Source organism: Mytilus galloprovincialis, chromosome 14, assembly GCF_965363235.1.
Source record: "Mytilus galloprovincialis chromosome 14, xbMytGall1.hap1.1, whole genome shotgun sequence".
NCBI lineage: Eukaryota > Metazoa > Mollusca > Bivalvia > Mytilida > Mytilidae > Mytilus > Mytilus galloprovincialis.
Window position 1 is genome coordinate 65,256,572 of NC_134851.1, and position 139,118 is coordinate 65,395,689.

Consider the following 139,118-nt stretch of genomic DNA (forward strand, 5'->3'; position numbering starts at 1 on the left):
AAAGTTGAAGAGCATTGAGGACCCAAAATTCCAAGAAGTTGTGCCAAATACGGCTAAGGTAATCTACTCCTGGGGTAAGAAAATCCTTAGTTTTTGGAAAAATTCAAAGTTTCGTAAACAGAAAATTTATAAAAATGACCATATAATTGATATTCATGACAACACCAAAGTGCTGACTACTGGGCTGGTGATACCCTCGGGGACAAAACGTCCACCAGCAGTGGCATCGACCCAGTGGTGTAAACAGTTATAAAAAGTACCAGGATTATAATTTTATACGCCAGACGCGCGTTTCGTCTAAATAATACTCATCATTGACGCTCAGATCAAAATAGTTTAAAAGCCAAAAAAATACAAATTTGAAGAGCTTGGAGGACCCACAATTCAAAAAAAGTTGGGCCAAATACGGCTAACTAACGGTAATCTACTCCTGGGGTAAGAAAATCCTTAGTTTTTCAAAAAATGCAAAGTTTTATAAACAGAAAATTTATAAAAATGACCATTTAATTGATATTCATGTCAACACCAAAGTGCTGACTACTGGGCTGGTGATACCCTCGGGGACGAAACGTCCACCAACAGTGACATCGAACCAGTGTTTTAAACAGTTATCAAAAGTACCAGGATTATAATTTTGTACGCCAGACGCGCGTTTCGTATCAATAAGACTCGTAAGTGACGCTCAGATCAAAATAGTTAAAAAGCCAAACAAATTCAAAGTTGAAAAGCATTTAGGACCCAAAATTCCAAGAAGTTGTGCCAAATACGGCTAAGGTAATCTACTCCTGGGGTAAGAAAATCCTTAGTTTTTGGAAAAATTCAAAGTTTTGTAAACAGAAAATTTATAAAAATGACCATATAATTGATATTCATGTCAACACCAAAGTGCTGACTACTGGGCTGGTGATACCCTCGGGGACGAAACCTCCACCAGCAGTTGCATCGACCCAGTGGTGTAAATAGTTATCAAAAGTACCAGGATTATAATTTTATACGCCAGACGCGCGTTTCGTCTAAATAAGACTCATCAGTGACGCTCAGATCAAAATAGTTAAAAAGCCAAACAAATACAAAGTTGAAGAGCATTGAGGACCCAAAATTCCCAAAAATTGTGCCAAATACGGCTAAGGTAATCTACTCCTGGGGTAAGAAAGTCCTTAGTTTTTCGAAAAATTCAAAGTTTTATAAATAGACAATTTATAAAAAATGACCATATAATTGATATTCATGTCAACACCGAAGTGCTGACTACTGGGCTGGTGATACCCTCAGGGACGAAACGTCCACCAGCAGTGGCATCGAACCAGTGGTGTAAATAGTTATCAAAAGTATCAGGATTATAATTGTATACGCCAGACGCGCGTTTCTTCTAAATAAGACTCATCAGTGCCGCCCAGATACAATAGTTAAATGACCAAACAAATACAAAGTTGAAGAGCATTCAAGACCCAAAATTCCAAAAAGTTGTGCCAAATACGGCTAAGGTAATCTACCCTGGGGTCAGAAAATTCTTAGTTTTTTTATAAATTCAAAGTTAAATAAACAGAAAATTTATAAAAATGACCATATAATGGATATTCATGTCAACACCGAAGTGCTGACTACTGGGCTGGTAATACCCTCCGGGACGAAACGTCCACCAGCAGTGGCATCGACCCAGGGGTGTAAATAGTTATCAAAAGTACCAGGATTATAATTTGATACGCCAGACTGGCGTTTCTTCTAAATAATACTTATCATTGCCGCTCAGATCAAAATAGTTTAAAAGCCAAACAAATACAAAGTTGAAGAGCATGGAGGACCCAAAATTCAAAAAAAGTTGTGCCAAATACGGCTAAGGTAATCTAATCCTGGGGTAAGACAATCCTTAGTTTATCGAAAAATGCAAAGTTTTATAAACAGAAAATTTATAAAAATGACCATATAATTGATATTCATGTCAACACCGAAGTGCTGACTACTGGGCTGGTGATACCCTCGGGGACGAAACCTCCACCAGCAGTTGCATCGACCCAGTGGTGTAAATAGTTATCAAAAGTACCAGGATTATAATTGTATACGCCAGACGCGCGTTTCGTCTAAATAAGATTCATCAGTGACGCTCAGATCAAATAGTTAAAAAGCCAAATAAATACATAGGTGGAGAGCATTGAGGACCCAAAATTCCAAAATATTGTGCCAAATACGGCTAAGGTAATCTACTCCTGGGGGTAAGAAAATCCTTAGTTTTTCGAAAAATTCAAAGTTTTATAAACAGAAAATTTATAAAAAATGACCATATAATTGATATTCATGTCAACACCGAAGTGCTGACTACTGGTCTGGTGATACTCTTGGTGACGACACGTCCACCAGCAGTGGCATCGACCCAGTGGTGTAAACGGTTATCAAAAGTACCAGGATTATAATTTTATACGCCAGACGCGCGTTTCGTCTAAATAAGACCAATCATTGACGTTCAGATCAACATTCTTAAAAAGCCAAGCAAATACAACATGTACAAATTTGAAGAGCATTTAGAACCCAAAATTCCAAAAAGTTGTACCAAATACGGCTAAGGTAATCTACTCCTGGAGTAAGAAAATCCTTAGTTTTTCGAAAAATTCAAAGTTTTATAAACAGAAAATTTATAAAAATGACCATATAATTGATATTCATGTCAACACCGGAGTGCTGACTACTGGGCTGGTGATACCCTCCGGGACGAAACGTCCACTAGCAGTGGCATCGACCCAGTGGTGTAAATAGCAAAAGTACCAGGATTATAATTTTATACGCCAGGCGCGCGTTTCGTCTAAATAATACTCATCATTGACGCTCAGATCAAAATAGTTAAAAAGCCAAACAAATACAAAGTTGAAGAGCATGGAGGACCCAAAATTCAAAAAAGGTTGTGCCAAATACGGCTAAGGTAATCTACTCCTGGGGTAAGAAAATCCTTAGTTTTTCAAAAAATGCAAAGTTTTATAAACAGAAAATTTATAAAAATGACCATTTAATTGATATTCATGTCAACACCGAAGTGCTGACTACTGGGCTGGTGATACCCTCGGGGACGAAACGTCCACCAGCAGTGGCATCGACCCAGTGGTGTAAACAGTTATCAAAAGTACCAGGATTATAATTGTATACGCCAGACGCGCGTTTCGTAGAAATAAGACTCGTCAGTGACACTCAGATCAAAATAGTTAAAAAGCCAAACAAATACAAAGTTGAAAAGCATTTAGAACCCAAAATTCCAAAAAATTGTGCTAAATACGGCTAAGGTAATCTACTCTTGGGGTAAGAAAATCCTTAGTTTTTCGAAAAATGCAAAGTTTTATAAACAGAAAATTTATAAAAATGACCATATAATTGATATTCATGTCAACACCGAAGTGCTGACTACTGGGCTGGTGATACCCTCGGGGAAAAAACGTCCACCAGCAGTGGCATCGACCCAGTGGTGTAAATAGTTAACAAAAATACCAGGATTATAATTTTATACGCCAGACGCGCGTTTCGTCTAAATAATACTCATCATTGACGCTCAGATCAAAATAGTTTAAAAGCCAAACAAATACAAATTTGAAGAGCTTGGAGGACCCACAATTCAAAAAAAGTTGGGCCAAATACGGCTAACTAACGGTAATCTACTCCTGGGGTAAGAAAATCCTTAGTTTTTCAAAAAATGCAAAGTTTTATAAACAGAAAATTTATAAAAATGACCATTTAATTGATATTCATGTCAACACCAAAGTGCTGACTACTGGGCTGGTGATACCCTCGTGGACGAAACGTCCACCAACAGTGGCATCGAACCAGTGCTTTAAACAGTTATCAAAAGTACCAGGATTATAATTGTATACGCCAGACGCGCGTTTCGTCTAAATAAGACTCACCAGTGACGCTCAGATCAAAATTGCTAAAAAGCCAAACAAATACAAAGTTGAAGAGCATTGAGGACCCAAAATTCCAAAAAGTTGTGCCAAATACGGCTAAGGTAATCTACTCCTGGGGTAAGAAAGTCCTTAGTTTTCCGAAAAATTCAAAGTTTTTTAAACAGAAAATTTATAAAAATGACCATTTAATTGATATTCATGTCAACACCAAAGTGCTGACTACTGGGCTGGTGATACCCTCGGGGACGAAACGTCCACCAACAGTGGCATCGAACCAGTGCTTTAAACAGTTATCAAAAGTACCAGGATTATAATTTGTACGCCAGACGCGCGTTTCGTCTAAATAAGACTCACCAGTGACGCTCAGATCAAAATTGTTAAAAAGCCAAACAAATACAAAGTTGAAGAGCATTATATTGAGGACCCAAAATTCCAAAAAGTTGTGCCAAATACGGCTAAGGTAATCTACTCCTGGGGTAAGAAAGTCCTTAGTTTTTCTGAAAAATTCAAAGTTTTATAAACAGAAAATTTATAAAAATGACCATTTAATTGATATTCATGTCAACACCAAAGTGCTGACTACTGGGCTGGTGATACCCTCGGGGACGAAACGTCCACCAACAGTGGCATCGAACCAGTGCTTTAAACAGTTATCAAAAGTACCAGGATTATAATTTGTACGCCAGACGCGCGTTTCGTATAAATAAGACTCGTAAGTGACGCTCAGATCAAAATAGTTAAAAAGCCAAACAAATTCAAAGTTGAAAAGCATTTAGGACCCAAAATTCCCAAAAATTGTGCCAAATACGGCTAAGGTAATCTACTCCTGGGGTAAGAAAGTCCTTAGTTTTTCGAAAAATGCAAAGTTTTATAAACAGAAAATTTATAAAAATGACCATATAATTGATATTCATGTCAACACCGAAGTGCTGACTACTGGGCTGGTGATACCCTCGTGGACGAAACGTCCACCAGCAGTGGCATCAACCCAGTGTTGTAAATAGTTATCAAAAGTACCAGGATTATAATTGTATACGCCAGACGCGCGTTTCGTCTAAATAAGACTCACCAGTGACGCTCAGATCAAAATTGTTACAAAGCCAAACAAATACAAAGTTGAAGATCATTGAGGACCCAAAATTCCAAAAAGTTGTGCCAAATACGGCTAAGGTAATCTACTCCTGGGGTAAGAAAGTCCTTAGTTTTCCGAAAAATTCAAAGTTTTATAAACAGAAAATTTATTAAAATGACCATTTAATTGATATTCATGTCAACACCTAAGTGCTGACTACTGGGCTGGTGATACCCTCGGGGACGAAACGTCCAACAACAGTGGCATCGAACCAGGGGTGTAAATAGTTGTTAAAAGTACCAGGATTATAATTTTATACGCCAGAAGCGCGTTTCGTCTAAATAAGACTCATCAGTGACGCTCAGATCAAAATTGTTAAAAAGCCAAACAAATACAAAGTTGAAGAGCATTGAGGACCCAAAATTTCAAAAAGTTGTGCCAAATACGGCTTAGGTAATCTACTCCTGGGGTAAGACAATCCTTAGTTTTTCGAAAAATTCAAAGTTTTATAAACAGAAAATTTATAAAAAAATGACCATATAATTGATATTCATGTCAACACCAAAGTGCTGACTACTTGATTGGTGATACCCTCGGGGACGAAACGTCCACCAGCAGTGACATCAACCCAGTGGTGTTAATAGTTATCAAAAGTACCAGGATTGTAATTTTATACGCCAGACGGGCGTTTCTTCTAAATAAGACTTATCAGTGACGCTCAGATCAAAATTGTTAAAAAGTCAAACAAATACAAAGTTGAAGAGCATTGAGGACCCAAAATTCCAAAAAAGTTGTGCCAAATACGGATAAAGTAATCTACTCCTGGGGTAAGAAAATCTTTAGTTTTTCGAAAAATTCAAAGTTTTATAAACAGAAAATTTATAAAAATGACCATATAATTGATATTCATGTCAACACCGATGTGCTGACTACTGGGCTGGTGATACCCTCGGGGACAAAACGTCCACCAGCAGTGGCATCGAACCAGTGGTGTAAATAGTTATCAAAAGTACCAGGATTATAAGTGTATACGCCAGACGCGCGTTTCGTCTAAATAAGACCCATCAGTGACGCTCAGATCAAAATAGTTAAAAAGCCAAGCAAATACAACATGTACAAAGTGGAAGAGCATTGAAAACCCAAAATTCCAAAAAAGTTGTGCCAAATACGGCTAAGGTAATCTACTTCTGGGGTAAGAAAGTCCTTAGTTTTCCGAAAAATTCAAAGTTTTATAAACAGAAAATTTATTAAATGACCATTTAATTGATATTCATGTCAACACCTAAGTGCTGACTACTGGGCTGTTGATACCCTCGGGGACGAAACGTCCACCAACAGTGTCATCGAACCAGTGGTGTAAATAGTTGTTAAAAGTACCAGGATTATAATTTCATACGCCAGAAGCGCGTTTCGTCTAAATAAGACTCATCAGTGACGCTCAGATCAAAATTGTTAAAAAGCCAAACAAATACAAAGTTGAAGAGCATTGAGGACCCAAAATTTCAAAAAGTTGTGCCAAATACGGCTAAGGTAATCTACTCCTGGGGTAAGACAATCCTTAGTTTTTCGAAAAATTCAAAGTTTTATAAACAGAAAATTTATAAAAAATGACCATATAATTGATATTCATGTCAACACCAAAGTGCTGACTACTTGGTTGGTGATACCCTCGGGGACGAAACGTCCACCAGCAGTGGCATCGAACCAGTGGTGTTAATAGTTATCAAAAGTACCAGGATTATAATTTTATACGCCAGACTGGCGTTTCTTCTAAATAAGACTTATCAGTGACGCTCAGATCAAAATTGTTAAAAAGTCAAACAAATACAAAGTTGAAGAGCATTGAGGACCCAAAATTCCAAAAAAGTTGTGCCAAATACGGATAAAGTAATCTACTCCTGGGGTAAGAAAATCTTTAGTTTTTCGAAAAATTCAAAGTTTTATAAACAGAAAATTTATAAAAATGACCATATAATTGATATTCATGTCAACACCGAAGTGCTGACTACTGGGCTGGTGATACCCTCGGGGACGAAACGTCCACCAGCAGTGGCATCGAACCAGTGGAGTAAATAGTTATCAAAAGTACCAGGATTAAAATTGTATACGCCAGACGCGCGTTTCGTCTAAATAAGACCCATCAGTGACGCTCAGATCAAAATAGTTAAAAAGCCAAGCAAATACAACATGTACAAAGTGGAAGAGCATTGAGAACCCAAAATTCCAAAAAAAGTTGTGCCAAATACGGCTAAGGTAATCTACTTCTGGGGTAAGAAAATCCTTAGTTTTTCGAAAAATTAAAAGTTTTATAAACAGAAATTTTATAAAAATTACCATATAATTGATATTCATGTCAACACCGAAGTGCTGACTACTGGGCTGGTGATACCCTCGGGGACGAAACGTCCACCAGCAGTGGCATCGACCCAGGGGTGTATATAGTTATCAAAAGTACCAGGATTATAATTTTATACGCCAGACGCGCGTTTCGTCTAAATAAAACCCATCAGTGACGCTCTGATCAAAATAGTTAAAAAGCCAAGCAAATACAACATGTACAAAGTTGAAGAGCATTGAGAACCCAAAATTCCAAAACGTTGTGCCAAATACGGCTAAGGTAATCTACTCCTGGGGTAAGAAAATCCTTAGTTTTTCGAAAAATGCAAAGTTTTATAAACATAAAATTTATAAAAATGACTATTTAATTGATATTCATGTCAACACCTAAGTGCTGACTACTGGGCTGGTGATACCCTCGGGGACGAAACGTCCACCAGCAGTGGCATCGACCCAGTGGTGTAAATAGTTATCAAAAGTACCAGGATTATAATTTTATACGCCAGACGCACGTTTCTTCGAAATAAGACTCATCAGTGACGCTCAGATCAAATAGTTAAAAAGCCAAACAAATACAAAGTTGAGGAGCATTGAGGACCCAAAATTCCAAAAAGTTGTACCAAATACGGCTAAGGTAATCTACTCCTTGGGTAAGAAAATCCTTAGTTTTTCGAAAAATTCAAAGTTTTATAAACAGAAAATTTATAAAAAAATGACCATATAATTGATATTCATGTCAACACCGAAGTGCTGACTACTGAGCTGGTGATACTCTCGGTGACGAAACGTCCACCAGCAGTGGCATCGAACCAGTGGTGTAAATGGTTATCAAAAGAACCAGGATTATAAATTTATACGCCAGACGCGCGTTTCGTCTAAATAAGACCCATCATTGACGTTCAGATCAAAATTGTTAAAAAGCCAAGCTAATACAACATGTACAAAGTTGAAGAGCATTGAGAACCCAAAATTCCAAAAAGTTGTGCCAAATATGGCTAAGGTAATCAACTCCTGGGTTAAGAAAATTCTTAGTTTTTCGAAAAATTCAAAGTTTAATAAACAGAAAATTATAAAAATGACCATATAATTGATATTCATGTCAACACCGAAGTGCTGACTACTGGGCTGGTGGTACCCTCGAGTCCACCAGCAGACAACTCTGTCGTATTTTTCGCAATAATTTCTAAATTTACGATAGTTAAAAAAGATTTAAAAAAAGTGATCTTTTCAAGTTATCAATCAATCTATAAAGCTTTCCACTCATAGTATACTTCAAAACTGACACATACTTAAGTCGAATATGTTTTTTTTTCCTTTTTTCACGTGAAAACAGTTTTGCAAGATCAAGTTTAATATTTGAGTGTCAGAAGTTAGAAAAGGTGGGAAATTTAACGGCAACTTGAAAACTTGATTAATTGTGATGTATGTATTAAAGTTTTTGGGAATGGCTTTTTATCATTGTCATGTATGTTTATCTATAGACTTAGATTCAGAATTCTACGGACGATTCCTGTACCGAATCAAGAAAAGGACATTTTAAATCCATTTGTACCGTTGGTTGATATAGTAAGTTGTATCATTTTGCTATTGTTTGTGGACTTGCCCACTTTTGAATTTCCACTAAAGTTCTGTATTTTTGTTAGTATTTTTTTTTAAACTCCGACCTGACAAAATATAAATCAATTCAAGCAAGAAAAAAAAAACGGTCAGATTTATTGAAGGAATGACTGCAATATTGTTTCTGTCTAGGAAGAAGTAACATAAACAAATAGGTATACACCGAATAACCTTCGTAGCGGGTTATTTGTTAAATATGCACCACATTTTATATTTCATTTCAAATAGACAGTAAAAATATTGCAGTCATTTCTTTTAATTCTATTCTTCTTCCATTTTAAACTGGAGTAAATCATGAAGAAACGTTGACGATTTCATGATCACATAAAACATATTTAATTGTTTATGCTCATTAAATAAGGCATCTTGTTTGTGACATTTAAGCTCTATAACGTCGTTTTAGACGTGAAACCCAAACGTAAAATTATAACGTCTTATTTCTCATTTTCACGGTACGCGTAAAAATATGTCTTAAAAGAAAAGTGGGATTACGCGTCGCGCAAATATCTAGTATAATACAACACATAAAGACACAAAATATACCACACTATCTGAACGAGGGATGACAGATACCAGAGGGACAGTAAAACTCATAGATTGAAACTGACAACGTCATGTCTAAAAAAGGAAATGACAAGCAGAGAAATAATAGTACACAAAAACCCAAAATAGAAAACTAAAGAATAAACAACATGAACCAACCTTAAACAGGTTGGGGTGCTCTCAGGTGCTCCGGAAGGCTAAAAAATCCTGCTCCACATGTTGCACCCATCGTGTCGCTCATGTTAATATAAACCCGGTAAATAGTCTAATTCGGTAGGTCACATTCGTGATGAATTCGTATCTGCAAGTCCCTTCTCTTGTCATGGATGTAACTTACGGAATTAGACTATTTATCAGGTTTGTAATAACTGTACCACATGTAGAGTTGGATCTGTTTACCCTCCCTATACACCTGAGGTCAACCTCATTTTGTGGTGTGTTTAGTTTTCTATGTTGTGTCTTGTGTACTGTTATTGGTATTTTTGTTAAGACGTTGAGAATGACCAGACGAAAGCCGAAAACGGTCATACGAGAGCCAAGAAGGATAATTAAAAATTCAAATTTTAAAATTCTCAACTCGCAAAACAAAAAAGACAATCCTGACTTATTGCAATTACAATACAAACACAACACGTATTATCTACATATTACCGCATGTAAATGATCCTTTAAAATATATCGTAGAGATATTATATGATTATGCACAGACAGCCAACATTATTTCACACAAATGAAACATTTCGTGTTATCATATTTACTACAGGAGAAAGACATATATCAAGAGTCACTTCAATCCTTATTGAATTGTCTTTGCACATTCTTTTCATAACTTGAGAATCATTCTTCATTCTCCTCACCTGCCTCCACCTGCCTTGACAAAAACTATACGACAGATATAGTTGACAACGATCAGACACCCCAGTGTTGAACAGTGGAAGTACGAAATTATTAAAGGAAATTCGTTTTCTTGATGTTGTCAGGGGTGTAAAATTTTAACAATGCATTTTTGACATATTTACCCCTGTTTTTTTCCAGATAAAACAAACTATCGTCTATTAAGTATTTATTTATGCGTTGTGATTCACGCTATTAAAGACTTAACACGATTCTGTCTCTGATAAATGTTTAACTTCAAAGCCCAATTTTTTTCACAGTTCTTTAAAAGGATTGGTCCATTACCGACTTCTACACAGAGCCGTTATATAGCAAATCAATCAATATTAAAGTTGTTTACAGTATTCAAATTGTCAATTATGAAACATTCACTGTAATGCGACGTATTCACAGAGCTCTTGTTTCTTGAAGCAGCCTTCAAACTACCGGTATTGTCTATGTATGCATCCAAGACTACATTAACTGTTGTTTCAGTTTCAATTTGTTTCCTAACGAATATGCTGATTGGTTATTATGTCATTACCTTTAACAAACCGCCTTGAAACTATAACAAGTGTGGATTTAATCTTGGATACGTATGCATGGTAGTTGTAGCAACAAATGCGCAGTATATTCTATCTTATCCACCACATGATGTATCTCAAGTTATGCCCTCATGTTTATATTTAGCGACTGACACTAGAATAGTGGTGCATGTGTCTCATGCAATGAAACACGAATTAAAACGAGTCCTGATTCGAACAGTCGTTAATGATGATGATGTCATTACTGTTTCGCTCTTCATAACATATGGGAAGTTGAACTATGGCTTGTGTTTTGGAGGGCAAATCGCTTTAGATGAATATCTAATCATGCACTAGGGAATGAGTGATCACATACACTTATTGATCCATGCTTTTACTGGTCGTGATACGGTTCTGTGTTCTCTTAAACAAAAATGCACGGGAGACATTGAGGGCATTTGAAGTTGTGACTTTACCATCAAGCATGATCATTGATCAGCCCAAATAACCGTGGTATTACTTTAAGATCGCACAAACTTGTCAGATGGATTTAACGAAGCAAGAAAATAATGATTTGCGCAAAAGGGAAGGCTAATTAAGGTTAATCCCTCAACGTGTAATTGGCTCTTTTACTACTCAGTGAAGGCGCTAATGGATGGCGAAGGGACAAAGAGGATCCTTGGGAACCCTTTTAGATAACTCTTTCTGCCTCATAATTTTGTCAGAAGCTTGTACATTGTGAACGTAAGAAAGGATGACGCAGTCGTTTTTATTTGGAAAATCGAGTCTCCCATGCACTGCATTGTGTGCTTGTTGTGGTGACTGTGAAAAAACATGTACTTTGGGCCAAATAGTAGTAATTTTAAAAATCTTTTAATATTTAGCGATTTTATTTTGGTTTGAATCAATCTATTGAAGACTCTACATCAAACATCTGGATTAAGGACTCATCTTTGAAATTTACGCCATATTGGTTTATTTTACCGGAAGTGTTAACTTTGTATTTAAACATTTACAACATAATAGATTTAGTGGTTTTGAGGGTAACTTAAAGCCCAAAGTTTAATAACCACCACAAAAAACATGAATTATTAACATTTTTATAAAAGTTGAATATTAGAATAAACATTGATATTTCTATATCCACCATATTAGATATTACTGGAAGAAGGGGTTTTAAAGACATATGTACTATTAATCGTATCGACGAAAAGCACCACAGAAAAGTTCCTGCACAATATAATGATAGTAAAATTGAGGATGGAAATGGGGAACGTGTCAAAGAGACAACAACCCGACCGTAGAAAAAAAAACAACAGCAGAAGGTCACCAACAGGTCTTCAATGTATCGAGAAATTCCCGCACCAAGAGGCGTCCTTCAGCTGGCCCCTTAACAAATATATACTAGTTCAGTGATAATGAACGACATAACAATTTCCAAATTGTACACAAGAAAGTAAAATTAAAATAATACAAGACTAACAAAGGCCAGAGGCCGGACTTGGGACAGGCGCAAAAATGCGGCGGGGTTAAACATTTTTGTGAGATCTCAACCCTCCCCATATAACTCTTGCCAATGTAGAAAAGCAAACGCATAACAATACGAATATTAAAATTCAGTTCAAGAGAAGTCCGAGCAGCATTACGTTAAAGCACATTTCAATTACCCTCCCTAAAAATAAGCCTATTTTAGTATAATGACCGCCATATTGAATTTTCCCGGAAGTAAGGTTTTTGAAGACGTTAACGTTTAATCGATATAATATATTCAAAAGAAGTACATAACAAAGGTTTGTACCAAATATTATGATAGTAGCATGATAATAACACATTTTCACATATACTAGTCAACAAAAGAAACGATACAAGACTTTTTTCAAATTAAAGATACAGTTTTCCGTTCATTGGACCAATAATGAATGTAGTAATACTTAATTTTTATGGAAATATAAATCCCTATAAAAAAAATTTTTTTTGCTTTCGTAACGTTTTTTTGGCGTTTTTTTTTTTTTACAAAATTTACATAAAACGACAATTTTAAAAACAGAAGTTCCAACTTATAATGCCAACCTCTCATTTGAAGGTAAAGACAGTGTTTGCCATCAATTTGTTAAAAAAAAATCATACAGTTTCTTCGTTAATTTTTTTAAGCAAAGTTTGGCCCACGAGAAATCGTTAAAATGTATTCATTATGAACTGATTTACCATAGACAGTATGTGTAAAGTGATATTCAAAAAGCGGTCACAATCTTGAAACTTATTTCAAAGGTTCCAAATTTACTGTTTGTTGTTTTCACATCTAAACCATTGATTTGAGACGAAAATAAAAAAAATGTTTTTTTGCATTTTTTGAGATTTCAAAAAACACTTTTTGACCAAAAAATTTATAAAACAATCATTTAACCCATTAATTACAACATGAACAATGATGAACATAACTTGATAAGCATATTGAATATTTTTTTAACAAATTTGACTTTTTTTTAGTACTTAGAAAATTATGTGTCGATTTTTTATTCAACTTTCCGCAAAACTAATTTGCAACCTATGATCGATTACCCGGAATTCTGATACTTTCCGACAAGTTTTGATTTTCATTATCATTTGTGCATTAATTGCAAATGAAATCTTTTTAAAAAGTGTATCTCATTTTGTTTTATATTTAAGACTTTTTGATAAATTTTATTTCAAAGTCGTGTATCGTTTCTTTTGTTGACTAGTATATTAGCCTTCTAAATTGGGCTGATTTAAGTATGATGTCAGCCATTTTGGATTTTACTTGAAGTGAAACATTTTTTTTAAATGCCTTCCTATCTTGATTAAAAGAATAATAGTCGAGGAAGGTCTATGCCAAAGTTCATGCTTGTAGCAGAATGTGCACAATTCTTCTGAAATATGCTTGTAGCCGCTGCACTATTATCGTGATTATGTTTGTAAAACATCAATTTTTTTTTGACCGATTAAGAATTTAAAGAACACTTCGAGGAGGTAACTCTTGAAAATCCAGGTGAAAGTTGCAATCATAAACTTCATGAAGACCTATCAAGCTGTCAAATTATATAGTAAATTGTTGGTTATTTATTCCTATTGATCAATTGTTTGATTCAAATTTATTGATTTTAATAACAAGTTTTTCAAAGGTCTAAGCGAACATTTTTTAGCTGATTATACATTGTTTAAAAGATATATTTTATACATAACATTAACCGAAAAAAGATACATATATGAGCTATGAAATCATTATCATTTATTTAGAATAGATGTACGCATCAATCATTATTCATTCAATTAAATGAAATATCCAAAAACATAATTGAGGGTTGTGTCTCTGCATTGAATATGTCTATAGATCACAAAAAGTAAAGGGTGATCGAAATGTCGAAATGCATTGCACTCTTTGCATTAAACGAAAAGGATATTTTCAAACATAATGAATACTGAGGGAAAACACATTAGATTATCGTCTATAGATTAAAAAAACATAATATTTTAATTAACGTACATCTTCAAATCGTAAAGTATACACACATACAGGAATGTTTTGACATTCATTGGATTAATTTGATCACATCTATTTTTAACAAAATTACACAAAATTATAAAATGTGTGTGCTTCAAGTTAAAATGACATGTAAGAAAGAAACTTATAAATGATTCGGTAAAAATACACGATATTCATCATGTTATGATATTTGTATATGAGGTAACTTGCAACTATGTACATATTTTTTTTGGCAAATGTGTCTCCAATCTCTCAAATTGAATATGTTTGTTCTTTAAATAGTTCAATATCAATTATCAAGTAAAAAACATAGCGATAAAACAGTGGAAGAATAAAATGAGTCAAAACAAATCTAGTAATGCATTTTCCACAATTTGAACATGCTTGCCTATGTTACTAAATGACTGAGCAATGGTCCTCAAGGTTGGTTTTAGATTGTGCATCCGGCAAAACTTGTTTCTCCATTCTTCTAAGATATCTTTGTTCAGTCTAGTAACTAAATCTCGTTCAGTTTGCTTGTGGCTTATCCGCTCCCAGGTATTGAAATCCATGCCAAGTTCGATCAAAAATGGGAGGGATTGGTTTCCAACCAATGGAACCAATCGGTCAATGTGTTCCTCTGTAGGAACTACATCCCATTTCTCCGGCTCCCTGTCTGTAATTATGAGCAACTATTATTTTAGTCGAAACTTTAAACTCATTGGTACAGTTGATGTATTTAGGTATGCGTTTTAGAAATATTGTACTTATATATGCATATCTAACATCTATATAGATAATAAAGTGTTCTTTTACTTTTTATTATTCCTACCATGCCTTCGTCTGCGTAACGTTAACAGGTGGATTTAAAATGATTTTTGGTATATCCCGTGAATTCAAAAGGTATATTTATGATATATATGAGCCCCCTACAAAGAACATGACGGGATTGTGTCATGAACAAAATATGTGTGATCAACTAAAATTTTATTTCTTACTTATACAAATAAAAATCTGATATAACTATTTTGATACACTGAACTTACCGAAATCAATAAATTGATATTTCACAAGCTGTAAAACATAAATAAAAACAAAAAATAAATGTAATTATAACAAAACAAAATACCATTTATGAAACATAAACATTTCAACAGTTTTCATATATGCAACAGATTTATAAACAACAAAAAACCGGTCGTATTCATCTTTGATATATGATTAGCCAATAATATTATCATAGATGAAAGCGCAATCATTAACTATGGTACAACTGTAACATAGTATGCATATGCTACTTTTTATAACTGTATAGTTTTAGTATTTCTGAGTCTAGCATACACATGCATGTCTACATGTCACCTGCGCAATAGTATATAGATTGTGCCTGTTTAGGTCATCGCTTTGAACTTGAAGTGTAATGTGATGTTGTTGTCAGAAGAACTATATGTTGATAACCGTGTTTGTTACTTTCAGATTAAAAAAAGACTGAGCAGCGGTGTTAGTTTGCTTTTATGTCACATGTATACATGTCATACGTACATACACAATATTCCTTCTGGTAGATTTTGCCTTTGCCAAATAATAATGAATTAGTTTAAATACATTGCACGTGTTTGTCTTTTACCATCCTCTTAAATCAAAATATATGTGTTATGCAATTGACCTTAAGATATGAGAATTCATTATTGTCCTTGAAATCTCATTTGTCAATCTTTGATGGATACATCATTAGAAGGTAATTGTATTGTTTGATTGCACTAGTGGCACGATTTCAGTCTGAAACGGTCATTTTGGTCTGATCATATCTTAATTGACTGGATTTACCGCTAGAGGAAAACGTCAAGACTTGTCAGATCGTTAAGTTACCCGTTCCGATCGATAGTCTCATTAGGTAAATCAGTCCGTTAAGGCATGTCAAGATAAATCAGACTGAATCTTCTAGCGAGCTGTTTAGATCCGTTACGACTGTGTCAGACCAAAACAGACCATGGATACAAAGTTACGTCAAGATGTTGTCAGACCGTGTCCAGTCGTGTTCAGATTTTAATAATTTGGACACAAAACGAGTTAAACTTTCCCGTTGGTTATCAGGGGTTGCTCCCCTTTTAAGAATAAAATTTAAAAAAATATAGAAAGAAGACGGGTTATGTTTACGGAGAGTCTATCACGTCCCTTTAATCATGTTAATTAAATAGAAAAAATATTCAATTTGAATTTTTACTTCTTCCTATTTAATAATTTAACATTTTTTTTATATATTTTAAAAAGTAACTCAAAGACATACTGCCGCACAAACCGCCGCGAATTGACTAAAAAAAATCAACAGATTGCCGAAATAACATTTATTTATTGAATATAAGCATCTGAGCCTTTATATTTTATGGTTAACAAGTGATTGCAATACATGTTTATGCAATTACAGACTGAAGTGGTGAAAAATGTGTCATCTTGACGCAAAGGATCATTTTTACACCCTTATTAAATAATTACGGATGTCGGCCGTGAACACTTGAAAACGTAATCTTAATATGTTTAATTAAATTTAAGATGTAACATTTTTTAATATTGTAAATGAATGCATTCTCATTTAACTTTTAATGTTAGCTATATAAATTGCATTTGAGTATAAAATTTGAGGCAGGGAAAAACTATATCTTTTATCGTTTTCCGTTTATTGTGTGTTCATTTTTGCCAGACTCATTCGTTTGACTTTCCATCTTTATTTTTAATGTGTCTATAATTCGAGAGCCTTTATAAAAAAAATATTACATTCCAGAAGACTGCGTTAAAAAATAAAGTTTGAATATTTATATAGCAGAAAAAAGGCTTATGAAATCATTCAACATATTTGAAATAGGTTTGATAAATTATCAAAAAAATGTTTATACGTCAGTGTACCTGAAGTACATTTAAAGACCAGGTTATATATATTACATGAATACATCATAATAAATCTGGTTTAATTTGAATTACTATCTATTAGGGAAATTTTCCGACGATAATCAATCAAATCTGACAAGTTTTATTAAAAACGGAAAATAATTCTACGCCCGTAAACGATTTAAGAGATAACTGTATTGTATTTGAAGCTTTAAGGACGTCCATCGGTAGTTTAACTGTCGCAAATTTAGTTAACCTGGCGACGCAGTTATCTCTATTCTAATGCAAAACAAGTTTATAATTAAATTTCAATCATTATTATAGTGTAAAATCTTCATAAATGAAAATTCCGCGAAAAAATGTTATCTTTTTTGGTCCCTACACTAGGTGACGTCATATGTATGCTTCCGGCACCAAACATAAACACCGGGCGTTTTCTGGCTTCTGTGCCGCTTCAGAATTATCGAATGTAATAAAATTTGTTTAAAAGAAGATTTTTAGGCACAACAAGCGAGTTTTTTATTTATTATTGTAGAAATTCGAAGTGTCACATTTGTATTCTTTAACCCTGTCAGCGCCGAGACGTTGTTTTTTCACATGTTTACGTTGCCATACATGTGTCAATGACGTTACTAAAATGATACGTAACGTAACGTCAACACATTACCTACAAGCACATGCACACTATCCTCCTTAATTGATTAATTGGACATCTCATATATGCGGAGAAATGTCCCATATCTCCGGCCACCTTTGAATTAGCTTGAGTTCACGTAGCGAATGCGTATTTCCAGTGATTTTTGTTTAATTTTCAGGCTAGAATTCGAAGTTTATTATTTTTTTTAAATTTATTCTTTTCTAGAATACTATTTAAAACATCCGATAATTATATAATATGGAAATAAATGAAGATTTTTATAGCTAGATGGATATCATTAACAATGAAGATATATTGATGAAAATATAGCCCAATTTCTGTATTTTGATATAAAAAGGGTGATAAACGGCTATTTTCGTGCAACATGTTTTGACATTTTTATTCCACGTGAAGCCGTGAAAAAGGTTGTCGTTATTCATCGTAATTTGTGAAATCGGTAAGATCAACATGCAAGATAGTTTTAATTGTTCGTTCATCGTTAAATGGCTATTTTATTTCGCCTTCTTTCGTGTAGTTACCCCCTCTCTTTACTCTCCTCTATAAAGCATCACCAAATGTAAAATTTGATATCATCAAATGATTAAAAAAAAACGAGCAGTGTTCTCATTTTCTTCATACTTGGCGCAAGTCTGTTTTTTTTAAGCACCATCGATGAAGAGTTCGACTGAACACTTTGCAGATCTTTGCATATCACCACAAAATTAGGGATACCAGTATATAGCATTGTAATAATTCAACCATCATATTAGTCTGAACTTATTGAGTAATAAATTGTTCTGCGGCATATATTTCATGAATAAACATCAAAAACTTATCTTTTTTTTGATAATGTATAATCTGAAATAAGTTTGCTTTAACATTACAATTGTGTGACTTATATTTCATTTTGATTTGCCGGTTTGGTTTTGAAGAATGTCACTTTTCTGACTAGACCAGTACATGTACAGTAGTTGTGAATATTTAGCATTCGTTTTGCTTCTTTTTTATATAGCCTGAAATTATTTAATTTTTTGGTATTCTATAATTCAAGTCAATTAATGTTTCCATGTCAACAGCATGCGAATTTTCATAATTTCACTAAATATTTATTTATGCAGTACTTGGTGTCTAAATTTAATGTATTAATATCTGCAGTTCAAACTGTCTCGACCTTTTTATATAGAGAGAGCCGATTTTTTCCAGATTCTGTTTTAAAAAAGTGTACAATTAAAGGTACAGGTTTAAGAAATACTTTGCTGTGCTAAATACATGTCTGACTTAACCTCAGTTATGTCATTAAATGGGGTCTGTCGCTAAAATAATTTTATGTTTCTTGTTGCGATCGTTGACATCGAAAATCTGATATGAACCCCTTTTTCTCTGGTTTGATATCGGCAGAAAATGAGGAGAAACTATCTCATCGTATAGAGTGACCCGGTAGTGCATTCAATAAGACCCGGTACCCGGTACCTTTACCCGCCTACGGAAGCGTCTGGTACATTCTTTTAACAAGAGTTTATTTAGGGATTTCGTTAAAATAGATATAGCCCTAAATACTTGAACTATTTTCCTTCATTGATACCTACATTATGATGTATAGTGTCTATTTACTAGTACATGTACACAGTTAGTTTGAAGTTTAATGAAATAAAAGAGGTAAATGTTGATACCAATAGTTTACTCCAATCATAATTACGGACGACGTACTTTCCTTTTTACTGTGATTAATTCTTCAAGTAATGAAGTTGATTTTAATAAATGCACAAATATAATCACAAACTGGTCGACTCACACTAAAAGGCTGCCCTTTTCTCAATTTTAAAAAGAGATCCATGCACGCCAGACTCAGTGAAAATGAGACTTTAACTCCAGTACACAAACAAATTTACAAAGATATATAGAGGACAACTTACAGTCTGAGAAGAAGATAGTCGGACATATGCATTATACGATATTTCAAACACTAAAAGCAAAAGTATAAATTGGCTGCGAATAAATTATTTGAGGCTACACATACTTGTTATACCATTCACTACCTAAATTAAAATTTAGCAGTCTGATATTAACGACCACAACTGTTAGTCAATAAAAAAAACACTCAATTACTATCGAAAACAATGACTGGACTGGGACAATAAAACAACTCTCAGACATGAGTGGAAAACAAAAATGTTGACCGACACAGATAAATGGTCCCAGGTTAAAATGTTGTCATTCATATCCCATCCATAGTAAGATTGAAGATTGCACTTGTGTGAATAATATGAAAATTTAGACGACCCTTTATTTTCAAGTTGAAAATTTGGTTTTTAAACTAAACGGAAACATTTAAAAACACTGGAATTAAAAAAGATGCCTCATTATATCATTATATGTTTTTATATTTTTATCTCTTTTCCATAGCTCTATTTGATTATTTCTTAATCCTTTTCATATTTAGTCATACGAAGTAGCTAGATTGCAGTCTTGTTTAGTCTTTCTTAGTAACGAAAAAAAACCGATTCAAAATGACGACAATAGTGTAATAATTTTAATGGATCAGATGGACTGGTCTACATTCTAACTTCTGTATATAAACAAATTAAGTTCGTATATCAATTGCATGATTTGGGTTTGAATTGTCAGTACTAGTATAAGCTTGCATGTAATTTATATATATAGAATCATGCACTGACAACCGTGTTTATATATTGTTTTATTCTTTAGCTGTTTTTTTAACACTATTGGTTGTTGAAATAAACAATTCAGAATTTTCTTTTGTCACCAGTATTATTTTTGAAAGAGTTCGTTATAATATGTCATGATAGCTGTACGTATGGTTACAAATGAGTCACTTATAGCCACCAAAGTCATCGGGACAAGGCTACGGGTCGTCGTACTGCCTTATACAATAGTTAGGTATATATGATCTGTCCCAGTTTTTGGTTGGGTTGATGTTGCTCAGTCTTTAGTATTCTTTTCTGCCTGTGTAAATTTAACTTGTCTTGTGGTCAGTATTATTCTTTTGCCATGGCATTGACTTGTGAGTTTGACTATCTCTTTAGTATCTTTTACCTCTCTTTTTGTATGCACGATTGGTCACTATATAATTCAATGTCAAACATTTCAAATGAGTTGAGCATGACATGTTTAAGCTTTAAGCATTGCAGGATCGAAAAAAAAAACCACGAAAACAAAAGGTATGTGATACGACAGCCACTTTGCCACAGGCTTCTTCTTGGCTTTTGAACAACTCAGCATTTTTTGTAGGCATTAATTCCCTCCTCTAATCTAGAACTGTCGGGTACCAGTTTAATATTAGAACAGATAGAAAAAAAACTTTTAAAAAGAGCTTTGCTTGTCATATTGGACCAAGCACAAAAAAACACACAGTAACAAAGGACAAAAATAAATCCAAAAATACTCAGTAAGTGATGGGTAAATCAAAACACGATCTTAGCTCATAATTGAATATGTATTCTAGTATTGAATTTTAAAACAACAAAGTGAGACAAATGGACTCATAAGGCGGAATATGCAGATTGTATACCATAATTAAGTATTAGAATGATAAATACAAAAATCCGGGTCCAGTTTATTTGGTTTTAGCAGAACATTATTTCACAATGAGAAGACCGGCATTGTCACAATTATTCATTATAAGTTATAACTTTAATATTTGTTGTTTTTAAAACTAGTGAAGTCAAACCACGTTTAAGCCAACCCCAAATGGGTAAATTTGATGGGTAAAATAGTGCATTTAAAAAAAGATATTCCCAAATTCTACCGACTATATTTGCAGAGCTAACCTTCTAAATTTGAATTACTAGTAACAGTTTTATTGAATAAATTTACAAACAACAAACTATTAAACAAATTGTCGAATGATTTCCGATCTGTAACACTTCACATTGTAAAAATCGGTAAAAACTCAATGGTTTTACTGCAAAACGTTTCCAGTAATATCAAGTACCTGCCACTTTTATTCGCATAAACGTCACACACAGTATCAGTTTTGAAGACGTCATTCAGATAAACGTTACAATTTAAAAATAAAATAACAACTTTTTTTTTCACAGTCAACCATGTGAGCGAATTTCATTCAGTTAATTTAATAAATAAAGGCATACAAAGTTTATAATTGGAGTATAGATTGTGTAAAAATGTGCACATTATCTCAGAAAAAAATAGTTTTCAACCCCAAAATTCAATTGATAATTTGCATGATTTGAGACTTTTATGTTTATTATTGAATAACAGAACAAAGTCAATTATTTTTCTTTAAACCTAATATGGTTTCGGCAGTCTGACAAATGAAGTTTTTTTATATACATTTTTAATGCTTTGTATGTTCTACTGAAAAACGACAAAAATGTCGTTTTGGCGTGCTAGCGGTAAACGACAAAAATGCCGTTTTGGCGCCGAATGGGTTAACAGTACAAATGCAAATCTCGTGCATTAAGAATATCATCATGGAGAAATTCAACTATGTTTACTACTGCTTTAAAATAATACGCGTGAAAATGAAAAAAAGACGAAATGCGAATGTGTCCTAAAGTTAGGACCATCTTAAGACCATCTTAAGACACATAAATTGGTATCCTAAAGTTAGGACAATTCCTAGGATTTTCCTAAGTTGCGACATGTTCGATAAACCCATTTAGGACTAAGATGTGTCCTAAGTTGGTCTTTAGACACGTCCTAATCCTAAGAGAGCTTCGATAAACAGTCCTCAGGTGTATAATCATTTGATAAATATACATCTCTGTCTTGCGTGTCTGATAGTGATATACTAGTCATTACTGATTATAAAAAACATTTCTGGTGCAAAGATTATTATTTATAAAAATCTAAATAATTCCAAAAAGAGATTTGATAAAATAAAAATCTGCTTACACATGCATTTTTTCCAATGGTAAATTTGGGGACATGTAAGTACGCGTTGTCAAAAGTGAAGGACAGTTTGAAATATACAAGAAATATTGATTTAACAAAAATATACGCACTTATCGACCATTCTTTTATACGCTTTGATAGAAGGTTACGGAACTATAGATAGTTGCAATTTATAATTATATACATTTTTACATTGAACATAAGAAAGAAACATGCATTTTGTTTAATTTGGGTTAACAGTTTTGTAAATAGACTAGTCCTCGTATGGCAACAGTATGTTATCATGGGATGTCGATGGACTATTGTATACCAAAAGAAGAAGAAGAGAACAAATTTGAATTTAATACAGGTCGATATTTAACTTGCTCTGGTTCGTCGAAGTTATGGACAAAGTAAAATCACAGATTTCTATTTAAATAAAATTGTTCTCGAACAAAGGAAGGAATTCGTCATCACAATTTTTGGGTATAATGTTTTATAATGTAAACATCGTTCTGAAAATACTGTATGCCAAATGTTCTGTTTCGACATGCATGTTATGTATATGTCACTGGACGTCCCAAGGGATGTGAATATTTTGCTGGAAAAGTATTGAGTATCAAAGTTTCAAATTAATTTCGGGAGTTATTTTCTTTCTTCATATATTCAGTAACAGCAAAAAGAATAACTTCACTGCTTGTCCGCTAAATACATGAAATAGGGGTGTTGGATACTAATAGATAAATTGTTGAAATTTTATTAATATTTTTTTTCAGAATGAAGAAGTATTTTCTCACGTAGTTACAAATTATCTATAATGTGTATTGTACCCGTATCTCTATACTGTTTATTATTTCTTGCAAGCGTGCTTGAATGTGATGACAGGCGACGACGGACATGCGTTTGAAGAATAGACTAGTATGGAGCTGGAACACTTTAACCAGTTTGTTTCTTGTGGTGCACTTTTCATAATTTATTTTCATATATGAAGACATTAAAAATCGGGAAATAATTTGTATGCCCCACCTACGATAGTAGAGGGGAAGTATGTTTTCTGGCCTGTGGTCCGTTTGTTCGTCCGTCTGTTCGTTCGTTCGTCTGTCCATTCGTTCCGCTTCAGGTTAAAGTTTTTGGTCAAGGTAGTTTTTGATGAAGTCATTGCATAGCAATCTGACCACACTCTAAACTTATTAGTCATTTAGTTTGCGCAAATCAAAGTCGTGCACATGTGGCAAATAAATTTATCTGGTTTATTATATTGGAAAACTTCAAAAATGATTCAAAATACTATAAGCCTGTATTGTTGTTACTAGTATTAATTTCAGGTTCAATGCCCCCCTTAAAAACGTTAATTAATTGTATATTTAATTTGAATAATTGTTTTAAACAAAATATCAATTTCAAACCCAAATTCAACAAAAATGAGTGTCATTCGCCGGTTTTATTTTCTTTAAGCGGATTTGATCTGAATTTTAATTGATTCAATAAACAATACTAAAATTTACTTTCAATATGCATATTTGAATTCTAAATAACACTTGGAAAATAATTTTGAACAACGAATTTGTCCCAATTATGCATTATAAAGAAATAAACTCGATCGTTTAAATCTAACCAGGATTAAACTACATGTAATTATTGAATTTGCATACTTATATGTCAGACGTTAAGCTACATATTTCGAAATAGTCCTGAAATTGCTAGAAGACAGAAGAAAGTTCAGAAAGCTCAATGTGGTATATTCTTTACATAAAGAGACTGCCCTTTATTATTTCTGCGACTTAATGCTCCCTATTATTGGTGAAATTTAAATTATGATTTACGAATTATTAACAACTATGTAGCAGTTCCCCGCGTCATGATAGACATGATATAAATATAACCAAACACCTTTTCCCCCCATCTTCTTCTATTGAATGGGATTTAAACCCCGACATATGGAAATATAAAAGCAGCCACTCTTCTTCTGTGGTTGTAGTGTTAAAAAAACTTTATATCATTCATTGTTATTTCCGGGCCTTTTATAGCTTACTATGAGAAATTGCTCATTGTTGACGGCCGTACGGTGACCTATATATTGGTAATTTCTGTGTCATTGTGGTCTCTTGTGGAGAGTTGTCTCTTTGGCAATTCTTCTTTTTTTATATCTATTGTACACATTTTGTTTTTGTCTCTGGTATAGTCACCTTAAAAGGGTTCCTTAATAGAATCTTAATTGTCAAAATGACTGGTTTTGTGCTTATTTTCATTTCAAATACCATAGATGAATGTAATAGGACAGACAAGGAACAACCAATGCAATGCATATGCAATGTTTTTAATAAATTTGACCAAGCAATTCTACAGGAAAGCTCAAAGTGATTGTACAAGAAGGCCCCGAGTAATTGTACAGTTAACTTGCAAGCGATTGTACAGTCAATATTATATTTTATATATTATTGTATATTGTAAAATAGTCATTTACTTTTTGCGTTATGGATCATTGATTTTGTTTCCTGTTGCCTCGGTTGATTACTAGCACGTGCCATTGAACTCAAGTATTTATATTTTAGCTAAAACAGAAATTTTTAATTTACGCCAATATAGGTGCGGATCCAGATTTTACTTTAGATTAGTATATGCAAGTACGAGTGATTTTTTTTCGGGGAGGGGAGCTCAGATCATTTCTATATATCTTTTATTTTTATACCATTTATCTTTATACTGAATATTTGCCTGCCTTAAATGCATCAAATATTTGCCACTGGATGTAAAACAACCAAACAATCAATCAATTTGTTCTTTATATTTCATCATCTATATATTCTTTCTATCTTTAAAAATGGTGACCTATTCTTATCCTCATACATGTACATGGTAATTTTGACAAGAAAATACACAACTTTTAGAACTGTATGCTTTTAGAGAAATGTATAAGTCCGAGATTCTGCTCCAAAGTAGATCTTGTGAAAAAGAAAGCATTTGATTATGATCAATAAATTTTCCTGGACCGGAGGAAATAAGAGGGGAAGGCAATACAACATTCCGTTTAAAAAAAAATATTGTACATGTATGGTATTCAATACAAATTTAGCCAGTTTTTAAATATGGCCTTCAACAATGAGCAAAGCCCATCCCGCTTAGTCAGCTATAAAAGGCCCCGATAAGACAATGTAAAACAATTCAAACGAGAAAACTAACGGCCAAAAAAAATGAAATACATTAAACATATATATTTGTACCTATTCTTTAAAAACACAGATCAGAAGTTTCACTCGTAAATCAATCTTAATCTGTATTGTATTATAAACTAATATAACGTACTATTCAAATCAACATGCATGTACATGTATTTTACATTAAAACTTAATTTTGCAGAGACATTACACACAGGTGTCAATATTTACACCCCACCGATAAGTTGTCATTAATCGCGTATGCGGACGTTTGTATGAATTAACGGCCAGTTTTAGAAGTCAAATCAAGCTGTGATCAATTTCCGCTCTAGACAAGAAGTGTGTGGGGGGGGGAGGGGGCTGTGCCCCCGGTCGGGTAATCTGCCACTTGTACATATGTGTTGGACAATAAGCATAAGGATATATATATACCCTAATTATCACATGTTTATGTGTACCTATATAATTACCATGCGTCCTTGCAATTTATAGTTAATATAAATAAATAAACTAATACTTATTAAAAAATAAGCAACATATATAGACGAATAATGTATTAGTTCCTCCACAATCTACAACAGTAATAAAGAATCAACAGACAATTTAATATTTAATTACTTTTTTTTATTATTATTATTCATACTTCAAATAAATATATAATTAATATAAAATGCACTAATCAAGCAGAAGGGGCGTAACTTGTGGTATCATACCGGCATACTGAACGGATCTAAACATGGTCTGACACTTTTGAACGTTAATTTTGAGATTTGATCTGTTTTAGTCTGACACGGTCTTAACGGATCTGAACAGCTCGCTAGAAGATTCAGACTGATTTATCTTGACATGCCTTAACGGACTGATTTACCTAATGAGACTATCGATCGGAACGGGTAACTTAACGATCTGACAAGTCTTGACGTTTTCCTCTAGCGGTAAATCCAGTCAATTAAGATATGATCAGACTAAAATGACCGTTTCAGACTGAAATCGTGCTACTAGTGTTGTTAACCAGCTGGTGCAAGCGCATAGTTTTATGACATGAAGTATTTTCTCACGTAGTTACAAATTATCTATAATGTGTATTGTACCCGTATCTCTATACTGTTTATTATTTCTTGCAAGCGTGCTTGAATGTGATGACAGGCGACGACGGACATGCGTTTGAAGAATAGACTAGTATGGAGCTGGAACACTTTAACCAGTTTGTTTCTTGTGGTGCACTTTTCATAATTTATTTTCATATATGAAGACATTAAAAATCGGGAAATAATTTGTATGCCCCACCTACGATAGTAGAGGGGAAGTATGTTTTCTGGCCTGTGGTCCGTTTGTTCGTCCGTCTGTTCGTTCGTTCGTCTGTCCATTCGTTCCGCTTCAGGTTAAAGTTTTTGGTCAAGGTAGTTTTTGATGAAGTCATTGCATAGCAATCTGACCACACTCTAAACTTATTAGTCATTTAGTTTGCGCAAATCAAAGTCGTGCACATGTGGCAAATAAATTTATCTGGTTTATTATATTGGAAAACTTCAAAAATGATTCAAAATACTATAAGCCTGTATTGTTGTTACTAGTATTAATTTCAGGTTCAATGCCCCCCTTAAAAACGTTAATTAATTGTATATTTAATTTGAATAATTGTTTTAAACAAAATATCAATTTCAAACCCAAATTCAACAAAAATGAGTGTCATTCGCCGGTTTTATTTTCTTTAAGCGGATTTGATCTGAATTTTAATTGATTCAATAAACAATACTAAAATTTACTTTCAATATGCATATTTGAATTCTAAATAACACTTGGAAAATAATTTTGAACAACGAATTTGTCCCAATTATGCATTATAAAGAAATAAACTCGATCGTTTAAATCTAACCAGGATTAAACTACATGTAATTATTGAATTTGCATACTTATATGTCAGACGTTAAGCTACATATTTCGAAATAGTCCTGAAATTGCTAGAAGACAGAAGAAAGTTCAGAAAGCTCAATGTGGTATATTCTTTACATAAAGAGACTGCCCTTTATTATTTCTGCGACTTAATGCTCCCTATTATTGGTGAAATTTAAATTATGATTTACGAATTATTAACAACTATGTAGCAGTTCCCCGCGTCATGATAGACATGATATAAATATAACCAAACACCTTTTCCCCCCATCTTTTTCTATTGAATGGGATTTAAACCCCGACATATGGAAATATAAAAGCAGCCACTCTTCTTCTGTGGTTGTAGTGTTAAAAAAACTTTATATCATTCATTGTTATTTCCGGGCCTTTTATAGCTTACTATGAGAAATTGCTCATTGTTGACGGCCGTACGGTGACCTATATATTGGTAATTTCTGTGTCATTGTGGTCTCTTGTGGAGAGTTGTCTCTTTGGCAATTCTTCTTTTTTTATATCTATTGTACACATTTTGTTTTTGTCTCTGGTATAGTCACCTTAAAAGGGTTCCTTAATAGAATCTTAATTGTCAAAATGACTGGTTTTGTGCTTATTTTCATTTCAAATACCATAGATGAATGTAATAGGACAGACAAGGAACAACCAATGCAATGCATATGCAATGTTTTTAATAAATTTGACCAAGCAATTCTACAGGAAAGCTCAAAGTGATTGTACAAGAAGGCCCCGAGTAATTGTACAGTTAACTTGCAAGCGATTGTACAGTCAATATTATATTTTATATATTATTGTATATTGTAAAATAGTCATTTACTTTTTGCGTTATGGATCATTGATTTTGTTTCCTGTTGCCTCGGTTGATTACTAGCACGTGCCATTGAACTCAAGTATTTATATTTTAGCTAAAACAGAAATTTTTAATTTACGCCAATATAGGTGCGGATCCAGATTTTACTTTAGATTAGTATATGCAAGTACGAGTGATTTTTTTTCGGGGAGGGGAGCTCAGATCATTTCTATATATCTTTTATTTTTATACCATTTATCTTTATACTGAATATTTGCCTGCCTTAAATGCATCAAATATTTGCCACTGGATGTAAAACAACCAAACAATCAATCAATTTGTTCTTTATATTTCATCATCTATATATTCTTTCTATCTTTAAAAATGGTGACCTATTCTTATCCTCATACATGTACATGGTAATTTTGACAAGAAAATACACAACTTTTAGAACTGTATGCTTTTAGAGAAATGTATAAGTCCGAGATTCTGCTCCAAAGTAGATCTTGTGAAAAAGAAAGCATTTGATTATGATCAATAAATTTTCCTGGACCGGAGGAAATAAGAGGGGAAGGCAATACAACATTCCGTTTAAAAAAAAATATTGTACATGTATGGTATTCAATACAAATTTAGCCAGTTTTTAAATATGGCCTTCAACAATGAGCAAAGCCCATCCCGCTTAGTCAGCTATAAAAGGCCCCGATAAGACAATGTAAAACAATTCAAACGAGAAAACTAACGGCCAAAAAAAATGAAATACATTAAACATATATATTTGTACCTATTCTTTAAAAACACAGATCAGAAGTTTCACTCGTAAATCAATCTTAATCTGTATTGTATTATAAACTAATATAACGTACTATTCAAATCAACATGCATGTACATGTATTTTACATTAAAACTTAATTTTGCAGAGACATTACACACAGGTGTCAATATTTACACCCCACCGATAAGTTGTCATTAATCGCGTATGCGGACGTTTGTATGAATTAACGGCCAGTTTTAGAAGTCAAATCAAGCTGTGATCAATTTCCGCTCTAGACAAGAAGTGTGTGGGGGGGGGGGGGAGGGGGCTGTGCCCCCGGTCGGGTAATCTGCCACTTGTACATATGTGTTGGACAATAAGCATAAGGATATATATATACCCTAATTATCACATGTTTATGTGTACCTATATAATTACCATGCGTCCTTGCAATTTATAGTTAATATAAATAAATAAACTAATACTTATTAAAAAATAAGCAACATATATAGACGAATAATGTATTAGTTCCTCCACAATCTACAACAGTAATAAAGAATCAACAGACAATTTAATATTTAATTACTTTTTTTTATTATTATTATTCATACTTCAAATAAATATATAATTAATATAAAATGCACTAATCAAGCAGAAGGGGCGTAACTTGTGGTATCATACCGGCATACTGAACGGATCTAAACATGGTCTGACACTTTTGAACGTTAATTTTGAGATTTGATCTGTTTTAGTCTGACACGGTCTTAACGGATCTGAACAGCTCGCTAGAAGATTCAGACTGATTTATCTTGACATGCCTTAACGGACTGATTTACCTAATGAGACTATCGATCGGAACGGGTAACTTAACGATCTGACAAGTCTTGACGTTTTCCTCTAGCGGTAAATCCAGTCAATTAAGATATGATCAGACTAAAATGACCGTTTCAGACTGAAATCGTGCTACTAGTGTTGTTAACCAGCTGGTGCAAGCGCATAGTTTTATGACATGAAATGTTTCTGCACTTTTAATCGCCACAGAAATTTCAGATGTTATTACATTGAAACAAACTTTTGTCAATGTTTTGTGATAGTCGTTTACCTTGCAAAGTGTATGCATGCTTCCATTTACAGCAGCGTTGTATATTGCGTTTGCTATTTCTTTAAATGTAACCCAATTGCGATTCCTGCATCGTCGAAAAACTTCAAAGTTCCATGATGTTCGATCCCCTGTGTAATCTATGTTATCAACGGCTGTCACCGACAGTCCTAAATGTATTGCCAGTTCTCTGACTTCATTGCTGCTGTACATGAACGACAACCGACATAGATGTAGGTCTGATGGTACCTCTTTCAAAAACTCTTCATTTGTTACTGTTATAAAGAGATTGCAGGTATCAAATGCAAATATAAAAAAACCGTCAAACTTCCATGGTAGAGTCTAACTATATAGGAATTGAAGCAAACTTAAATTTTAGGGAAGATAGAGATAATCATAAACCAAACGTGCTTCATACATTTTTACATACTGAGATATAGTTCAGATTTTTTAAAAGATAATAGGTTAATAGGTTAAAATATGATAGTGACCCATTGGTGGCCTTCGGCTTTTGTCTGCTCTATGGTTGGGATGGTGTTGCTTTGACATATTCCCTATTTCCATTCTCAAAGTTATTCATTCATAAAAGTAATCATGTTGTATATAAGCCAATCTCAGCATAATGATATATTAACTAATTGGATAAGATCTTTTTGCATAGAAGGTATTTCCTTATAATCAACTGTTATCACAGAGATATGTCTCACCTTTTGGTAATTTTGATGATGCAATTGTTTAAATTAACATTGCAATACTTTAGCATCAAACATGTAGATATTCCAAGTCAATGAACCATGAACGAGGGACATGGCAAACAAATCTTCATGCGAATGAGATATGCCAATGCTAATACAACTGAATACTAAATATCATTGACTTATTATAAGTCTTTCCTTTTGAACAAACCTAATTTCAAGCATTAACTTGTCAACTATGTAAAAGTTTCAAAATCCATGAACCATGAAGATGGGGTGGGCTATTATATAATATCCATGGAAATAAAAATTGTAAATGTCACAAAATGTGCATACGTAGTATCATTGACTTAAAATTAGCAGTTCATCTTAAATTGTTCTAATCACAAACTTATACATGTAAACTAAGCAAAAGTTTCAAAGTTGATAAACCATGACTGAAAAGTGTAAATTTAGTAATGTGACTTCAAATAACTGTAACATTGTTTCTGAAACAGTACATGAAAAATCAAGAGCCACTTGGGTATACTACAAAGACAAATATAACATGTTAATTTTATGACCAAGTGACGACTAACAAAAGCTCAAGGCACAATTGCAATGTCACTGTGTTGCATAAAAATACCTCTCTATGCGCGACATGTTGAACACCGGTACAGGCCATATCAAAAAGAAGGTGTTTAACTTCTCATCAATTGTATGCATTTATCAATATGCTTAGCGTTGCTGTACCAAGTCTGGAAAATGGCCATTGTTGTATTATAGTTCGTTTCAGCGTATGTTATATTTTAATGTTGTTCTCCACTTATATTTGATGCGTTTCCCTCAGTTTTAGTTTGTAACACGAATTCGTTTTTTTCTATCGATTTATGAGTTTCGAACAGATGTATACTTCTTTTGCCTTTATTGCTTACAGAGTGCTTCCTTTTAACCTGAGATAGATAACCTCTCATTAAAAAAAACACACTTTCACACAAAATACGTATACACAAAATTGTAAATGAACAAAAATCGTTCACCAGAGAAAATGACTGAATAGTTAAAAGTAAAATAAATAATTCAGAGACTTCTGTAGTGACAATAAAGAATGGATGAAACTCATTACTACATTACTTGATTTTACACCTACGACTGGTTTAAATCTGAAGTCGGTAGAATAATTAATTAATAACTAATATGTAGACGCGCTTCTCTGTACAAGCTGTCAACTATTTCACGTCTGTCGCAGTTGGGAAGACGTTACCTAAAGATTTACACACACGTAAGCCTGTTAAAGCAAATATGTAATGAATGTACAACTGTAATTTATAAGACAAATATCGATTCCTGTATCAAATGACATCAGCAATGCTATAGTCACATGACTAACTAATATTAAACATTTATACACTACTCTGATACTCTGATAGGGTTTCTATTTTTCAACAATCCATTGTCCAACTACAATTGAAACGTAGATCATAATTTTCTAACACAGATTTGTTATTGTGTTACCTCAAAATAAGGTGGTTGCTTCATTCATTTCAAATGCAAGTGCAAACCGATTTGTTTTCCAATTATATCAATTGAATTCATATTGTTTAAGAAAGAAATAAGGAACTGGCACTTTGTATTACATTCAATTAATTAACATTTAAAAAACCATTCCGTTTGACTATCAAAACTCTTAAACCACGAATTTATATGAGATTTTAAAAGAACATAACAGTATGTATTCATAATAATACAATACCTGGACACCCCGGTTCACACCTGTCCTCCCCCTGTTAGAAATTAAAATAGATACGTCTGCAATACATACTTGAAATAAATAAATATTTAAAATATTATTTGTATATCACAAAAAAATAAACATATCAGGATTAACATTTTTACAGACATAACGAAAAGTATGCACACATAAAGGAATGTATATTTAACTGAATGAAAATAAACATTCAAGCACATTATGTAATTATATACGCTCAAATCGTTAACGAATGCTATCATCATATTATACTTGATTGTGTTCTATTCATCTCTGTATATTTGCTTTATTTAAGTAGTTCACTATTGTCAAATGATTGTATCTTATATATATATATTTTTTTCTGTATCTAATTGTATTTTAGTATGATTCTTACCTTTCCTGGTATCCACGATTTGATAATGTGTATTGGGTGTTCAATACCATGAGCAGGACATGTCCAGATTTTGTCGACATATGCTAGATTTTCAAATGGTAAGATGCATGGTTTATCTGGTGAGTTACAACAAACACTGGTCACAAAGAATGCATCACTGGTATGATTCTGATCGCTACTTGTTCTGATATACAGTTGACTTATTTTCTCCAAGGCAGATGTTAAACATTCATTGATACTGGAAGCAAGATCCCTCATTATGAGTGTGTTTGTTCTGGTATGAACAAGACGGACAGAAATCTTGTCATCTTCACAGAGAATATACATATCTAAGGAAGGATCAATTGTAAACACTCCTGACCTATGGAACAGCATGTCCCTGTTGGTCTCTCCGTATGTCTGCACCGCCCAAACAGATAAGCAGTAACTGATAAATCTGAAGGATAATGCAGGTGGTATCATCAATGATGACGATTGAAATGCTAAAGCGATATTTCTTTTTGTGATGCCAGCTGATTGAAGGTATCCAGAATCATCTATAGCTCGTACCATACTTGCAACATAGTAGAAGTCGGCAGGTATACGTGTTCGGCTCGAATCGTATCTTTTTGGTTCTACCAATATATCCAGATGGGTCATGACAGCTAACAGATACTCTTTTTCTTTGTTGAATTTTGCATATTTCTTTCTCTTCCAAACTTCGTATATTTCTTGTTTGAATACCACCCCTTGCATTCCCATTGCATCCCATATTTCCTCTCTGTGTCTGTCTCCGTTACAAAAGCGCCTGTCTGTTACAATTGATTGAAAGGCATCGATAAGAAGGGTTGGTGACAAAACAATACGGTCGTCCAATTTAAGTTCATCAAAGTACAGTAACTTGCCAATTGAATGTTGAAATTTCAGAAATACCTTCAACTCATCTTCTGACAACCGTCTAATTGGCTGCAATGAGTTTATTTTCTTTAGATGTTCTAAGGTGATCAACAGAATGTTGCGTTTGGTCAGCGATGCAAATTCTAACTCTAAAGGGATAAAGCATTTTGGAAGGAGTTCACCCCATGTTGGTTGCCTCTCTGATTCTCTTATGATAACCTCTTTTATCTTCTCCATTTCTGTGTCATGTTTGTCTTTAGCGTTGACAAATATTTTATCCTCGATCACCAAATGCTGCCCTAATGGCGTTTGTTGAAACATCTTGTTGATTTCTCCAAATATTTCATGTCGTCTTTTTTCAATTTTATTCTAAGAAAAATAAAGGAATATTTTTTACGCAAAAATTGTTTTTATATAAAAAAATGCATAGTTACAATTGCCTGTAAAAAGGCATTTAGAAAAATGGTAATGATGAATTTACGTGTATAGCATAAAAACCAAAAATCGAAAGATTAATAATAACTGGTTTAAAGAAAAATGTTATTTTTCTGCATAACAACTAATAGTATATAAAAAAAAGATGAAGAAATCTACATAATATGCTTATGGCCGACCAAAGCAAACCAAAAAAATTCCTGTATCATATAGATGTAGCGCTAGTCTGGTGTTATTTGTATTCTAGACTGGTCATGTTGTATACACTAGTAACCCGAATTTAGCTTAAACAGACAAAAAGGTATTAACGGCATTTATAAAGATAAATGAAAATTGAATAAAGATTGACAAAAATTAAAAATCATTTTTAATGCTTTTCAATCCATATCAAATAATTTAAGAAAACCAACATTAATAATTACACCGACATTTGAAATAGCTTGTAATTTAAAACACCTTTTTGTTAAAAAACAAAATTGATATAGACATGATAGATGAGGTTGACATTTCTTGAATTCATTAAGTAAACAGTTAAGTCTTGCTAAAATTTGTAATTAAAGTAACAGCTCAATGAACTTTTAAACTTGTGTAAAATTTGTAATACCGGTCACTGGTTAAAAATGTGTGTTATTTGTTTTAAACCATTAAAAAAAATGAAACTTGAAGTGGGGTTACGAAGGGATTATCCGCATGTAAAATAATTCTTGCAATACATGAACATTGGACGACTTGGACTTGCTTTTGAGCCCTGGCATTATTTTTCTCTAATAACTTATTTAAATTAGACCCTTGGCTGATGTATTACCACCCCCTTTTTTGTTGTTGCAATGAGTCCAAAACCTGACATTTCTTTAAACATTATTTATAAGTAGTGTAAGGGGATAAATCCGAACATACCCACAATTGTATGTTAAATATTTTTGAGTTACCTCCTTTGCACAGCTTTTAAATTGTCTTAATTGTCCATTGACCAAAAACCTAATTTTTCCCCTTTTTTGCCCCTAATTCCAAAACATTTTGAGCCATAACCCCCAAAGTCAATACTACTTTATAACCATCCCTTCATCATGTTCATGGTATGGAAACTTATGGTATAATTTCAGAGAGATTCAAACACTTAAACACAAGTTATTGATTGAAAACTACAAAAAAACTTATTTTGGGCCCACTTTTTGGCCCCTGATTCCCAAACCTTTGGGACCTATTCCCCAAAATCAATCCAAACCTGTGGTATTTCATATTGTGGTACAATTTCAGATTAATTGAAATACTACTACACAAGTTGATATCCTGAAAGTAGTAAATGCGTTTCTGGCCCCTTTTGGGCCCCTAATTCCAAAACGGTTTGGACTAACATCCCAAAATCAATCCTTTAGAAGTATTGGACTTTTTTTTATCAAATTTCATAGAGATCCATTCACTTAAACTAAAGTTATTGTCCGACACCAATATTTCAATATTAAAAAGGAACACAAATGCGGCCACTTTCAATTAAGACGAAAACCGTCTAAAATTTAACTAAAATGCTAAAATTGTGAAGATTTCAGTAATTTAGCATGACTTAATGATGCTCCGAGTACACAGCTATCGTCCCTTGATTTTCGTTGTCCACGAATATTGGCCCTAGTGTGGACAGTGTGTTACTTGTAAATTGCTTCATGAATTATACTGTAAAGTAGTGATTTGTTCCAGTTGAAAAAGGTCAAAAGTTAGCATTTTGGAAGCTGTCAAAAGATTTCAAGACACCCTTCACATAAAATTGTCCAATTTTTTAGTTAGAGCTGATGACGTTTTCTATAATTTTGATATAATTTGTCCCAAAAGTAGTACAACACACTGTAAAAATATTATGGAGAAAGGGCAGTTTTTTTTTTATTTCCATTTATTGTCTAAAAGAAGTGCACTTCGAAAAAACTGTGTACTCGGACCTACAAGGTGAAATCATGAAATATAGAATCTGTACTGAGGCAACTTCCCTGAATGATTTGATGGTGTCAATTTTTCACCCAGATGCTCCGCAGGGCACAGCTTTATACGACCGCAGAGGTCGAACCCTGAACGGTTGGGGCTAGTATGGACACAACATTCAAACTGGATACAGCTCTGATTTTGGATTGTGATTAAATAGTTCACACAGCATAGGACCAAAACACCCAAAAGCAATTCCAACCTTCCTTTTATGGTCATAAACCTTGTGTTTAAATTTCATAGATTTCTATTTACTTTTAGTAAAGTTATAGTGCAAAAGCCAAATGTCTTCGGACGACGACGAGGACGACGACGCCAACGTGATACCAATATACGACCAAACAATTTTCAATTTTTGCGGTCGTATAAAAAGCATAAATCTAAAGGATTTAAACTTTTCTTTGATAGAAATCTGCCAAAATTTCCCATTTTGGCATTACTAAGTCAAAATGAGCATTTCAAAGCTTTTTCAATTTTGATGCATAAATGGCATTCTAACTTGCTATCTGACAGGTTTTCATATGTCAATATTTGTGTTTCTATGCTTTAATCCAGTTGTATAACTCATTTGTGAACTCTGAGTCTACAGAAAAGAAGATTATCCCAGACAATCTGTGCAAAATGTGCTGTATAAATGACCCTCTAACGCCCTGTTTGGATCAAGTAAAATGTGAGGAGCTTGGTACATAAAAGTTGAAGTCCATATTGAAGATTTCACTAAATTTGTATAAAATGCACTTTATAATGTATTTTGTACCTGTCTGATTTCACATAATATCTCTCTTTTCTTCTTTAGGATAGCAAGTGGTTCAATTAAAAGCCTGTTTGCATGGTTTGGGCTAAAATTGTATGCAACTTTTTCACTAAAAAATTTTAAAATCTTTGCATTTGACCATACTGTCTGCACAAGAAATTCAATTAAAGAGTCCTTTTGTGCTCAGATTTATTGTATCATGTAACTTCATCATAAAAATGATGAAAAATACACAAATTTTATATCCTATAGCTTCAGTTTGCATTTTTAAATGTAATACAGCCTAAATTGACCCTAAACTATTTTCAGTCTTACTTGGCCTAAGACCCTTTTAAACTAATATGATATGCTATTTGTAATTTTTCTTTCCATTTAAAGTACAATAAATACATATGTAAGGATTTTGTATAACCAAAAAACTTCACAAATTTAAAATTGCTGGAAAATATTACATCTTTATGTAAGCCCCCCCCCCCCCCCCCCCCCCCCCCCCCACCATGTTTAGGCACAGGCTCATATACATGACTTTTGAATAACTATGATAAATTAAATGAGTATTCTATTGCTTTTCATACATGATATTTTATGTATTAAAGGGATAATTCGCGATTTTTCACTTTTCATCTTATTATGTTCATAATACTATAAAAAAACATATTCACAAAGTTTTATTTTGATATGAAATCTAATAAAGAAGAAAATTGGGAATAATTAATTTTATTTTTTTAAACTTCCTGACTTATGTGACATAGTTTAAGTCTGTGATGCATGCCGGGAGTGAAAATATCTCATTTAAGTCTTGTTCGTTGACCATCTAATAACGCGATTTAAAGCGCATCGACGACTTTTGGTGTACCTATTAACCAACGAAAAATAAGTGAGAGCCATGCAACTTTTAAAATTAGATCGTGTGGATTTTTTAAAACGAATCTAATAATAAAAGTAAATCATACCATAGAACATTTTTATGATTATTTTTTCTAAAATGCTTTAAAAAACATATGAAACTGACATGATCGATAGTGTATTGAAAATACATGTTTGTATTCTGATCTTTTTGCTTCACTCCATCAATCATTTTCACTTGCTTGTACGGTGGAAACAATAAAATGTGTATTGTTTTGTGACACCTAAAGAATGTGGAATGCATAGTTTAACTCAAGGTAATTAAAAGATTAGCATTATGTAATTCTAATCTTTTGATCCTCGTTCAGTGATATCTAGGCGTCACGGTTCACTGGCATTTCAGGTGTGAACAACATTTTTCGTATCAATTGTAAACGGGAGTCAGACAAAGTTTCAGACACATGAATGTAAAAAAAAAATAATTAAAATTAATTAACGGGAATAATAAGATCGCACAATAACTGGATGGCTGTTGCATATTTTTATATTTTGCATAAGATCACTTTTAATGAATTATGACTTTTGATTACTTTAGTAACGATAAAATACTGAATTATTTTAATTGAAGTATTTATAAATAAAAATAGCCTTCTAAACACGAGTTTATGAACTAAATATTGTACTATTTCAAATTAGGATCGGCAGCCTTAAATATTTCTGCCATGTTTTAATTAAATAAAGAAAATAATCAATTCTAATTCATACCTCTTCCTATTTAATTATTTAACATTTTCTATATTAAAAAAAAACATAAGTGGTTCAAAGTCATACTGCTGCGCAAACCGTGGTGAATTGAGTTTAAAATCAACAAATTGCCGAAATTATATTTAATAATTATTCATTGAATATACACATCAAAAACTTTATATTTAATGGTTTACAAGTGATTGTAAATAAATATTTATGCAATTACAGACTGGTGTCGTGGGGGAAAATGTGTCAACTTGACGTTACAGATAATTTGTATACCCTTAAAAATTACGGATGTCGGGATTAACACTTGAAAACGTAATCTAAATATGTTTATCTAAATATGTTTAATTTATTAAATTGTTGATGTTACTTTTCTTTAATATTGTAAATAATATGCATTATCATTTAACTTTTCATGTTTTCTATATAAATTTCATTTAAGTTATTGTAAACTTAATACAGGGAAAAACTATAACAGTACTATGTATGTCTTTTGTCGTTTTCTGTTTATTGTCATAGCATTGTCCGTTAATTTTTGTCAGACTTGTGCGTTTGATTTCCATATTTTTTTTATTGTGTCTATAATCCAAAAACCATTTATAACTTTCTTACATACCAGATTTAGAGGCGTTCGTTAAAAAATAAAGGTTAAATATTATTGCAAAAGTCTGTGAATTATTGAAAATATGACGTTCCGAAAACAAGTCGCTATATAAATGCTTGTAAATCTCCATTACATGTGGTGCGCTTTTATTCAAATACCTTTCTGTTACATAAAAAAAGTGTAAAAACAGTTATTGAAATCCAGCTGAAAAAAAGGGAAAACGAATAGTGTCTATCTAACTTATTTTTCAAATATATCGAATACACAAATAAATCTCTAACCATCAACGCTTGCAATTTGTTTTTACTGACAGGTGTCTGCTGGCATTCGATTGGATATCAGTTTTATGTAGGCGTAACAATTCATCACACTTATCCAATCAGCTGTCTTGTGTGCGATCTCAGAAGGTCCACATAGTTAAGTTTTTTATACATGTAATGGTAGCGATAAAAAATATTCGTGCAGAATATACATATACTATGAAACAAGCAATATCCTGTCCAAAAATGACTTACTTGACACCATATTATACCAAATAACTATTTAAAAACTGAGACAGCATACATACATGTATAAACTATTATCATTCATAACAATTACTATTTTAAAAGTGAAATATTTTACTATTAGTATCATGGTCCTAGCAATTTAAAAAAAAATATCATAAAAGGACGTTGTTGCAATGGTGTGACAGGGACTTTACGGTGCGTCTAAAAACAACCTTGGCCGCCGTGGTGCACTAAGGTCTCGAAACTGCACTAAGACCATGATGGAACACTATAGCGAACTTTCTATACTTATGAAATGTCCATGTGTGGAAAAGAGATCTTACTATACACTGTACGGATATTTAGACTTATTCACAAGCTGTGATATACAGCAAAAGATTTAGCAAGGATAGCAAGGATACAAAAATTACGATTTTAATAATGCTAGATATTAAAAGGAAAGTGTACGGAATTCGCAAAAAAAAACGTATTTTAGAATCACGAAATAATTGAAATCGAATTTAGATTAGATTTGTGATCGTTGGAATTTATTAAGACTGTTTAAAATATCGATCTCTTTATAATTATCTTGTTTAGATCGAAATTAATGAGGTTCATAATATCATATATATATATAAGTATATATTAGTATTGAATTGGTCTATACTCATGCAAATAACCCTTTCAATAAAAATACTTATAAACTGATTTTAAAGTAATCAAACGGAACACATACTACAGGAGATGTGGGATATATTTCAATTTGACAGCAACCAAACGACAAAAAACATAGATGAATCAAGAGCGCATGTTTAGTCTTCAACAAGAAACAGGTGTCTATGCAAAAAGTCACGGTCTGAATGATCAATCGTCATAAGTTTGTATAAAATTTGTAAATACAATAAATAAAAACAATTATATGAAATAGTCTTAACAACTTAATATCCATTATTTACACAAGTTCGAATGATCTAAATAATCTACATTGTTTTTATCGTTAGAGACACGTTTGTAAAGCTCATTTTTTATTTTTTTTATTTTTTTTACGGTCTTCTCTTTTTTCATTTATAACCCACAAAAGTTGCTCAACCTTTCATTCTGACAGCGTGAAAGACCAGAACCAAGGTAACACACTAATATAAGTTTTCACAAACCGGTAATTTCTTCGCCCAGGGATATGAATTTGACATTTAAAGTCCCTCAACAGCTTTACAATACCCGGCCGTGTCACTTCCGCGTATATTGTAGATGGAACGGATAATATACACAATGAATTTCATACACCAGAAATACTAATACAGGGGAATTTTACCTTTTTGGAGGACTCCGAAGAGGTGGTGCATTGCATGTGCGCTAATTTTGAACAAAAATCCAAATTTTTATTTGGGGTACGTCTAAACACCGGTAATGACCTCCTTAGTGCACTCAGGACATACAATGTGCACTCAGGATCCTTCATATTCATCCTTTTTGCACACGGGACGGGATGGGTGAATTTATTCATTACACGCTGCTTATTTAAGAGTATAATAGATTTTTTTTTATATAAGATGACCGATAGTGCTGTCTCAATTCAGAGATTGAACATTAAAAAACATGATTAAGTATGTATATAGTACAGAATAGTATAGAACGTGAAAGCGATTCGTTTGATATAAAATTTGCAGCAATTATCCAGTATAAAATGTCTGTCTATCTATAGCTACATCCAACGCTTTACATGTCATGATATAATGATATTCGTCAACTCTCAATCATTTTTACAGCCTTTTTTTATCATAATATAACTTCTATAATAACTTTATGGAATTATACTGAATATAAAAGGGAATTTAACGTATGAATTTTTCAAATTGTTGAAGGCCGTACGTGACTATAGATGTTAATTTTTGTTTCAGTAAAGTTAATCTCTTTTCGTGCTTTTAGAGAGTTGTCTCTTTGGCAATCGTACCACATCTCGATCTTTTTTTTTTTTTTTATATATTTAAAGTTAGACTTCAACCCCCCCCCCCCCCCCCCCCCATTTTTCATGAAACTCCTCATAGATTTATAATAGATAGCTTACATATAACATATGTTTCGATAGCTAATATAGATCTTATTTTAGTTTAAAAACTTTACGAATGCTCAGATTAAACGTGTTGCCGCATGATTCGAAGTGATCAGAGTTGACTATCGCTAGGCCATTTCAACTCAAAATATATAAAAATATCGTTGCATCGGTAAAACTTTGAATCTTTTTTGACAAAAAATATTAGAATTTAAGGCTGCCCTGCTTTTATAATAACTGTTATCTTGTTATCATTTCAATGAATATCAAGTAATATTTGTCGATGAACGGTTGTTGAGTTAATGCACGGTATTGTGATTTTTTTTCACAATTGAAATTATAGAACCTTTTGTTAAGATTCATTGTCCTATGTATCAAATTAAAATAGCTTTCTATTATCAGTTCTTTGGCGTTGCAACACCACTGCATGGTCATCCAATGAAAAAAGGAAAGTCATAATATTTATTTTATTAATAATATAATCTTTTATTCGTAAGCAATACAACTTACAGAAAATAATTATTACAAATATTCAATTACATCAGTGAAATATATTTATATTAGTCAAATAATCATATAAATAAGTATACCCATTTATATAACAGTACAGCACAGTATAATCAAATATAACACATTTTCAAATGAATTTAATTTTGTGCCTTCACAGTCAAAAATAAAAATTTCCCTTTAATTGTTAAGTTGCTTTACATAATGAACAGATACTGGTGAGCACCCAGCCACTTTAAAAGGGGGTCACAACCGAGCATCAAAAAAGGGACGAACTATATGTCCCTATTCAAATGCATTGATCGTCTAAAAAGTCTAGGATTCGACGGTTTTCTTCAACAATATGGTTTGATAAATTTCTTTCGAAAACTCATTATACTTTTCACATACTAAAATAAAATGATATTCATCTCCAAATACTTGTTTATCACACATATTACAAAATTTTTGATATCTCTCAATATTATAAAATCGACAAGTTTCTATATTCAAACGGTGAGCAGATGTATGCGGTATTTTCAAATAAATGATTCTATAAATATAATTTTAATACAGCATGATCTAAATAAAATTGTTGGGGTCAAATACATCTATGCAACAAACATTTTGGCGAGTCTTCAAAAAAATAGTTCATTTCACTATTAAAGCTACCGTTTAATCTATCTTTGAATTCAATTAATAACAAATTCACATTTTTTACACCCTGATGTAACCGTACTTTTAAAGCGTAGTCATCCGTATCAATAAATTGTTTAATATCAAAATTGAAGTGCATGAGTATTATTAACGTCTGGGATGAGTGTGAGAAATCTCTGTTGATGGGAATAAACAAAATTTAGCTGAATTTGTATTATTCAAATTAATGAAAAGGCAAGCTAGTGTGTATTTAAAATGATATTGTTGGAATGGATTTATAACATGAAAAATGTGTGTAACCGATTTAACGTTGACTTGGACTGCGAATTTGAAAATAATATATTTGTGAAATCACATGCTACAAGATGACATATTTTGTAAGTACTTTAACCTTTGATTCTAATAATTCTAATACTAGTATATTTGACATGCATTTTATAGCTGACTATGCGGTATGGGCTTTGCTCAATGTTGACGGCCGTACGGTGACATATAGTTGTAAATGTCTGTGTCATTTTGGTCTCTTGTGGACAGTTGTCTCATTCGCAATCATACCACATCTTCTCTTTTATATTTATATAGCTATTACGTAAAACTGTCATATGTACATGTTCCAGGCTCGTGCCGCTGAAAGAGGTCTCCTTTCAAGTTTGAAAATATGTTAATCGGTCGGAAAAACTATCAGAAATATATATGATAAAAAAAATCAGTAAAGTTCCCAATACTCTTTTTGTGAACTTTCTTGCTATTCCCGAGTGTGTTTTAATCGAAGAATTTTCTCTCTAATGACACTATGGTTATGTTAACCAGGATTGCAATTTAATATTTACGGAAGACTTGCGTTTCGTCTTAAAAAAAAGGCTCATTAGACTAGTGCGCTCGAATCAAAAAATAAAAAAAAGGCAAAATAAAGTACGAAGTTGAAGAGAATTGAGGACCAACATACCTAAAAGTTTTCCCAATTTCATCCTCCGTAAGGTTATCTATTCCTGAGATAAAAAGCCTTAGTGTTTCAAAAATACAAAATTTTGTTAACTATAAATTTATAATTATGAACATATCAATGATAACTCTTCCATCCTTCAATTGCAAACCACATAAAACCTAAACAATTCAAGTGCACTTATAAATTAAATGATGAAATGATGTAAAGCAAGACTTTAGTTAGCGTGCTTGCTTTGGTTTTTTTTTTTATTGTACAATCATTATGATAACACCAAATTTAATTCAAATATAATAATTATATAAATACAGGTTAAACTATGCCGATACATATTGTTTAAAGATGTCAATCTTATTAACAAAATTTGTATAAACAATTATACAAACAAAGCAAGCAAGTAAACCAAAGTTTTGCTTTACATGCATTAGGAAACTAGCTGTAAAGCCTTAATTTAGCCGACTTGCTCAAACAATAGATAAAGTAAGAGACGGATTTGATAAAATTTAACATATGGAGGAAAGTTTGGGTTTAAAACACTCTAAATAAATTCAATAGAAATTTCATTTATTTCAAATGTATTCCATTTAATTTCTTATAAATCGTATAGGGATCTTTATCCTTGTTTTTTTATCCATTTCCATATCCTTGTATTTTTTTTTATCCATTTCCATGACACTTCACCACTTATTACGTACATCTTGATATAGATTGAATCCTTGGTTTTCCCGTTTAAAAGGTTTTACACTGGGGCACTTTATAACTTGCTGTTCGGTGTCAGCCAAGACTCCATGTTGAAGACCGTATTTTGACTTATTTTTATTATATACTATTATAAATTGTGACTCGGATGGAGAGTTGTCTCATTGTCACATACGACATCTTATCTATCTATGGCTCAAACCGAAACGAAACGGAACAAAAAGGGATAAAAACACACTTTTTTTATATATTTATAATGGGCTTAATATGAGTCAGAAAAGAGTAGAATAGTGAGTCGCGTTGGGGTATAAGCTTCACGCTGAATTGCCGATTGTTTTTGTAAGCGTCACACGTGAAAGTTAAATGATTGTGTCGTGAAAACGAGAAATAAAGTATAGCAGGACACGGAAAACTTCAAAAAATCAGAACTGCATAGTATAAGCGGGATACGGGAATCTGACAAAGCAGTAAGCGGGATCAGGTATCAGACCCCCCCCCCCCCCCCCCCAATGATACCCCAGAATAAGATATTTATTTATCTTCATCATATTGTTACAGTCATGCCTTCAATAACAAATGTATCCCATGCATGCATTTTCATATTTTTGATCCCTTTTTCAAGTTTGTGGTCTTCAAATTTATAGACAAAAGTCCTTATGGATATTTGGGGTTCTCTGACATGCTGAATCTAACCGTGTATCCAGTTTAGGGATCTTTTGCCAAGTTACCGAAATAGCCCACATAGAGGTCCAAAGGGTCTAAGATCATCAAACATGAATTGTAGCATGCATGTCGTGTACAATTACCCAAATGTGCATTGTTTGACCTCTGTGGTACTGAGTATCCACTCGCGGATTTAGAAATTTTCATAAGTAGGGCCCAATAACTGCATAAAAGGGGGCAACCCCCTGCCCCCCTAAATCCCCCCGTCGAAATTTACGAACATATATGCTTTTCAAGTGTGAAAACCATCAACAAAATTTATACATAATCGGGAATGTCTTTAACAGAATAGTCTCACACCGTAACTATATCGGGCCCAACTATATATAATACTTTAGCTATTTGACCAACAATGTATAAAAAAAAACAGAACGAATTTAATGTCATCTTTCCCTATTGTTTAATGTTATAAGTCTGTTTCAACTGGCAAGAATACCCATAAAGCGGACAATCAGTTTGTTCTTTAAATTGCTGTCATTGAATATCAAGAAAGAAAATAAATCCCGAAATTGATTTGAAAGTTTGATACTCTATAGTTTTCCTGGAAAATATTCACATCCCTTAGGGATTATTAGTGTACGTCCAGTTGCGTACATATAACATGTATGTCGGAACAATTGTGATGATGACGAATTTCTTCCTTTATTCGAGAACAATCTAATGATATATAAATGTCCATAAATGAGCCAAAGAAAGTTTTATATCGACCTGTATTTAAATCTCTTCTTCTTCTTTTGGTATACAATAGTCTTTCGACATTTGATGATTACATACTGTTGGCATACATGGACTAGTCTACTACATGTAACAAAACTTTTACCCCAATTCACACAAAATGTATGTTTCTTTCTTATGTACAATGTATACATGTATATATTTGAATTTGCGCTATAGTTCCGTAACTTTTTATCCTGGCGTATATACGAATGGTCGACAAGTGCGTACATTTTTTTTAATCAAAATTTCTGGTATAGTCTGATCTGTCCTTCACCATTGACAAAAAATATGTATATAGATTTTTATTTCATCAAATCTGTTGTTTATTTTTAGGTATTATCTATATTTTTATTAATAATTTTCTTTACATCAGAAATGTTATTCATAAACAAGCGTATGAGTTTAGTAATGACTAGTATATATAATATCACTTTCGGACACACAAGATAGAGATGCATATTATACGAATGTAGGAAAAAAAGTCACGGAAAAAAAGTCACAGGAAAAAAGGTCACAGGAAAAAAAGTCACAGGAAAAAAAGTCACAATATATATTTTTTGCATGAAATAGTCATAGGGTCTGCACATACATGTATTAACAGGAGAAACATTCCCAATTTGTATTTTTTTTCTTATGGAAATGGTCATAAGGCCGCACATATATATGGATATATTAGCGAAACATTCCCAATAGATATTTGTTTGGAAATAGACATTTGTTAATTCATTTTATATGACTAGCTTTGGAAATTTAGATATAAATTGCAAATCATTTAAATGGAACATTTTCATGCTAGTGTACTAGATTGATACATGTTTTCAAGGATTTGTTGTAATTATTTTTGTTTTATATCTCTTAGAGATGTGAGTTTAACAGCAACAATTTCCCCTAATTTTAATAAAAGTTAGAAGTTCAGTATATAACTTGACCACATGTTTTTGGGATTTTTATAAAGATAAGTATTCTGTAATTTAGTGTTAAACAAACAACTCATTGCCATTAATAATAGCTTAGCATTTTATACGCATTTTATACATATATATCTAGGGACTGTTGATATTGATGTGTGGCTTCTTGTGGCACCTCCCCCCTTTGTAGACCTTTTATTTCTTGTCTTCGTAGGAAGCCATATCAATGAAATACAACTTATGCTCAATATTAAATAAAAGAACCCAATCAGTTTTCCCTGTTAGTTAAAAAAGTCAATTTTGAAAAAAAGAAAATGATTTATTCAGATACACTTTTATTAGTTTATATATCACGTATATAATTCCTTTATAGTTTTAAAAAATTAATCCGATACAAATATATTATGACTTTTTCAATGCATTCGAAAACTAAAGTTTAATTATTTATTGCATACATGTACATAGTGACTTTTTCACATGCATTCCAACATATTTCTGACAAATAAGTTTACTTAAACAAATTGTGACTTTTTTTCCTGCGACTTTTTTTCTTGTGACTTTTTTTCCTGTGACTTTATTTCCTAGGGATATTGTGACTTTTTTTCCTGTGACTTTTTTTCCGTTATACACCTAATAGTTCAAAATGGAAAGTTATAAGTTACGGGCCGTTTACACTGACCAATACCCTAAGACGTGATCCAACGATGCATGAATTTGCAAGCTCGACAGGAAATCGCCTGAATACCTGGACGTGTCACACACCCTGCAATACCTTTGGGAGTAATACCTTTAGCCATGCAGGTGATCAGTGGAACGAAGATCCTAATTTATTTGAATAAAGTTTATTACATAAAAGAATTATGAACGAATTAGATTTCCGAAAACAATTCAAGTTTCACGGAACAATTATTTATGATTTGAAATTTTTACTATTTAACTTATTCCAATATTATCATTATTGTTAAAAATAACAGATCATGGTTATTAAAAAAAAAAGATAAGAAAATTTTCCGTATCAACATAGTTTGTATAGTTAACTAGTCGGATAAAACAACCGTACGATTGACAAGATATCGACACGCAATTACGACTACATCGGGTTACTGTAGTTTTGTTCCTTTTTTAGATTTCTTTATTTCTTATAAAACCAAGCAAATGGTACAAAGAAAGATATTTTTACATACAATAACATACAGATTTTTAGACATATCTTGGGTGCAAAGCGGAGAAGGTAACAAAATGGCCGACCGGAGAGAATTGATACTCTAAATTCAAAATCGATGGTGATCTCTTATCTAGCAGAATTAAACTTTAATATTCATGCATTTGAGCATTTTTATACAGAATGAACATAATATCAATTTTTGATTTTTTTGCGAAGTTTCCCTTTAATGAAAATTCCCAATCATCACAATAAAAAGGGTGAAACAGCTTGTATACTTTGAGCTTTCGAACTAAATGGTAACCCCAACCCCCAACATAGAATGGTTCAAATTTTGAGTTGGAGCCGTCAGACTGCTCTATAATTTGATATAATTTGTCTCGGTGGATCCAGGGGGGTTCCGGGGGTTGGACCCCCTTTTTTTGGCCGATCAATGCATTTGAATAGAGCATATACTTGGACCCCCCTTCTACTCTGGGTTGGGACCCCCTTTTTTAAAATGGCTGGATCCGCGCCTGATTGCAGTACACTGCACTGTGAGTATTTGTTAGATAATCACGCGCGATTTTATCATTTAAAGGAAATGCTTCACGAAATAACTAAGATCAGTTTATGTGTACACGTAACACAAAGAAGAAAAGATTGGGCTGCCTCTCTTCAATTGTGTCTAGTTACCAAAGTAAAATCAAAATTTATAATTCTCTGACAATGCACCTGGTGATATATTGTATATGTCATTCCAACAATTACACTTGTTCTTTTATTTGTGTGGTTATTTAATGACCATTTTAATTCAAAGCTTGGTCAGTTGGATTTGCATCCTTCATTTTCCAGTACTCCAGAATTTCTACATACATATCACAGTAAGTAATTAAAGTTGTGTGTTAAACGTCAATGCGAAAGCAAAAAATCCATAATTTTTTTTAGAGGGCACATATGTTTCTTTCGTCTGACAGCAGGTATACACCACAGTTATCGTAAATTATAAAAACATATATAAAAAAAATCGAAAAGAAACCATTATTTTTTTTAACACAAAACAGAGAAAAGAACTGATAAGTGCGGGGAATCCATGCGCCTTTCCTCCCTGATGTTTCGATATTTTAAAAAATAATTATTCTTTTATCCATGTTAACACGTGAAAACTACACCAGTGAGTTCCATATATGTCATAAACTTACAGCTGGTCCTGAATATGCATGAAGTATTTGCCACTGGACTTTAAACAACCAACAATCAATCACACTACAACTTATAGTATATATAGTTGTGAAATACAAAATGTATATTATAATTATACAATTAGCCAAATAAATAGAATACAATGATACACACTACTTTATATACTAAGTAACTGACATAATTTAAAGGAATAATCTCTAAACTATACAAGTAGAGAAGCGAAAAGTTTCTTTTGAATAGTAAACAAACTTCCGAACAGCTAGTACATGTTTTTTAATGATTTTCCCTACGGCGCTCAAATATTTTGCATGGTCTTTTAGTGTTTAGACATATGACATTGCAAAGACTTAAAATATATACGTCCCTGGACATTGTAAGAACCTTTAACGTATAATAGATTCAAATTCGTTATTTTGTTCAATATAAGAAAAACAAAGACATGTATATTAAAAACTGACGGTCAGACATCACTATTTAAATACGTGTATACACAAATTCATTAGTTCTTTATTAACGTTTAGCCCTACGGCACCTTTTTATTAAGAATGATGATGAGAGTAATTGTAAAATATAATAGGCATGTTCTTTCTTACGTTATGGATCATTGATTTTGTTACCTGTTGACCCGGTTGATTACTAGCACGTGCCATTGAACTCGACCATTTTAACTAACACAGATTTTTTTTTAAATTAACGCCATACATATATACTAAGAACTATATACATATTATATGAATTAGAAAATAAATTTTATAAGGATACAACATTGTTTGAATGAACATTTTTATACGGTGATACTTTAACACGGTCCCGACAGAGACTGAATGCAGTATCATGATCAGCTTTCGGGATCCGGGAAGTCTTTTTTTTTGAATTTCCGGATGTCGAGAATATTTTTTTCCAAGTTTAATAGAGTAACTCGCACGAAAAAAACATAAAAAAGCAACAGCTTCCACGGTAAACTATGACATATATCAACAGATAACGAATTAAAGCAACTGTAATACATAAAACAAAAATATGCATGTGTTAATTTGCCTCCGTTGCATTTCTGTGGTTTGTCTCATTGGCAATCATACCACATTTCCTTAACTTTTTAAGGTAACGTTTAGGATTTTCCGTTACTTTTTAATCTTCAAATACGAAACACATTTTCACCGGTGTTCACATTTTAAGGTTAAATTGATGGCATACATTTTGGTGTGTATACAATAAACATACGTCCTTGCATTTAATTATCAATATATATATATTCATATAAACTAACATTTATTAAAAAATAAACAATTATATAGACGAATTATTTAGTAGTTCCTCAACAAAACAAGAAAAGAAATAAAGAATCAACAGAAGATTTAATCCTTATTTATCTTTTAATTAACCAAAATATACTTCAAATTATAATTATATTAAAATACATGTATATTAATCTAAAATGCATTATCGAGTAGAAGGGGCGCAACTCGTGGTATCAAACCGATATACTGAACGGATCTAAACAGGGTCTGAAAATTTTGAACGTAATTTTGTATCCATGGTCTGTTTTGGTCTGACACTGTCTTAACGGGTCTAAACAGCCCGCTAGACGATTCAGTCTTTTCCGTCTGGACATGCCTTAACGAACTGATTTACCTGATGCGCTATCGATCGTAACGCAGTCTTAACGGTCTTAAATGTCTCGACGATTTCCTCTAGCGGTAAATCCAGTCAATCAAGATGTGATCAGACCAAAATGACCGTTTCAGACTGAAATCGTGCTACTAGTGTATGAATTTGAGCATTTTTATACAGAATAAACATAATTTCAATTTTTGATTTTTTTGCGAAGTTTCCTTTTAAGGCATATAAATAGTTGGTTTTTTTTTTGCAATATTTTGATTTTTAAAGCCCCAAATGTTGATAGTTGAATTTTTTAACTTTAACGTCAAATTTTAACACGCAATGTTGAATATAGAATGTATCATACTGTCTATAATATATATCCTATTGCCATGAAACTTTGTAGGCAGTCTCATAGTTTATTAAGCTTAGGTCAGACCAAGTTTTATTAAGATTGGTCATTTTTTTTTATCCTATTGCCATGAAACTTTGTAGGCAGTCTCATAGTTTATTAAGCTTAGGTCAGACCAAGTTTTATTAAGATTGGTCATTTTTTTCTATCCTATTAGGTCCGAGTACACAGTTATCCTCCCTTGATTTTCGTTGTCCACGAATATAGTCCCTAGTATGGAGAAAGCGCAGGTGGGATTTTTTTTATTTCCATTTATTGTCTAAAAGAAATGCACTACGAAATAACTGTGTACTCGGTCCAGTTCCCGATATATGTGCATTTTATTGTCAAACACAAAACATATTTATGTAGCAGAAACATTCTATTTTCAAATAAAAAACTACAAAGTCTACATTTTAACAATTTTGTAAAACTGCCATATATTGGGGCCAAAAAGGGGTCTTACTGTACCTACTCCTTTAATGGATTTCTATTTACTTATACTAAAGTTATTGTCCAAAAATCAAACGTCTTTGGACGATGATGACAATGATAACAGATGTCATACCAATAAACGACAGTCATATAAAAAGTTATATTTGGGGCTTAACAGACAATCAAAAGCATAACAAAATGTTTTGCTGAGTGCAGCCTGATACGACAGAAGTGTTGGAAACTTGAACATGATGAACAGTTGGTGCAACAAGACTCAGCTAGTGTTTTAGTTTTTTAGGAAACTGTCAATCGAACACAAAGGCGTGTTTGCGTACCTCAAAAAACGATAAACCCAGGGTTTAGTCGAGAACGACATCAGTTGGAAAAAGTGAGAGGCCAAATCAATTATGACATGATACATGTATGTGATATGTAGTTAGAAAGCATCGGAAACCAAAAGTTCTAATAAGGGACAACTTAACCCAGATTTATGCGTAAAACAAATCAATAATATAAAGAAACAAAATCCCCGCGACTGTTATGACGAGGGGAAAAAAAACACCAAAAAAACAAACATACAAAAAATTGAACAGTAAAATTACTCACAACATGCACAAGCCATATCAATGTTAATGTAAACAGTAAAAATTTTAATTCCGGAGAGGTTCATTGGATAAAAGCTACCTATGTAGCCGATCTCAGAAAGTTGTCTTAAAAGATTCACTTTCAAAATTTGGAAAATTAAACGCCGGTGTGCCTCAGGGTTCGGTATTAGGACCGTTATTGTTTTTGATATATATTAATGATATAGCTGATGGTTTTTCTGGATTTGGGAGGCTTTTTGCAGATGACACTTCAATAGGTCATACTGCTCCTAATGAATCCATTTTAAAAAATTTAATCAGTACAGATCTTGTTTACTTAAATGCGTGGTCAAACAGATGGCTAGTGAAGTTTAACCCAAATAAAACTGATATTGTGATATTCAGTATGAAATCTATACAAAGTAATTTTTCTTTTGATTTTGATGGCACTACATTAGAGCCAGTTCATACGCATAAACATCTTGGTGTCATATTTAGTAGTGATTGTAAATGGAGTAAGCATGTTGATAAGCTGATAGAAAAAACTTCCAAGCAGCTTAATGTTTTACGAAAATTAAAATTTAGACTTAAGAGGGAATATTTGGAAAAAATTTATATGACTTTTATTCGGCCAATTTTGGAGTATTCGTCAGAAGTATGGGATAACTGTGGACAAAAAAAATCTGATCGGTTGGAAAATATCCAACTCGAGGCTGCTCGAATAGTTACGGGATTAACAAGTTACGCTAGCCGGAACAGTATCTATTTAGAGACGGGTTGGGAAAAATTAAGCGTCAGACGGGAGGTTAAAAAATTATCTATGTTTTATAAGATTATAAATAACCAAGCGCCAGATTATTTACACGATTTGGTTCCGGATTTTGTATCAGATATTTGTAATTATAATTTGCGTAACAGTCAAAATATTACTATTCCCGTAAATCGTTTATCAGCTTATCAACAGTCTTATTTTCCGTCATCTATTGCACTGTGGAACTCTTTAGACTTAAGTATAAGACATATTCCTACATTTTCCTTTTTTAAATTAACCTTGCACAAACTATACTATAGAAATAATAAATGTCCGAGATTTGGTTCTTTAGGAGATCGTTTGTATTCTGTTTTACACACAAGGCTGCGTAACAGATGTAGCGCACTGCGTGCTGACTTGTTCAAAGCAAATTTGATACAAAATGCAAATTGTTCATGTGGTTTTATTAATGAAAATGTTGAACACTATCTATTATATTGTATTCATTTTTCAGCTCAGAGAAATCTGATGTTTGATGAAATTAATGTCTTTAGTGTTAATATTACTATCGATTTATTATTATTTGGCGATGATGCTTTACGTACTGAAGAAAATGATATTATTTGTTTATCTGTTCATGGATATATAAAGAATACCAAACGTTTTTCTCTGTATTAACAACCTTAATTCTGTTAACACATGTGATTAAAGATATTTCTATATACATGTAATGACAATAATCGAATGATCTTGATGACTATTTACTGTTAAGTTTTGTTCATTCAATGGATTTTAACGAAAGAATATAAGAATAAGTTTCAAATCTATACTTACCATTGTACAGCTGACATCCTTTTCGAAACTTGGATAATATATTAAGATCCCACACTTTATTATGAGAAAACACACACACTTATTTAAGTTATGTCCACAAGAACAAAATTTGCGCATAGGTAATTCCACTAACTATTCGGTGTGTTTGTGTGGTATTTATACTGTAAAAGGATGCACTCGATTAAAATCCATTGATTCGCTTCAAAAAGTTTCCTTTTGTTTTCATGTCTTTATTCTTAAATTATTTGTTAGTTAGAAATATTTCATATGTTCATTAATTGATGTGTATATTTTGTATTTGTTTTGGAGAAGACGTTTCTAAGTTGTAAAACTTGTGTCTGATCCTTTTGTCATTTTGAACAATAAAATATGTTTAAACTATTGGATAAACAGGCATAACATGCCAGGGGTTTTGGGAAAAAAGGACCCTGGCCAGTTTTGGGAATTTTTAAACGCGATTTTCGATTGAATTGGGAAATGCACGAACCTTTTCACTGATAACTTTTGCTTGCTTTTCTTCTTTGTAGCTGCGTGCAGTGATATCAAGGTATTGTGAAATTTTCAAGTGTCTAAGGTGCTTTTAAGAAGCTCTAGATCTCCAGTATCGTATTATGACTGCAGTACACCATATACCAATATGCAGGGCTTTCCCTTGAAATTGAAGTAGTAGACTAAATTACAATTATAGGTGTCTGTAACTTGCGTTTGGCGAAGCTGGACGCCTACCAAGTTGTAAGCTTGGTGCTTTACGACAGGAGGTTGAGGGCCGCTCAAGGCCCCTAGAAGCTCTGGCATTAATAGAGCAAAATCCTGCATTTTTGCAATCTTCTGGCACCTAATTTCATCTTTCAAATGACCATTTTTTAGGTATGAAATTAAAAAAGGAAAAAAAATCTCAAAGAAATGTCATTTTTTTTATGTAATGGTTTGTTTTTTATTTTCTTTACCTTTTGCTTAAAATTCATTTGCTTTTAAAGGATTTTTATTCATATAATAATCCGATTCATCAAGATTTTTAACAAATGATTTGTTAGAAATCTTGATCGATTTATTTTGCAGAACTACGTGCATTTGTAAACTGTTACGCGTATTTAAATCATACAAATATTTCTCAAGCATTGACAGAAAATTGATATATCCTCTGATTTTCTCTTTTTTGTATGTAAACTGTTCAATAAGTCCGATACATAAATCATTTGGAAATGTTATTTATTTGTGGTCGAGTCGACAACATTCTACTTTCATTTTTGACCTTGATTCTCTGAACACCACGTGGGTTTTGAAAAATGAACGTCAAAAGCTACTGTTTTCCAGATTCTGAACAACATGATTTACAGCATTTTTTTTTTATCTAACATTATTCCATAATATAAAATTGTCATCCTATCTGATCGTGTCCACCTTCTAAAAGCCTCTCTCGTCTCTCTTAGCTTTTTATCTTTAAAAAGAAACGAAGTATTCTGACTTTAAATACACAACCAGTCAGTGACCTGAATTCATGTGAACTCTGTTTAGCCCAAGGTAAACACTGACTTTTCAATCGTCCTTGTTTATCGTGACCGCGACTTTACGACAATACGTCTCTCTGCTGCCTGTAAACATTTGAAAAAGATTTTTTGTTTTTTTTTAATTTATATTTTTGTCAGTGAAGTAGCCGGCACTTGAAGCCACCGTAAACGGCGGAAATCAGCCACCTACCAGCTACTTTGTAATGCCCTGCATGTGGTCATGACCATATGTGTATGGTCCAAATACTAATATGGTCAGGAACATATACAGTGCTGTTAAATTACTCCCTACATGTACACCATTGTCCCTTCGGTATTAGTCCAAATAGTTATGACGTCTGGCAAGGCTATTTTATTTTTTTTCTGGGACGCCTTCCTTCGAAAAGCCTTGCCAGAAGTCATAATTATTTGGACTAATTCGGTATCTGCTATGCATGTTTACCTTTCCCCATACAACTTGGGTAAAAGGATTGTTTGGTGCTGTGTTTATTGTTAAAGATGTTGAGAAAACAGAATTTCTTATTCTTCTGCCAGATAATGGCCACATTTAACCCACAAATTATACTGCAATGGGTTTGGTGCGCATACAGACCACCACTCCCTCCAAAAATTATTCGCACTAGATTTACTGTCCACATCATACCATCTTGTAACGGGTTAAAAGAAATGATAAAAGCAGGCGTCATGTAAACTAAAGCGTTCTATTAGAACTACACCATAACTGTTAACATAAGTATAACAAAAACATATTCAATCACCGTTGAATGCAAACATGCAAACAGCAAACGATATGAAGTTCCGAACGAAAACTTACATTATAGGACAAAATCATGTGAAGAAACAATAGCAATACAACCAACCAATTGTTTCAAATACAGTTACGTTTGAACTGAATACATATAAAAACAAAATAAGGACATCAGCGAGAAACATGGCGTGCACCTGTAAGCTGCCATTTTCCTTGTCAGGTCTTGACCTCAAGGCATGGTCAAGAAAATATTAAATTTATTTATTCTGTTTATATACGAGACGCCTAAAGTAGTGTGATATTTAATTCTCAACAATATAAAAAAAATAACAATTTTTCTCGCATCTTTCCAAGAATGTTTAAATATTTAATTTCCGCGGGAAATCACACAGGCGCATTCATCGGTTACATGTAACTTTGACGTCAAATTGTGTTAAAATATGTTTCAAACGTCCAATCCCTCGTGCGAATGGGGACCTAAACACATACTATGAAATTGAAGACTTAACGTAATATGAATCCCTGGAACATTACTTTTTGTCAATATTTTACGTTTTTAGACCCAGGAAGTCTTTCTGTGACCAAATATAATCAATATTTAAGACAGCAAAGAGGATTTTATAGTGGGGACCTGAGTCAAGTCCCCACTAGAGTTAGAGTCACCACTTGTCCGTTTGTTTAACCTATGCAAGTCCCCAGTTCAGGGGGTACGTCGTTACACACACACACATAATAAAAGAAGCGCGAAAAATACCATAGATCGAAAATAAACTTACAATGCCATGGCTTACACATAAAAGACAAAAAGAAAATAATTGTAGAAAAGACACAACATAGAAAACAAAAGACTAAGTAACACCAACTCAACAAAAACTGGTGTGATCTCATATGCTTCGAAAGGGTAAGCAGATCCTGCTACACATGTGGCACCCGTCGTGTTGCTCATGGTGTTGCAAATAAAAACAACAGTATAATGGCGCTGTTCGAAAGTCATAAATCGATTGAGAGAAAACAAATCCGGTTTACAAACGAAAACTGAGGTAAACACATAAGAGGAAAACAACGAAACAACAGAAACATTAAAGTGCAACATAAAACCAAAACGACAATGCAACACACACAGAAACGAGATATAAGAGAACAACTGTCAGTTTCCTGACTTGGTACAGGACATTTAAAAAAAAATGGTGGGTTGAACCTGGTTTTGCGGCTAGACAAATATCGAACTTTTAAGGCAATGTTAAATATTACGCTAATAATAGTCTTATTTGGTAAGTCGCATTCGTGGTGAAAAGGGATGTGAATTTTAGTTACGACATAAGAAACATGTCCGATATTATCTGTGAAAAAATATATTCAATATCAATCAACGAACTTGTCATGGCGTCCGTAAAATTTACAAAAGCTGATTTCAACTTATATCAATCAACTAACTCGTGATGGCGTCCGTGAAATTTACAAAAAGATGATTTCAACTTCACCATTTGCAACTTTCGGTTTCATAGCTATCTTGTGAGCAGCAGCCCTCTATCGAGGAAATTATGATAAGAAATACAATCCCGGGAATATCGTATCAATTGGTAGATATATACTCCGTATGCAGGCGCTGCATAAATAAATAGTATGCATGTGATTGACTTCACGTTAGCGATTCCTATCTAGAAGTTAACATGTGTCAAGCTCGTTTATATATTCTAGATCTGTATTTCCTAAACAACAATATTGAACTGAAATAAAACACATCACAAAGTTACGTTTATTTATAATGCCGAAAAAACTTTGCTTCATTCCAGTTAAACAGATTGATGCCACAGATAGAGTCACCAGTTACAAGATTTTGTTTTTAGCTTTTATCAAATAGATAAAGAATTAAACATTATATGTGTAGAGTGAACTTGTTAATGACCTCTACCGTTTGACTACTTTTGATATTTGCGGTATTTACAACTTGCATGCAAGTTAATATAATGACAAAGTTGATCGAATACCCAAATCTAATTGAAATTATATTTAATAAACAGCAAAAAAGTGGTTATTTAGATAAACAAAATTCCTATTTTTTTTATCTATATCCTGTAATTGTTCTATTTTGTTGGCAATCAAATCATTTCCTCATTAGTTATTAAAAATGATTGTTTAAATATGATATACTTACAGCTTGAACCTGGTCCTTATGCGTAAGAACAATCATTATTTTCGGAAAGTCATAAACACTTCCTCTGCAGTATGTTACAATTGTGTTCACCCAATATAGCAGATAATCTGTCATAATAAACAAAACTAAAACTAGAATTGGCTTCGGCGTTAAGAGTTAAAGACATTCTGATTAACTTATAATCTCGATAACGGATTGCAATAATAAACTGAACTCACACTTTGTTTAATGATGTTTTTGAAGCATATTTTATAAATTTCAATTAATATATGTTTATGAATACCTCTTGAGGTTTTAAGTCCACTTTTTCCTGGTAGGTACTGTTCATACGGACATGGATAATCTAGTTGTTTACTTCCATCCAATACGATTATGTAAACAGCTCCGTATGCTAAATATGTCGGATGGCTGGAATAGAACTCATCATGCCGTGGAAAATCGTAGATAATCATTGGAGCTCTCTTTTTATTTCGTGCGTGCGTTTTACCAACCTGAGAATACATCTCTAAGAATATTTCTTTAGTTATTGAAAATTTGTGCTCTTCGGTTCCTTTGGTAACGCCAAAAACGTTCTGTAACTTTCTCATAATTCCAGGGTTAGTGACAGTTTGTATATGCAAGTCACCAGAACCGCTTATAGGTTCAGACGGGGTTGTGAAATTTTCATCTGATATATATTCACTGGTTGGTGTTAAATCTGGTAGCTTAACGATATTTTTTCTTTTGTTTTCTTGTAAAAAGGTTCTGCTTAAGATGATTTCTTCTAGGGAAAAATCTAAATGAGAAAATATATGTTAAAATATTTATTATTACATATGAGAAGTTGTCTCAGTTAAATACGCATGAACCGACAAAAAATAAGGAAAGCGAGTTTGTGTAGTCTCTGCAGTTGCAAGGCAATGCAACTAACGAAGAAGAAAAGTCGGAAATATGTTTTTTCACAATCTAATATCACTCTCAGTTTGTTGATATCAACTGTATTGGGCTACTTGAAACATGGTGAGCGTCTGCTAATATCTATGATAGGTCGGTGTTGTTTATTGGGAATGTATTCTCGCGCAATCGTTGTTGTATTTCAAGGTTTAATCAGACTAGATTGATATGGATCAATTTACATAATAATCACACTGATGAAGGATATACATGATATATATTATGCGAAATATTCAACATTTTTTCATAATTTAATTCCTATTATTTTGGTGATTTTGTACCCTTCGACAATTTTTTAGACTTGTTATATATTATATTTTGTAGTGTGCGGTATCATATTTATATGATTTATCGCCACATGAGACTGATCGCAGGCTTCATTTAGACATATGCTATAATTATTTAGAATAATTTAGCATATAACATATCACATTTACTGGGAATACAATGGACCGATATGTCCACACTTGTCACTTGATAAGACGTAGTGATATATATACAAGTATATAAAACGTCGGGGAAAAAGTAAACAATTTTTACCACGAGGGCGAAGGATCGATACCAGTAACAAAACATGTACATGTTCGTTGTGAGCCAAGGGTCCGAATTGAAGACCATACCTTGACCTAAAATGGTTTACTTTTATAGATGATTTTGAAGTGGATTCATACCACATCTTCATATATCTACATTATTACTAAAAATATATGTTTATGTGTTTTCAAGTGGAATTGGTTTATTAAGCACATAAAAAAACATGGAATTAAGAGAAAATCAGCATAGCATACTTCAAAAATGTGTATGTATAAATATCTTCTTGTCTAAAAACATTCAGGACATAATGGGACTCTAACCAATTGCCTCATTTCGAAACATTTCAGAACTTGCAAATTGAAAAAAACAGCCTTGACATAACTATATATGTGTAGAGATATGAGATATCCGTTTTCAAATAACTTTTTCTGCAAGACTTATTTTTTTTTTGTTTATAACATCACCTTGCTGTCCGCATAGCCATTCCTCCGTTTCAATGTCAATGTATGCAATACCAGTGTATAATTGTTTTCCATCAGTTGACATCCTTGATCTTTTTGGCTGTTGACCACTTAGATATCTGGCTATACTTGTCTTCCCTGCACCTGGTTCTCCAACTAACACTATTCTTGACTCAAAATGTGGATAATTTTCTGCTGCCAATTGACTTAAAAGTATTGTCGCTGATTTTTTATCTGACTTCATTACTTCAGTTGAAAGACCTGGAATTTCGAAACATAACTGCAATTTAACATGTGACCTACCAAATTCTACAAAATGGTACTGTCATACTGTATATGTTTCAGCAATAAGTTTGACAATTACATGACGTCTGTTCTACTTAATGATTATAATTGTGCTATTCATTGAGACTTTATTTTTACACAATTTCTGTTGTAACAAATTAACTTTCGTCACCTGTAAAATCCTAGATTTTTTACAAGATCATATCACACCTTACTATTTGTTTTTAAATGCAATCCCTGGCAGCTGTAGATAGCGGGCCTACGCCAAGATTGATTTTTTTATTGATACAAAATGTAGTTCGATTTTTATATTATTCATTTGTGTATTTTACTGTGCTATGTGTTTTTGAGTTCGTTAGTACCGTGTTCATGTAACCTAGTGCTGAAGGACGCCTCCGGCTGTGGGAATTTCTCGCGACATTGAAGACCTGTTGGTGACCTTCTGCTGTTGTGTTTTTCTATGGTAGGGTTGTTGTCTCTTTGATACATTCCCCATTTCCATTCCCAATTTTATTAATCACAAATCTGATTTAGGGTGACACATGCATTTCCCCTCACAAGTATTGCCATACATCATAACTTCCTTTAAAATTGCCTCCTCGCTCATTCCAGTATTTTGTGACATTCCTAGTTTTTGGGAGTTTTCTGTATTTTAACATAGTTCGTGTTTTTCCCATATCCAAATTTCTTGAAGCTTGTTCACCCTTCCAATTTCATGATAAAATAGTGTGTAGCTGTTTTCATTAGAACCATTAATAATTGTATATGCACAAAAAGATATGTCATAAGATGTTGAAACGTGATTAATTCATCACCATAATTTCAACATGTGCTATCAGATATACGTTTTTAGTGTCAATATCAATAAAACACTATCCAGTTACGATTATCTTCTCATTTTTTAATTCCATAATTACGATTATCTTTTTTCCGAGTTACGATTATCATCCCGAATTTTTCAACGGCAATTTTCAAAGCGCTTAGACAAATCCAGTGCACCATTACGATTCAAATATGGTGTTATGGTATAGAAAAACCTTGCAGCTGAGTAACTAGAGACAAAAACATGCTACAATTGAGAAAAATGACTGTAAATATTTTACTTATATCTGCCGTCGCCATATTGGGATAATCGTAATTGCAGTAACGATATCTCTTTAATACCAGTGAATATCTTAATATTTGGTTACATCTAAATACCTGAGGTTGAAGTAACAAGGGCCGGAGTCTCAAAAGATACTTTATCAAACTCTTAAAAATAAAAACAAGATATTATATACAGGACTGCTTTCAATGAATATATTATGTACCAAATTTGATGGAACTAATTGTATTTTTTTTGTATGTTAGTTTATTATATTAGTTTTTTTTCTGTTTTATTTTTATTTCAGAGCTTACATGTAGGTTTAGATAATTTGAATCCTCTCGATATTATGGATTCACTTTCTGAAAGCAACTTCAAATATTTGTGATTTAATAGAAAATGCATAACTCCATTAGGTCTATTCAGAAATCATGATTCACGCTACAAAAATATATGTTTTCGGTATGTAAAACATGTAAAATGTAGATGGCAAATAAAGGCAACATCAAAATCTCGCTGATCGAAACTCATAAATTGATTGAGAAATAAACAAATCCGGGTTACAGACTAAAACTGAGGGAAACGCATCAAATATAAGAGGAAAACAACGAAACAACAGAAACACAACATTAAAATGTAACACACCCAGAAACGAAAGTACAATTTGAAAATAGCCATTTTACTGACTTGGTAGAGGACATTTTAGGAAAAAAATTGTTGGTTGAACCTGGTTTTGTGGCATGCAAAACATCCTGCTGTTATGGCAATGTTAAATATAACTTTCAAATGAAAACATTACATGACAGGGCTACAATACAAATAAATGGGAGAACATATAGGACAGAGAAACACACGAATAGTAACTTCAAAAGGTATTAGGTTTAAAATTTAATATGCAACAAGTGTGTTTCGTCCACAACAAGACTAACTAGTGACGTTCAGATGAAAATAGTTCGAAAGCCAAAACAAATTCAAAGCTGACGAGCACTGAGGACCAAAAGTTCCAAAAAGCTGTGTCCAATACGACCAGGGTTTTCTGCAAGGAATAAGAACATCCTTATTATTGAGAATAATTTATTCTTTTGCATGTTTTGCAAACATTACATCTTATAAAATGACTACTACATGTATATAATAGATATACATGATAAAACCGAAGAGTGGACCTACTACAGAATAAAAACAAATGCATTTCATAAAACATCTTAATCTAGCACATAAACATACACAGCCGCAATAGCCAAAACCTCAGCGCACAAAGTGACGTCACATTTGAAATTATAAAAAAGCACACAAAGTGACGTTACAATTAAAGTTTTGTACGTCTCAATTTAACGTACGATACCATATCCCGTTTTTGAAAGATGAAACCATGTCATTCATAGACGGATTGACAATGTCTATTTGTAGCATAATGTTTGACAGTTATGTATTGCGAAATTGGATTCTTATTTTATTGAAACGGTATATATTTGTCAATTCTAATTATTTTTTGTTCATGATTTTTAAATTAAAAAATGCAGAGTTTAGCAATTGCCTAATTAAGTATTACCAACTACTGGAAGATTATCTACGTAGCATGTTCCACCAGAAGCAGGTTCTGTTAATCGACTACAATAAACATCTACACAACCTTCTGCACCTAGTCGATAAAACTGTGTTGTATTACTAGCTTTCCAAAACACGCCGACACTACCTCGATGATATTTGTTTTGCCAACTTGTTATCTCCTCAACGTATCCTACATCGCCACCTGTCATGAATATAACAACCGTACTTATATGTGTGCAGCATTACAATTCACATGATTAGGTAAGTAAACTATGAAGAGGTGTCTTTGTTATTATTTTCTACAATTAACACACATTTTGAACCACAATGTCATTGATTCAAAAATAAAGGAAAAATTTAATCACAAAAGTATAAACTCTAAGATTTCAAACATCGCCTCAACCTTATAATCCTTTTCCGCATCCTCTCCTTGAGGGATATACAAAAGTAATTATTTGTAACGTTATCTGACTCAATCATCCGTAAAATACGTATGAGACGTTATAAACTTTATACAAAATGCATAAAAGCCATGCAATGAAAGCAAACCTTAAATATAGTTTGACTTTTTCAAAAAAAATTGTATTACTGTTTAACAATAATTGTTCTGTTATTTTACACTCAAAGGTTTATAAAATGATGCAACTGTCGTACAAGTTTAAGATTTAGCGCAATAAAACCTAGTGCAATCAACCATTTTCTACATTTTAAAATGCATGTGCCAAGTCAAGATTATAACAGTTGTTGTCGATTCATGTGTTTTTAACATTTGATTTTGCCATTTGATTACGGACTTTCCGTTTTGAATTTCTCTCAGAGTTTAGTATTTTTGTAATTTTATTTTTTATATCCAGCCCAAACTAAGTATCAATAACTACACTTTTCAAATGTGTTACCACAGTGCTTTATTTTATACTTTTTGAGAGTAAAGTTTATTAGATGAAATTGGCATAAACTAGATCTGAGATTAGTGCTCTATAAACAATATAATTCTAATAATTTTGATGTGATCTCCTTTTTGTAATAGAAACATAAAGGATATGACACAATATCAGAACATGTAGTTTGTAAAACGTTTCTACAATATCGACCTGACTTCCAAGGAAAGTTGTTAGCATGGAGTTTTGTTCACATATCGTTGTCAATATAATGAAATTGTATACGATTAGCATACACGTGTGAGGTTAAGCTAGCTATTAAATCAGGCTTTATGTTTTATCCACCATTTTTCTACATAAAAAAATCCTGTACAACGTTAGGAATATTACAATTGTTGTCCATTCGGTTGATGTGTTTGAGCTTTTGAACTTGCCATTTGGTCAGAAACTTTCCGCTTTGAATTTTTACGGAGTATAGTAGTTTTGTAATTTTATTTTTTTATTATAATTTCATTAAGCAGGCTGACATGACCTGGTGAGCTATCACATTGAACATTCAAGTCAGTACATGAGTAGGACAACATTTACACGCAGGGATATATTCACATAGGGACATACAATTAAATCAGGTTGCCTGTAAAACATGTATCATAAAGTCGAGCTCAGACAACACATAAATAATAAATACCCATGCAATCAATAAATTAAATCAGACTCTTAAATATAAGCAAGATTGCAAGTTAGGGAAACATAATCAAATAGCAAATAATGCAATTTCTCGTCAGCCTAACGACCCACTCGTATACCATGTATATGACAGGTGTTCATAGTTCAGTTATATTGACAAAAGTGGATTAGCTATTTATGTTTTTAACATAAAAAAGCATGCTGAGGTTAATCATTTAAATAAGTTATAAATTCTAATCAATAAAAAAAATATAATTGATACCCCAAATATAATTAGTGGTCGTGAAATAATATTGTATTTCGTGATTTCTGAATTTAGCATGGATAAAATATAGAAGCAAAACATTAGACTTCTATTTTAAAATGAAAAAGGATATAATAATCTTTTCCAAAGGGCATCTGACTTAGCTTTGGAGTCTGGCTACATTTTTTTCATTACAGTGTAATCCACTCTGATGATATATATATGTCTTTTAACAACCTGAGTTCGTCGATATGAGTTTTACATACATATAATAAAAGGAGCATTTAAAAAAACAAAGGCGATGCTAAAAAAATATTCAACACACGATCAAGATTTGAATCTCAAAAAAGTGATCCTTATAAAATAAATGTGTCATTCGTTTTGATATTCAACGTTAAACATGTTGAATAGAAAAACTAACTTTTGAAAAGATACAAAGTATGCAATGCCAAAACTTTTATCGTCAAAACCATACAAACAATTGATCACAACCGTACGGTAACAAATATTGCGAATTGATGAGGTAAAATATTTCCCAGCTTGAATTCAGATTCAAACAACAGTTTGTTCTAACATCTTCATGTTCACATTTACAGTTATGCTTTGGTTCTATTCAGTTAAATGTTAGTGTTTATTTTCTTTCTTTTTGTTATAATTGTTCTAAAGTTAAAAACCACGAAAAGTAATCCGCTCAAACACACTTTTGGATACAAAACCACGAAATTTTAACCCCACGAAAATTAGTGTTTATACAGTATAACGCAGAAATACCTCCTTCCAAGAATTAAGTTTTTTTTTTATTTGTTCCAATCGTGTTATAAAACTAAGCTAAACTGACTATAAGGGTTAAAATAAGGAGTATCGCATTTTTAGAATGTACATATTATGATTAAAACTGTAATTATGACATCTAACTGCTGATTACATTGATATGAATAAAACAAGTAATATGTATAAAAAGTAGAATCACAAAAATACTGAACTAAGAGGAAAATCAATTCGAAATAAATAAAGTGATTTGCGGATGGTTTTGATGATGATATAAAATTTAATATTTTCGTGTGACCACTTTTACGATACAGCAACGAAATTTGACAAATATCAATTCAGCACTTTTCAAAGTGCTGACATACAGTCAATACTGCTAAGTTTACAATCTTTTCGGTACGTTGTTGTTTTGTAAATTAAAACAACTGAACATGCTGAACATAACCTGAACAACACAATATTGACGGTAAGCGAAATTGTTTGAACAGTAGATAATTTTTTGCAATGAGTATAATTTCATGAAAGACTCAACATGAAGTAATCATTTGCTGTTTCAGATTTCCATATCTGTGTGAACTATTTAGTTAAAAATCAGGTTACTAATGCTTACCGTCAATTTTAAAATCATGCATCAAATTAGACGCTGCAACGACTTCTGCTCCCTCAAATATGCCCTTCGACACAATCCGTTCTTTGCAATGGTTTTTTTGTAGAATGTTTTGCCTGTAATAATTAAGACATGTTAGGAGGTTTTATTGTGCTCTTGTGTCTTCAAATAATTTAAGCCGGTATCAAAATTGTAAATGATTCATAGTTCATAATTCATAAAAAACAAATGAGAGCTGTCAAAACAATCTACAAATAAAGTTCCAATAGTTTCGACAGTGAAGGTCATGAAATCATTATGTTCTCCTTTCGTCAATTCGTCGTCTTGAGATTGAAATTTTACGTCATGAATTTCCTAACAAGTTATTTGATTATGGGGCAGTTAAAGTTTAAAGTACACTAGGAAAGCAAATCAGACAATCACGAATATAAATATTGTATATATTTATTCTTATTTTCAGAATAGTTGAGAAGTATTTTTTTGTCAGCTTATAATGTTTCTCAATTTGCAATGAGCTAAAACACAAATCTTGAAACGTTGAAAAAATATTCCATTATATTTGTTTAAATTTGACACATGTCAAACATTCAAAAACAAATGTAAAAAAAAAACCAAAAGATAAATAAATGTGTTAACAAATGTATTTGAATTCATATATTACTTAAAACATATGAGCCTACATCATGCCGATCATTGTTAATACTTACAAGTTTGCAACAACCAGGGCGATGTTTTGTCAGACTATTTAGGAAAATGTATGATACTCTATATATGGAATGCATAAGCTGTGTTTAATCTTAGAAACCATAATCTATCATAAATTTTTAAAGCTTTTTAATCATATATAAGTAACTTCGAGTACTCCATAGCCAATGTTGTAAGCTGCCCAATAATCAGAAGAGACAAGCATTCAAACAGTTATAATATTAAGTATTTATTCTCCTTGATTAATAAAGAAATCGAGGTGACACCAGCATGACCTTGTGTATCATAGTATTCCTTCCTAAGTAGTTTTGCATATTCCGATGAAGATAAAAATAAAACAAAATAGAAATCAATTGATGGCATGAGTAAGATTAGAAAGATACGGATTAACATATCTTTCTAATCTTACTCATGCCATCAATACACGGAGAGAATGTGATTACTTTAACTGGAACATCGTTTGGAATATGTGATGATGTTCCGGACCATATTAGTATTTGGACCATACGTGTATGGTCATGACCATATGGGTATATACTCAAATGGTCAGAGTGAATAATAAGTTAAAGATTAATACCTAACTCTTCATAAGGTATGAGCCTCCTAGTTGACACGTCATTAAAATCACGATATCAAAAGCCATTATTTTATCATAATGATAAAAAGATTATCTAAATAAAAATAAGCAGTTTCACGCATTTGATTTTACTCACTAGTCAACTAAAGTAAAGACATTTTATACCTAACTATCGCTTTGGTATTACGCTTGAATGTCAACACGTCGACTTGGGAAGGTATTTGTCCAGAATTTCTAAACAGAACCGTTATCAAATTATCTAGACCTCGTTATCACAGCACGAAACTGCTTACAATGTTAACTTTTCACTCGAAAGCAAAAAGTGTTATTGCGAAGGGTCGTGCAAAACTAAGACGAGCCAATGCAGAAAAGTTATGGTACGGCGACTCGTACCGTGTGGAAATAAATTTCACCCGACGCATAAATACAAGAATACAAGTAGCGAAAACTGACTATGGCATCAGTATTGAAGGTGTATGTTGCCTTTTAATTATTTATAAAGTTTATTGTATTATTGAAATGATTATAATGCATATTGGAAAAAAATACCTATATGGTATAAATACTCATATCGTCCGGCCCGTTCATAACCCAACGAGTATATACTCATATGGTCCGATCATACGCGTACGGTCGGACCATACGCATATGGTTATGACCATACACGTATAGTCCGGAACAATGACACACAAAGGTTGTAAATATCTTTAGAATAGAACAAGTTATTCACATTTAAAAAAAAATGCACAATGCATACCCGCGTGACTCGAACGCGTATGTCCTTTCAAACGCATGTGTGTCGTCATGTTGATCACTCATGTAGCACTGAGTACACAGGTCAATTTTACATTTGATGCATGTCCATTTCATTCCGTGGATCGGACTATCAAAACAGTTTTGACACATTGTTCCATGATGTAATTCTCCTAAAATATAGCATTTGTTTTAATTTTAAAACTTAATCACATGTACCATACCGATTAGTGTATGCGTTAACTACGTGTTTTTCTAGAAAATATTCTTCAGTGCTATAGTCATGATCTTCTGCGGGTGAATTCAAAATTATATATCTCCACATAATAGCTATCAAACAATGTCAAAAGGTACCTGACTTATAATTTGATACACCAGACGAGTCTCGTTTCTTCATAAGACTCATCAGTGACATAATACTTTGTTGCGGGGAAAATTCTGGAGGACAGGATTACTTGTTGTTTGATGGACGAATAGTAGACACAAACGCATACAAAGTTTTTCAGTCAGTTCATGCAATATCATTATGAATATTATTCTGTTTTTTGTCTACATGTCAAACTTAATTGTTTGGCTTCTGCAAAAAAACAAAATATGTGTCTTTAATTCTCGATCTTCATTTATTGGAATTTGTACCATGCAACAGTTAGCAAAGTATCAACACTATATTAATGGATACTGAATGTATAAATTACGCAAATATTGTTTATATCGATTAAAAAAGAGAGACACCGATCTTAGGGAACAAACGAACAGTGAACTACAAAAAGAGCGTCAACATGACGGACGCCTCATGCAGAATTTGCGTTCACTCTATTCAGTACAATAGCACTAAGTATACAGTCGGTCAAATTACTTTTTGACTATCATATTGGTACTTAAAATTCTAAGACACATATCGGAAGTGAGTTGAAACCCTAACACCTCGCATCATTCAACCTATTTGCGATTTTGACCATACTAAATATAGATTGTCGATTTCATTTTTTTTTTGTTTTTTCAACCTTTGCTGGCGACTGTAAAAAATTTGAAGAAAATCCCATTTGTACCTTTTCCCCTGCGATATTAACGAAGACTGTTCCCAAAAGGAAACCTGTTTTGTCTTTTCAAAGCGATATAGTAACATAGAGTATTTCCGAAAACCAGTAGGTTCTTTCTAATAACCGAACTCAGTCGAACAGCTATGTTTTCAATCCGAAGTCACGATATGTCATATACCTTCTTCAATCAGCATGTTTGGTTTTTTTTTTTAACTCTGCTAAATTTTCTACGATTATTTCATTATTGAATAGTGTTTTCTTCTAAACTGTTCAATACGCATCGCGAAAGGGATGTTTTCTAATTGTCCTGGCAGTCATTATAAGCCTGTGTTATACGGTAACTTGTCCCTGAATCGCTATTTACAAAAAATACTTAATATAAAAACGAAACACAAAGTCTCGTAAATAAATATCCCAATATTAAGTTTGATATCCAATCTTCAATAAAAACTTATTGCAAAATATATTTTGATCAACACTATTAGAGGATGGCTTGGATTGAGATAGTATTTATTAAAAAAAAAACCAGCCATATTGTCTAAAGGTCAACAGGAAGTTGAAAATATTGAAGGGAGACAATTTTGGCAGGAAATAACCTAAAATAAATATTGTCAAATCTTATAATACATTTCTGGTAGCAATAATTTAAATATTATAAGCTTTATTAAAAAAAAACAGTTTTGTTTCATACCATGTACATACATTCAAAGAAGAATCAGAGAAATTTGTATTTGAACATAAACAAGACTGTATTTCCTGTTTTACTTCTTGCATTTATGATCCTCCTTACATGGGGGCACTTATTAAATGCTTTTAATTTTAACAATTATGAAGAAAAAAAGTAACAGTTCTTAGCTTCTGCAATATATGCAATGTATTGTTGCATCAAAATGATATGATCCTCTCCCATCTCACCGGTTTTATTAATAAAACTCCTTACTTAGGAGCACTAGCACCCTTCTGCCCTGAGATTCAAGCTGAAACACTGTTAGTAAGTATATAAAAAGTTATTTTCAGTTTTATTTTCATTTAGTCTTTTTGTATAAAAATTGGTTTGGCTCCTAAAATTTCAACTGGGCCCCTGAAAAAAATATCTTAGGGGCCCAGCTGGCCCCTAGACAAAAACAGTTAAGTTTAGTCAGCAGTTTGTCAGATGTATATTACGTCTTATAGTGTAAGCATAAATGAGCGTAACGTATAAACTGAAATGGGTGAACGCCATACGATGGATCAGAGGTTTTGATTCAGCTGGATGCTTATGGATTTGTTAATAGCTAATTACATGTAATGCCAAAAAAAAAACAGATAAACTCTGAAGTTACCTAGCATTACCACTGTGCAATAATAGAAATGTTTGTACAACTTTAAATTGGGATGTTTGAAATGTCTGTTCAAATATGATGTTGCGTACTCTGATGTTGCGTATTCTTGGGAGGGAAAATGTAGAACACCACGACACATTTATTTAAAATCTAAAATGACTGAAAAAGATGGGAACGTACTTCTTGCCATATTACAACGGAAAATGAAAAATTGCATTGAATGTGATCGCTGTACATAAAAGTCAGTTTAAACAAATATACAGGTCCAGGCTAAATAACTTACTTAGCACTTCCTTGACGCTTAGCAGGATTTAAAAGGTAACAGGATTGGGTGAATAAAGCCTATTTTTAGTTCTCATATCGATTACTCTCATATAAAGCATTGCTTTTCTAATCGTGTTTATCGGTATTGCTACAATTCTCACTTTAGCTCAGAATGTCAACATCTTAAATATGTTAAAATAAGTGAATTGAAAAAAAGAACTTTCCTTTTCGCCATTTCGGTTCTAGAGCACCTTGCCTAACGTTCATGGTTACATGCAATAGGTTTATAATCTTTTTCATGAATTAACAACAGAGACAAATCAGTGAAATTGTTTAACCTTATAATTACATTAGATGCAAGTTTCATTATAATACGTTATTCTGATTTGCTAACTTCACATCACATGTTATTATGTTATTCCAGCAATTGCATCACTCAATATAACTTATTTTTCACAATGACACGAGGTCCCACAGAAAAGTGCACAGGTGAATTAAGCAAACACTTGTTAAAATCGTGTTTTAATGATCCTAGCTAAAAAAAAATGTAATTATAAGTATTGAATGCTTCTTTTTGTAACTTTATATGGTTGTTAAAGCGTTGACCGTGCGTACATTTTTACAATAGTTTCATACAAAATATACTTCGGTCAACGCTTTTACACCCCAATATTTACAAAAAGAAGCATTCAATTCTTAAATATTGAATTAAACAAATTAAAGAAATGCATAATTTTGTTTTTCAAATAAGTTTATTGTTATATTTCATGCTCGGGACAAAATCATTTAAAAGATCACAACTGGTCAGAGAGTCAAAGTCAACATTCACTAAAAATAAACGAGTTATAAAAACAGGGTTTTCTTTTTGTAAAACACAAACATTGTGACAAATACAGTGGGGCAATTAAACCATAATAAAGTACTTCTTGTATGCCGTATCTTTAATTTTGACAAAAGTTATTTAAATTTAATTGAAATAAACATGGAACTCATTTCATTTTTATAGAAGTTATCAATTATTGTTATGGAAGTTTTAGTATCATGATTACTTACTTATTCTTTACTTCTCGGTTTTACAAAACAGAGGTATGGTTTTTCAATTCATTAAATTGCTTTATCTACTACTTTATATATATATTTCAGTATAAACAAGTTCAATGAATTATAAACTTAACAGAACTGACACAACAAATTTATACAAGGCTTTAGTAAATGGTGAAAATTATCCAGTAACCATAAAATAAATATAAAACATTTAAAACAAATGAATTTTGTACATTGAAAATATAAGTCAAATTCAGTTTTGTGATTATTTGATCAGTTTGTTTTATTTTCAACTTAAGGTGGTATGGGAGTCTAAAATAAAAAAGATAGAAATTGTCCATACTTTGCCAAAACATAGTATCTATTGATATATGTTGAAAAATATAATCAAAATGATAGGTCACCACACATTTTCTCAAGCTACAGAACGTGACAAAATGACACATTTTGTATGGATTATACAAGAAAAAACACCTTTTCATGAGTAGAAACTAAACGAAATGATAGAAATGTAAAATACTCAAGGAAAAGATAGCTTTCAAACAGTGCTTTGTGAATATCAAGAGAAAAGGAAGGGTCATCGTAAGTGTTTTCAGGCTAAAATACACAATAGGGAAATTCCATGTAGAATCCTTCGGAAAATGCACTATTTTAGAGTTACCTCCCCTTAAAATACAATTTTTTTTAAGAACAACCAAAAAAAATCAGCATTTGCAAAATATTAATATTTATAACTTAAATTCTTATGAATTGGTTCTTTTAAATAAAAATTCACAATAAATATCTGCAGTCCTGCATCAAATTTTGCTAACTTGATAGAAAATCTGGATCTTTGATTCTCTGATTTTTACAATTCAAGATGGAAAAAGACACCCATACCACCTTTAAAGACGATATACATATATATGTATGTAAGTGTTGATGAATATGCTGTTATATTATGTTTATTGTGAAATTAATAAAAAAAATATTGTTCAGATTTCAAGCCAGGGAAAACTGATGTTAAAAACACTAAATTGATCAAATCCAATAGTTATATACAAAAGAGGTCTAGGTTTGATAAGTCTTGGTCCAGTACGGTTAAGACCAGGTCGAGTATGGTTTAGACTTTGTCGAGTATGGGTCAGACTAGATCTGGCATGGTTCAACCACAAATAAATTGGTTAAGTACTGGTCGAGTAAATGATGAGTACAAGTTGACACTGTTAATCATTGTTCAGACTACAATCGAGTATTCTAAAGTAAATTTAAGACTCATTCAGACTGGTCAAGTAAAAATCAGTACAGTTGAGAACGGTTATAGGCAATTTTACTGGTTGTAGTGATTGCTTTCGTCATAGAATGACTTTTTTTAGTAATGTATGCACAACAACACTCCATGCAAAAACACCTGATGACCTAACAAACCTGTTTCCGAAAAAAAATATCAAATGGCTTATTCAATTCCATCTCCTTTTTTAAGAATTTTCAAATGGAAATCAACGGTAGGAAAGTCCCTGTCGACATTACAACTTTGCACTCCAATTTAAAGGAAATGTCAACAGACAAAGGCTTAGAGTGATATACTAAGTATTCTTGCGAAATATCTTTATTTCCCAAAACTAAATGTCTTGGTCATTCATTAAGTAATACTCGTTTGTTGTTATTAAAATTATGAATAAAATTGATGTCTGACTTTAATGTCTTCACTCATCTGCTAGAATTTGCATAAGACTCTCTTTTATGTTATCTTTTAATGTAATTATTGGCAAAAAAGTCGGAACTCTGTTTATCGCCAAACATAATCTCCATGCGTTATCGATTTTTTAGAATAAACACTTGCAGGCTTACATCAAAATTGAGAATCGAAATGCGGAATATGTTCAAGAGTTAACAACCCGACGTAAGAGCAGACAATAGACATCTCACTTAGCTCCAAAACATATATTATATGAACTAAAATTAAAAAAGATACAGGATTTACAAAGGCCGGAGACCCCTGCTGTGAACAGGCGGCGGGGTAATACATGTTCTTTGAAATCTCAACCCTCCCTGTCACATCTAGCCAAGGTACAAGAAATAAACACATAGCAATAATCACAGTAAAACTCAGTTTGAAGGAAGTCCGAGTCCGATGTCAGAATAGGTTTCTAAAAAAACTAAGCAAAATGACAATGACCCATATAAATGATCAAATGACTACTAGCAGTTACTGCCATGCCAGCTCCATACCTCATTCAACTGATTTAAAGAGTATGTATTCACTATTTGAAAATCAAGCACAATCTTTCTCGTTAGGTGTTTAATATCATAACATCATAAAATATAAGAGAAAAACATAATCCGTACCATGCCAACAACTGTTATAGAATAAATGTGTTTATTTCCCATGCAAAGACCCTAGGGGTAAGTAAATATTAATGCCAACAAACTCTTTCCTAAATGACTTGACATCAGTATCGTGGTTATGTCCGTTCCGAATAAGTATGTTTAAAGGTTAAGTAATTTTTTTTAGGTGAATGCCGACATTTTTGTGCATTGTAAAGAATGTTACAATAACATATGGGATGTGAAATACCTGAACGTATAAGATGTCTGCATGTGAATTTATGTTTACGAATGATGTCCTTGTACTGATGATAACTTTAAGTAAATCTTGTGACTAGTTTATGATATCGAAAACCCTGGTGTAAGTATTTTTTCAGTAATACAGAGATTTCTTTCGTTGAAATCAAATGAAATTGTTACATATCTCTTTTATCAAGCATCTAGGTATGTATCTTCCAGTTTAAGATAAAGATATCATGATATATGAAAGAGCAGTGTTCATAGTTAGTGTTAGGTTTTTTAAAGTCAGTACGGCACGATAAATCTCTTTAGTATACATACTGAAATTATACTGAAAATAATGAGAGCCAATATATCATTTAGATCTCTAAAAGTGTTATCTAGTTTTGAATCAGATGTTAGTTAGATGGGTCTTTAGTCATTAAGTGTAGCTCATATTATTACGTGGAGCACAGTTAGTCCCCATGGGAATTCCGAAAACCTTCTTATATACGGAATCTCAAAAGCAAGTAAAACTTTTACTAAGTATTTTATTATCCGAAGCATAGATTATCTTAGCCGTATTTTTGAAATTTTTGGATTCTCAAATTACAAGCCTGGTACCTTTGATAACTATTTACACAGGTGGGTTATGACCCTGATCGTCGACGTTTCGTCCCTTAAGGTGGGGGGGCGGGGGGCACCAGCCCAGTTGTCAGAGTTTCGGTTTTGACACGAGTATCAATTATACGGTAATTTTTATAAATAAATTGTTTGCAAAATCATACATTATTCGAAAAAAAACTAAGGATTGACATATTCCAGGCATAGATTTTCTTAGCCGTCTTTGGCAACTCTTTTGGGGTCCACAATGTTCTTCAACTTTATACTTGTTTGGCTTGGTAACTTGTTTGATCTGAATGTCACTGGTGAGTTTTATGTAGACAAAACGCGTCTCGAATTACAAGGCAATTACCTTTGATAACTACTATACATATGACGCCCGACAAGCAAAAACGACCCTTATGGCAAAAATTATGTATTATCAGATTGTATATTACCTCAACAGAAAATACTAATGCCAATCTAATGTAAAAAATTTGACAACGATCGTTTGAAAACTAGTTGAGAAATTTTAATTTTAATAACGTATACAAATTTGTTCTAACTTAAATAAAAATCAGTATAACGTTGGAATAATGTACTTGACGTCGATTTAAGTTTGTTGACATTCAAAAGTTTACTCTTCTGCTGGTGCTTGACAAAATGCAGCCTGATGTTCCTTCCTAGCATATGGACGGACTTTTGAATATAGATATTCATGCCTGGTACGTGAAAGTCCGGCTGCAGGAATAACTTCAGGACGAGCCAACGGATCAAACTCTTCTAAGGGACGGCGAAGAATGTTTATTTCTTTTTCAATCCCATCGCATTTTTCTTTAACAATTACAATACCCGGTTTGTCATGACGGAAGACGAAATGATGATACTTTCTGATACCTGGAACAGGTTTAAACAACACAGATAAAAAAGATTTCCAATCTCTCCATTGCCAGGTTATTTCATTGTTCTCTTGGTTATACTGAACAACTTCATTTGATGATGATGATTTTCGGAATACGTCCGCTAAATGAGATACAGTATCACAGTTTGATCGTCGGAACAGTTTTTTTGCTTGACCAAATCCAGCGTCTACCAAACATTTTGTATGACCAGGAAACTGCATCATTAGGCTTATTTTCAGGTGTTGTCCAGTTAGCACACGCCAAGCAAGATAGCCAGTCATATATCGATTTTTGTTTTCTCCTACAATAAAAGAACAAGACTTAGTATTAAAATACTTTTATTTGTTGGGTGTTAAATATATTTACGCTTCATTTAATTGGTAGTTTTATTTTCAATTTAATTCCTCTAAATTGTTCAGTTTTATCTTAAATAGAACAAATGTATTGAATAGCATGAACTCCTAATACTCCCATAGCACTTTCGGGTTTTTATAAGGTTTGTATTGCTCAATTTTTAAACTTTAAATTGCAAGACGGAAGAAAATATGTTTTTTTTTAATGGAACATATTAATTTTCTTAGTTGTGTTGTTTAATATTCCTTGAATCGGGGTCTTTCAAAGTCGACTGTGCGATATTGAGTTTTCTCATTGTTGAAGTACGTAAGTTGTCCTATTAATGCTAACATCCACTTTATTTGAACTTCAATGGATAGTTGTCTCATTTACATTCATACCACATCTCCTTATTATACGATCGAAAACAATTTTGAGGTCGTATATTGCTAATTGGTATCATCTTTAAATTGGTTAAGAGTTAATTAATAAAAACAAATCAATGTACTGAAATGTAACTGAAAGTAACTTACCTGGACAATTATCACAATGAATTCCACATTCAGACTCATTCAGACCGTAACACTCAACAGCATGGTCAAACATGGAAATTGTTGCGTTTGGACCCTTTATATCTGCACAATCTTTTAAAATTCCCTCGTCTTCATCAACCAAATAGTTATACTGTTTCCGTTTTCCTTCCATGCATACCCCAAAAACTTTAACCTTTCTACCGGATAAAAAATACAATTGACCGACTTGATCGGTATGATGTGGCAAACTAATACTTTGAGCAAAATCAATGGTATAGTGGACATTCTTTAAAACCTGTCCTTGATTATAGTTACTAAACTCGTCGCGCGATTTTGACAACCATCCGTTGTACAGCTCTCGTTCTCTCCTTGCAGCTTCAATATGGGATATGTAATTTTGGGATGTTTCAATTTTTTCCTCCTCAGTTTGTGCTATAGTGACAGATTCTCGTAACCTTTTACAAGTATTACACACATCAGAATGTAAAGACGCGAATCGTATGTGCGGACAGCAAGACGACCAGACATTTTTGAATGTTGTTAAGTGAACACTTCTAGTTCCACCTGACATGCTGATATATATGTGTCAAACACAGACTGTTTTGATTCACACGTAGGTAACAAAACATGAGGTTCTGAGTCATGTCTGTTAGGTGGGGCAGCTTGTGGTAAACCATGCAGACGAGCATAATTTTTCAAGTATTGTACTATATTTGAAATTTCCTCAAATGAAAATGCATTTTTCGGACGTCTATTACAATTTCCATGTTTTCGTGGAGCAATACCATTAGTGTTCATGTGTTTGAGTAAAGACTTTAAATAGGACTCTCCAATATCATGCGTAAGAAGAAATACATCGCGACAAACCTCTCTGTCGTCAAAGGTATAAGCATATCTAGTTCGCTTTCGCTCTCCATATCTTGAACGGGATTTATCGACTCCTTTTGATTTCAATTTACCCATTAAGTACATGTCTTTACCTTCTTTTGGTAGTTCACGCATGGACAGTATATGAGTTATTATTTCATCTTGTTCAAATTGGTTTATACATTTTGCAAGACAACCACAATCTCCAGTTATTTTTGCCATATTCAAACCTTCATTGTTTATACATATATTATCTCCATTTTGATGTTGAACGAAAGCTGCAGCTGCTTGTGCAATTTCATCAGTCTCGGATATATGTTCGACAGGTTCTGTGTCTTCAAGTTCATTGTTTTCATTCTCAGCAATATTATCATGTTCTTCATCATTGAAGTTATTCGAAGGTGGTACATGTAGATATTCCCGATAAATTTCATCTAAATCCTGCAATAAACATTTATTAATTTTAAAAGTGTTTACCAAACAAACAGAAATGTAAGCTAAATTAAATAATAATTTACGAAAATAACAGATGAACACTTTTTTTCAACTAAGAACAATGCAAATGTATCTCTTGTGCAAAATCTGAATCTGTTCATGTTCGTCATCAATATCGACTACTTGTATGGATTATAATAAAAAGTTTCGCCTAGATATTCCTTAAAAGAACATTTTAAAATCCGAATAACAACAAAATTATTTGATGTGGCCTGACTATACATTTGTTAAGCTTCACTGGTTCAATTATTTATTGCCCCGTCTTTAAAGATTAATTTCTTATTTCCAGCATCATATTAATCAAAATCAAAATACGACATTATATTTTGTGAGGTTCTGTTTTTACATAGCGTAAACAAATACCATTGAAAGACTTTAAGTGTATAATATGATTGTAAACCCGGTTTTATGGGGCGCATTTTATAAAAGCCAATATTTTTTTTAATGCCGTACAGTTATCTATGTTAGATTTCGTCCTCTTCATTTGAACTTTGGTGGATAGTTGTCTCATTTGCAATCAAACCATGTATTCGTATTTGTATATAGAGGAGATTAATCTGTATTTTTTTTTATGACAACGCATATGTTATCCAGTGTACACTAGTTCAGTCGAGCCTTTGCTTACAAGTCTTGTGATACAAAAAAAAATGTTTGTTTTTGGTCCAGTGTATACTGCTTTATTTCAGCTTTTATTATCTCATTATATAGTAACAGAACTGAGTCTGTGTTTTAACATTATTAGGAAAAGTCTCTGCTTATAAACCTCAGTAAATCAGTAAATAGTGCTTTCATTATAGTTACGATGACTGATTTTGCAGGGAGGAATATTTTTAATATGCAGTTAAAGTTATTATTAAAAGTCTCCTTCGAATGAAACTATTTTTAAACGGTTTACCCGTATTTTGTCGCAAATAAAATATTTTCTTTTAGCGCAAATGTAAGATTATTTGGGCGCAAAAGCAAAGCGCCTGGTCTTACAAATAATTACAGAGCTTTACTACGGGTGTTATATTAAATGACTTTTATTCATTTAAAACACGAACTTCAATTAAAAATATGTCTGTTTAGTAGTCGTGGTAGAACCTTTTGCACTTTATAGACCAGACAAAAATTAAATAATCAGTTAGTCAAAAAATATCCATAATCTCTTTTATTCATAATCAATAAAAAGTATTTGAACTGTGATTCATGACTGCTATATATATAAAACATATATTTGACAACACTGTAACAGTGATCAACCAGCTAAAATAGTCTCGTGTATAAATCCAGAATTGTACGTTCTTCAAACAACTTTCGAATCGGCACAAGCCTCTATCATTACGTATTTCTAATATCTTGTGTTCTGACAATTTGTCTTCTTTTCTTTGTTGGTTTGATTACGAAGGGCTGAGAACACAGACTGTTCATCGTATTTAGTGGTTAGTGCATTACTCAAATTATTACTTGAAGAATAAAGGAATCAGTTACCGAAAGAAACGATTCGAAAAAGTGAAGTTTGCAGACTTGCAGAAAAAGTAAAGGAAAAACATAAATAGCAACAACACTTATTCTTTTAGTTTATCGACATTTTTTTTATTTCATGTTTGTTCATGTGTCCCGATTCATCATTGCAGCCTCTTATCACTTTGACAATGAGTGACCGGCCCTCTCGGTGATTTGACTTAATTTCAAAAGAGTAAATCATTATGAACTGATATTTGTTGGTGCACATTTTATATACTAACAGTTTAAGATGCACTACAAACCTTGTGATATTATAAAATACTTGCAGAATGTTTTCATGTGAACGAATCGATTTATTCTGTTATGTGCAGAAGTAAATGATTATTATCATCCGATAACGGATTTTGCAGATAATACATACCTCAATTTCCATTATTGTAAAGTACGATACATGTAGTTCTTTTCTTTTAGAGCGTAGTTAAAAAGACGAAAATATTCAGACCGGTCTTCTTCTCTGCCATATTGGATTTCTTTAAGCAAACGCTCTCGTGAAATTAGCCATGCACAAATTCCCGCCATAGCATGCATTATTTCCCGCCATATGTTAAATAATTTTTTGTCTTCATACAACAATTTGGACGTATCAAAAATAGAATAGTAATCTAGCTTTGGAAAATAACTACTAGAGTTTTTTCGTAAATATTTCAGATTTGTCATTGTTTATATATAGTATAGAAGATTTAAATTTAATACATTTAATGTATTGCAACCTTTAGATATCATGGTCATATGAGACAAACTCTGTGTTTCTTTTCTTTGTTTTTTTTTTGTTTTTTTTTTTAAATAATTGTACTTTTTAAAAACAAAAAAAAGACATATACATTGGACACAAAAATAAGAAGATGAAAGGTTTTAATGAACTTTATCACCAAATTCAAATCATTCTGTTTACATTTCGGATCGTAAATAATACGGTATTTTACAGAAAGAATGTAACATAAGACACAAGAATTAGAACGTCATGTGAACAATATCTCAATTTCAACGTTAAATTTATCGGTTTGTCCTACGTTATCTTCTAGCGTTGACTACCGATAACGACGTCAAATGCGATAAGGGTTGTTTTTGCTTGACGGGCGTCATATATATATATATATATATATATATATATATATATATATATATATCATTCAGGTATAGTGCAAACAGTGAAATAAAAAAATCAACGGCCTCATTAGTGCTACAACAAAATACGAAAACACATATTGCATACTTCAAATATAAAATCCATAGGTTGAATAGGATTGTGCTAGTTTGTTAGAACCCAAACATTCACCTTACCTTTAAAAGAATTGTAATATACATGTATGTACTCAGACTTTGTCAGATGTTTGGTGTTGGCCCTTGGCATATTGCACTATAGACATGCTTAACTCTTTTTGTTTAAGTTGTTGTTAACATTTGTCTCTTAGAAACACAAGTTCTTCGGCATTTTCATATAATTTGAGAGGATTTTATCTTAGAATTTAACAGACTGACCTGATGGTGCGTTATCGAATATTCTTAAATCATACTTTTCGGGATCAGCTCGGTATTGTCCACTCCTTCCTGAATCCCATATTACTTCAATCAGTCTTTCAAACAAATTGAATTTGACTATTGTTCCTAAAAAGCCTTTTCCGTTGTCTTCGCATTTATGAATCCAATTTGGTCCTCTAATAACTCTAGTTCCCAGCTTTATCTACAAATTTAGAAATAAGTAAAACTTGATTGGAATATTTCTGTAGATTTTTTACCTGATAATTTGTAGTAAAACTGTTCAAGTCTTGACATACGTTAGGTAAGTTAAAAGTTAAATTTTTTTTTTTATTAAATTCAGTGGAAAATTCAAAAAGGAGAGTCGTAAATCAAATGGCTAAATCAAATCTTCAAACACAAAAAACGAATGGATAACAACTGTCACTTTCCTGACTTGGTACATGCATGTTCTTATATAGAAAATTATAAATTAAACCTGATTTACTACATGTAGCTTTCTAACCTTTTTATGTGTATGACCGTCGCAAACAATTCCATAAAATTAAGAACGATGTGTGAATAAAACAAACAAACATAATATGTACAAATGTAAAAAAAAAGGATCAGCAGTCAACGTTGTGTTAGTATCTTAATCACTATAGAACCAGACAGATATATAAACACACTTTTACCATGAACACAATAATACAACGACGATATGATAAAGTACAGAGCCACGTCACATTCAAGAAAGAAACGCAAAAAGGCACAAAGACAGGGCAAATAAGCAAAAACGAAAGACATGTACACATAAATTACTGTAGAACAAGAACACAATGATGGGATGTATAAGTACAGAGCCACGTCATAGGGATACCAAAAAAACCCAGACTAAACATAAAAAGGGATAATCATAAAGACAAATAAAAGCATACAATAACACGTTATCAAGACGATTAACAACGTCAATACACATAATATAGACTTCAAGGCCATCGTGTATTATTTGTGAAGTTGATACGGAATATTTATCATTGAGATCTTTGTACTTTTCCATGAACTTTTTTAGAAAAAGTACGAGACAATCTTTTACATACCCCTGATTAATCAACTTTCTGCTAAGACACTGGTGACGTTTTACAAAGTCTGAGTAGTGTCTGCATGCTTTTTAATACCGAATAAATTACAAAATGTATATTCTATATGCAGATGAAGTTGGTATATTGCTACTAAGGTTGGGGGAATTACTAATTCGAAAATTAAAAACGTCTCGTTCGTCATAAATTCTGGTACTCAGATGAATGGGAATGTCAAATTCGATGTAAAAGTCTTAAAATGAGGAAGAGGAAGCCGTGTTGTTTGTCCTCTTAGTTTCTAATTCTTGGGATAGTAGTATACAAATGGAACAGAAAAGTTTGTGTTGTTAAAGGAAAGAAAACCCTAAATAAATCTGAATTTAAAATTAAATGACTTGGCTTCTTTGATTGTCTTGTTCCTAGAAAATGAACATGTCTATGTTATCAAAAGATTGCATTTTTTATCTTAGTTTGATTGGTATTTAAAAGGGCAATAAATCAACACGTTTCACGTTATAACTGACGTTTATTTATGAATCAAAATTTAATCGATACATACTACTTAACTGTAAGGGAACAGTTGATTCTATATATTAGTAGTAGTACTTCGACTCGAAAATTTAGTATTTCAATATACATTTATTGTAACATAACAAATCAGTAATTATGAAATAAAAATCATTCTTTAATTAAAACACTGATATTATCAGTATTTCAATTTTCGGTACGGAGATAAAATAAAAAAAAAACTTCATTGCTTTATAGGATCATTATTATTAAATAAATATGATATCTTTCAAAAGTTCCAAATGATGAAGTTGAAATCATCCCTTCGTAAATTTTACGGACGCCATCACGAATTGGTTGACCGTTATGGAATATCCGTTTCACAAATGATATCGTATATGTTCTTTACGTCGTAGCTACGATCCCTTTCCCTTTCATGAACATGATGAATGTGACCTACTGAATTGGACTATTTACCGGATATGTTATGACCTAAGCAACACGACGGGTGCCACATGTGGAGCAGGATCTGCTTACCTTTTCGGAGCACCTGAGATCACCCCTATTTATGTTTTTTTTTTTTTTTTTGGGGGGGGGGTTCGTGTTACTTATTCTTCAGTTTTCTTTGTTGTGTTATGTGTACTATTGTTTGTCTGTTTGTCTTTTTCATTTTTAGCCATGGTGTTGTCAGTTTATTTTCGATTCATGAGTTTGACAGTCCCTTTGGTATCATTCGTCCCTCTTTCAAGAATTAACGTTAATCATAATTTGTCCTGCGTCCAGATTGAAAGAGATACTTCCTTTTATGAATATCAGAATATTTTTAAACTGCCGTTCAATTTTAAACGATTTTCGAAATCTATCGAGTTTGATCACGGTTCGAATTTTGTTTGCCAGACATTTTTTCTATATTTTATTTAGGCCACACCAATTCGATTCCTTGTTCGACGGATCCGCCCGCACCTTTTTTTTCAAAACAGATTTGTTTTTTTAATTTTATATTCCTACTTCCCGCGTCAGGAAATGTAATCATGTCCATTTCCCGCTCCGTTTTGTTGGGGTAAATATTATAAAAAGATATCAACATTTGTCATTTGTTTGTTTTTAAAATCACAGTCTAACCTGTATATAACGATTTTAAACATAAAAGCACCCTGTGAGAATATCTGTTTCAGCATGAAACCTATTTATCCAAAGTGAGAGTGCTCCGATATAAATTTATAACAGCGAAAATACCTTAAAAGAACAAAAAAATTGGTTTATTTCACCCTTACTTATATTTTCCATCAAAAAATGTTCGTTGTTAGAATAAAGTACAAAGAACTTCTGAAGGATTTGCCTTCAACTGCTATTATATTGTATGCTGGCGAAACAAAACTATCCATAGCCGCTGCACGTGTATGCACCTGTCCTGGTCGATTCAGGGCCTGTCGTCAGCAGATATCGTTTGTTGATGTTGTTCATTGGTATTTTCCCGTTTGGATATATAAATTAGATCGTTGGTTTTCCTGTTCGAATTGTGTACTCTAATAATTTTGGGGTCCTTTATAGCTTGCTGTTTGGTCTGTATCAAAGTCCTGTGTAAAAAGCCGTACGTTGGCCTGTGTTTGTTATCAGGTTGAGAACAATTCTCCCTCAGACAAGGGGTCATTTTACAAATGTTTTCTGATGTAGAAAAGAAAATAGAAATACCAAGGATTTGTATAGTTCTTTTATACAAAACTTTTGAAAACTTAGAATTTTGTACTAAAAAAGAGGAGAGTTGCATCACATTTTAAACAACTTTTCCTAAAAGAGGGTTCCACTTATTTTGAATAATATTAAACTGTTAAAGTAAATGTGTTAATTTAACATGGTTAAAGTCCAGGAATATTACAAAATTTTTGTACATGTTTTGACCATTTAATACCAGATAGATATGACATTAAAAAGGGTTCTCTTGAATATTGCAGTTGTACGAATTTTATCCTAAATTGCATTGCAGTAAAAAATATCTGTGACATAGAAAAATATATTTTGAGAGTTTCAAAGCACCATTATGATTTCATTTGGTGTTTCTATTGAATATTTTAGAAAACTTGGGGTTACATGGTTACTAAAGCTGAACACAGGAAGAAAAATTATTAGGCTTATGTTAACTTCCTGTGATTATTGTTTTCTTTTAATCAATCAAAAATTAAGTTGTTTTTTTTAAAGTACTGGACAGTATAAAACTGTACAGTCAAATTCCCTAATACAAAATAAACTGACAACGCAATAGTTAAAAAAAAGAGTTTTCCCTTGGAATATGTACAAAATGGCCTATCTTTTATTATTCATTATATCTGTAGTTTTGATACAATTGAGGTTAAAAAAATTCGTACAAAAATGGCTACAGAAGGGTACATAAACCTTAAGTGAAATATTAAAAACAAATAATCTGTGTGGATTGGGTCTCAAACACACATATTACGAGAAAATTGCCTTGAAATAGGCTGCACCATGACATGAATAGTAATAGACAGAGCAACTCGGTGTTTTGGGGATTTTTTTCTGACTTTTTCTCCTTTTTTATAACTTTGCTAATCGAAAAATCGTCTTCCTCAGTAATCCTATAATAAATATATAGTTATAAGTAAATGCAATCATGTTTTAAAGCAAATTATTTACTAAAAGGGAAGCTTTTTATGTCCGTCTCTGTATCGCGGCGTAAATTTAAGTTCTAGGTAAAACTTGCATAAACCTCCATGTAGTCAGTAAACTTGTATTATGGACATTAGGCAAATCAGTGTGCTAAAGCATGTATCGGCACTTAGAAAATAACTATGATAGTGAAAAAAATGAACTTCAGTATTTATCTAGGATGAAATGATTATTTGGTATGATAAGAGGTGACAACGTATTTGGTATTTTATTTCTAAATAACCAACAAACCTGAAATTAAAAGGTCAATGGAGATAAAGACGGTTATGACTTCGTTAGTGAAAATCATTTTAAATTGTCACAAAACAGGTAGCTCTAACGTAGAATAACTTGAAGAAGTATGTTTTCTTTCTTGGTGATGCCTTACGTAAATAAAACATTTATACATAGCTAAAGAAACATATACCTGTCCTTGATCCTCCTGCTCCAGTTTTCTGAATATGTTAAACATATTTCCCTCTTCTATTGAAGGGCCTTATCTAAGCGACACTGATTTTTGGTCCTTGACATATATATACACTACATAAAAATATTAGATAAAATAAATAACTTTTTGAAACATGAATGGTCTAACAATTTAAACGCGAACATAAAAATGTGTACCTCTGCAAAAACAATGTATTGACCCGAAACATCACTAGATTATCTTTAAAAAGTTTATATATATACTTATGTATATTAAGACACCACAAACACGATTGAAACAAGGTTTGACATATATGTTATCAGTAATTTCAACGAAAACGATAAATATCAATGAAAACCAAGATGTGTGTTTGTGATCCAATTATTTATCAACTATGACTGAAAGTGCAAAGTACAAATTTTTGACGACAGAGGGAAACACTATAAAATTATACCAATATATGTCGACTCATAACAGACATACAAGATGTCGGCACTTCAAAATGATGTCCTGTATTATGTTGATGGTAAAATATCGTGTTTAAGTATAAGTATAAAAGAATAATAGACGAAGTTGCTAAAATGCAATACATTACCTGTTTTGGCCAAGATAATATACAGACGCCATTTTGTTGTGTATATCGGGAATTCCCAAGTTTATTTTGCACACTTAACTGTTGGAATGTTTTTAAATTATCATGACTTAATCATGATACGGTGAGGTACAGTTTCACGGGACCTTAATATTTGACAAAGGACAGCATGAAACTTGGTAAGTATAAACAAATTCGTACAAGACTATTGAAAAACTTGCATCTCTGTGTTTTGCAACTCTATCATAATAATATGGTATTGGTGCGGTTTAATTTTCAATTTGATATTCATTAAAAAGTTGTAATCAAATTAGGTTCTTTATTATAAATACTTTGTTGGCAACAATTGTTCTTGTATCATGAAATCGATCTCACTTTTAATGATCTGATAGTTTTATTGTTCCTTTACTTCACATTATTTTCATATAATATGTTTAATCATACAACAGACAAGAGCTAAATACCCCGTACATCACAAAAGCTACACATGCACATGACTTTTGTATAGTTTCTTATTACCGCGATAGACGATAAACAGTTTAAAGGTAGAGAATGTCAAGGATAACTGGCAATATCAATAGCAGTAAAGAAACTTATCTTTACATTTATAACCCTTTAATATTTGAATATAATGTAAAACTCACATTTGTTTCGTGCTTTAAAATTTTGTGTAGTGGTTGTTCATCCAAATATCTTGACAAATGTGTTAAATTGATAGGAACTAATTGTGTATCATTGTATAACTGGTGCTTTTAACGTTTCCCTGTATAAGTTTAAGTACTTCAATGTGTCGTACAAATTTTGACAATTTTTGGTGAATGTACATCACTCTTTCGAGTTGATGGCTTTGTTCGTTTCTGGGGCAGACATAACATTAATTTTATAAGTTGTAAAAACAAAGGAAAAATAGGTTTTATCCTTTCTGAGTACATATTTTGTTTAATTGTTAAGTTTACGTGACCTCATGGTTGCACTTGTGCTGTTTTTCTTACGAAACAGAAACTACACACATTGTAACCAAAACAGATATGTGGAAATATGGTGATGAGATCTCGGAAAACGTGTTACGCTAACTAACTAACTGTGTGCTTTTTTTTTGGTTCTGTATATATTCCAGGGTTACGATTGGCTATCATTTCGAAGCGCTTGTATACATTTTTGTGTATGGGCCAGCTGATGACCTTTACTGGTTACAGAATTTCATCGCTGATTTCTTGACACATTTGACACAGCTTTTTTTTGCTCTTGAATCGGGCTGTTGTCGTATGACACATTACCCGTGTCACTTCTGCTCATAATTTTTGTTTACCTAAATATTTAGTTCATTAATCTTTTTTTTTCTTGTTTAACCTATGAATGAAAAATAAATCTTATTGTACCTCTGTATTTTATTTGAAACAATTATGTATGTGTCGTATTTCATCCTAAACACAACACAACACATGAATGTATGAACTCAATGCCCTTTAGATATGAATACGACTTGTTTACGTTGGTTGCACAATGATACTTTGTCTCATCCGAAACGAATTCAAATCCAATAGCATGATTTAATCAGCATTAAATACCATATATTATCGTGGATTGACTTCATTGTTTGCTAATTTATAACTGCACTCAATCAGCATGATCAGCTCGCCAACGTTGCGTGCTTTGTATAAAAAGGTAGCCACGAGTATGACTTAAGGATATTACGAAAAGATATATATCTACACCATTATATGAAATATTATTGATTAACAAGATAGAAAATATTAAGCACTCTATATAAAAAAAGTAAAATCACAAAAATACTGAACTCAGATGAAAATCAATTCGGAAAGTCCATAATCACATGGCAAAATCAAATAACAAAACGCATCAAAAACGAATGGACACGAACTGTCTTATTCCTGACTTGGTACAGGCATTTTCAAATGTAGAAAATGATGGATTATAGTAGAGGCAAACATTTAATCTGAAAAGAAATGGAAATTATAAAGACAGGTCAGTATCTTCTTTTATTATCTCTTTTTTTTTCATATATCAAAAAGTCACTGCAGAGACATATTTGCTGTACCAACTCCAAGTATGATACATTTTGTAAATCTACATATAATGCAAATGACAAAACAGCAAACTAAATCCAATTTGAAAGTCCGTTGTAATGTGTGTATTGTTCATTTCTGAATGTGCGGTCGTATTTTTACAAACGCATCGCACCATTTCGTTATTTCTATGCAAGAATATCAATATGAGAAAACATGAAATAATAAGCATGTCATATAATGATTCGTTAAGGATATGTATACAAGCGAACTAGTACTGTTAAGCAGCAAATATGTACGTTTGATTTAGATCCCTTGCAAAATATTCGCGTTTGTGGAAAATATAGCAGTTTTATACCTGAACAATTCAATTATACAATTTGCAATAATTTAATAACAAACATGAGTCTTATACAAAATGTACTTTCTATTTAAAATTGATCTATCTCTAATAAAAAGTAGTATTACATCTTTTTTATTTATCACGATTGATGCGTGTTTTTTTATTTAAAAAAGAAACTAAATTAAAAATAGCCTAGATCACGACAATTTCGAACTTTCATGAGTGTATGATGCTCACATGGATAATAAGTATGTATTTCATGTAAAATAGCCTTGGATAAATAGAATACTCTTTGAACGCATCTGCATTCCGGTATATGTTTTTACTTGAACATGTTCCGCATATAAATGTGATCACCCACTTTGAAGTGAACAAAAACATTTTAGAAATAGAAGTATTGACATTGTTAATTTTTTTTTAAATATTTTTTAGAATACAGAAGAAATGTTATGCTCTTCTTTTTTAACTGTTCGTCAATCTTTTATAAAGAAAGAGAAGACAAATAAAAGAGTGTATTACAATTCAATTATTGACTTTTTATGTATGTACATGTATTAGCAAGTGTGTTGTCTTTAAGATATCGACTATTGCTCGATGACAGATGGGTATTTTTTCTTACAGAAAACACCTCTTTAAGATGATAATATTAGTAAATATTTAAATGATTGGTTGAAAAGATCAGATCATTTGTGAAGAAAAGTGCCTGATTTGACCTATTTTGGTTAATGAGATGTAGAAAACAAAGATTATGAAAGTGGGACATAACCTACATCGTACCATGTCGAACAATGTGAAACGGATAACAATAATGTTCAACTGTTGCGAAAATAATTCATATTTTTCTCCACAAAATAAACTTACTGTACAATTTCATCACAATTACTGACAATAGATAAACTTTGTTTAAAAATTATTTATTTTCAAAACGGAAAACCACTTGACAAAGAATTTACGAGATAGTGTGCATAGCCGAAATGTAATATGAATGATAAAAATAGAAATCAATTATGATACAAACTTTACTATAGAGTATTGGTGTATTAATTTAAACTTTAAAAACACAGAATCAAAATTTATATATGCTGTTAGAAGATCATTTTTCACTGATGAGTCTTTTGTAGACGTAACGCGCGTCTGGCGTAAATATAAAATGTAATCCTGGTTTATATGATGAGTGTATTTAAAAACACTTGGTCGATGCCAATGCTAGAGGCTTGAGGCTAGAGGAGATTTATTTTCCAGAGGGTATCACCAGCGCAGTAGTCAGCACTTCCGTGTTGACTTGAGTTATCATTGATATGTTCATACTGTTAACAAAACTTTGATTTTTTTAAATACTAAGGCTTTTTCTACCTCTGGAATAGATAACCTGAGCTGAATTTGGCAAAACGTTTAGGAATTTTTGGTCTTCAATGCTCTTCAACTTCATACTCTATTTGGCCCTTTAAACATTTTTTTATTCGAGCTTCACTGATTAGTCTTTTGTAGACGTAACGCGCGTCTGACGTAAATATAAAATTTAATCCTGGTATATATGATGAGTTTATTGTTTGTGCCCGCCTACAAAAGAAAGGGCCTTGTGTCTTCTGTCTAATTGTTCGATCGTCCATAAATTCGTTAGTCCGTCCCGTATTTGATAACAGTTTTGGCTTAACTCATTAAATATTTACATTTTAAGACATTTACGGCGTTCCATATTTATCTGTTATAAAGCATATCTAAAAAAAAATCCAGTTGTTTTTAAAAATGATACTTATAGTAATATACTCAAAATCTATAATCTTCAATTTCACCAATTTACCATTATGAATTTGACAACAATAAATGGATTAATTGCCCAATTTTTAATTCCTAGTATGTCAATAACTATATATCTATGTTGATTTATTAATATAAATGAATATTATTGCATATTTAGTGATAGTGACTAACAATCATCACAAGTTTTAGTACAGAAACAACATTTAACCTTGAACAATGTATTTTATATTGTTGTGTTTGTTAATTCTGTATTGGTTAAAGGTATAGAGGAGGGTTGAGATTTCACTAAACATACTGAACCCTACCGCAGGTATGTGCCCGTCTCAAGTCAGGAGGCTCTTATCTGTCTTTTTATTTTTGAATGTGTTCAAGTTATGGGAATTTTAGGTCATAAATACGTTTAGGAGTTTATAGTTAGAGACGCTCATATCAAAATAGTTATAAAGTCAAACAATTACAAAGGTAAAGATCCAAAATTCCAAGAAGTTGTGCCAAATAACGCTAATGTAATCAATGCCTGGGAAAAGAATAAGATAGTTTTTCTGACGTAATACACATTTTGTTTCGGGGCCAGCCGAAGTACGCCTCCGGGCGCTGGATTTTATCGCTGTGATGAAAACTCATTATTGGGCTTCATCTGTTGAATTTGTTTTACTCTTCGGTAGGGTTGTCTTTGTGACACATTCCCTATTTCCATACTTAATGTTATTACTGTCTTTTTCAGGGTTTGGCTGTTGGAACATTTAGATCACATGGCTACATTTTCTCCACCTGTCCCTCCTGGGAAAAATACAAAAGCTATAGAAGAACACATAACAGATATAATTAATAAATATTTTACAGAAGAACAAGCTTCGTTTTTCAACAAGAATGATGGAACAAATCGAAAGCATGTCAAAACAGTGAGTGAACAAAATTTAGCACAAATACAATCTTTTGATTTTTAGAATCGCATGGATAATTCAAGCGTCATATGTTTGTAGAAAAAAAGGATTTATATAGTTAACATAATATATTAGAGGTCCACTAAAAAACTTAACACACATATAAAAAATGTAAGGTCATATACGTAGAGTCATTTGAATGAAAACAGCAGTTTTAAATTTTAGTTTGACTGCCTCATCAGCACTTATTTTAACTAATGTTTATTAACGCGCTTCAACATTAATATTTGAAAGCAACAGGTTTATAAACATGTAGAAACTTGAGGAGCTATACGAACAATACTGATCTATGAAGGATGCGTTATATTTCATATTCAATGTAGGATTACTGAAATGTTTTTATCAATTATTTTATTTTTTACTTATGATTTTAAAGCAGATGACACTTCAGTCCTCAGTTTTACCAAAACAGATGTATCAATGTCAAAAGACAGGTCCGGTACTTTATAAGTGATGGTCTGTTCTCTCAATAACAAAAATAAAAGTTACAAATGTTATCAACAGGTCATATCAACACGACAGTACTTGCAAGTACTGAAAGCTAGTTAAAAGCAAAAATTATTTTTAAACGTAAATGACATTCAAAGAAGACACGACTTGTGCAATACCAAGTAAAATATCGACAGGCAGTAGGATAGTCAGGAGTTAACCTTTATTTAGAAAAAAATGAACGTGGATGTGTAAGGAATTTGATGCAACTGTCATACAAGTGAGAGATTTAGCGCTATAAAACCAGGTTTAATCTACCAATTGTTACATTTCAAAATGCGTGTACCAATCAGGAATATGACAGTTGTTGTCCATTCGTTTGATGTGTTTCATCATTTGATTTTGCCATTTAATTAGGGACTTTCTGTTTTGAATTTCCTCGGAGATCAGTATTTTTTGTGATTTTATTTTGTATACAAAAAAGTCATCCTGTATGAAAACAATACACATTATGTTTAATATGTTTTATATTGCTGATAACAAAATCGATATATTTTTTTATATATTCGCGGCGAATAATTTTCGCGTTATTTATTCACTGGCGAAACTCGCGAAAATAAATCGCTTGCGAACATTATTTGGTTTACGGTAATATCTTTATTTTCATTAGGCAATATAAGAAGGTGTTCTGACATCAGAGGTCTCTAAACACATTTGTTCCATAAGAGCTTTCGTCAGTAGAAATCATACTTATTATGTGTATCAGTGTTGGAAAATGAAAAGCACAAAAATATAGCAGATATGCCAATACAAATAAATAACAGCGCCTGATGATGTTTCGTAGCCTGACCGGTTTCGGTCCAAAACGGACATTCATCAGAGACAGAAGGTAGATTAATATGTGCTCCCTATTTATAAAGATACGGTGACCATGGTAACCGACGGTTCTGTTAAACTGATTGTTATTAGCTTTATTACAAACGCTTATTACACATTATTGAATGTAATAAGGGATTTAGTTAGAAGCACTAATAGATTAGTTGTTGGACTCTCACTAGATGAGGAGATGAAATAGAATTTAAATGGTTGTTTGTGCAATTTAAATAACCAGAACATACTAGTTCATGCTTGTTTACACACAATTTGACTCTCTGTTGAGCATACTGACATGTAGACGAATTGATAATTACGTGTTACATATTTTGTAGAACTTTCGTTAAGTATATGCGTCGCATCATCACTATACTTTTGGTTCATGTGTCTACCGGTATGAACACAAATCGTTTCGGTAGTGCTTGTAGGTTTTTTTATTCATGGACCCTGTCGTTAATTTCAGAATTGTTTCAAAATCAGATGTAACAATATCAACGGTGTTCATAATTTCATTTTAATAAATGACTAGAAGATTTTCGGGTTGATCGTTACTAGCAAACAGCTTGTGACGACACAAGGCTGTAATGGTACAGGTGTATTCATATAACGAACTAGAAAAGAAATGTCATCACAATCCAGAGAAAAAGCATATAGTTTAAATATTGGTAAACACAGCAACCATAATCAACGAATTTAACATCGTATAAATTTTGCACTTGCGTTGTCTGTATTAAAAATAACCGTAGACATCATGTATAATGCAGACTGGGTCATCAGTCTGCATTATACATGATGTCTACGGTTATTTTTAATACAGACAACGCAAGTGCAAAATTTATACGATGTTAAATTCGTTGATTATGGTTGCTGTGTTTACCATTAGACCTATTTTTCTCAGTCGTTTATCGACAATATTATTGACATAAGTCTAAGTTATGTTTCCCTGTCCTAATATCTTGCCATTGAGATCAAGAGGATACGTTTTTTAAAGTCTTTTTATCCAAAATAATTCGCGAACTTCACAGAATATTTCAAATTGTTTGTCATATCCCTATAACATTTGATTTGCAGGGAGAAACTCCTTTGCACATCGCTATAAGGTACAAACAAACAGAATGCGTTGAACAACTGATTTTACTTGGGGTTATGATACATACCAAAGACAGAATAGTGAGTATTGAATAACAATAATGGCACCAGTTTCATCACCAGATAAGCATTTCGACGATAAATGTACAGGGATACTTTAGGTCAAAAGCTTATTTGAAAAGGATTTTCTTTTTATCAACCATAAATGGACGAAAATGAGTTTAGCTGTTGTCGGGCAAGGTATCATATCTCTGCAAATCACAATATAAACCAAATACGTTGCTTGACGTTATAGGTTGAATTTGGCAATCGTGTTTTATCTGTTTTTAATGGCTATCGGAAAAACCTTGGTTACAAGTTCAGTTGTATATTGAACAGATATATCATGTTAAGGGGGGTATTTGCGAAAAATACCAGTCAAGAGAATGTTAAATTTTACAAGCCGTATGGCGAGGGAAATTCATTCTTAAGACTGGTATTTTCGCAAATACCCCTCAATAACATGATATATCTGTTTAATTACACCGAATGTTAATGTACTAAAACGCATTGATGATCGTGACGTTACAAGCGTCCAGTCGGATAGAGTATTTTTTGGCAAATACCACGACAGACAGGGTAAAAAAATACCCCGGCGGAGTTAAAAATGAACGATATGCATTTGATAACAGTAAATTGGTGAAAAATACACTGGCTATCAACCAATCAAAACCCCAGATTCTTACATAAGGTGTAATTAGTTGCTTAATAGCATGCATTGAGAAATTTAAAGCTTTAGCTTGCAATTATATAACTGGTAAAAAAATATGAATTTTCACACTTAATGGCTTCAGATGTAGGACTGAGTATCAACTTTTTATTCACTTCAATGAAAATAGACAATGCAATTTTAAAACGGAACTCCTTTTATAATAAAAAAAATACATTACTGTTACTACGGAATTTCGTAAGATCAATTACCCATGAATGAACAGTTCAAACGTTATACTATTTTTGTTAATGGTCGACCCATAAGGCTGTGTGGGTCGACTCATAAGGCTGTATGGGATATTTGGAAACCAGTAGTTTAACAAAGTAAAACATCTATAAATATTAGTTATGTCCACAAAAGAGGCGTGGTTTATCGAATCGCCCTATTGACATCATTGGTGCAACCTAACATCCGTTCTTGCGTTCTGAAATTTAATATTTTGTTATTCCTAGGGAAATAAGCCAATACATGCGGCTGCTATGTATGGACATTCTGATAGTATTGAATTCCTGTTGAGAAAAGACAAGGAACTTGTTCATGAAATAAATGATCGAGTAAGTAGAAGTAAAATATGTTTTATACAATTTGAAAAAAATGGAAATATGTATCTTATAGACAGACTTTATGGGTTGGGTTTTTTTCGCAATACACACTGATCATTTGTACAACGGTTATTGTGACAAGACAAAACAATTAAATTGCATTTTCGCCATTTTCTAAATTTTTCTCAATCAGAAACACTCCAACTAAAAATCAAATAACGTTTTTCGTGTAAGCCCAGTTTGGATAGTTTTGTTAGATAGTAATTGTTATGGAGTAAGAACATACCGTCTTACACGCACAAATAACTTTAGTATCTGCTGCGTTTCACTAAGATTCACGTCAATAAGAGAAAATTCAAGCTTGTGGGATGCGAGTCAAAATACGTAATTGTATTAGATAATATATATTTACAAATAATTAATCTGTTAAGCATATCATTTTAAAAACATTCATACCTATTAATGCCTCATTTTGACCTGTGGATCAGGAAAAGGGGTTCCAACTACATGTTCCCATTCAAATGCATTGATCGTCAAAAAGGGGAGTTCCGAGTCCCGGGTCCTCCCCCTCCCCCCCAAAAAAAAATCCGCCACTGTTAAGTTAATATTTCATAAACTGTTTGCGACTAAATGTCCCCATCAAGTACCATCATTTATTAAAATATTGTAGTTATTCAAATATTGTCAATGAGAAAAATCGTATTAAGATAGATTATTTTTTTACAGAAAGAAACACCTTTGCATCTAGCTGTTCGGTATGGTCATTGTCCTTCTGCCGCATTGCTAATCAAAAATGGAGCTTCATTACAAGTCGAAGACAATATTGTAAAATTATTTTAAAAGTTATAAGTTAAAGATGTAAATGATGTATTAAGAAACACTAAAGACACATGTGTAAATGATATGGAGTTAGGGTACATGGAAGAATAGAATTAATTTCAAAGAAAAGCAAAGAGTAAAGAAATCAGTCCAAATTTCAATTGTTCATTAAAATCAGATTGAAAATTGTAAGATTCTTTGGCCTAACAAAGAGTTGCAAAAGATACTAGACATTCAAACTTATAAATGACTCAAAAATAACAAGACTAACAGAAAAACAGATAAATAAATGCTCGAAACCTGAAATTGTGTTGACTTCGAAAATTTAAAATAGAAACACGTTTGTACTGACAAAGGATAGTCGAGACTGAAAGCTTTATAAACAAAACAAACATTGACAAATTAAAAAGCACATAAAACAACACTTGAAACCTAGGCAAGACCAACACTAACTACTTTTCGACAAAATTAGAGGTGATCACAGGTGCTATATTAGGGTAGACAGGTTACAGATTGGAGCAGTAAACAAAAATATATACACACGTGCGCATACATATACATATGTTTTGCATAACATCAGCATCAGAATAACTTTCATAAAAAAATGTATAAACCAGGATAAAACGATGTCATGCCAACACAAGAATGATACGAACAACAGTTCATGAACCTTGAAAAAGACCGTTGAAGGTTAAAAATAAACTCATAATAGATACCAGGACTAAATTCTATATATACGCCAGACGCGCGTTTCGTCTACAAAAGACTCATCAGTGACGCTCGAATCCAAAAAAGTTTTAAAAAGCCAAATAAAATACAAAGTTGAAGAGCATTGAGATCCAAAAAACCGAACTTTACTAAAATTTAAGACAAAGAAAACACATGTGCTTATGTCCTTTGTAGTTTCTTAATATTTTCTAAAGCCTTTGTTATGTGATTAATTGTTATGTGATTTTTTTCATTGCTATACTACGAATACTATAGATAATGGGTTTTCAAATTGTCCTGATATCTGTTGTATTTATTCTATGTTAATTTTATTTGATTTATCTATGTTATTTTACAAATTCAGGTGTCTAGTATTTATTATAATAAGAGTATTATCTTTATTTTATTTCTTTATTGTGTATTTCTTTATTTATTAATCAGTTAAGTTATTTTTTATTAAATAATTAATTAAGTTATTTCTTAATTAATTTCTTAATTAATTAATTAATTTATTTATTTATATTTATATTTATATTTATTTATTTATTTATTTATTAATTGATTCATTAATCAATTAATTAATTTATTCATTTATTTATCAATTTATTAATTAATTCATATATCTTTTAATTAATGTATTTATTTAAAAAATATTTATTTATTTATTTTTTTTTTTAATTTATTTATTTATCTATTTTTTTATTTATCTATTTATTTATTTATCTATTAATTGATCTTATTTATCTATTAATTTATTTCTTATCTTATTAATATAATTATTTTTATTTGTACATCTATTCGTTATTTTTTTTTTTTTTTATTCATTTTTGTTTTTCTTTTATTTTTTTCATTTAATTATTTATTATTGTGTATCTTTTTATTTATATAAATGATTTTATTTATTTCATATATTTGATTTATTTAATTTATTTAATTTATTTAATTTATTTAATTTAATTTATTTCATTTAATTTATTTAATTTATTTAATTTATTTCATTTGTGTATATCTTATCATACTATCTTATGTATTTGTATAGAGAGATACACCAATACATACAGCAATACAGTACAAACAGAAAGAATGTTTACAACTTCTTCTTGAAAATGGAAGTTCAGTGTTTGTTCTGAACAGAACAGTAAGTAGTAATCTACAATATTCGTAAATTTTAGGGACGCCATCACGGGTTGGTTGACCGTTATGGAATATCCGTTATACATATGATATCGGATATGTTTTTAAGTCGTACCTACAATCCCGTTCCCTTTTCACGAATATGACCTACGGAATTAGACTTTTTACCGGCTTTTTAATAACATGAGCAACACGACATGTGGTACATGTTGGGAAGGATCTGCTTTTCCTTCTGGGGCACCTGAGATCACCTGAAATGTTTTATGTGGTTCGTGTTGTTGTGTGACGTACCCTATTTGCGACATTTTGTTCACGAATCATTGTCAATATAATGTAATTCGATGAGACTTTCGAACAAGGGAGAGGTTTAGCGCTTTACAACTAGGTTCAATCCACCATGTTCTACTTTTAAAAATGCCTGTACCAAGTTAGGAATATGACGGATGGTGTCCATTCGTTTGATGTGTTTGTTCATATGATTTTGACATTTGATAAGGAACTCACCGTTTTGAATTTTTCTCAAAGTTCAGTATTTTTTTTTATTTTACTTTTTGATAACTATTTGAAGAAGATAATAAGCATATTATAAAAAGGTGTTACCACTTTATGATTATTTCTTAAAAAAGACTATACATGTACTTGAGGATGCAGGTGAGCATCCAAGGACTTTTAAAGCATAGAGTTCCTATCTTTTCAAGATGAAGCTATTCTTATTTATCAAATAAAAAATGACTTCAAAACAATTCTAGTTGTCACTCTTCTGTTATGCAGCTGATATCTTTATGCGTTTGTAGTATTATTTTAATTTGATTTCATCTGTACATTAAATTTACAGGATGATTCACCCATGGCAGCAGCTCAAGATTTACAAGATGAATCGCTTATTGGTATATTGCAGGTAATATGTCGACGCATTACCAGTATACACACATAAAAACATATATTCACACAAAGTCCTTTTTGATAATATTCTATACAAAACTGCAACACGTCTTTAGTTGTTGGCATAGTACTGGTTATGCTCTCTTATATACATTTTGTATGTTATGATGGCATGATACTTAACCCCAAACAGGAGGGATTGTGATTGATTTTTATATCATGAGGACATAATCTTTCATTTTAAAGGACATCGGTGATCGAGTATTCTTTGTAGTTGAACTGCTATCAATCATTATCATGTTAACACTGCCTTGTAAGGTTGTGAGACTAAATCCCGCACGTGGCAGTTTTCCTACTGAAGGTCGGCGGTTCTACTATATCTACTACTAAATGACACAATAATGCTCAACATTGCATTTCACATCAATTAATCAATCAAGTAAAACCGCTTAGATTTTTTTTAACGATCTTTTAAATATATTTTTTTCCACTTTTCAAACACAATAATTCATAATTTGAATTTTGAAAACTGAATGTAGTTATTATCAAAATGTCACTCACTGCTTAAGTAAGATGTGTGTGCACTGTTGAATTTATTGAGTAGTGTAAATAAAAGATCAGCATTGATCTTCTATTGTTTGATTTTTTAAACCGTTACTCATTTAGAAAGTATGTAACAGTTAATTGTTTATTAAGTCAAATATTCCAATTCTAAAAAAGATATATTTAGGTGGCGTGTTCAACGACGATAGTATATTTTCTTATGTATTTCGCTTTCAATTTGAGTTAACAAAAAATAATAAAAATGCATATAGCATATATCTTCCATTCTACATGACACAGTATGCTTATTTATATCTTATTATCCTTTCAGGAGTATCAATTTCAAGGTAACGTTATAGTATAATTTTCTATAAAATGTTCCTACGACAAAATATCATGCTATCGTTGTGTTAAACAAATTGTATATTGTTAAACTAGATCATTGACAAAATCATAAGCTCATTTAAAGAATTGAGAGCAACCAGACTTCCTTATATTGAAAATGGTGGATTAAACCTGGTTTTATAGTAGGCTAGACATCTTAACTGTATTATTGATTAATTAAGGGTTACTAAATGTCCAGTGACCAATGTTTCATGCATGATCAGAACGAGAACAGGTTAACAATAAATATAATAATACAATAGGTAGGTCTTGTAATAGAGTCCATCTGGGATGAAGGTCGGGAAAATTCAACTGCTTGTAGAAAATGAGGGTATATCGGATACGGACATAAATTTTGCCTTGCAACAGGCCAATTATAGACCACACAAAGAGTTGTTGCAAGGGTTATGAACGTACAGAGAGCGTTGCTCACCTGTATGAAAGTCTCATAAAATTCCAATGTATTGATAAAAATCTGTGACCAAAACAAACAGACATTATAGGTAAAAATATCAAAAAGTGTTATAAACAACGAAATATGTCAACAAAGAAAAACAACATCATATATAGGCAAAAATGAAAGAGAAGAATGCTTTGATTGACTTTAGTATAATAACACAATGACTTGATGTAAAATGGTCCGAAACTCGACAGAGGAATATTATAGAAAAAAAAACACTGAAGGAAATAATTCACAAAGAAAAATATCAGAACCTTATAACACGTTATTTACATGATAAAGAACGTCAGTACCTAGAATAAACACTTAAATGTCATCATGTATCAATTGTGTAGTCATGTAGGTGTAGTTGGTACAAACGAGACAATTTCCGCCACCTTATTAGCAAAAATCGTTTCTTCCTTGAATATACACGTAAAAATTGTCCTTGTGGTACACAACCCTAGACATTCAGAACATTAATGTTACCATGTATATTTAAAAAAGAAACGATTTTTTAACAAAATAAATGTTTATAACAATAATTAAAAAAAGTTCTTTTCAAAGGTTTCTTCCTAAACTTGATATATTACTTTGTAATAAAAAAATATTGATAGATAACTTTATTAACCCCTTATCAAAACTCAAAACATCATCATTGCCAAACACATAATTCATATGAAAAGGTCTTCTCGAATGACACTGGTCTTTACTCAGTTTTGTGTACACTAAACCTACACAAGGCCTACATTTACTATCGACTGCATGTAGACAAAACATGATTTACACTACATGATAATACATATAAACATTGAGTTTCATCAATGAGAACGTAAATGTGTTTCGTTTACGTATGCGTTAACACAACACCGAGTGTATGTCAATGTGAACACGGCCTCACACGTGACAATTAGGGTCAGTTCGTTGCTTTTTATGATGCTATTTTCATGAAACATTTTACAGTCAAAACCTTAAATCAGACGGTTGCGTTTTTCCTGTAAATTGTCAACATTTTTACATGTCGCTTGCACATTTGTTTTTTGATGGGTAATTGTAATAAGTAATCAAACCGCAACATTATGAAAAATCCCATACCTTATATATCTATTGAATGAAGCAAAACAGCAGAACAACGGTATCACATGAACATAACTTATTGGTGTAATTCAAGGATTATTTAGTGATATGGCAGGGCTTGGCATTGAAACAAAAGAGGAGTTTGAGAGTATGCTGAGTAGCGGGTCATACCGTTGTTATTGGAACAGATCATTTTTGGTTGGTCCTTATAATGTTGGGAAGACGACTTTGGCAAAGAATTTGGTTGGCGATCCAATTCCAGAAGAAAGAAGGTCTACAGATGGAATTTGGATTTATCTCGGTAGAGCTGGGATGGATATAGACGAGAAAAAATGGATTTTTGTCCCACAAGGTATGTATTGATTGTTCTTAAACAATCCAAAAATGCTGCTACTACATAATTTATTTACCTCACTTGTGCAATAGTATAAAACAGCGTTGACAGTTTAAGTACTAACAAACAATCATTGCTAATCAATAAAATTGTTGCAACAGATCATGTGTAGTGATCTATTTTAATTAATGTTAATATTTAAATCTGAGATTGAAAACATTTAGACTCCTGACAGCAAATCATCAGACATTTCGATTTAAGACAAACTCATTGATGTCCTAATCATTAAGATGATGCATTTCTTAATGTGATTCTTTGTTTTATAAATCTATGAGATGAGTGAATACATTTTTTTCAAATATGATTGTTTTGTCATTTTTAAGGTACAGTATTAAACGCAGCAGTTCAAAGCATGCTGATAAGTTCTAGCCAACAACAAAAATCGAAAGAAAAAATGGAAAACCTTGAAGATAGTGATGACAATGGTTATGATGAAAGCAATGCTATATTTCTAAAAGGTAATGGCACAACTATTTCAAATATTTTTTAAAAAAACTTCATCACGGTGGTAATGACTGTTACCAATATTAAGAAACTTCAAGCAAAGCATGATGACAAATAAGCATCAACTACCATGCACATCCGTCTATAACCAATTGTAGCAATATGAAAACACCATTGATTTATAAATATACTTAATCAAATGTTTTCTTCCAATTACCTTTCAAACTGAATTTCCTTTTGAAGCATTTAAACAACTTTTGCAAATAATTAATCACGATCTGAATTCAGAGCTGAATCAAGCTTGAATGTAGATAACGTTCACTAGTTACACTCACCAGAAAAACAACTTCAAAACCCTCATTGAAATGGTTCAAATACAAAATGTCAATTCTGTTATCTATAATGTGTTTATTTGCACGAATTCCTGTTTTGTATTAAAGGGTCACATTGTCAGCGACTACACAATGAGACTTGACTTTGAATACTATATTTAGACAGAAAAATATACAGTAGGTTGATACATTAATTACAACGGAAACATTTTACACTATTATTCTTATATGTAATGTTTTATTAACCATTACTAACACAATTCTATATTAATATTCTTGTAACGGTTAGAAAATACATAAAATTACACCATTAGACACTTAATCCAAATTTGATTTTACCTCTGCTTAAAATAAAAAAAAACATTGGGTAATTAATGTAACATGCTATCGTCTACAATAAAACATAATATTACATGTTGTAGAAGTTGATGCGGATAATAACACGAATAAAGAAATGAAACTCCTGCCAAATCCAGTGATGACAACAGGAACAGAAGTAACTGTGAGAAAGCCATCCACTACGCCAGGTCCTTCTCTATCCGAAACAGGACAAACGGATCACAATACAAGTGATCAGTCAGATGCTCCAGTGCAAGTTTCACATACAGTACCGCAAATATCGTTTAAAGAGGGAAAATCCAGAAAAAAAATACTAACAAACGATGAAATTCTCAACTTGGTTTTATCGGCAGTAAAGGATGGTGAATACAAGATGAAACTGGTACCAATAGATTTATGGGATTTTGGAGGCCAAAAAATATACTATATGACCCATCAATTGTTCATATCAAGCAGAGGAATATTCATTATTATTTTTAATGGCAGCAAGGAAATTCACAAGGAAATGTCAGATCTGTCGCACCTTCCAGGCCAATCCGGAAAGAAAACAATCGCAGGTATTGTGTCTAGTAGTTTTGTGTTGATTTTTAAAATCGCTTACCATGAATGTCAAATATTATTTTCACCATACTAAGTGTACAGTTTTCAATATGTGCATTCACTTTTATAGAGTTTTATCAAATTAATTTATACTCAAACATTTGTGATATTTTCTTAATCAACTCAACATCTTGCATCATGCATGTTAAAATGATTGCATATCGGGTAAGTTATAGACGACTTCTGTTAGTCAAGACAGAGATATTTGAAAAAAAAAAAATGAAATGTCAATATTTGAAAATAGGCAAAGAATTAAACTCATATAAGCAAATTAATATGAATCATATTTATTTTAAATTATAATTTACAGTAGTGTGTATGATTATTTTGAATAACTTCTTAACTTAACAAAAGCAAAGCTGTTCCAACTTATACATTTTGTATTCTATTTAACAATTACCAGTATTGTATGGCATATAGAGATGGAAGGCTTTGGTCACTTTTGAAAACGTGTTTTACAGTTATAACGTAGACATGCTACTATAGAACAAAAGGAAACTATGTTAGCGGAAGCAAACATTTCTTTGTACATTATTCTATACGACTGTATTGTAAAAATGCAAAACAATTAAACGTTCAAATTATCGCAGTTAATGAGACAAAACAGAATGGGTTTTTTGTGTATCAATATATATAAAATCTGCTTGTATATCTAGAAACCTTATGTCTTACTGATTTCAGTCTACTTATTGCATTGGGTCAATTCTATACTAACTTACTGCAAAACATCAAAAGCTGGGTTTCCTAAAATACTATTTGTTGCCACTCACAAAGATCTGATCAAAAAGGCAAGTACAAAAAATATGATAAATGAACATTATTTAAATGTCATCTTTAAAGTTCTTATTCATTCTTCCATTTTATCGATCACTATCTGATAAGATTTTGGTCTGTCACATCAAAAAGCAGATACATTAATTTCAAAGTGAAACTTATATGTTTGAATTATACAATAATATTGTAATTATTAGTAGTAATAATACTAAAAATAATACTTTTGACTGAAAAAAAAGAAATGAATCAAATTGTATTTAAGTAATTGTTATCTTTTAGGCAAACATAACTAAACATAAGGAAAAACTCACTGGTTCTATAGAGAAACTGTTTGAACACCATACCGGAAGAAAGCATCTTCAGATTAACCCACTCTTCTTTGTAAATGCCAGAGACAAAAATGACCTGGAAGTAGATGAATTGCGTAAGGCAATAGTAGAAGTTGCATTTGCACATCCAAGTTGGGGAGAACCAATGCCAACCGTTTGTGTTCCTTTGGATCTACAACTTATGGAGCATGCCAAGAATGGTCAGAAAATTATGTCACTGGTTGAAATTGAAGAAGTTAATGCTACAAATAAGACGATGGTACTGACGGCTTCCCAACTTACTACCTTTTTGAAGTTACAGCATGCACTAGGGAAATACATCTACTTCAGTGAAGGCCAGTTAAACAAGTACGTCGTCATTGATCCATCTTATTTAGTTGATGTGCTTAAATCTGTCGTCACAGAAGAAGCATTCTGGCCTGAAAATAAAGAAATCAGAAAAATATATTTGTCTTTAAGAGATGAAGGAATTTTAAGGAAGGTCGATCTTCTAACGTTATGGGGACAAGAGGAATACCGGTATATACAAGCATACAAGGATTATTTGATAAACATGCTGATATATTTGGATATTTTAATTGAACCCAGGTCAAATTTCTTGGAAGAAGCTGGTGTAGAAATTGAAACGCAAAAATACTATGTGCCTTGCATGATCAAACAAAAAGCAAAAAGACCAAAAGTAAAATCCGATTCCAGTATCCTCTTAGCATACGCTTTCAATGAAGATGTCATACCTCCAGCCTTCATGTACAGATTTCTTGGTACTTCTATGTCAATGTGGACGATCAAATCAATATTCACCGACTGTGCAATCGTTCATGTTGACGATTGCCATGAATTAATATTATACGCAGACGGGAAAAGGCTAATTATAGAACTTTTTCATAAAACAAACAAGCAAAGTATTGTTGGAACTGTTGCATCTACGGTACAAGAGTGTTTGACAAGAGCTATCATTGAAATATCTAAATTTTACTGGTCCGCCACAGATAGCGATTCCTCAATTGATTTAGAGTCAACAAAGAAGACCGTTTCGGAGTTTTCATGCGTTCAAATTGATGAAAGGACAGGAAATCAACAACGGATAATCCCTTATGTAATAGAGTTTGGTGTTAGGTGCTCATCTACTTTATGTTTCTTCCAACATAACCTGACCACAGAAAATCAGAACTACCGTTGGAAATGTCCAAAGCACAAAATGAAACATGATACTAAGGACCTACGCCTGTGGTTTGCTGAAAAAAAAATAAAGAATGTAAATAAGGTAAATTACAATTCCATGAGCAACCTTCTCGTTTTCTCACACCTATCGAATATCCGAATATCTTTGTTCACTTCTTCGTTAATGAATTTGGACACATTAAAAATGTATGCCATCAATCAGGCAAAGTTTACTTTCTGTGCATTTAATGTACCTTTTCGGTAAAATAACACCCAAAGCATTTATACATTCTTGTCTTTCACTTATTCGTGGTTCAAGTGCTCCATATGAAGACAAATCCGTGATAATCCCTTTCGAAGCCCTACATTGATAAGTATAATTTGTATTTGATTAACACTGAGACAATACAGATGTTAAAATAACTACTAAATGTCAGGAGTACCATCGGCTCAATAGTCAAAGCTTCACCAGTTATACTTAATAACATGCTCTTCCTTAATTTTCCGTTCATTAGTTTAAATCACGATCATATTTGGTATAATGATCATTAAGGACATGCAGTAAAATGGAAAATACATGATTCGCTTGACTTTTTTGTTTCATAGCTTAAAAAATATTGTTTTGAAATGCAAAGGTAAATAACTACAAACCGGCATCCAATCTAGAAAGTTCTAATTATGTTTTAATCTAATCAAAATGTGAGTCCAGGACAATAAAATAACAGTGATGTTTAAAATAACCACTGCATGTGAGGTTCACAAATAAAAACTATAATAAAAAAGTAGTATAAAATGCAGATAGAAAAAAAGTGGAACCAAGCTTTAACTCTGACAGACACACGTTTTGTTAACTTTTAAATAATAATATATGTATTTCCTTTTTTTATCGTCAAATGCAAGAAGTTCAAAATTGACGGCAGAATATACCAAGGAAACATTTAAAACTCACTATTCGAAAATATTCTTTAAAAGCCAGTGGCCTCATGATACCTTCTATTTTGGGGGGTTATTTGGAAAATAACCCATTTCGTCACATGTTATCGTGCGACATCTCAAAAATAAAACTGAAGGCAACGTTCTACGTTTTAACAAAGTTAATATCGTTGACTTTCTTTTTTCTTTTAGAGCTATGAATTGGTTTGTGAACAGTCATGCTTAGGTAAGCAGTATATCAGGGTACAATGTATCAACTTCATCATAGAAATAGCTGACTTTTAGATACGTTGTTTATAAAACTTTATATATATATACTTTAAAAAATCTGTATGTTTAAGTATTATTTATGAATCACATCTTTGTGATACAAAAAATAAATTGGTCCACATGGTGCAAATTTGATTAAATCGACCGATATGAAGGTTTACGGAAGACATTCTTGAAATAACAAGGTGTTGTTCTCTCGTAAAAATGAGTGTCTTTATTAACTGAACTGATTATAATGAATTCACTTGTGATTATCACAATTCATAACATGCTTAATGAAAAATTGGATAAAAAATAGGATCACCGTTCATTTAAGCTCACAATCTGCTTTCGAAAGAACCATGCATTTTTGTTAAGGTTCTTTTTCTCTGTTGAACTAAAAGGAGAAATAGATTTTATATCGCATAAAAATTTCTTAGATATGTCTTTTTTCATTCATTTATACCAAAAAAGTTGAAATAATATGCATTTTGTTCTTAAAACTGAGAAAAATCACAAAAATAGAAAATTGACAGCATGGTAAATTTTACACAAAAAAGCGTCGAAATATGATAAAACTTTCTTATATTAACACCTACCTATAGTTTTTGTAAGTAAAATTTATTCAGATTGGTCCTCTTCAACTTTATAGAAAGTATGAGAAAAAGTTTAATTGTGGAACTGTGATTTTTTTTCATGATAATAGCCCCAAAATAGGTAAAAATCGATGAAAAATGGGAAAATCATCAAAATTGGGCATTTTCAAAGGGCCGTAGCAAAAAAAGAAGTGCACCACCATATGATTTTTTCTTCACCAATTATTTTGTTACAGTCTTATAAACCCAAAAATCAGGTTAAGAAAAAAAGTTTAATTCTAGAAATTTTTGGCTCCTCAGAGGTGTACATCCTTAAGTACAGCTTATTTGAAAAAAAATGAAAAAAAAATATAGGTCACCGATGAGTTAAAAAAGGTATTTCAATTTTAATGTATTTTGTACCAACTGAAGATAATGTATCAATGATATAATCATTTTAAAAGTCATGTTGGGCCAAAAAGAATCGATATATTTTGTTGATGTTTGTACCATATGATAAAGTAACAACTAAAAGTGTAATAAATAAAATTTCTAATGAAAAAATGTTTAATTTTTTTCTGAAATATTGTACCCTCGACCCTTCTTAATCAAAATATTTTTTGGTGGAAATAATTTCGTTGTTACTATAACATGTATAATAATTCAGTTTTCATTTTTCAAGAGAATATGTAATATGATTATGAAATGTTATTAAAGAAAAACATTAACATATTAAAAAAACTTACAGAAACAAATGTAAAACATTTGTAAAGACAAAACTGGATCTGCAATCCCCTTGTTTTTTTATTTGTTTATTCATAACAGTTACTATGATTATATGACCTAAATAAACTGTGTGATACTGATTCCATACTACAGTCAATATGAATAATGTTTATCTTTAATCAAGAAGAATGTTTTAGGTTTGGGAGAATTGGAACTCGAACAGTGTCCCTCAGATCAACACATTGGACGTCTTGTCTTTGGTTTAAACGTTGAAGTAGTTAGGCAGTTGTTTATCAATCTAGATATGCAAGCATATCAATGGGATGGTTTGCAATACGAATATACCTGCTCTGGAAATTTAAAATTCTTTGCGTTGTGGAAATGGAAACAGAAAGAAAAAAACTCAACGTTTAGGCATCTAGTACATGCTTTGAATACTGTATCGACAGATCATCATAAATTGTGTGAAGTAAGTATGATATAGTAGAAATTAATATTGATTAAAAATTGTAAATTACACTGAGCACATTAAATGCATAGTATATGCTAGTAATAGTAACAACAGAGAATTCTACTGAATTTCATTAAGATACACGAGTTTAGATTTGAACACTGCACTATGTTTCACATGTTTTAGATCAGATCAACGCAAACCGTGATTTGTTTTTCTTCTTTTCTTTTATTGCCACCTGCTGATGTTGGTAGTAGAAACAAGTGAATATTGTAGAGTGAACAATTTCTCAATAACACGATTTAGCATAAATGTTTTACTTTGCAAATTTAATATGTAGTACAAATGTATTTATGGGTTTACAATGCATCAAGTAAACTAAAGTAATTTAGACTAGAACACAGTTAATGATTCAATTGAAGCTGTATACCCATTGAATGTCATCATAAACTTATATTTAACGCATTAAAGTTACACCATTTTCAGGTCTTCAGAAATATAGAGATACCTTCTGGTAGTGAGTATCATTTAAATTTTAGCAGTATTGATTGGCTAATTTATGGCTGTATAATTGATAAAAGTCTTTATATGGTTTAAATGCTTTTACCCAATTAGAAATTTGTATGCTTTTGATATTACTCTTGTTTATTTAGATGTCTTTTGTACTGTAAAATGATCATGCAAGATTAAATGTTGATGATTCATATGCACAAAGCATTAATTAGTAAAACATATATATAAAAAAATCCGGAAAAACCGACTCACACCAATATCGACTTATAACAACAACTAAAGATGGTCTAATGAAAACAGTCAAATTTTCGTAAGGTCTCTTCACTAAAAAAATATCGAATAGATTGCAATGCAATTTATATTTCCTGAATAATATCTATAACTAAGCTTGCACATATATTTACATAATAGTTATTGAAAAACTGGTCATTATTATGATATATGAACTGTCCAATGGACAGCGGTATTGACTAAAACAGCAATAACATGAATAATGACTAAGCCGTAATCGATGTCATTATTGCTGTCTTAGTCAATACCAGTGTCCTACGGGCATTCAATGTATCACGATAATGACCAGTTCTATAATAACTATCATATTAAAAAGAAGATGTGGTATGATTGCCAATGAGACAACTATCCACAAAAGACCAAAATGACACAGAAATTAACAACTATAGGTCACCGTACGGCCTTCAACAATGAGCAAAGCCCATACCGCATAGTCAGCTATAATAGGCCACGATAAGACAATGTAAAACAATTCAAACGAGAAAACTAACGGCCTTATTTATTTAAGAAAATGAACGAAAAACAAATATGTAACACATAAACAAACGACAACCACTGCATTACAGGCTCCTGACTTGGGACAGGCACATATATATATAATGTGGCGGGGTTAAACATGTTAGCGGGATCCCAACCCTGCCCCTAACCTGGGACAGTGGTATAACAGTACAACATAATAACGAACTATAAAAATCAGTTGAAAAAGGCTTAATTCATCAGATGGACAAACATATAAGTGGACGTGGCCGGGTACTTATACATCCGGCACAAAAAGACACAATGAACAGATCTGAGAGTACTCGCAGTTATCTGACAGCTAGTTCAAAGCCACTAACAACTAATAAAAAAATCCTGCATCTAAGACTGTTTATTTCATTGAGGAACCATGTTTTTTTTTAAATTCATGTCGTTCAAATCAAACACGAGTTATTGTCCGATTTCTTTAGGAAAGAGTGAAGACCAGTCAAAGCTATAAGTCACTGCCATTCATTTAAGTGCAACTCTTAAGTACATGAATGAAGTTTGTTGTGATTATATAATTAACGAAAACATATGGTAAATAATTCAATAACTTGAATTTGAAACAGGAAAATGTTTTATTAATTAAAAGTGACATTTCTCTAAACAGAGAAACCACACTCTACCGGTCATTTTGGTGTAAAAGTCTGTAAACGACCAGTTTTCAGGTTACGTTTTTTTTTTTATTAAAGACCGATAGAAATTATTACTGAGAAATAAAGATTGTCATGTGGCCTTTTGTTATTCAATAAGCTTATTCTTAACCGATATGAAATATCTTCATATAAAGAACAATGGAAGGGTCATATTTTGCAATAATCAAAACGTGGCCTTGTTAATAAAAACTGTGAATTAACCCTAACCCTGCTAGTAGTCTGATGGTATTTATGTATTATTGTCATTTTGTTTATTTTCTTTGGTTACATCTTCTGACATCAGACTCGGACTTCTCTTGAACTGAATTTTAATGCGCGTATTGTTATGCGTTTACTTATCTGTATTGGCTAGAGGTATAGGGGGAGGGTTGAGATCTCACAAACATGTTTAACCCCGCCGTATGTTTGCGCCTGTCCCAAGTCAGGAGCCTCTGGCCTTTGCTAGTCTTGTATTATTTTAACTTTTAGTTTCTTGTGTACAATTTGGAGTTTAGAATGGCGTTCAATATCACTGAACTAGTATATATTTGTTTAGGGGCCAGCTGAAGGACGCCTCCGGGTGCGGGAATGTCTCGTTACATTGAAGACCTTTTGGTGACCTTCTGCTGTTGTCTGCTCTATGGTCGGGTTGTTGTCTCTTTAGCACATTCCCCATTTCCATTCTCCATTTTATCAATCATTTTTTAACCTAAGTATTGATACGTATTATCAAAAATATACAATTTGGTGTTATCCAGAAAGCTCTAATCATCGGTCCTTGATAATATATATTAACTTACTGATTAATCCCTGCACATGTTTTTATTGTGTACATTCAGTATGTTTATTGATTTCCTTATCAGAGCTTTCTTACAAATTGACGATAGGTACGTACGATTGACGAATCATACGTAAGACTCGTTTTAGGGATCCTTTATTTTGACACATTTAAATCAAAGCCATGGAACCATTACCCTACATGCATCGACACTTATTAAATACGATTTTTCTTGATATATATAGGATTTCGGGACGTTTGAAAGGCGGCTACAGGCTACAGTACAATACCACCAGGTGGAAAGAGATAACTCTTTAAAAATATCCTAAATACAGGGTAGTCAGAAGAAAAAAATGCCCCTCAAAACTAAAAAAAAAATGTGTTTCAACCCCCCTTCCCCCACTCTTCAAAATAACATTACCTTTTTTAACATTTAAGATATTACAAAATCTGTTTTTTCTAGATTTATCAAGTTCACATACCTTTTTCAAAACATTTTAGCATCATTGTTTTGCAAATCTCGAAATTCCACGTTGACAATTTACTGATAGTGTACTATAAAAATTTTAAAAAAATGTGAATCTTGTCGTTAAATTTAGACTTATGTACGTCAATAATGCCATTTAAATTTTAATCGTGAAACTCGTGCTTAAACTATTCCCGCGAAAATGTGTGTACTCGTGGTTTACTAAGTAACGTATCGGACGTACATTGTAAGTGTATTACTTTCGATATGCTTATTTTTGAAAGATAAATTCGATTTAGAAAAGCATTCTGTTTTACCGGAAAAAAAACAAAGACTCTAAATTGTTATTGTGGAAATGAAATACGCGCTCCCTTTACGTTCGTTCGTACCTTTCGTCAATTTGTAAGAAAGCTCTATCAATACGTAAACCAATAGTTTATTACTTCACATGGGCATATTCTAATTCGGAACCTTACCAGGTATTGTTTTGTATCAAAAATGTTGCATTATACAAATCAGGCGCGGATCCAGAGGGGGGGGGGGGGGGGGTTCCGGGGGTTGGAAGCCCCCCTTTTTTGGACGATCAATGTATTTGAATGGGGACATGTAATTGGAACTCCCCCCCTTTGTCCTGGGTTAGGAACCCCCCCCCCCTTTTTAAAATGGCTGGATCCGCCCCTGCAAATGTATGTTCCGTCCTCTTTACTTTTATTCATATACAATTTATTGGGGTTACGCGCGTAGAACTCTATCTTCGTTCATTTGCACTTAAAACACGCAATAAAAATCTACAGGTTTGGTCAAGAAAAGTAGTATGTACACATATATTTTAATGAATGAACATACGAACAATGCATATACAGAGAGCCTATTTTATTGTAATAATAATCATCTATCTTGTTTTTCAAAATCTTCAACAAAAAGATCATATGGTTGTAGCAAAATCATTATTCCTTATTTAGCACATAGCCTTTAGGTTCAATGAAGTAGGGTTCCAATATGCAACAGCAGTTTACGCCGACTACATTCAAGTAGATCCGATTTGTGTATCTCCTTTATGTAGTACTTTAACGAAAAGATTTTAATTAAAACTATAACTAATGAATGTATGCATACCATATTATGTTATTTAATTATTAACTTAAAATAGTTATTTCGATTTTGACAGAATTACGTGTAACTGATGCAGTCTTATCATCAACCCCAGATAAGTCCGTCCTTGAAAACTTGTCAAACAACATAGGAAAAGAAAATCTGCAGCTTGGCCTAGAGCTTGGATTAAAGGGTGTAGAATTACAAGAAATTGCATTCAAGCATAAAACTAATTTGATGAAGCAGACCAGAGAAATCCTTAGACAATGGAGAAAGAGTGAACAGCCATTATCTGTCTTAGCTAAAGCATGTTACAGAATTGACAAATTCGGTGCTTTTGACAAATGCGTCTAGAGTTGATACAATATTTATAGTTTAACACTTGACAATAACGATAATGAATGTTTTGACATTTTTAGGAATAATATACAAGATCCATGAAATACAAGATCTATGAAATATAAGATCCATGAAGAATACATGTAAAATATAGATGTATATTTAATCTAATAAAATTATATATGTGTAGCATTTATCTTTGTCCACGAATGCCTATGTAGTTTTACAATATTTGTAGGAGTACAACGTAATAGTCGTTTTAATCTGTTCATTTTTCCACAAAGCTAGGTCCGAGACCACAATTGTCGTCCCTTGATTTTCGTTGTTCAATATTGTCCCTAGTGTGGATAGTGTGTTACTTGCCAATATATTTTATATCACTTCCAAATTTATTTCGCTATTTTATATGCCTCACATGACAAGTAGGGGGTGAGATGACACTGTAACAAAATTTGGGTCATGAATTTTAAAGTAAAGTAGTGATTTGGCCAGGCGAAAAAGGTTAAATATTAGCACTTCGGAAGCTGAAAAAGATTGTAAGACCCCCTTAACATAAAATTGTCCATATTTTAAGTTTTCTATAATGTTGATATAATTTGTCAAAAATGTAGTACAACACACTGTAAACATATTATTGAGAAAGCGCGGGGTTAATTGTTTTAATATTCATTTATTGTCTAAAAGAAATGCACTACAAAATAACTTCTTTCATTTTATTAAGGAGTATATTTTACAAAAATTACCTCCTACATGATTCGAACCATTATGTAGTGTACGATGTTCATGCATGTGTTTGTGGCTAATATCGTAAACATACGAATGATGTTTCTAGTTTGTAGGCGAATCGCCTCTGGTCCGTGGTTTCAGTGTATCAATTTCCTTGTAAGCAACAGCCCTCTATCTAGGAAACCATGATAGGAAACACAAGCTGGAATATCGTATCAACTTGGAGGTAGATACTCCGTATGCAGGCGCTGCTGGAATGTTTCTGAATAGAAATGGAAAGGTCACAATTGCGAATCGCCTCTGGTCCGTGGTTTCAGTGTATCAATTTCCTTGTAAGCAACAGCCCTCTATCTAGGAAACCATGATAGGAAACACAAGCTGGAATATCGTATCAACTTGGAGGAAGATACTCCGTATGCAGGCGCTGCTGGAATGTTGCTGAATAGAAATGGAAAGGTCACAATTGGCAAGCTAAAATCTTCTATTTTGTCTTAACGTTTTGTTTTCAACTGACCTTCATTGTCAATTTCTAAATGTTAGTCAAGATATGAGGCATAGTTAACTGTATATAGCGTATCTCCATCTCATGTTCGATGGGATAGATTCGTTCAACATTGTCATTGAATTTTAAAATTGTTTAGTGAGCTAGAGAACATCAGCTTTATAGCGGAAAGTAAAGTTGAAGGATACTTGTGTATGTCCATAAAAACATGGAACTTGACTATGACAAAATCATTGACGAATTTTCTCGACGAAATCAGAGGAAGATGTTTCTGGTGAACATCAAGCCTGTGGTTTTGACGATTTGCACAATTATGTCCATAATATCTCCCACTAGAAAGATGTGTACAGAACTCATCATTAGGAAACTCTCAATAAATGTTTTTGTGGATTCGTTTTTTTAGTGAATAAAATAAAACATTAATTATATTAAAATGTATGCTTAGATACATACATCTGAGGTGCGAATTACACATTCGCAATGCATTCTTTAGATGCAAGTTGTGGACTCTTAGACTAGTTCAGTAACTGGCTTAGCTAAGGAGAACTTTTCTTAATGACAAACCCACATCAAATATATTGGTACATAGCTTTGGATCCATCCAATTATTTATAATAGACAATTAATGGGGAGAATACGGAATAAAAAATGTCAAACCCTGACACTTTAAAAATAAAATATACATGCCCCCGTCAGATATCGTAAAATTAGTGCATTTCACATTTATTTTATTTGTATTTTAAAACAAAAGGCTAGTTACATAATGTTTTACAAAACTATAAACAACAAGCAGATATATATAACAGACGGCGACAGACGACACCAAGTGCATTACAGACTCCTGACTGCGAACCGGCACGTACATAATGTAGCGGGGTTAAACTCAACGTACATTGAAAATCAAAACAACATGAACAAAAATGTAAAACGCTGATTGAAATGACTTGACTAATCAAATTTGCACAAAGAACAAATATAACTAACACAAATTCGAAAGACGTGAAGTTTGTTAAAAGCCAATTCATCCAAAAAGAAATAAAAAAAACAATCATGTTTTTATGAATAAAATGTCGTTTATTATAATTTAACTAAAGAAATAATGTTTTACACGTATATACTGCGTGGTTCTTCCTCAAGAAATATAAAACTATTCTGTTTATTGTAATCTGAACACATTCCCCTATTTAAATGACAACGAGAATCAAGATGTCTTTATTTTTTTTCTATAGTATTTATATTTATATAGAATTGTGTCAAATGTTAAATATTTGTATTAGTTTACAGCTAACAACAAAACACGCAATTATAAAATGATAACAATCATCTTTGTACTGTCTTTAAAAAGACATGCATCATTCGAACATCACAAAAAAATCTTTCTTTTACATCCGACAATAATTAAATGAATGAATTTATTTGACGATGATAATTATTGTGTTTTAGTGTTTTAGCTCATCTGCTTCAAAAAATATTATCTCTTCTCATCTCTTTGCACTAGACAGTATGTTTTGGACTCTAATTTTATTCTTTATTTTTCATTCTTATAAAGCAATGAGATGAAGTATGATTGCTAATTAGACAATTATTTAACAGAGTCCACTTGACGTGATATCAAGCAGTTATACAGTATAGATCAGTATAAGGCCTTCAATAATGAGCAATACACATAATGTATATCAGTCGAGATATACAAGAGACTCGATTTGACAAAATGATTAATAATTAAAGCAAAGAAAAAAGGCTCGTATATATAAAAAAAAACAAACAAAAACAGTCATAATTAAAAGAATGCAACCAAAGTCGACCACTGAATTACAGACTCCTTACTTGGGACAGACACATACATAATGTAGCGGGTTAAAATGCATTTGTGAGCGCTCACCCTCTCTCAGCTTGGATAAGGATATGACAACATCAGAACGATCTGTTCCACAAAACACAAATCTAACTTACTACTTATGAAATTAAAACTAAAGAAAAAATATGTAGAACTTGCAGTTACAGAAAGCTTCTCCAAAGCCAATAACAACGTACAGCATAAAACATGTTCTTTCAGAATAAACGGTGTAAAATTGTAATTTACGAAATAATGTTTTACATAGGGCCATTTATACTGATTTTTTCCTTAAGAATATAAAACTACTTTGTTGATTGTAATCTTATCACCGTGAATCTCATCTACTTTATTCACGTTAAGTGAAATGGGTGTGCTTGTTTCAGAAATAGCAATACATCATTGTCTTACATTGTCTTAACTAAAATGCAATGCATTTTTTTTAGATCTAGTATTGTAGTCTCGTATATACAGTAATTTAGGAGGTTACACCTAGATACTGTAACTATATAATTTGTTTTTATGAAAACCTACCAGAATCATGTGACTGTGTTTTTGTACTAACAGAACAAAGATATCATAAGTTTTTGTCAATTGAATATTTGTCAATAGAATAATTAAATATAACTTATTTAGCTTTTAAACTAAATACAAAATTAAATAACTTTGTCGCAACTCTGTAACATACTACTAAATACGTCGTTGTCATTTTTAAAAGAAAATGTTTATTACATGCGCATTACTTTTTCAGAACTTCCCTTGTAATTAACTTAGAATATCAATTTTAAAGGAAATCTGCCATTCTTTTCTTTTGACAAAGGCACTGCAGGATCAATTTTCTCTATTAATCTTCGTAAACATTGTATGAATTACGAAGGGAAATCCTATTCTGTCAGTAGTTTTCTTAGATGGTCGGTCTTTAAAATACATATATCAAGAGGTTTCAATCAACAAATAATAAGTAAAATTTCTAGACTAGATCTACATACATACATTTGCGAACAGTATATCTAAATCAATATACATACTCATTCATGGAATACATGTGTAAATGAATTGACCGAAATAATCAGTCGACTCTTAATTAATATAATAGATACAGAGACATATCATACAATTTGTATAATATGGATCGATTTTTGTTTTTATTGCTCCAACGGGGGTCAAAAACTTTGGGGGCTCCAATTTTTTTGAGGGGTTAACTTTTTTTTTCTTCAAAATTTCTCAAATTTCAATTTTTTGAAAAGTTTCAAGAAGAAATCTTTAATTACACAGTATTGCGCAATAGATTTGTAAGATCTTGACATTTACATGTTTTGTGTCAGAAACCTATATTATGTCAAAATTTGATCACAATCCAAATTCAGACCTGTGTCAAGCTTGGATGTTGTGTCCATACTTGCCCTAACTGTTCAGGGTTCGACCTATGTGGTCGTATAAACTGTGTCGTGCAAAGAATCTGGCTTGTTCTTTGTTCTTGATCTCCTCTGTCTTTTCGCCCAAGTATTTCATAAAAGATACGGAAACCCTTTTTTATTTACTTAAACATTCACACTGAATTAAAAATGCGATCATTATTATTATTAAATATTTCACAGAATACATTCCACGAAAAGAAAAAGAAAAAGAGATAAAACCCTTGAAATATCAGCAACAAGAAGGCATGTTAGGGTTTCAATATATAGTATGAAAACACACACGCAACCCGTGGCCTTCAGCAATGAGGGAAAAAACATACCGCGAATAGGATAATTAAAGGCCCCGATATGAAACATAATTTTTATGAGAAAATAAAAATCAATTGAGGAAACTTGATGTCTTATTTTATACTTCTTTTGTCAGAAAATACTGTCAAACATTCAAACATACTAACCGCACTGATCTGTGTCCACACTTGTTTTATATAACAAAAAAATATTCAAGTTTTGCAATAAACTGCGTATCAAGACATTTCATAAAGTAATTAGTCAACGTATTAAATCAAGATATAATTAATAACACTAACGGTACCAATTTTCCTGCACCAGATACGCATTTCGACAATACATGTCTCTTCAGCGATGCTCGTGGCCAAAATATTTGAAATCCAAAACTTATAGATGAAGAGCTAGAATCCAAAAGGTCCAAGAAGTATAGCCAAATCCGTGAAAGGATTCAGAGCTTTGCATGAGGGAGATACATTCCTTAATTTATAATAATTTCTAACATTTTGCAACAGCAAATTTTAATAACACAAAAAAAGTCCGTGTTTTCATGCCAGTACCGAAGTACTGGCTACTTGGCTTGTGATCCCCTCGGGGACTAACAGTCCACCAGCAGAGGCATGGTTTGGGAGTCTGCTGTCATGCATCTCAAGTCGTAAGAATTGAGTTATGTCCCTTGATAATTATGCTTATCAAATGACACTGAATAATGTGTTAGTCTTGTACATCCTGTAAAATTTCAATTTATGTAAAAGTATTGATTCTTACTAAAAATGCTGTCATATAAAAGCAAATGTTATTGCCAACTGGAAGATGCATAATTTGTAAATCAGGTAACTACTACAACTGTATTGTGTGGCAATTATAACAAGATTGAAGATTATTAATGTCCAAGTTTCACAAAGACAGCAACAAACGACACAAAGAGCCAAAAAGGAGGGCTGGGACATGTTTTATCTCAAACCTACCAGAAGTAGGTTACTTATTGTTAATAAAACTATAGAGAGCTTTTAAATATTCGATATAATATTTAAACGCCCTCCAAACACAAAATGTGTACATGTATCTCTCCAGTTACATAGCTCTTCAGTTGCATACAATATACATGATATATTTATTAATATTATTTTTACTTTCACCAGGCTTCGGAGAAGACATTTTCGAAGGAAGAACTAATAAAAATAGCAGAAGTGAACCTTCTAGCCCATCTAGCTAAAACGCCTCATGTCATGCGATGTCATTACTAATAACGATGTCAGGCATTGTCGTTACTTAAAACGATGTCAGGCATTGTCATTACTTAAAACCATTAAATGTCTTCTGAGAACAATTTCGACATGAAAACGAATCTTTTTACTAATAATACTAAAACCGAAATGAAAGATCTTTCACTAATTTCTGTGGACAAACCCAAGTAAGAAATCACACCACAACGGAACATAATTAAACCCATACAAATAGCATATGCATACGTATTTTCAGATGCCATCTCCGATTATATATCACATCATGCAGAAATGCACCTAATGTGTTCCTCTCCAAACTTTCAATGATCAAAGATGTCGAACACATTTTATCAATATCATTTGGTAATCAATGAAATAAGTGTCTCCAATACAGTCTTAAACATTACAGCCGAATGCATTGAGTGTGTATATAAAGGTTATACGTTTGGTTAGCTCATGTGCAACCGGAGAGCACGAATTTCATAACAAAATTGCTTGTCTCCACCGGGACTCGAACCCGGGACCTCTGTGTTACAAGGCAGCGCGCTAGCCGACTGAGCTAAAGAAGTACTTCCCTAGCTCAACCGCTTACGGCTGACTAAGTATCTACTAAGTTTTCTAAGGGATGCAAATCCGTCACACTTCCCCCACCTCAAAAGTCATTATAATGATGATATTTTCATCTTTTTTATATTTATATTTTAACCTGGCTACTATACTTTTCCTAGAACAATGGAAAATGTTAACAAAAAAGAGACTGGAGATCCGATAAGACAATATACTAATGAATTATAATAAAACTCAATAAAACCATAACACAAAACACTACGTGAAAAAAGGCAAAAATAGAGCTGTAGTGGTAGACTGTGGTTGATAATTAAGATAAGTCATATTTACAATATGATAGCAGCAAATGTTTGTTAAGTAATTTGCTGATTTGACCATAATAACGGAACATACCCTTTAATAAAATGAAGCGCACCAATTTGAGAAAAAAATCCAATAAGAATATGACGCGACAAACAGTTTGGTTTAATTGTTTCGTCGATATGTATAACTCTTTCTGAAAAGAAGCGCTATGAACTGAATATAAAAAAATCTAAAACAATTACCTTGACTTGTAACCTTGACCTTATTTTCTTTATTTTTTACCAAGGGCCTCAGATCAAAAGAACCCCTGTCTCTATTACTTTTGCTTTACAAGTTACAGTTACATTAACAAAATACAAAAGGGGAAATAACTCTCATATGGAGGCTCTCGATTGCTTCAGTCAAATTATTTGTAAGATCTTGAGTATAAAACAAGCAAATTGGTGATATGAATTTGTCGTAATCTTCAAGGGTTGCGAAGGAGAATCGGACACAAGACAAACAATGTTTGGAGAAATAACTCTTACAATAAAGTGTTCTTTTAAACAGGACAGTTTCAATATCGCAATAACTATTCGATATCATATGCAAAAAAACTTTGCGAAACTGCAAAGCACCTTAAGACGAAATGTGGCGGAAGAAGAAAAAAAATAATTATAATTAAAAAGCAATTTTTTAGAGGTCTTTCCACCCTATAATACATTTGGGTTTGAAAATATTAAAATTTTGGTTATATTGTCTGTCCTAGTGTCATTGTTTGCTGACTTCAAAATTGGTTTCTATATAATTTTATTTGAAATGAAGGAGATAAATTGGAACATCCGGTCTGAAAAATGGCATTTCCAGTAATTTTAAATAGTTTTTTTTGACACTGCTTTCAAAAATATCATATTCTATACACTCTTACATGCCATAAGTACAAAAAAAAAACACTTCCGGTTTACAAAAAATCCAACAATTATTAAAGATACTAAAGGGGAAATAACTTTGAAATGGAGGCTCTTGACTGATAATGTCAAATTTTTTCTTAAGATCTTGAGGACATAACGAACAATTTGGAAAAAATAAATTGACGTAATCTTTTGTGGTTGAGAAGGACATGCACACAAAAGAAAAACAGTGTTTGAAGAGATAATTCTTTCATAAAAAAGTGTTCAGCTTAGCAGGGTCAAATTTAAAAGCGCATAATCAGTTCAATAACATATTCCAAATATCTAATCGACATTTTGCAAAACACAATTAACACGCAAAAAATAAAAAATTATTAAAAACAAATTGAATATGAAAGATTCTAAGAAAAACAAAAAGACCTTACAATTATAAAAAACAAAAATGCAATATTCTTTTACACTTTTCCAATATGAGAATATTAAAATCGAATTTAAAATATCTTTTTTAAAGTCATATGACGTCTAACTATGCTCTGATTCCAAAATATGTGGTTTCTTTACAGTTTTGTTTGAAATAAGGAAACTAATTTGTTACTTCCGGAATAAGAAATGTTACTTCCGGTTTTAAAATATCACTGCCGGGGTCATTTGACAGTAAACATGACACGGAAGCCGAAAAAAATATGGTTCATTTACTTTTACATTCAATAGGTACAAAAAAAAGCTACTGCCGGATTACATAAGGTAACTTCCGGTTCATTTGTCAAGGTCATACGGCTTGCAACTCAATGCACAAATTCAATAGCTTTATCATAAATACATAGTAAATCAAAGCAAAGGTCGAAATCTATAAGGTAAGAGGGGAGAAAACTCCCATTACATATAACGGTACCCTTTCAACCAAAAGGTAGTGTTACGACATGTAACACGAAATCGAATTTAGAAACTAACCTTAACCTTTGACCTTGACTTAAGTTCTTTTTTTTTACCAAAGATCTCAAATCAAATGACCTTATGTCTCTGTCACTAATGGTTTACAAGTTCCAATTACATGTCACTTGTTTTAAATACTCTTATATATATAGTCTCCGGATGGTTTCGGGGTGATAACTCTTACATAGAAAATTGTTCGGCTTAACAGGATAAAATTAAAAAGCGCATAAACTGTTCGATAACATATACCAAGTTATAAGCGACATGTTGCGAAACATAGTTACCACGCAAGAAACTAATTTTGCGGAAGAATATTTTTTATTTAATAATCAGAACAAATAGAATACATACATATCTTTCCACAGAAAAATGGAAAGACCTACAATTCAGAACAAATTCAATAGGTCCTTTTACAGAAAAGTGGGAAAATTAATAATGACAATCAGAAGAAGCTGTCTCTATGGCAATAAAAAGACTTATACTATCAAGTCAGGTTGTAAATATACTTTGGAACAGATTCACATTTATTTATTTTTTTTACAGAGGTTATTTGATATGTAATTTAAGTGATCTGCACAATATACGAAAAACGGGATAACCTAGTGTATGATATCATAAACATACTAATTACTTTGTTTTAGTAGTTGTATTATATTCACTGTCATGAAATGTAACATAGGTCATTGCAAATGTCCTGATAATGAGGAAGATAATTTCCCAACAGGCATACACTACTACGTTGGTGGACGTACTGTTAATAGATGGATACAAAATGGTAAAGCAACAGAAAAATGAAGTAAGTAAGAAAAAGACGATAAAAAAATAAAAGTAAACGAAAGAAAGATAAACAACCGACGGAACGGGACGACTTTTCTTTTTCATTTGATAATGTTCCTTTTCTTGAATGTGCTTTTTTTCCATTGGCTCCATCTAAAAGATTGCTTAATATGAAGTCGAAACACTACCTTCGTTCAAAAAGCAGCATACTGAAATCTTGGATGCTTTCGTTTAAGAGGTTTTGTACTTATACATTTACAACATATTGATTTAAATTCTATGTATAAGGGGTTATTCTCAGATGTAAGTAATGTTGTAAAAATATTTGTATGGGACGTTGTGATTAAAGTTCGTGTCGAAAGGTGCTCATAAGCACAAATGGTAATAAAAATCTTGATATACGCCGTATTTTAAAATATCATTACCTTCATTAATAAGACTACAGGACTGGGTTGCTCAAATCTATGGCTAAAATTAGCCATAGGTTAGCTTATCCAACGGCTTATTATGTTATCCAGTGGCTTACTATCCGTTGGCTATTTTTTCAATTGCTCCAAGGCAAAATGGGAGTATGGTTAGTAAGCCACTGGATAAGGTAATTTAACCAGCGGATAACAGCTACTCTCTTTTAATTTGTATTCATGTAGACGTTGATGTTTTCCCCCAAGTTATTTACACTAATCAGAAGTAATCTGTAAATATTATATATAACCCTAAGTTCAACTAAAGATTGCAACTGCGAGTGTTCCTAAACACAGGTGCAATAGGAGATAGTATTTAATGCAAAAATATACTGAATATTAGTTAAATATTACGGCTATTTATTTTACTACAGAAAATCTCAACTTTTATTTCTTGTATACCTTTAGTCACTGGCAACGTAAACTTACAAAGAAAAAAGGGTGCTCTCTAACACGACCGCGTTGATGTCTAAAAAAAGGTTTTTTGTAAACCCGGAAGAAAACTCATCACAGATTATTTTGAAATTCAACATCAAATTTTTATCATCATCAGTCATTTCTTATATTGTGTATAGATATTTATTTTTAATTGTTTTAATTTTTATTTTCGGGGGGAAGGGGACTGACTGCTATTTTATTTATTTTTTGGGGTGGGGTGGGGGGATTTAAAAAAAAAGCTGGGTCTGTTTTGAGTATTGTTTTTTACTTTTATGTTTAAAAATAAATAAAGGTAAGAGTGTAGATCTCCTAAATTTTTCTTAATTATCAATAATGTTCCCAAGAAAATTATACTCTATAACTTCAAAAGTTGCGCACAATATTCCTACATCACCATTAAAGTTCGACGTCAACATGGTCAACGAGCGTTTTCTGAAATTTTGAAATCGCTTAACAAAATTTGTTAGTTCCATTCATGTGTTTTTTACATGTTGTTGATTGATTCTGTCTTGTTCTTTTAATGACTTTTAACCATATATTTTCCTCAAGTTGTGGAAATCGATTTAACAATGTTTACCCTCAATTCACCTTCAAATGCTGTGTATTGCCGTAAGTAATGTAGCAAGGGAAAATGGGACGGAAGTTTACGGTTTTCCATAAATAAATTAAAACAAAAATTTAGATGTGCAAAAATATAATCACAGGCTGCTAAAATTTCATGGTGCATATCATCTGTCATTGTTAATTTTCCATATTTTGATTCAAATAAAAAAGATCTGACACTCTGCAAGTAAATCAAACATTTTTACTCTTAATTCATTTGAAATGAATAATATTTTCCCTGACACACACTTTGTTGAAATACAACCCTTCAATCACTTGAAACCCAGCTTAAAATTATGTGCTTGCTTTCCAAAATCTCCTGATGTACATTTTAAAATTAAGTAATATTTTCTTGGGTCGTCTGTAAACATGGTAAAACGGCTAATATTATCCTGGGTTGTATTACAGCAAATTTCATTGAGCGTGTAGATAAAGGTAATACCTTTGATTAAATTGAAGTCATTATAAGGTTAGGTAAACTACCCTCCTTTAAGAATTGACTAGTCCGACAGACAACTAATTTATCTGTCTGTAGGACTAGGCCACTTCGAAAGGAGGGTAGTATACCTTACCTAACAATGACTTCATGGTTCAGCTAGCAAGCAAGCTTACCAAAGATATGACCTTTAGCTACACACTCATTGAAATCAGCTGTAATTCAATGAAATAGTTTTGGTCGCTGTTTGCGATTAGTCTTTTATTAACCTTCGTTTCATGTACAAGTTTATATAAACGAAAAGGCCCAACTTTAGTACAGGAATAAGTTCCATTATGACAGCTATAACATGAGTAGCAGGACAAGTCGCGAACTAAACTGACATTTCGAGGACTTGTACTTTTAATTTAGTGAATGCACCTTACTGAAGGGACGGCTATAAGTTATCTATATCTTTTTCTTGGTACTTCCCCAACGTAACGAACAATTCTTCTTTTACATGTAGAGGACTGTCTTGGTGTCTCAGCATTGTCTTGGCAAAAGTGGTACATAATTATCATTGACATTATTAGTCAAACATTCGCCTCTATCGGCAATAAATCACTAAAAGCTAAAAATGATTTTTTTAAAATAGCAAAATTTAATCTGTTTGGATTCTATGTTCCGAGTCTGTCAACATGCACCATTCTTTTTTTCGATAGCCTTCAATATCTTACTCCAAATTTCACCACACGATTTTGTTTAATTATTAGAAACATTTCCTTGAAACAAATTAAGCGTCGGAAATAAGCTTTTTTTCGGATTATTTGACGTTTTCATACGTTTGGACAAAATGACTACCGTTTTGCAATGTTTTGTAGCATTTTATTTCTTTAAGACCCAAACATGTAATTAATAAAAAAAAAAAAAAAAAAAAAAAAGAATCTAGGCATTTTGTACTTTCCCTGTATCTTACTTTTGTTTTGATTAATTATAAATCAGGTAAAAAATCCCACATTTATTGCTTTGACAAATGAAATATTAACTTGGACAAAATGACTACCACTTAAAAAACGAGTGTAAAAAGAAGCCTTTAAAGAATCTACTTTTTAGCTCACCTGGTCCAAAGGGCCCATCACTTTGCGTCCGTCGTCCGTCGTCGTTAACTTTTACAAAAATCTTCTCCTCTGAAACTACTGGGTCAAATTAAACCAAACTTGGCCACAATCATCTGTGGGGTATTTAGTTATAAAAATGTGTCCGGTGACCCGGCCATCAAACCAAGATGGCCGCCATGGGTAAAAATAGAATATAGGAATAAAATGCAGTTTTTGGCTTATAACTCAAAAACCAAAGCATTTAGAGCAAATCTGACATGATAGAATTGTTTATCAGGTCCAGATCTATCTGCCCTGAAATTTTTAGATGTATCGGACAACCCGTTGTTGGGTTGCTGCCCCTAAATTGGTAATTTAAAGGAAATTTTACTGGTTTTGGTAATTATATTGAATATTATTATAGATAGAGATAAAATGTAAACAGCAATAATGTTCAGCAAAGTAAGATTTACAAATAATTCAATATGAACGAAATGGTCAGTTGGCCCCTTTAGGAGTTATTGCCCTTTATAGTTAATTTTTAACCATTTTTCGTAAGTCTTAGTAATCTTTTACAAAAATCTTCTCCTCTGAAACTACCGGGCCAAATTAATCTAAACTTGGCCACAATCCTTTTTGGGGTATTGAATTTTAAAAAATATGTCCGGTGACCCGGCCATCAAACCAAGATGGCCACCATGGCTAAAAATAGAACATAGGGGTAAAATGCAGTTTTTGGCTTATAACTCAAAAACCAAAGCATTTAGAGCAAATCTGATATGTGTAAATTTGTTTATCAGGTCAAGATCTATCTGCCCTGAAAATTTCAGATGAATAGGACAACCTGTTGTTGGGTTGCTGTCCCTAAAATGGTAATTTTAAGGAAATTTTACTGTTTTTTTGTTATTATCTTGAATATTATTATAGATAGAGATAAACTGTAAACAGTAATAATGTTCAGCAAAATTAGATTTACAAAAAAGTCAAATGACCGAAATGGTCAGTTGACTCCTTTAGGAGTTATTGCCCTTTATAGTCAATTGTTAACCATTTTTCGTAAATCTTAGTAATCTTTTAGAAAAATCTTTTCCTCTGAAACCACTAGGCCGAACTAATCCAAACTTGGCCACAATCATCTTTGGGGTATTTAGTTATAAAAATGTGTCCGGTGACCCGGCCATCAAAGTAAGATGGCCGCCATGACTAAAAATAGAACATAGGGGTAAAATACAGTTTTTGGCTTATAACTCAAAAACCAAAGCATTTAGAGCAAATCTGACATGAGTAAAATTGTTTATCAGGTCAAGATCTATCTGCCCTTAAATTTTCAGATGAATCGGACAACCTGTTGTTGGGTTGCTGCCCCTGAATTGGTAATTTTAAAGAAATTTTACTGTTTTTGGTTGTTATCTTGAATATTATTATAGATAGAGATAAACTTTAAACAGCAATAATGTACAGCAAAGTAAGATTTACAAATAAGTCAACATGACTGAAATGATCAATTGACCCCCTAAGGAGTTATTGTCCTTTATAGTCAATTTTTAACAATTTTCATAAAATTTGTTAATTTTTACTAACATATTCCATTGAAACTACTAGGCCAAGTTCATTATGGATAGAGATAACTGTAAGCAGCAAGAATGTTCAGTAAAGTAAGACGTACAAACACATCACCATCACCAAAACACAATTTTGTCATGAATCCATCTGCTTCCTTTGTTTAATATTCACATAGACCAAGGTGAGCGACACAGGCTCTTTAGAGCCTCTAGTTTTGAACTCACGAACAATGAGGCAAATATTTGAACTTTGGATAGTTGTTATTATTACCTTACTGTTTTCATACACTTTATGCTATATCTACTTATAAAATTTATTTTCGGTCTTTGAGTCAACGAAAAACGTCGGACATTTTTCATATTCTAGCTTAATATTAGCCGCCGAGTCCAAAAAAGTTTTTTTGTTTGCGGAGGAAATCTCTAATATTCTCTTTTAAATCCTATGGGTTAAAGTTAACTGATTTTGTTCATAAAAAAAATTGGCTCAAAAGATTTTATAGAATGATAAATCTTTATTTTTTTATTTTTTTTTATTGACAGTCAGTTGCCATTTGTAGCAATATTTTCCCAGTTTATGGAAAGCAGATGGTAAACCGTTTTGTGATTTTGATAATATCAAATTCAAAGATCATAATATGCAAAACTAAGACTACATATTGATATTAAGGACACAGAATCACATGTTCCATCAAAAATTTAATTTAATTAAACAATGTGGGGCTCAAACTTTCACCTTGTTTGACCCTTAGATATATTTTTTTTTTAAATCAGATTGTTTATTATCTATTTTTACTAAAGATTCACAACACTAATATATATCTTTAATAGCTACGTGGTCAGCTGTAAAAGTCTGACATGAAAAATATGAAACAATTTAATTGAGAAAACTAACTACTTAATTTATAACAAAACCTAGAAAAGGATTAGGTCCGATAAGGGCCGATTTTGGCCTCAATTTTTAAGTTCATATAACGACATATTTTAGACACTTTTTAAACACTTAAGTGTCTATTTCAAATGAATCAATTAGTTTATGTGAAAGAGTTTAACTGATTAAGTCATTAAAAACGCTCCGATTCAAACTGAAATATGAAAAATCTATCAAATATGCCAAAAATCGTCACTTTTCAGATGTTTTTTTGTCAAAAATGAAGGTGGCTGCATCCGTGTTCATTCTCAACCTTTATATATATTATGTATTATCTTCAAATTAAACTTACATTTCAATATCATGAATGAACACGAATGCGGCCACTTTCATTTAAGACGGACACCGTCTAAAATTTAGCTAAAATGCTAAAATTGTGAAGATTTCAGTAATTTAGCATGACTTAATGATCCTAGTACCTGATATCTGTGCATTGTATTGTCAAAAACAGCCCATATTTAAGTAGCAGAACCATTCTTCTTTCCAATAAATAGCTTAACGATTTCATTTTCACAATTTTGTAAAACTGCTATATTTTGGGGCCAAAAAAAGGTCTGACTGAACCTACTCCTTTGAAACATTATCACCCAAATCAATCCCCAAATTACACAAAATTCATTGTCTTAAAACAATAATAATGCTTGTTTTAGCCCTTTATTCATACAAATTAGGACAACACCCAAATTAATCCATGATTCCATCCATCTTTTTTGTATGTAACCTTGTGCATGTTGTGGTTAAATTTCATAGAGATCCATACACTTGTACACACGTTTTTTTAAATAGTTTAAGTCATCACCTCCAAATCAATACAAACCCGTTCCTTTGTGGTAGGGAACCTTGTGGTAAAATCAATTTCACAGAGATCCATTCACTAGCACACAAGTTATATTGTCTGGAAAATGAATTTCTTCCATCAACGACATCGCCATACCATTATACGGACGCCAAAGAAATGGTGTATGTGCTGTGCTGGATGTATAGAAACGCAGCCACGTCATCCTGAATCCAATGCCTCATGCAGGCATATGCAACTTAATCTGCACGTATAAAGGTCATTGAAATATCTCCTTAATTGGTCTGTGTTATCGGTAGCCTGTTGCAAGGCTAGATGTCTGCCCTGTAATATTTAACACAACCTCTTTCAAAAGAGGCAATCTGTATTTGTGCTAACAATTCTTAAATATCTGGCATATCTTGTTTTTGTATGTCCTGAATATGCATGAAATATTGCAATTACATGTGTATCCAAGGATTTGTATACTAAGATCTTACTATACAAATTCTTGGTGTATCCAACAAGAAAACATTCTTAAAAACGTTTTTATATGCATAGATATACATGTGTTGTGGAGAAGTTGTAATTTCGTACAAATTATAATTTGTACAGGGTTTTTTGTACACAGGTGATACACATTTATTTGGAATAATTATTTTATTCAATGTTTTACTCGAAAATTTATATATATTACTTCAACCTAACTTTCAGCACTGTTATCTGTCTTAATACTACAAATAAGGATTTAGATTATATATATATAATTTTTTTTACCAAAACCAAATTCTATGTCCACAAAATACATTTTAGTTTTTTAATATTAATTTTTTTTTTACTTTATGGATCTTTATGCAAGACTGGAAACAAAACAGCGGTAAGCTTAACCAAATACACTGTGCTTATTTTGGTATTGTTGGCATAAAAGAAATTTAAAGTCACATAAAGGAAATTTTGAAATTAAATCAAATAAATATTTAAAAGGATTTGAACATTTTTGTACCTGTTACATATTTGGTATCCAAACACTTACTTAATTGATAATAAATATTTCAATAGTTTTTGAGAACATAGACATATAGAATTGTTTTAATTCTAAAAATTTAAACAAAGCAGGTATTGGGTACAGGGTTGAAGCATTTATTTTATATACCTCACAGTAACGCGAACCTGACAGAACGCATGGCAACGTGTAATTACAATGTAACTAAGGCCTCATAATATGTACAAATCTAGATACCACTGGTATCTGTAAATCAAATGCATGCAAATGTAATGAACCACTACCACTACATGTTGATTAAGTAAATATTTACTTAATTTTTGAACTGGAAATCGCAGTATGTATATTAAAAGTAAATCAAATTAAAAAAAAGCATCCGTGGTGGTGTATTTTTCTTTATACGTATAGCTTTCATTGACAATGAGGTGGACACAACTTTAAAAACTTGAAAAGTATAAATGTTATAAGTTTTTGACATCACAATCACTTTGCCACAAGTAAGTGTTTACTGTGTATGCCAAATGATCGAAGTCAAGTGGAGTATTTTCCTTTTTTTAGGGAGAAGGAGTGAAAATTTACACCTATATCAAATTTTCATGAGCTTCAAAATACCATATGTTACGAATATAAAGGTTAACAAGTTACAAACAATGCAATTACCTGAAATTTCAACATATTAATTTAATAATACCCATTATTAATCAATCGCAATGCCGTTTTTAACCAATGGCTAAAACTTAACCAGGCAAAAAGTACCGGATAAATTTATCCGGCGGATAGCACGTTTTATCCATTGGATAAATTTTGAGCAATAGAAATAATCCATTTGTTTAAAGTTAACTAGTGGATACGCAGTTTAACCACTGGCTAACACTATCCAACGTTTTGAGCAACCCAGTCCAGGATTGTAACTATCAATAAAACTATACTGATATTGTATAACAGTCCACATAGTATTGGTACAGTCAGTCGAAAGGAGCAAACATGGACGGATCAGTAAGCAAGTCTGATATTAGAAGTGTTCTAGTACTTTCTTTACAAATCCAAACTCATCAGTCAAAATTGAACTGACAGTGCCATTCTAACAAACAAAAACAATCAAAAGAAAAAAAACATCGTACAAATCACAACATAGAAACTAAGAAGGAACAACAACTCAGCGAGGGTGATCTCTGGTGATTCGAAATGATTAGCAGATACTCAAAGCATGTGGCAGCAGTCGTTAAAGTGTTAGGAGGAGACCTGTAATAAGGATAAGGATAATGAGAACAGGCGTGAACATGTACATGTATGGTTCAAAACTAAGAACTTCCCCTTTCCTCAGATTTTTGTTAATAAACCAGTCACATCATGTCAAATAATTTTAATTTCTCTGCCTTAGAGTTTTCTGGATCCGCTAACAAAAATAAAGCCAAAAGTAGTATACCGCTGTTCGAAAGTCCTAAATCGATTGAGAGAAAAACAAGCCGTCTGTTAAATTATAAAAGATGAAGAATTTATATAGCACATGTAGCAATGCCTCGGTTGCTTTGATCAAAAACATGTAAGTTTCCAAAAAACGTCAAACTATTAGAAAAGGAGAATAAAGAAATGGAAAGCGTGTAGTTGTTATGATTGAAACTATCAATATGATAGAAATAGCAAAATCATTAGACAAACCAATTATCAGGCCTATAACAACTTAATTGAATATCCACAGAAAGACCAAATTATAATCGGAATTGGAATGTTTGAAAAGAAGGTCCATGTAACTGATTGATTTTAATTTGTGTGAATCAACTTTATAAAATAGGCGAAAGATACCGAGAAACATTGAAAACTCATTGGTCCCAGAAAAAGTGACGAACAACTTGTTTTTAAATGTAGAAAAGACGCAGAAGTCAACATAACACTTCACATAATGTAAACATGGTAACGGTTCCCTTTACATTTGTGGCATCAGTTGGATTGATCCTGCAAGCATAAATATGTTGAAAAAGCTCATATGCGTCAAGTTAGACGTTTTGCTTACTATACAACAAGATTCATTTCACCATGTCCTAAATAATAAATGCCAGTAAATGTATCGAGTTAAGGTATTAGTAGGTTTTCAACCATTCGTGTTGTGTGTTTCAGCTTTTGATTTTGTTAATTGATAAGGGACTTTTCCTTTTGAATTTCCCTTGAAGTATTTGTTAATGTCTTTATTTAATTTTCCTGCCAACTTCATGGCACAAAATGAGATCAGTTCCCAAAAGACAATATAGGGAACTAAATACTGGGCATTACGAACCTAAAAAAACCGGGGGCGGAGATTTCAACCCTCCTCCTATACCTCTAGCCAATGTAGAAAAGTAAATGCATAACAATACGCACATTAAAATTCAGTTCAAGAGAAGTACGAGTCCGATGTTAGAAGATGTAACAAAAGAAAATAGATAAAATGACAATAATACATAAATAACAACAGACTACTAGCAGTTAACTGACATGTCTTCATCATTTGAATATCAGGCACAATCCCTCCCGTTAGGGGTTTAGTATCATACTATCATAAAACATATGAGAAGAACATAACTCGTGTCATGCCAACAACTGTTTTTTTTTAAATGTGTTTAGTTCCGATGCATAGACCCTATAAGTGAATCAGTATTGAAGCCAAAATATGCAATCTTTAATGACTGACAAAAGTATCGTAACTTTATCCCTTTTTATTAAGTCTATTTAAAGGTTTTGTTAGCTTATGAGGTGAATTCTGACATTTTTGTGCTTTGTAAAGAATATAACCATAAAAGATTGGATGTGACATACCTGAACGTATAAGATGTATGCATGTTGATACATGTATGCTATAATGTTAAATGATTATTACAATAACAAAGTTGTTGTCATATGCTACAATGTACTGAAATTAAAAATTGATAAAATATTCCTTAGAATTCATTTAAACAGTCGTAAATGATTAAAACATTACAAATTTATCTGTCTACATTTAACAAAAAGATTCCATGTATGTAAGGGATATAAGCCGATAACAGTCCATTCTGTCAAATATTGGACAGGGATTTGGCCGCAGGCCGAAGACCTGTTCAATATTTTACAGAATGGACTTTTAGAGGCTTACATCTTACTTAAAACATTGTTTAAAATGTCGAAAAAGGTAAAAACAAAAGAAAAAGCAAGTAAAGATTTATATTTATAAAGTATGAAAATTTTTTTTGTGAATAAACCTTCTTAACATTTGAATATATCCTACATGTTGGTCCCTTGAAACGGTATACGTAGCTTAACTTACAAAAATAAACAAGAAGAAAGTACAGCTGAAGGTGAACAACATGTATTGCTACATGAAGAATAAGACACAGAGAATATGCGTATAGTGAGTTTTGTGTGCGCAAGGACTACTCATAGTTTCAACTCATAGTTTCCATGAATACCTTTACGTGCGTTTTGTGTTTCAAAATGGATAAAGTGATGAAAGTATATTCTTAATTAATGCAAAAACGAAAAAAAGTTGCACATTGTGTATGTTGTGATACGTTTAGAATGCAATAGTGTGTGTACCTGGTAAATCCAAATTCTACATATTGAAATGTCATGAACGTGCATCTTTCATGATGAATACATTTGTTTAGGATTAACCGATTGTCATTTTCTACATAAAATGTCTGTACCAAGTCATCAATATGACAGTTGCTATCCCCACGTTTGAAGTTTCTATTTTTCCTTCAGATTATGGACTGTCCTTTTTTAATTTTCCTCGGAATTCAGGATTTTTTGTGATTTTCCTTTTTCACAATTAGCCTGAAGAAGATATAACTCGTTTGATTAGTTTTAATTCTTTATGTTAAAGTAGAGGTCATGTACATGTATATACTGTTGTTGTTTTTTTTCAAACTCGCAGAAAGCCTGTAATGACTGTTCTTTGTTTCTTTATTAAAAGTTTGTACTAGGTATGTACATAACATTCTAAATTAAAAACATATATTTTTCGATAGTTAACATTAACGTAAAGGACACATTTCGTTCAATTGGAACACATCAATACACTTTTTTGTGTAAGAGACATGGGTTACTAGGGAAACAGCTTTTACAATCTAGATTATATATATTGGTGGTGTTTTTATTCATCTCAATAAATGTACACAATAGATACAAAGATAATGGAGTATTTAATGCACAACTATATCATATAAATATAATTTACTTAAATGGCAATTTAATGTTCAAACACCAGTTATCTCATAATACAACTTAAATGATTATACATACTTCGTTAGATAATATATGAGATAGATATAAGTATATTTTTTGGAAAATAACACAATTGAGCATTTCTACATCTATTGTTCTAAAAACTTATATAATCAAAAGCAAACACAATTTAGTCAATCAATCAATATACTTTATTTGGGAACACTCAATTACATATTTACATGAGTAACAAGCGGCAACATGCATAGTAACATTATTATGGGTACTACAAAATAATGTTAACTACTCATTATTAGTGTCAAGAAGTGTTCAGTTTCGTATAACACTAACGTTTCACACATTCTGCTTACAACTAAAACTTTTAATCTCTTTGGAACCTGAAAAAGTAAATTTCGAATTTAAAAATGAATTTTACATTATGTAATAGTAGAACAATAAAATATATTCAACCAATGTCAATAAATAAGGTAATTTTCACCGCATCAATGAGACAACAAACTACCAATCAGTGTTGTCATGTATGAATTAATTTTACAACGTCAAAGTTATCAGCTATCTATTTACCGAAAGTGTCTGTAAGTGTTTATGCCATTTTTTGGTGTGTCTATTGATTTCAGTGCAGCGTTTTTTATATTTTATAAGATTAATAAATAAGAAAGTTATTTCAAATGGTCATTCAATAACGAAATTCCTATTAGTCCATAGTTAACATGGTTAATGAACTCCTTAAAATAAAGATTATTATTAAAATGTTAATCACTGAACTTAGGTAGACATGTTATACATATAGGGTTTTTTTAACAAAGGAAATCGAAGTGCATATTGGAATGACAGTGGTTTAGCTGTTGCATTTTTGGTTTTAAATAATTGTTTGTATCGGAAAATCCGATAAGTCGTTTTTAACAAACGTCATGTGTTATTTCCATTTAAACAAAAAGATACGTGACGTTTATAGGAGGTAATCCATTCACTATTTTCACGTTTAAATTCAATTTCGAAACGCTCTTTCCTTTTTTCCCCTTTTTTTTTGGATAAACGAAACCTACTTCGTCTGTCTCAAATTTTGCAATCAATTATGAATTTATATTACCTTACTTTTGAATGCGTCGTAAGCGTGTTGTCATTTCCGGACATTCGCATATTAACGATACATTAAAGATGAATACGAAAGAACTAATCAAATAAATAATTGATATATTTGACAACATGAATTTAGAACAGCAGATTTTATAAGGTATGTGATTGTACACAATTATAATGAATGCTTTGAAAGGCAAAAAAAATGGATGTTTTCTTCAGTAAAAATTATAGAATATATTCTCCAAAAGTTTTTTCAGTATTATAATCTGATTTAAGTATAGTCGTTCATGGTTTATATAAAATTTCCTAAAACAAAATATTAGAAATTATTATAAATTAAGGAATGAATCTCCCTCATGCAAAGCTCTGATTCCTTTCACGGATTTGGCTATACTTTTTGGACCTTTTGGATTATAGCTCTTCATCTTTTATATAAGCTTTGGATTTCAAATATGTTGGCCACGAGCATCACTGAAGAGACATGTATTGTCGAAATGCGCATCTGGTGCAAGAAAATTAGTACCGTCAATTTTATTACTACCACTGGGTCGATGCCTCTGCTGGTGGACTATTAGTCCCCGAGGGTATCACCAGCCCAGTAGCCAGTACTTTGGTACTGGCATGAAAATACGGATTGTTTGTGTTATTAAAATTTCCTGATACAAAATATTAGAAATTATTATAAATTAAGGAATGAATCTCCCTCATGCAAAGCTCTGATTCCTTTCACGGATTTGGCTATACTTTTTGGACCTTTTGGATTATAGCTCTTCATCTTTTATATAAGCTTTGGATTTCAAATATTTTGGCCACGAGCATCACTGAAGAGACATGTATTGTCGAAATGCGCATCTGGTGCAAGAAAATTAGTACCGTCAATTTTATTGAACATGTTATTTCTATAAGTGTCAGCCCAAATTATGAACGATTTACTGTACTTATGCATCACGTCATAAATTGGACGACTCATTTATTGTATTTCTCCCTGTTTTACCTCAAACGCGTGATTCTACACATGTACGTTAACGTAAATGTTTATCTAACCATAATGTCTTTCAGGGTAAAAATTCAGTCTCAGTACTTAAAATCTTTCAATCCTTGTTGACTGTTGTACCGCTATTGTTGACCTATTGTATCTATTTATTTTCTTCTAGCATCATTTTCAAATGATGGATTTGAATCGACTTTCATATAAGTGAAAGGTTTAGCTAGCTGTAAAAGTAGGTTCTATCAACCATTTCGACATTAGCTGATGCCTGTACAAAGTCAGGAATATTATCCATTCGTTCGATGTTTTTGAGAGTTGATTTTGTCATTTGATAAGGAACTTTCCTTTTTTAAATTTTTGTCGGAGTATAACATACTTGTTATTTATTTTACTTTTAACCAGTTTGTAGAAAAACAATCAGTTGAATTAAATCATTGGCTCATTCTTGAGTATTCATATAAACAATAAATTAAACATTACATTTTTGCAAGTAAATCCTTACATTAATTATGTTATCATGTGAGAAAGCAATATTTCAAGTCATAATAATTTTAGATATTTATCAAGTTTACTGTAAATCTAAATGAATATTCTAAATGATATTTTAAATGGTATTCTTTTCAATTCAAACAAAAAAATAAATTAGCTCCATACCTTTTTAGGTCTGTTTAGTCGTTGGGTTTTCTGTAACAGATATACATGTATTATTGCATTCAACTATATTATTGTATATCATATTTATTGTATAAATATGTCAATAACCGAAAATGTATCTTTGCATACAATCATGATTAAGAATGCATACCCTTTGTTCATTTACAGTGCCTACGAATTTTAGATATTTAATAAAACGAAAAATCAATCAAGATCATACACATTGAAAAATTTTAAAACTCTTATTTATGAATGTCTATACAAAACAAATAAAACGTTGGTGGCTTGAAATCAGGTATAAGTGTATGCATACGCCATGTTTCTTCTAAAAACTAACATAATTAGTATTTTACTGATATTTCATTGTCCGATTTGCACGTTTAATAGAATACCAATGAAATATGGAATGGTTATTTGGAAATCTAAACTTATCTCCAGATAACCATTTGTGATAAATACGACGATGCTGCAAATATAAGCTGACATCTTTTTTCATGGAAGCTTTATTTTATACGCATTTCAAACATTATGTGAGAAAACATTTTAACGCAAGAAATAAATGAATTACACACTTCATTTACACATTCAATATTGTGCATAGCTATATCTTTTAAACGTTTTGAACAAGGATTAAGACCTGCGTGTTTTTTGTTTATTTGACTATATTAACTATGCTTATTTCAAATTCTATCATAATTTTATCTTATTTTGGGGCTTTAATTAATTGTGACGTCACTTTGTGCGTTGATGGCTTTGGCTAACTCGGATGTGTATTGTATGTCCTGGTTTAGGTTGTTTTTTATGGGTACTAATTGTGCACCTCTACTGGCCGATTTGTTTTTGTACTCAAAAAGACAAAATGAAAAAGCACCTTTCGAAATTCTTTAATTTTACTTTCCGATAAATTGAGTATGTGCTATCATTAAATAACCCATATTTACATCTCATATATCCCAGTGAACTTGAAATTAAGGATACTACTGATACTAGACTGACAGCTTCAAACCTTGATATTTTCTTTAACATTGACACAGATAGACGACTTCACACGAAAATCTATGATAAACGGGACGATTACAACTCCCCAATTATCAATTTTCTATTTCTCAGCAGTAACATACCCTTTGCCCCTTTGTATCGTGTTTTCTTATCTCAATTGATATATTATTTTCGTGCATGTTCACAATATACGGACTTCATATACAGTAGTGTGCTCCTAACGCAGAAACTGCTCCAACAAAGTTATGAGGAGGACAGATTGAAATGACACTCCGTATATTTTACGGACACCATCACAAATTTGTTGATCAATACGATATGTCTTTGTCCTAACTAACTAGGGACATTTTTACAACTTGCACGTGTTATATTGTGGTTTTTCATTATGTCGTCTGATCTTTTAATTACCGAACGTGACTTATTCCCGATTGTGACTGTTTTCCTGAGTGTGAATCCGCATTGCTACATGTTTAAGCCGTGTCACGATACTTTTCTATCTCAAAATCATGTATTAAGTTTGGGTCTTATGTGGACAGTTGTCTCATTGGCAATCATGCCACATTTTCTTTTTTTTAACATTTATTATATTTTAGTTTGGATCATCGAAATTTATACGATATACATTGTACTTGGTTTTACAGGTTGATTCTGAAAAAACACCGACATAGCTAGATAATAAAATTAATTAATTAATTACTACCACAATTTGATATTAGTTAGTATTGTAGTTTTCATTGTTATTAATAAATAATATATCAGTGTTACAAATCTAATTTTGAATTTTAATTCTCTCTTTTTTTTTTGGGGGGGGGGGATCTTTCTAGATATTCAAATGTGACGTCACTTTGAACGTTGATGGCTTTGGCTAACTCGGTGGTGATATTAATAAATTAAAATATTAAAGTTTTAATATCGTTTGAAGTAACGGACAGCATTTATAATATACATTACTAATAGAGTTTTGACTATGCATCACATGTGCATAACTTAACTATTAGTATATTAAATTGGTCGAACTGCAAACTTTAATCAACATCTAGAAAGTTACACAAATATACTGTATTGTTATT

At 32.1% G+C, this 139,118-nt stretch overlaps 3 protein-coding genes and 2 long non-coding RNA genes across 5 annotated transcripts; 2 read left to right on the plus strand and 3 right to left on the minus strand.

Moving 5' to 3' along the window:
- Positions 1-14,077: 14,077 nt before the first annotated feature.
- On the minus strand, positions 14,078-15,404 carry LOC143059734 (uncharacterized). The gene is made up of 2 exons (XR_012973586.1): positions 15,375-15,404; positions 14,078-15,004 (listed from the first exon to the last, which is right to left on the minus strand). It is a non-coding gene; the product is annotated as an uncharacterized LOC143059734 (long non-coding RNA).
- A 17,088-nt stretch (positions 15,405-32,492) lies between these two features.
- LOC143059319 (uncharacterized) lies at positions 32,493-86,228 on the minus strand. The gene is made up of 12 exons (XM_076232800.1): positions 86,114-86,228; positions 81,464-81,665; positions 68,554-68,722; positions 66,518-66,630; positions 63,332-63,532; positions 61,896-61,946; positions 60,414-60,671; positions 58,766-59,257; positions 58,483-58,589; positions 33,227-34,471; positions 32,831-32,866; positions 32,493-32,543 (listed from the first exon to the last, which is right to left on the minus strand). The coding sequence occupies exons 1-12, from the start codon at positions 86,156-86,158 to the stop codon at positions 32,493-32,495; spliced, it is 2,970 nt and encodes a 989-aa protein (XP_076088915.1). The 5' UTR covers positions 86,159-86,228.
- Positions 75,755-77,657, minus strand: LOC143058871 (uncharacterized). Its single transcript, XM_076232347.1, has 2 exons — positions 77,117-77,657; positions 75,755-76,551 (listed from the first exon to the last, which is right to left on the minus strand). The coding sequence occupies exons 1-2, from the start codon at positions 77,286-77,288 to the stop codon at positions 75,986-75,988; spliced, it is 738 nt and encodes a 245-aa protein (XP_076088462.1). The 5' UTR covers positions 77,289-77,657; the 3' UTR covers positions 75,755-75,985.
- Positions 86,229-86,706: 478 nt separating the features above from the next.
- Positions 86,707-96,412, plus strand: LOC143058292 (uncharacterized). Its single transcript, XR_012972986.1, has 5 exons — positions 86,707-86,884; positions 91,561-91,738; positions 94,154-94,252; positions 95,375-95,476; positions 96,191-96,412. It is a non-coding gene; the product is annotated as an uncharacterized LOC143058292 (long non-coding RNA).
- Positions 96,413-98,021: 1,609 nt separating this feature from the next.
- Positions 98,022-113,579, plus strand: LOC143058293 (uncharacterized). The gene is made up of 12 exons (XM_076231775.1): positions 98,022-98,129; positions 98,961-99,023; positions 99,882-99,897; positions 101,545-101,802; positions 102,168-102,302; positions 103,043-103,516; positions 104,241-104,347; positions 104,613-105,926; positions 106,949-106,982; positions 108,504-108,775; positions 109,244-109,274; positions 113,128-113,579. Exons 2-12 carry the CDS (start codon positions 98,973-98,975, stop codon positions 113,403-113,405), a joined length of 2,970 nt encoding a protein of 989 aa, XP_076087890.1. The 5' UTR covers positions 98,022-98,129; positions 98,961-98,972; the 3' UTR covers positions 113,406-113,579.
- The last annotated feature ends 25,539 nt before the right edge of the window (positions 113,580-139,118 follow it).

What these genes read in the sequence shown, in the direction of transcription:
- LOC143058871 (XM_076232347.1), bottom strand. Translation starts at nt 77,288, where the DNA reads ATGGAAGGAAAACGGAAACAGTATAACTATTTGGTTGATGAAGACGAG. An exon ending in TCATTGTGATAATTGTCCAG is followed by an intron (nt 76,552 to 77,116) that starts GTAAGTTACTTT and finishes CTTTTATTGTAG; the next exon opens with GAGAAAACAAAAATCGATAT.
- LOC143059319 (XM_076232800.1), bottom strand. Translation starts at nt 86,158, where the DNA reads ATGTTTAACATATTCAGAAAACTGGAGCAGGAGGATCAAGGACAG. An exon ending in AGCAGGAGGATCAAGGACAG is followed by an intron (nt 81,666 to 86,113) that starts GTATATGTTTCT and finishes CTAAATTTGTAG; the next exon opens with ATAAAGCTGGGAACTAGAGT. An exon ending in CCTTGTTACTTCAACCTCAG is followed by an intron (nt 60,672 to 61,895) that starts GTATTTAGATGT and finishes TCGAAATTCCAG; the next exon opens with GTCTTTCAACTGAAGTAATG.
- LOC143058293 (XM_076231775.1), top strand. Translation starts at nt 98,973, where the DNA reads ATGGCAGCAGCTCAAGATTTACAAGATGAATCGCTTATTGGTATATTG. An exon ending in CAATGCTATATTTCTAAAAG is followed by an intron (nt 102,303 to 103,042) that starts GTAATGGCACAA and finishes TACATGTTGTAG; the next exon opens with AAGTTGATGCGGATAATAAC. An exon ending in TTGTGAACAGTCATGCTTAG is followed by an intron (nt 106,983 to 108,503) that starts GTAAGCAGTATA and finishes AGAATGTTTTAG; the next exon opens with GTTTGGGAGAATTGGAACTC.